This window comes from Chiloscyllium punctatum, chromosome 5, assembly GCF_047496795.1.
Source record: "Chiloscyllium punctatum isolate Juve2018m chromosome 5, sChiPun1.3, whole genome shotgun sequence".
In the NCBI taxonomy this organism is placed as follows: Eukaryota; Metazoa; Chordata; class Chondrichthyes; order Orectolobiformes; family Hemiscylliidae; genus Chiloscyllium; species Chiloscyllium punctatum.
In genome coordinates this window covers 35,316,393-35,460,571 of record NC_092743.1, presented here as the reverse complement: position 1 = coordinate 35,460,571, position 144,179 = coordinate 35,316,393, and the positions used below count along the sequence as shown (strand labels likewise).

Sequence of the window (144,179 nt, the reverse complement as noted above, 5' to 3'; positions counted from 1 at the left end):
GGAGGAGGCCCAGGCTTCGCATGTCCTTGGCAGAATGGGAGGGAGAGTTAAAGTGGTCGGCTACAGGATGGTGGTGTTGTTTGGTGCGTGTGTCCCAGAGATGTTCCCTGAAACACTCCATGTGTTGGCCCCATGTCTCCCTAATATAGAGAAGACCACATCGAGAGCAACAAACACAGGAGATGAGGTGTTTGGATGTGCAGGCAAATCTCTGCTGGATGTGAAAAGACCCTTTGGGCCTTGGATGGTGTTGAGGGAGGAGGTTTTATATCTCTTGTAAGTGGCAAGGGAAGGTGCCCAGAGTGGAGGGCGGCTTGGTGGGGTGCATGGGCCTAATGTGGAAGTCACGGAGGGAATGGTCTCTGCGGAATGCAGATAGGGTGAGGAGGGAAATATATCTCTGGTGGTGGGGTCTGATTTTAGGTGGCAGAAATGGCTCAGGATAATACTCAGCAGGTTCTGTCCTTGTTGCAGTTGGACAGGTGGGGGCAAGGGCAAAGGTGTGGGAAGTGAAGTAGAAACCCTGGACAGTTTTGTTTATCACGTAGGAGAGCAAATTACAGTCCTTGAAACAGGAGCTAATCTGGGATGTCCTGGAGTGGAATTGCTCCTTGTGGGAGCAGATACAGTGGATGCTGAGGAATTGGGAGTAAGGGATCACGTTTTTACAGGAGGTGGGGTGGGAGAAGGTATAGTCCAGGTAGCTGTGGGAGTCAGTGGGTTTGAAATAGATGTACGTGTTGAAGCTGTCGCCGGAGATGGCGACAGAATGGTCCAGGAAGGGAGGGAGGCATTCAAGATTCTCCAGGTGATCTTGAGGTCAGGATGAAAGGTGTTCATGAAGATCATCATCAATGTAGCAGAGGAAAAGGTAGGGAATGGTGCCAGTGTAACAGTGGAAGATGGACTTTTCCATGTGTCCCATGAAGAAGCAAGCATAGCTGGGCTCATGGGTGTTCATGGCTACCCATTTCGCCTGAAGGAAGTGAGAGGATTTGAAGGAGAAGTTGTTGAGAGTGAGAACCAGTTCCCCCAATCGAATGAGTGTGTTGGTAGAGGGATACTGGTGGGGTTGGAGTGAGAGGAAGAAACGGAGGCCTTGGAGGCCTTCACCATGGTGGATGGACATGTATAGGGGCTGGATTTCCCTGGTAAAGATGAGGCACTAGGGGCCAGAGAAACAAAACTCATGGAGGAGGTGGAGGGCATGGGTGGTGTCCTGAATGTATGTGGGGAGTTCCTGGATCATGGAGGACAGGACGGTATCAGGGTATGAGGAGATAAATTTGGTGGGACAGGAGTAGGCGGAGATGATAGGTTGACTGGGGCAGTCAGGTTTGTGAATTTTAAGTAGGAGGTGTGGAGTTCTGAGGTTGGAGGCTATGGATGGGAGATCCCCTCCCCTTCTTGGACCTCTGGCAACCGACTCAACATGGACATCTATTTCAAACTCACCAACTCCCACAGCTACCTGGACAAACTCTCCTCCCACCCCTCCAACCCCCATACTAATCGATCCCTTACTCCCAATTCCCCCGTCTCCATGATATTGCTCCTAGGAAGAACAATTCCACTCCAGGACATCCCAGATTGCCTCCTATTTCAAGGGCTACAATTTCCCCTCCTACATGGTTGATGATGCTCTCCAGTGTATCTCCTCCACTTCCTGTGCCTCCACCCTTGAGCCCCACCCCTCCAACCACAACAACGATAGAACCCTCCGCGACTCCCTTGTTAGGCCCATGTCCCCCACCAATCCCCAATCCACCCTCTACTCCTGGCACCTTCACTTGCTGCCGCAGGAGGTGTAAAGCCCGTGCTCACACACCCCCCACCCTTCAAGACCCCAAAGGATCTTTCCACATCCAGCAGAGATTTTCCTGCCCATCCAAACACCTCATCTACTGTGTCCGTTGCTCTCGATGTGGTCTCCTCGACATCAGGGAAACAGGCTGCCAACTTGTGGAACGTTTCAAGGAACAATCCCACGTCCCGTGACTGACCACTTCAATTCTTCCTCCTACTCTGCCAAGGACATGCAAGTCCTGGATCTCCGCTACCGCCAAATACAAGCTACCCGACGACTGGAGAAAGAATGCCTCATCTTCCACTTTGAGACCTTTCAACCACATGGCATCAAGGTCGACTTCACTAGTTTCCTTTGCTCACCCTCCCCCATCTCATGCCAGATCCAACCTTCCAGCTCGGCACTGCCCTCTTGAACTGTCCTGCCTGTCCATCTTCATTCTGACCTACCCACTTCAGCCTCCCCTCTGACCTATCACTATCACCCTCCACCTGCATCTAACAATCGCCTTCTCAGCTACAGACCCCCACCCTTGCCCACACCCTCCTATTTATCTCTCAGTCCCTCCACCCCACCACATTCCCAATGAAGTGCTTATGCCTGAAATGTTGATTCTTCTGCTTCCCTGATGCTACCTGACCTGCTGTGCTTTTCCAGCACTACACTTTGGCTGAAATTCTCAACAGCGCAAGGATCCCTAAACTTTAGAGGGTAGCTGAAGTCAAGGAGTTGTTCACTTGTGAGGGGCGAGCAATGCTTGATGATTGCACTCTTGTCTAAAGAGGCTTTTTGTCTCTCACATGGGTATGACTTGACTAGGTCCAACAGCGAATATTTTACGACACCAAGCATTTTAACAGTGTATGTGAATATATGTTTACAATGATATGATTTTACCTGTGCCACCTCTGTGTCGAGTGTGCTTTCTCTTCTTCCTCCATGCACTACATCTAAGTGTAGGCCCAATGTCCATACCTGGAGTCACTGGAGTTCCTCTGTGGGTGGCCTATTCACTGAGAAGATTTGGGTGATTATTCCCTGGTTCATTTGGGCCTAGAGGTACCAGACTTCTGAGAGTCTCCTGCCCAAATGCAGGCTTGGCTTGTTAGCTGCAGGCTTTGGACTTACATGCTGGTTGGAGGTGGAGAGAATGTCCTGAGAAGAAGCCTTTGTGGTGCTGGTCATGCCTCCTTCCTGTGGGTCACCTTGTTTCCGTGAGAGAAAAGGGAACCTGGAATAGGGGAAACATCCCTCTCCTTCTTCTTGCTTTTCCACTGATGCTGGGCACCAGTGGTTAAAGCAATGAAATATGAGTACATGAACATTCCAGCAGACACTGAGTATGCTGCTGGACTTGGGTCCCAGTGCCACACATTTTGACTGTCCATTGGCAACTCAGACAAATGAATGTGAGAGCCAGCATGTTTGATAGATTCCTCTATCCTTTGATCCACTTTATAAGCTGCTTCTTGGAAACCTTCATGATGTTGCTGTTGCTGTATTTTGGAGGAGAAAGTGAGGACTGCAGATGCTGGAGATCAGAGCTAAAAATGTGTTGCTGGAAAAGCGCAGCAGGTCAGGCAGCATCCAAGGAACAGGAGAATCGACGTTTCGGGCATCAGCCCTTCTTCCTGAAGAAGGGCTGATGCCCAAAACGTCAATTCTCCTGTTCCTTGGATGCTGCCTGACCTGCTGCGCTTTTCCAGCAACACATTTTCAGCAGTTGCTGTATTTTGCCAAAGTAATTAATGGATGAGAACAGGGGCCCACCATCTGCCTGGGACTGAGCAGGTACATGACCTCCAACAGTCCTCTGATTGCCAAAGGCTTGGCTGTTTCTTCATTGACAAGCTGCATAGACTTGTCAGTTATGTGCTCACCAGATCTTTCGATGGAGTCTGACCTAGAAAATGTAACCACTGTGGTGAAAGTCTCCAACAAGTAGAAAGTGCAGGTGAACATCTTGCAGTGCATTCTCTGAGGCTACATTGACATACTCCTGAGGAGGTGGAGCTCAGGGTCTCCAGTGCTGGCCTCTTTGTACAGTTTTTCCTCAGTGCTGCTATTGCCTTCAAAAGAGAAGAGATGGAATTAGTTGTTGAAGATTGGGAAAACCTTGTGTAGATTGAGTTACAACTGGTGTTAATGGAAAACAACACAGCACAATGAAGCATCCTGGGTTGGCTGCCCATTGGTGTTTCCGATCCCAATATGGACAGTGAAAACCAAGGTTCTCTTTAAGCTGCATTTTACACAGCTGCACAAGCACTTGGAGATCCATACTTATCGATCAGCATGCCGATGCATTGACTTCTGGTTTCTCCAGCCACTGCCTTGCACTGACCTCGGAGGGCAACACACCAGCGAGAGAAGTGAGAAGGAATGTAGGTGAGAGGCCTGATGTCTGTCACACACCTGGCCTCCCCCTTGCTGACTTAGCCAGGGGGAGAATAAGTATGATGGAATTGGACACAGAAGAGTTTGTAGTGATGCGTGAGCAGGTTCAGTTTTAAACAGCAAGTAGGAAATGCAAAGGGCAGGAACAGTTAGTAATTTGGGTGAATGAATGTGTGGTCAGCAGGTTCACCACTTCATCAGCCAAAGCACCAATGCCTCAAAACATCTATCATAGAGGATGGGAACAACATGCCTTTCCCCTATTGGGTATTGCTATTTCAAAGGTAGTTTCTGGCTTGCAGTGTCCTAAGTGGTATGCAGTTAGACTTCAATGATCATGCCAGAGGCACATATGTCAGAAGGTTCCACTGGCGACGAACAGTCCCTTGTGGCACTCCACTGGTCACAGGCCTCCAGTCTGAAAAACAACCCTCCACCAGCACCCTCTGTCTTCTACCTTTGAGTCAGTTCTGTATCCAAATGGCTAGTTCTCCCTGTATTCCGTGAGATCTAACCTTGCTAATTAGTCTCCTGTGGGGAACCTTGTCGAATGCCTTACTGAAGTCCATATAGATCACATCTATCCTCTTTGTTACTTCTTCAAAAAATTCAATCAAGTTTGTGAGACATGATTTCCCACGCACAAAGCCATGTTGACTATTCCTAATCAGTCCTTGCCTTTCCAAATACATGTACATCCTGTCCCTCAGGATTCCCTCCAACAACTTGCCCACCACTGAGGTCAGGCTCACTGGTCTACAGTTCCCTGGCTTGTCTTTACCACTCTTCCTAAACAGTGGCACCACGTTAGCCAATCTCCAGTCTTCCGGCACCTCACCTGTGACTATCGATGGTACAAATATCTCAGCAAGAGGCCCAGCAATCACTTCTATAGCTTCCCACAGAGTTCTCGGGTACACCTGATCAGGTCCTGGGGATTTATCCACCTTTACGTGTTTCAAGACATCCAGCACTTCCTCCTCTGTAATTTGGACATTCTGCAATGTTTCACCATCTATTTCCCTATAGTCTATATCTTCCATATCCTTTTCCACAGTAAATACTGATGCAAAATACTTGTTTAGTATCTCCCCCATTTTCTGCGGCTCCACACAAAGGCTGCCTTGCTGATCTTTGAGGGACCCTATTTTCTCCCTAGTTACACTTTTGTTCTTAACGTATTTGTAAAGACCTTTTGGATTCTCTTTAATTCTATTTGCCAAAGCTATCTCATGTTCCCTCTTTACCCTCCTGATTTCCCTCTTAAGTATACTCTTATTTCCTTTATACTCTTCTAAGGATTCACTTGATCTATCCTGTCTATACCTTACATATGCTTCCTTCATTTTCTTAATCAAACTTTCAATTTCTTTAGTCATCCAGCATTCCCTATACCTACCAACCTTCCCTTCACCCTGACAGGAATATACTTTCTCTGGATTCTTGTTATCTCATTTCTGAAGGCTTCCCATTTTCCAGCCGTCCCTTTACCTTCAAGCATCTGCCCTCAATCAGCTTTCGAAAGTTCTTTGTTAATACTGCCAAAATTTGCCTTTCTCCAATTTAGAACTTCAACTTTTAGATCTGGTCTATTCTTTTCCATCACTATTTTAAATCTAATAGAATTATGGTCGCTGACCCCAAAGTGCTCCCCCACTGACACCTCAGTCACCTGCCCTGCCTTATTTCCCAAGAGTAGGTCAAATTTTGAACCTTCTGTAGTAGGTACATCCACATACTGAATCAGAAAATTTTCTTGTACACACGTAACAAATTCCTCTGCATCTGAACCCTTAACACTATGGCAGTCCCAGTCTATGCTTGGAAAGTTAAAATCCCCGACAAAAATCATCCTATTATTCTTACAGATAGCTGAGATCTCCTTAAAATTTGTTTGTCAATTTCCCTCTATTAGGGAGTCTACAATACAATCCCAATAAGGTTATCATCCCTTTCTTATTTCTCAGTTCCACCCAAATAACTTCCCTGGATGTATTTCCAGGAATATCCTCCCTCAGCACAGCTGTAATGCTATCCCTTATCAAAAACACTAATCCCCCTCCTCTCTTACCTCCCTTTCTATCCTTCCAGTAGCATTTAAATCCTGGAACATTAAGCTGCCAGTCCTGCCCATCCCCTGAGCCATGTTTCTGTAATTGCTATGATATCCCAGTACCATGTTCCTAATCCTGCCCTGAGTTCATCTGCCTTCCCTGTTAGGCCCCTTGCATTGAAATAAACACAGTTTAATTTATTAGTCCTACCTTGTCCCTGCCTGCCCTGACTGTTTGACTTGCTTCTGTTCTCAACTGTATCAGTCTCAGATTGACCTCTTTCCTCACTAGCTCCCTGGGTCCCAACCCCCAACTTCCAAGCAGCTCAAGCAAATTTTCCTACCAGTATATTAGATCCCTTCCAATTTAGGTACAATCTGTCCTTCTTATACAGGTCACTTCTACCCCAAAAGAGATTCCAATGATCCAAAAATGTGAATCCTTCTGCCATACACCAGCTCCTCAGCCATGCATTCATCTGCTCTATCCTCCTATTCCTGCCCTCACTAGCTTGTAGCACTGGGAGTAATCCAGATATTACTACTCTCAAGGACCTCCTTTTTAAATTCCTGCCTAACTCTCTGTAATCTCCCTTCAAACTCTCAACCTTTTACCTTCCTATGTCATTGGTTCCAATGTGGACAATGACCTCTTGCTGGCCCCTGTCCCCCATGAGAACACTCTGCACCCTCTCTGAGACATCCTTGATCCTGGCACCAGGGCAGCAACACACCATTCTGATTTTTCGCTGCTGGCCACAGAAACGTCTGTCTGTACCTCAGACTAGAGAATCCCCTAACACAATTGATCTCTTGGAACCCGACATACCTCTCGTTGCATTAGAGCCAGTCTCAATACCAGAAACTTGGCTGTTTGTGTTACATTCCCCTGAGAATCCATCACCCCCTACATTTTCCAAAACAGCATACCTGTTTGAAATGGGTATAGCCACAAAAGACCCCTGCACTAGCTGCCTACCTTTCTTACCTTTTCTGGAGTTAACCCATCTATGTGACTGTATCTGAGACCTTCCCCCCTTCCTATAACTGCCATCCATTACATACTGTCGCTATTGCAAATACTTCATTACTTCTAACTATCTCTCCAACCAAACCATTCGATCTGATAAGATTCACAACCAACAGCATTTATGGCAGACATAATCCACTATAACCGTTAAACTCTCTTTAAACTCCCACATCTGACAAGAAGCGCATATCACTCTACTAAAGGCCATTTTTGCTTCTTCACAATCTACGGTCCCAGAAAATAACACCGTCTTATTCCTCTACAAACAATGTCCCAGATTAAATTAATAGTTATGGCTTATATTTTAAGTTTAATCAAGAGACATACCTCTAAAAACATATAATCAAGAAAGAACTTACTCTACTCACTATTGCAGACTTTCTGTTGGACACACTTAAAGTAACAATATCCTATCTGCTTCTGTGCTATGAACTTTGCCCAACAATTCCTCCAAGATTAATTGTGAATTCCACTGTTTGTTAATTTTCCCAGACGCAGTCTGATGTCCAGCGATAAATGAATTCAAACAGCAAAGGCAGTATCAGTTTCTTTCTCTCTCTCTCTCTCTTGCTCCTTCACTGACCTCACCATGTGCTTCCTTTGTCTGTTCTTCTCCTGTTGTTTTGATTTTTTTTCCCAAAGTTCCAAAACAATGCAACAGCATAGAAAACAGTAATTGCGGCTCCTGGAATTCGAGGAAATCACCTCCAACACCTAAAATACCTCAAATTAGAGCAGCTGTTACAGCCAGAAATTTTTCCCATCCTCCATCTTGGATTACCCAGAATCCTCTGCCTTCAGTCTTTTCTCCAAAGTTGTGAAATGCTCTGAAATCCAAAATGTTTTCATCGAGTCGGGAGCGTCATTTTGGTGTGCGAACAGGTGACCCAACTCCACACTCACTCAAACCACGTCACTCAGATGTGACATGGCGGCATGGCCCAGCACTGGCAGGTGTCAATTATGTCTCAACACTCGTACTATTCACACATGCATCTGCTGTTAAGTAATTTTTAAACAAAATTTCACTGCGAAAATGTCATTTATTCCGAAATCCAAACAATGCCAAATTCCAAAAACAACTGGCCACAAGGATTTCGGTTAAAGGATTGTGTACATGTACTGGTTTGATCAACTGTTCTTGTTGTGGTCTTTTTAGAAGCTGTGGTAAGGTTTGTTTGTCTAGTGCATGGAGATTGGCAATAAAGGGTTAATTCTGTTGTTCAGTTGCTTGTGAGGAACATGATCCGTGGTTGTAGTATAACTGCTCATATAATCTGAATGGATTGATGTAAAACAACTTGGTGAGCCGCAGTGCAACATCGTTAGCTCCTAGGCAAAAACTGGGTGGTAAACCCTCATGATTGTTTGATGATGAGTTGAGGTTAAAATGATGAATGAGTTCCAACCCTGCTTCCTTCCCTGTTTGGCTGGAGACATACTGATCAAGAAAGTTTTCTTGTATACATTTCGATATTCCTCCCTCTTTTTCGCCTTTTACATTATCACTTGGGTTAGCTCAACTTCAATTATTTTAAAGTTCTCTATTATCAATACACTTTAGCTGGTGTACATTTCTGAAAATTTTGAGCTATTTTCCCTCCTCTATCTTCATCCCGTTTTTGATAGCTTGTATGAAATGATAAGCATGGCAATATCTCTTTGACTTCTCCTTAATTCGGATCAAATAGTTCTTCTGTGAATACTCAATATTATAATTCCTTTCCAGTTCGAGAACAGTTTGAGTCATGCTACCATTCCACCTCACCCTTTTTTCTCTCAACTTTATGAATGCTTTGTAACCAAGAATGTGAAGTTCCAAATCATTCTCTTGTTGAGTCCACTTCTCCACTTCGCCACCATAACTTAACCATGTAGCACTTTGTGCCCGCAACTCAACAACTTTATTCTTTATGCTTCGTGCCTTTATGTACAATCATTTCAAAGGCATCCTAATCTGCTTCACATTTTCTGTCTCATCCATTCTATTTCTGAACTATTCTCTATTCTAGTGCTGCTCGTCAGTCCTGGTTCTGTGCGTACCTTGCTTCTCTTTTTTTAATACTTCCAAAGAAGATGAAAACCTTATCCACAGCACTGGTTAATCAGCTCACAAGGCCTCCTGTGCCTCCCCAGTCACAAATTAACCTCGTTTCTGGAACAAAAGTAGCAATTTCTGAAGAAGGGTCAACAGACCTGAAATGTTAATGCTGCCTTCTCTCCACAGATGCTCCCAAAAACTGCTGAGTTTCCCCAGCAATTTCTGGATCAGATTCCCACCATAAACAGTTCTTTGTCTTAGTAACCTCCTTCATGTCATTGTTTCGATATTTAATTGCACGGGCACCAAAAGGAATCTAGAAATTAGCGTCTTTGACAGCATGCAATGTAACTCTTCACAAGTTTCTAAAGTTCTGACTGCAGAACCTGAAGCCTTTTCTTTCCAATCTCAGTGGCTTGAAAATGACCATGGCTATTCCCCTTTCTCTCACAGAGTGTATTGCAGCTGCCTCATAACATTCTTCATCCCAATACATTGACAAAGCACCATCAGAAGTGCTGAGCAAAAGATGGTCTGTCTGGGATCGTCAAATACAGACAATTACACAGTGATGTTAGGTGCATAGGGTCGACAGATAAACATTTAATTACAGCTATCTAAAAAATTGATCAATTAAATAGTTTAAAAACAAAAATTAAGCCAATTAGTTTAAATGCATAAATCACATTTTGTAGATTGTATTGAATAATTTATCACAGAACTCAGTTCAGTGTTTAATTAGTCAATCCGATTTAGAATAAAGTTAAGGTTAACTAAACAGGGGATATCAACATTAAAGGGTTCTGAATCATCACTGAAATCTTACAACTGTATGTTGTATGACCAATCCTTATTGCTGACCACCCACTCATATGAGAGTATCTGTTATATTGCTCACCATATTGCTGCCACCATCCTGTTTAAGGGGAGGAATCTACAGAGCATCTTCGTCTGAAGAGTCAAAGAAAACCATTTGCTAATCGAATGAGAAGAGGCTCCTGACATAAGTAGGTTGTAAGGCAATAAATGTAGGAGCAGAAGTAGGCTGTTTGGCCCCATTGAGTCAGCTCCACCACTCTTTGAGGCATTGGCTGATCCGATAATCCTACCTCCATCTTACTGCCTTCACTCAATTGTCAGACCTATATCTAACTGACATGCTACCCAAACTGAGGGGCTTCCACTGCTTTACAACCATTAGCTAAGTGATTTTGTTAACTAGAACTTGAAGGAATCGAGGAAAAGTAAACTCATTGTAACCTTCTAGTTTGACCTCTTGATCACAGGATTTTCTTAAATTTTCTCTTATAATTGCTGTACAGAGCTATGTTGTCTCATGCTGTCCATGTGTGAATGTTCATGTGTTTGGGATTAAGAGGATAAAGTCCTGCAGAGTAACGTAGTTGCCATATGTTCAAAGCATAAGTTTGTTTCTTATAACCAAGTTCTTTTGAGTTTTATGAAGTAATCTAATGAAAACTACTTTCAGTTTTAGTCCAAAAGGTTTAATTGGAAACACCAGCTTTCAGAGCACTGCTCCTTCATCAGGTGGTTAGACCATAAGACCATAAGACATAGGAGTGGAAGTAAGGCCATTCGGCCCATCGAGTCCACTCCGCCATTCAATCATGGCTGATGGGCATTTCAACTCCACTTACCCACATTCTCCCCGTAGCCCTTAATTCCTCGAGACAACAAGAATCTATCAATCTCTGCCTTGAAGACATTTAGCGTCCCAGCCTCCACTGCACTCTGCGGCAATGAATTCCACAGGCCCACCACTCTCTGGCTGAAGAAATGTCTCCGCATTTCTGTTCTGAATTGACCCCCTCTAATTTTAAGGCTGTGTCCACGGGTCCTAGTCTCCTCACCTAATGGAAACAATTTCCTAGCATCCACCCTTTCCAAGCCATGTATTATCTTGTATGTCTCTATTAAGTCTCCCCTTAATCTTCTAAACTCCAATGAATACAATCCCAGGATCCTCAGCCGTTCCTCATATGTTAGACCAACCATTCCAGGGATCATCCGTGTGAATCTCCGCTGGACACGTTCCAGTGCCAGTATGTCCTTCCTGAGGTGTGGGGACCAAAACTGGACACAGTACTCCAAATGGGGCTTAACCAGAGCTTTATAAAGTCTCAGTAGCACAATGGTGCTTTTATATTCCAACCCTCTTGAGATAAGTGACAACATTGCATTCGCTTTCTTAATCATGGACTCAACCTGCATGTTGACCTTTAGAGAATCCTCGACTAGCACTCCCAGATCCCTTTGTACTTTGGCTTTATGAATTTTCTCACCGTTTAGAAAGTAGTCTGTGCTTTTATTCTTTTTGCCACTCCTGGACCACTCTCCCAAACTGTCTAGATCCTTCTGTAGCCTCCCCACTTCCTCAGTACTACCTGCCTGTCCACCTAACTTCGTATCATCTGCAAACTTCGCTAGAATGCCCCCAGTCCCTTCATCCAGATCATTAATATATAATGCGAACAGCTGCGGCCCCAACACTGAACCCTGCGGGACACCGCTCGTCACTGGCTGCCATTCCGAAAAAGAACCTTTTATCCCAACTCTCTGCCTTCTGTCAGACAGCCAATCCTCAAACCATCCCAGTTGCTCACCTCGAACACCATGGACCCTCACCTTGCTCAGCAGCCTTCCGTGTGGCACCTTATCAAAGGCCTTTTGGAAGTCTAGATAGACCACATCCACTGGGTTTCCCTGGTCTAACCTACTTGTCACCTCTTCAAAGAATTCCAACAGGTTTGTCCCCTTACTAAATCCATGTTGACTTGTTCTAATCAGACTCTGCTCTTCTAAGAATTTAGAAACCTCATCCTTAATGATGGATTCTAGAATTTTACCAACAACCGAGGTTAAGCTGATTGGCCTATAATTTTCCATCTTTTGTCTTGATCCTTTCTTGAACAAGGGGATTACAACAGCGATCTTCCAATCATCCGGGACTTTCCCTGACTCCAGTGACTCTTGAAAGATCTCAACCAATGCCTCCGCTATTTCCTCAGCCACCTCTCTCAGAACTCTAGGATGTATCCCATCGGGGCCAGGAGATTTATCAATTTTAAGACTTTTTAGCTTTTTTTTATCTTATACTCCACAACCACCTGATGAAGGAGCAGTGCTCTGAAAGCTAATGCTTCCAAATAAACCTGTTGGACTATAACCTGGTGTTGTGTGATTTTTAATGTTGTACATCCCAGTTCAACGCCGGCACCTTCAAATCAAACCTACTTTGGAATGGATAGCAGTATTAATGGGAAACATATTGACTATTTTGTGATTAAGTAGAACAGGTAGCATTCATAATTATCTAGGTGAATTGATGGTGCAAGCCAACAATGTAAAATAGAGATAACAGATGAATTGAACAATTATTTTAAATTGGCCTTCACAGTTGAGAATTCAAGCAGTACTCCAAAGAAGCAATAAATCAGGAAATAGAAATATTCAAAAAGTGAGGAAGACAGTAAGCAGGAAACTTCAAACTAATTAGCTTCTCATCTGCCATCAGAAAAAGGTTAAAAGCAATTATTAAAGAAGCTATGACATGTCACTTAGATAGGTTCGAAATAATCAGGCAGATTCAATACAATTTTATGAAAAGGAAGTTTGTCAATCTAATGGAGATCATTGTGGAGATATTATTATGTGGTGAAGGGGAAATGATAGATCTATACAGTATTAAATTCAATGTTTTTTGTGTTAATAGAATAGAATAGAATAGCCTTTACTGTCACATGCACTCAAATGAGTGCAGTGAAAAGTTTGTAATGTTACCTCTTGGTGTCATCATAGGTACAGATACATTAAGTGTTGTTACAGATTTGAAATAGTAAAGAAAACGATTAGCATGGGAATACAAAAGTTAAAAAGTTCAGTATGATAATAAGTATTCAAGATGTAGTCCTTTTCCAACATGAGTCTGTACCTGCTGGGCTTCAGAACTTGAGGCCACGATGCCTCCACACACTGGTCTCCATCCAGGACTCACTCTGCTACTGCTCTCAGATTTAGCCCACATGCTCTGTGGCTGACACAGCTCACGATCGTTATGCTGCTGCTCCAGGACACGGCCTGTGACTCAGCCTGTCCTTGCTCTGCTTCCACTCTGGTACCCAGCCTGTGACTTAGCCCTTGCTCACTCTTCTCCTGTTCCAGGGCCAGGCCCATGCTTGCTCTGCTCCCACTCCAGGATCAGGCCCATGATTCAGCTTGTGCTCGCTCTGCTTCTGCTCTGGGATCTGGCCCGTGACTCGGCCTGTGCTTGCTCTGCTCCCACTCCAGATTCGGCCTGTCCTCGCTCTGCTCCTGTTCCAGGATTCGGCCCATGACTTGGCCTGTGCTCACTCTGCTCCCGCTCCAGAATTCGGCCTGTGACTCTGCCTGTCCTCGCTCTGCTCCTGCTCTGGGATCCAGCCAGTGACTCGGCCTGTTCTCGTTCTGGGATCCGGCCAGTGACTCGGCCTATCCTCGCTCTGCTCCCACGCTGGGATCTGGCCCGTGACTCGGCCTGTTCTCGTTCTGGGATCCAGCCAGTGACTCGGCCTATCCTCGCTCTGCTTCCACGCTGGGATCTGGCCCGTGACTCGGCCTGTTCTCGCTCTGGGATCCGGCCAGTGACTTGGCCTGTGCTCGCTATGCTTTTGTTCCAGGATCCGGCCTGTGACTCAGCCTGCGCTCGCTCTGCTCCTGCTCTGGGATCGGCCCATAACCCTGCATGTCCTCACTCTGCTCCTACTCCACGATCCAGTCCTTGACTCAGCCTATCTTAGCTCTGCTCCCACCTGAGTTCTGACCACGACTCGACTTCCTCCATCTCGTCTCGCCTCCATCCTCCAGATGGGCTAGTGTACTTTAAGAAGTTAAAAGTTGGGGAAGGTGAGGTGGGGGGTATCCGTTGACAAAAAAGCTGCAAAGAGAAAAAAGAAAGAAAAGAGAGCAGAGGAGCTCTGACTGGAGCGTCTTAGTCTCATTTGATAAAGTGTGACACATTGTTGTGGAAAATAAAAGCTCAAAGCATTTTGCATGCATACAAGATTGGCTGGCTGAGATGAAATAAAGAGTAGGCATAAATAGGTCTTTTTCAGGTTGGTAACATGTAACAACTAGTTAGTAACATGTAACAACTAGTTGCCACAAGTATTGGGGCTGGGACATCAGCTGTTTACAATTTATATAAATGACTTGGATGAAGGAATGGAAGGATTGGTTGCCAAATTTGCTTATGACCCAAAGCTAGAAGCATGAAACATAGCTGGAGTAGATCTAGGCTAATGAGAATTAAGCCACTGTGCCAAAGTCAGGAAACTCCTTTCCTAATGGCATTGTGGGTGCACTTAGACTAAATGGATCACAGCACTTTAATAAGGTAGTTCACCAACACCTTCTCAAGGGCAACTAGGAGTGGCAATAAATACTGACCCAGTCACTAATGCCCACATTCTGTAAGTGAATAAAACAAAAGAATTTTGCCTTTTCAGCCTGCTCCACCATTCAATATGATCACGGTGGATCATTCAAATCAGGAGCCTGGTCCCGCCTCTCCCCATACCTGTTGATCCCTTTTATATGAAGAACTAGGTTTGCAGATGACACCAATATTGGAGGTGTAGTGGATGGGGAAGACGTTTACCTCAGAGTATAAGCGGGATCTTCATCAGATGGGCCAATGGGCTGAGAAGTGGCAAATGGAGTGTAGCTGAACAAAGAGACCTTGGAGTGCAGGTTCATAGTTCCTTAAAAGTAGAGTTGCAGGTAGATAGGTTAGTGAAGAAGGCATTTGGTATGCTTTCCTTTATTGGTCAGAGCATTGAGTACAGGAGTTGGGAGGTCATGTTATGGCTATACAGGACACAGGTTAGGCCACTTTTGGAATATTGTGTGCAATTCTGGTCTCCCTCCTATCGAAGGGTTCAGAAAAGATTTACAAGGATGTTGCCAGGTTTGGAGGATTTGAGCTATAGGGAGAGGCTGAATAGGGTGGCTCTCTTTTCCCTGGAGCGTTAAAGGCTGAGGGATGACCTTATAGAGGTTTATAAAATCATGAGGGGCACAGATAGTGTAAAAACACAAGGTCTTTTGCCTGGGGTGGGGGAGTCCAGAACTAGAGCACATAAGTTTAGAGTGAGAGGCGAAATGTTCAACAGGCACCTTGGGGCAACATTTTCATGCAGAGGGTGGTACTTGTATGGAATGATCTGCCAGAGGAAGTGGTGGAGGCTGGTACAATTGCAACATTTAACAGGCCGCTGGGTGGGTATATGAATAGGAAGGGTTTAGACGGCTAAGGGCAAAGTGCTGGCAAATGTGACTAGGTGAGGTTAGGATATCTGATCAGCATGGACGAGTTGGACCAAAGGGTCTGTTGCTATACTGTACATCTCTTTGACTCTATAACTATATCTGACTGCTACTTGAAAGTATTCAACGCTTTGGCCATAACCACTTTGTGTGGCAGAGGATTCCACAGGCTCACCTCTGTCTGAGTGAAGAAATTTCTCATCATCTGAATCCTAAACAGCCTATCCTGTTTCCTTAGAATGTGACCCCAATTCTGGTCTTGCCAGTCATTGGGAACATGCTGTGTGCATTTAACTTGTCTAGTATTGTTAGAATTTTGTAGATTTCGATAAGATTTCCCCCCCCCCCCAATTCTTCTAAGGTCCAGTTTCTCTTCATAAGTCAGTCCTGCCATCGCAGTAATCAGCCTAGTAAACCTTTGTTGCATTCCCTCTACAACTCAAACATCTTTCCCCAGATAATGAGACAAAAGCTGCACACAAAATTCCAGGTGCGATCTCAAGACCTTGTACAACTGTAGCAAGACCTCCCTGTTCTTGTATTGGAATCTTCTCACTATGAAGGTCATTTGCCTTAAAGTCACAGAGATCTACAACAGACTTTTTGTGTCAATCTCAGCATTTTCCTTCTCATCTATTCCTGTGTCACCTGCAAATTTGAAGATACTACATTCACTTCCCTCATCCAAATCATCAATATATATTGTAAATTGTGGTCCCAGCATTAACTCCTTTGGCACTCCACTGGTTACAGTTTCAATCCTGAAAATGTTCCCTTTATCCTAACTCTCCTGCCTTCTGCTAGTTTTTCTAATATTTGCTAATATATTACCCCATAGACTCTTATGTTATTCAATAGCCTTGTGTTAGGTAGTTTATCAAACAGCATATTATACCTACAGATTCCTCTTTATCTAATCTACTTGTTACCTCCGCAAAGAATTCTGGTAACGTGGTCAGACGTGATTTCACCTTCATGACACATGCTGATTCTGCTTGACTATATTATGTATTTCTAGGTGTTCTGTTATTACATTGTTTAGAAAGGACTCTTAACAATTTTCCAAAGACAGATGTTAAGCTAACTGTCCTATAGTTATGTTTCTTTTCTTCACTCTTCTTTACATAATGGTGTTACACTGGACATTTTCCATCCTTGGAGAAATTTCCAGAATCTAAGACATCTTGGAAGTGCATCCACTGACTCCACTTGTTCTAATACTCTTGGATGCAGCCTAGCAGTTTCAGAAAAATTATTGGCTTTCCATCTCACGAGCTTCACTCGTACCTCTCCTCTCATAACAGTTATTGTATTTATTTCTCCATACCCCTTTGACCCTTGATTATCTAATGCTTTTAGAATGCAATTATTGTCTTCTTCTGAAGACTGATGTCATTCTCCCATTCCTTGAGTTGCCATTATTATTTCCCAGCCTCTTTCCTTAAGGGGCCTATGGTCACTGGTTTTTATGTTTCTTTTTATATGTTAAAGCAGTTCGTAAACTTAGAGAGTAAAAGAGCAAGTAATATAAAAAATGGAGTATATTTTCTCACTTTTTTGATGAGCATCTTTTGTTTGTTTTTAAAACATTACCATACCTCTGGCTTATCAATGATCTATGCCATATTATATCTCGTTTCTTTCATTTTCAAACTGTTCTTAACTGCTTTGGTTACCATATTTGATTATATCCCCTTCCAGGAATCCTTCTTCGTCATTGGGTTATATCTTTGTTAGGTGAACTATATTCTGCCACTGTTCTCAACTATCTTTTCTGCTAAACTATTTCTGAAGTTCACCAATCGTGCCTCATTAATTTGTGATTACCCTTATTCAGGTTCAGCACAGTTATTTCTGACACATGTTTCTCACTCTCAAACTGAGAGAAAGCTAAATTCAACCATGTTGCAGTCACAGTTCCCAAGGAATTCCATTACTATTTATTAATTAAACTTGCCTCACTACACATTACCAGATCCAAAGTAGCCTGATCCCTTATTATTCTTGTGAACTTTATGAATTCTTCCCCATGGATACCTCTGCGAATTTAGTTTTTCCAATCCATATGAAAATTAAAATCACTGATTAATATGCTGTCTTTTTTACATGTTCTTGTTGTTTCTTGATGTATTATTTGCTCTAAAGTATAGCTATTTATTAGGAGGTATACAGTCTTACCAGTCTCTTCTTGTTATTTCTTATCTCAACCCATATGGATTCTACATCTTCTGATCCAAGATCAGTTCTTGGTGTCATATTTATTTGTTTTCACACTAAAAATCTCACAAACCATCCTTTCCTTCTTGTTTGGCCTTTCAAAAAATTCACGTTCACAAAGAATCTCCTGAATATTTCTTTCCCAACTTTAGTCTCCTTGTAACCATGACTTTGAAGGTTATATGATTATACCCATTAACCTCTTTTTGTGCTGTTAATTCACTAATATATTGTTCAGAAATAATGCACATTTATGTAAAGAGCCATTAATTTTGCTATTTTACCAATGATAATGTGGCTGGAAGGTTGAGTTGGAAAAAGCACAGCAGCTCAAGCAGCATTTGAGGAGAAGGAGAGTTGATGTTTCATGTTGGAACCTTTCATCAGGATTAGGGGAGGAGAAGGGGGCTGTGAAATAAATAGAGGGAGAGAGTGGGGCTCGGAGAAAGGTGGGTGGGATGGTGATAGGTGGATCCAGGTAGGAGATGGCTGTGATTGGTCAGTGGGAAGGGTGGAATGGATAGGTGGAAAAGAAGATGGACAGGTAGGGTCAGGTTAAGAGAGCGGGTTGGAGAGAGAGGGCTGGGCCTGGGATGAAGTGAGGGGTGGGGAGATTTGGAAGTTCACCAGCTTGGATCCATGTATTGCCATCCCACCCATCTTTCCCCAGCCTGACTCCCTCCCTCCATTTATTTCGCAGCCCCATTCCCCTCCCCCAGTCCTGATGAAAGGTTCCAACCTGAAAGAAAGACCCCCCTTCTCCACAGATGCAACTTGACCTGCTGTGCTTTTTCCAGCTCAACTCTTTATCCAATCTGACTCTCCAACCTCTGCAGTTCTCACTAATTCCAAGTTACCAATGGCAGTGGCCTAGTGGTATTATCACTGGACTATTAACCTAGAGACCCTGGCAATAACCTCGGGACCTGGCTTTGTGGATGAATTCCTTAAGAGAAATTTGGAATTAAGAATCCAATGAATGATGACAATGAATCCCTTGTTAATTGTCGGGAAAAAACCCTTCTGGTTCACTAATGTCCTGTACAGAAGGAAACTGCCCTTACCTGGTCTAGCCTACATGTAACTCTGGACCCACAGCAATGTGCTTGACTTTTAACTGCCCTCTGGGCAATTACGGTGGGGCAAGCCATGTTGGCCTAGCCAGCAATGCCCTCACCCTGTGACTGAAGAAATGATTTCTCATTTGAACTTTTTTGCTGCATTTTTCATGTTTGTACGTCCTGTCCCTTCCTGTCCCACTCTACTTATCTTTATCTAAATAACTACCGTGCAATCCTTTTGCTTTGTAATCCGACTTATCCCCTCTCCAAAGTAAATATCACATCAAAGGAGAAGGCCTAAAAGGTTGTGAAAATAAATGTAAGCCTGATGATTAGGAGTGTTTCAAAATTTGGCAAAGGACGACAAAGAAACTGACAAAGTGGTCACTTCTTTTAGCACACTTGTGGCATGTGAGCATTGCTGGCTGGCCAGTATTTATTGCTCGCCCCTAGTCACCCTTGAGAAGGTGGTGGTGAGCTGCCTTCTTGAACTGCTGCAGTTCAGGGCTATGGGATGACCCACAATGAACTTAAGGCAACAATTCCAGGACTTTGACCCAGTGGCAGTGAAGGAACGGTGATATGTTTCCAAATCAAGACCTTGAGTGATTTGGAGTAGAACTCGCAGATGGTGGTGTTCTCATGTAACTGTTGCTCTTGTCCTTCTAGCCGGAAGTGTTCACAGGTTTGGAAGATGTTGTCAAAGGATCTTTGGTTACTTTCTGCTGTGCAATTTGTAGATTGTATACACTACTGCTACTGGCCGTCACTAGCAGAGAATGTGGATGCTTGTGGATGTGGTGCTAATCAAGTGGGCTGTTTCGTCCTTAATAATGTTAAGTTTCTTGTGTGTCATTGGACCTGCACCCATCCAGGCAAGTGGGTAGTATTCTATCATACTTCTGACTTGTGTCTTTTAGATGATGGACAGACGTTGGGGAGTCAGGAGATTAGTTACTCGCTGCAGTATTCAATAGACAATAGACAATAGACAATAGATGCAGGAGTAGGCCATTCTGCCCTTCGAGCCTGCACCGCCATTCAATATGATCATGGCTGATCATTCCTAATCAGTATCCTGTTCCAGCCTTATCTCCATACCCCTTGACTCCACTATCTTTAAGAGCTCTATCCAATTCTTTCTTAAAAGAATCCAGAGACTGGGCCTCCACTGCCCTCTGGGGCAGAGCATTCCACACTGCCACCACTCTCTGGGTGAAGTAGTTTCTCCTCATCTCTGTCCTAAATGGTCTACCCCGTATTTTTAAGTTGTGTCCTCTGGTTCGGCACTCCCCCATCAACGGAAATATGTTCCCTCCTGCCAGAGTGTCCAGTCCTTTCATAATCCTATACGTTTCAATCAGATCCCCTCTCAGTCTTCTAAACTCAAGGGTATACAAGCCCAGTCGCTTCAGTCTTTCCGTGTAAGGCAATCCTGCCATTCCAGGAATTGACCTCGTGAACCTACGCTGCACTCCCTCAATAGCCAGAATGTCTTTCCTCAAATTTGGAGACCAGAACTGTACACAGTACTCCAGGTGTGGTCTCACCAGTGCCCTGTACAGCTGCAGAAGCACCTCTTTGCTTCTATACTCAATCCCTCTTGTTATGAAGGCCAGCATGCTATTAGCCTTCTTCACGACCTGCTGTACCTGCATGCTTGCCTTCATTGACTGGTGGACAAGAACACCCAGATCTCTCTGAACAGCCCCTTTACCTAATTTGATACCATTGAGGTAGTAATCTGCCTTCCTGTTCTTGCCACCAACTTGTTCATAGGCTCTGACCTGCTCTTGTAGCCACTGTATTTATATGGTGAGTCCAGTTCAGCTTCTGGTCAATGGTAACCCCCAGGATATTGATATTAGGGGATTCAGTGATAGTCACATCATTGAATGTGAAAGGATGGTGGTTAGATTGTCTCTTATTGGAGATGGTCATTGCCTGGCATTTGTGTCTGCAGCCCTGAGCTAGGGGCAGCATGGTGGCTCAGTGGTTAGCACTACTGCCTCACAGTGCCAGGGTTCGATTCCAGCCTTGGGCCACTGTCTGTGTGGAGTTTGCACATTCTCCCCGTATCCGCATGGGTTTCCTCTGGGTGCTCTGGTTTCCTCCCACAGTCCAAAGATGTGCAGGAAAGGTGAATTGGCCGTGCTAAATTGCCCATGATATTCAGGAATGTGTAGGTTAGGTGCATAAATCGGGGTAGATATAGGATGATAGGGTATGGGAATTGGTCTGGGTGGATTACTGTTCAGAGGGTCAGCATGGACTAGTTGGATCGATGGGCCTGTTTCCACACTGTAGGAATTCTATAAAAAACGTTACTTGCAACTTGTCAGCCCAAGCCTGGATATTGTCCAGATATTGCTGCATGTGAACACAGACTGCTTCAATATCTGAGGAGTCATGAATGGTGCTGAACATCTGGGCCTAGGACATTACGCTGAGGAGTGCCTGCAGAGGAGTCCTGGGTCTGAGATGTCTGACCTCCAACAACTACAACCAATTTCGCGTGTGTTAGGTACGACTCTAACCAGCAGAGAGTTTGCCCCGATACCCATTGATTCCAGTTTTGCTCGGGGTCTTTGATCAAATGCAGCCTCGATATCAGGAATGATCATTCTCAACTCACCCTTGGATTTGGATTCTTTTGTCCATGGTTGAACCAAGGCTGTAATGAGGTCAGGAGCTGAGTGGCCCTATGTGGAACCCAAACTGGGCGTCAACTGAGCAGATGCTGCTTGATTGCACTGTTGATAACACCTTCCATTACTTTGCTGATGATCCAGAGGAGACTGATGGGAGGTAATTGACTGGGTTTGATTTGTCATACATTTTGTGTACAAGACAGACCTGGGCAATTTTCCACATTGTTGGGTCAATACCAGTGTTGTAGCCATACTGAAATAGCTTGGCTAAGGGTACAGCAAGTTCTTGAGCACAAATCTTCAGTCCTATTGCCAGAATGTTGTCAGGGTTGATCACTTTTGAAGTGTTTCAACCCATTCCTTAATATTACGTGGAATGAATCGAATTGACTGAAGGCTAGTATCTGTGGCTGTGGAGGAGGCCAAGATAGATGAAGGGCTTATGCACGAAATGTCGATTCTCCAGCTCTTCAGATGCTGCCTGACCTGCTGTGCTTTTCCAGCACTACACTCTCGACTCTGATCTCCAGCATCTGCAGTCCTCACTTTCTCCTAGATAATCTACTCTGCACTTCTGGCTTAAAATTGGTACAAATGCTTCAGCCTTAGCTTTCCATCATTGAGGATGGGGATATTTGTGGAGCCTCCAGTGAGCTGTTTAATTGTCCATCACCATTCATGACTGGATGTGGCAGGATGGGAGAGCTTAGATCTAATCCTTTGGTTGTGGGATTGCTTAGCTCTGCCGATCACTTGTCCCTTATGGTGTATAATGAAGATGGAAAATCCATTATTCTCTCAACAGGGTATCAACCACATGAGGAATGTGAAGTTGTGAGATTCCACACAGGTTGTACTCTTTAATGATACTAAAATTTTACTGAGCGGGGGTGGCTCCTCGCCTAAAGGACACACAGATCAGCCACCAGCTACCTTGAAAGGCTCAACTGTCATTGGCATCGTGAGTTCGACCTGTTAAGGGGATTGGTCCTTGTTTCATAGTTTCGTAGTAATTGAAGCAGGAGTAGGCCATTTGGCCCATCGAGCCTGCTCCACCAATCATTAAGATCATGGCTGATGTATCTATCGCTTCAGCTCCTCCTACCTACATTATCCCCATAACCCTTAATCCTATACCATGCAAAAACCCATCCAACTGTGTCTTGAATATATTTAATGAAGCTGCCTCTACTGCTTCCTTGGGCAGAGAATTCCGTAGATTCACTACTCTCTGGGAAAAGCAGTTCCTCTCATCTCTGTCCTAAATCTACTCCCACAAATCTTGAGGCTATATCCCCTGGTCCTAGTCTCACCAACCAACGTACACAACTTGCCTGCCTCTATCTTATCTATCCCTTTCATATGTTTCTATAAGATCCCCTCTCATTCTTCTAAATTCTTGTGAGTCCAGTCTCAGGCGGCTCAACTTCTCCTCACAGGGTAACCCGCTCATCTCCAGAATCAATCTGGTGAACGTCCTTTACCCCGCCTCCAAAGCCAGTACATCCTTCCTCAGGTAAGGAGATCAGAATTGCTTGCTAACATCCCTCAATCAACAACTCTGTGCAACAGAGCACTGTCTTTCTTAAATAAAGGCAAAATAGTGCAATGTAGATCATTTGAAATAAACACAGAGAATGCTGAGAAACTGAGGAGGTCTGGCAGCAACCAAAGAACTGACGTAGAGTCATACTGGACTTGAAATGTTAAGTCTGTTTCTATCTCCACAACTAGTTCGTCTTGTCTTAGGCTGCCTTTCTTATTGGTCATGATGTGAAGGTACCAGTGTTAGACTGGGGTAGACAAAGTTCAAAATCACACAACCCCAGGTTATAGTCCATTAGGTTTATTTGGAAGCACTAGCTTTCAGAGCACTGCTCCTTCATCAGGTGGTTGTGGAGGAGGATCATAAGACACAGAATTTTTAGCAAAATATCACAGCGCCATGCAATTGAAACAATATATTGAACAAACCTAGACTGCTGTTAAGTCTTTCATTTTTTAGAATGGGTTGCAGGTTTCAGTTCATGAATATGTGAAAGCTAGTGCTTCCAAATAAACCTGTTGGACTATAACCTGGTGTTATGTGATTTTTAACCTACTTGTTGGTGCCACTGCTAATAACCTGTGCTCGAACCCAACTCTGAGTAGATAGTTCTCTGGTCCAGACCCATGTCCAATCACAAGGACCCCATATTGCCAAATTACTGCTCTACCTACTGTGGCCCAGAATGGCACCCCATCCTCTCATTCAGAACTCCCAATCCTAGAACCCTGCATTTTTAAAAAAAATCCACTTGTTTTCTTTCTGAGAACCTGTTTAGTGATGTCAGTACATGCCTCTGCAGCGGTCAGGACTTGAACGCAGGCCTCTTGGTTCAGAGTTAGGGACACTACCTCTACACCAAGTTGGTCCCCTACTAAACCTACTATTCCCAGGCCATCTCCCATCCTGGCCTGAGTGCTTGGCTTCACGGGATCAGGCGTTTTCAGACGAGTCTGATCATGAAGGTGAGCCATTGGCAATGCATTAACTCCTGTTTGCTGGATGCTGCCTTTACACAAATGACTTCATGTCCCAGGTTTTAGCCACAGGTTTCCAGGTGACCAAGCCGCTGACTCCTTTAAAACATTTCCTTGGCCCCCTGGTTGAAACAGGCTTAGAATGTTAAACAAGATCAGAAACCGACTGCTAACCTCCTGCTATCCTCTCGGGGTGAGGCACTGGAGGCGAGCTCAATTCATATTTCTCGTTTCTCTTTGCCTTGGGAGAAGGAATGGGTGCGGGCTTCCTGCAGGAATTGCTGTTCCTAGAATGTGCCAGGCTGCAGGACTCCTGGGGAAGTCCCAGGGACACTCGGGATGGGGCTGATACCTCTTGTCTAGTGTGTGAGCGGTGTGTACTCCACTGTATGAGCAATGCAAAATGCAGAAGGATGAGGCGGTGTGCGCCACGTCATGGTTTCATGCTGCTCATGTTGCATTGACGCAGCAGACTGAACTTTCACACGGAAAATACAGAAGAGAAGGAGAGAAAGCACGAATCAGAACACAGGGGAAAGGCAGAGAAAGTTTGGAGACTGCAAGGAATGAAGTAATCAAGCTTGGAAGAGTTGGTGGGCGAGTGGATCCCGCAACTATTTTGCAAAGAAAGAAACCCAACAGTTAGAGGAACAAAAAAAAAACCTTTTCATTTATTCTCTCTCTCCCCCCCCCCCTTTTTGTTTGGGTAAAGAGTTGCATCTGTCACTTTGGGTCGAGGGTGGGCTGGGTTGGCGGGGCTCTCAGCTGTTCCCCAGAACAGGAGAGAATCCCCCACCCCCTCAGTTCGTGTTAGCACGGTTAGTCGAACTAGTTCCTGTACTACGACACCCAAAAAAAGCCCGAATAAAGAGGAAGACACTGCGGACGTGAGTAAGTGAGAGAGAGAGAGACCAAACCTCCACTGCAGAAAATGCAACGATCAATTTGAGCTGAATATTTTGCGGTAAATTTTGCTTTTTGATGTTTTTCTAAAGTTTTTCTACCAGACACGTAATTACTCTTCAAGTGGAAACATGTTGAAGTGAAAACAGTGCTACTTTTTCTGTGTGGCTGTAAAATGTTGTAGAATTGTCGAGCTGTTTCTGTTTTGCAGGAAGTAACGAAGCATCGACTCGCGTTGCTACATTGCAATCTATCATGTTTTTAACTTCTTAACAAATAACTCTTTAAAATTGATCTTGCATTTTGGTGCATTTCTTTAAACTTGGATATACCTATATGTATATATGTTTAAGGGAATTGTTTAAGGTTGCACCCCGTTCCCAAACTATATGCGTAGTATGCAAGCCATGTCCTTTTGAAACAAATCTTACTGACAGAGAACTGAGTTCTCGGATTTGGAGAGACGACATCATTGTCGAATATGTTGTGTTGAAGTGGACATATGTGCTGTAATGTTATATAGATAGAAAGAAAAGTTATGCATTTGAGTATGGGTGGAGTTTGATATTAGAGAGCATAACAATCCCGTTTGATAAATTGAGAGATATTTCCTAATCACATTCCTGCTTTAATATATTACATCAACAATCTGCATGTAGTTATTGCGCAATAGTAAAAGACATTTCTAATTTTACCTTATGGTGCGTGCAGCCTATTTATGGATATTGCTGTTCTCTGTGCATTCCTGCAGTTTATTTAATCGCTCCCGCTTTCTTGTTTGGAACCCTAGGGTATTGTGTGGGTGTCTGGATTACTAGTGACATTACTTTGATGTCTTCGCCTCTCCTAACAAATATTAATTGTGTCCCTATTTTCTTCAACTATATGCCAACTATGGGATGAATTATGATGTCATTATTAATCATTTTATTGAACACTTGCTAGTAACTGTGAGTGAAATTAAAGGTGCGAATAATCTGATTGTTAAATAATTGGAAAGTAGGCTGCAGAGTTTGTGGGCATGGGGACTGCCTTGAAGGATAATTAGCAATTCTCGGTGTGGGTAACAAACTTGCTGCTGTTCTGCTTCTTGTTCGGTTCCCCAAAGCTCAGGTGTCACCATCTTACTAAACTACCTTGAAAGTAATGTACCCGTAAACATGCAACTTAGATTTCTTGCATTTTGAAACAAACAGCCCCATTTTGTTTCAAAGATTAGTTGTCATTTTTTGCAAGCGGGGGGGTGGAACCCCCAAATAGCTGTAACCGGGGCAACTGAAGATTTTTGTTGGGGAAGAATATTAAAGATTATTGAACAAAGATGGGTAAATATACTTGGGGGTTGGTAGTAACCTGTAGAGCAGGCTTTAGAGACTAACAATCTTATTTGTATTTCTGACATTGTGATGTTACTTCGGAAAATAAAAGCCCCATATTTCACTTCTTGTTTTCTGGTGTTTGTGCTTTCAATGATATACTTTGTTTCATGTGGAAGAATTTTCTCTTGACACTGTTCCTCCTCTCCATTTCCTGAAAACATGTCTCTGACTGTGTTTTTGGCCCTCCCCGTGTTGACTTTTACTCAGCATCCATTTCTCCCCCCATGCCCGGAGGCAGTTCGGCAGCCTGAAAAATGCTACATAATTTCATGTTCTTGCTTTGTTTGTAATTTTAAAAATTTGATGTAATAATATCACATCTAAAATTGTGAATGAGCAAACATAATATGCATTGAATGTAAACTTAAATGAGCGAGATAGACTCAGACTTATACAGCATGGAAACAAATCCTTTGGTCTAACTCATTCGCGTCAACCAGGTATCCTAAATTAATCTAGTCCCATTTGCCAGCATTTGGCCAATATCTCTATAAAACCTTCCTATTCAGCTACCCATCCAGATGTCTTTTAAGTGTTGTATTCGTACCCGCCTCCACCATTTCCTTAGGCAATTTGGTCCATGCATGTGCCACCCTCTTGTGAAAACGTTGTCCCTCGGGTTCCTCTTAAATCACTCCTTATAACCCAAGTCCTCCAACATCCTTGTAAATCTTTTGTGAACCCTTTCAAGTTTAACAACATCCTTTCTATAGCAGGGAGACCAGAATTGAACCCAGTATTCTGCTACAGATGCAGCATGACAAACCTGATCAGTATGCTGGTCAGTACACACCTTCTTCCCCACATTGTCTACCTTTGACTCCACTTTCAAGGAATAATGCACTTTCACCCATAGGTCTTTGTTTGGCAACACTCCCAGGGCCCTACCATTAACTGTATAAATTCTATCCTGGTTTCTCTTACCAAAACACATTACCTAAATTAAACCCCAACTGCCACTCTTCAATCCATTGGTCCAATTGATCAAGGTTTTATTGTATTCTGATATGACCTTCTTCTCTGTCCACTGGATTGTGATAGAGCCTAATTTCTGGGGGTCATTTTGACTAATCAGATTAATTGTTTTTAGTACGTCTCTCAGATCTTCAATTCTATTGACTTTAGTGGATTTTTTTTATGTCTAGAAGATATGAACTTTGATGACCACCAGACCTTTTTCCTTCCATGATTTCTTCTATGTCGTGGCTGTTTTTGTATGAATTTCCTGAATGATAATAATTGGTATATAACAGTCTCTTAAATGGGAACAGCTAATAGTCTGAATGTTTCAGGCTATATTTGTGAATCTCCACTCCATTAGGATGTTGACCCCTGTACTGAATCAGTGACCCTCCCTTGAAGCGAAGTCACTTTATATCATGTTCTGCCTAAAAAGGTGATTTGCTGAAGTGGCCCTGGTCTTGTCTGATACCAAGAGTTGTGTACTTTCCAGCAGCGTCCAGGGATGTGGATGTCACTAACAGGGTCAATTTTTGTCATCCATCCCAAATTGCCTGTGGTTTGCTAGGCCATTTGAAAGGGTAGTTACAAATCGATTACCTTGCCGCCCCCATGTCTGGCTAGACCAGGTAGGGAGAGAAGATTTCTTTCCTTAAAAAGGATATGAGTGAGTATGATGGGTTCTTATTAGAATAATTAGGAGTTTCATGGTGTCTTGCATGACTGCCACTAGCTTCATAAAACGGATGTATTAATTGAATTTAAATTACACCAGCTACTTTTATGGGATCTGATCCTGTGTCCTCAGAATATCATACATCCACAGAGCCTATGGATTAGTAATCCATGACATTACCTCAGTGCTACCTCTTCCTCATATGATGTAATACTGACTGAGGACACTGACAGATGCAGGCCCCTTGACAAGGAGCACTGAAACAAATTTTAGCATCTCATGTTGCCACCATTACTTGGACGAGAATTTAATGTGGAACTTTAGACTGTAGGATTCAGCTTCTTGATGTCTTTATTAACTGACTAATGTTGGATACATTAATATTTAGCTGATGATGGAAATAAAATCAGGAGAGGTACAAGATAGAGTGCTGATTTACTATCACCTTTCTACATCATTGTGGAAAGTCAAAGTAACCCTCGCAGTTGAAAGCAAATACTGGGTTTGAATTACAAGCTGGTTAGGCAGTCAGACTGAGGTCTCTGATCAACATGAGCAGAAATAGTTATACTACAAACCACAAGGATAATCCTGGAATGATTTGTGATTGTTCATACAAGTGAAATTTAATGATTCCTTCTATTAGATTTACAGCTGTTTATTTTCTATACATAATATACAATGTGCAAGTTAACTACCAACAAATTGAATGCAGAATAGAATATAACTTCATGTCAAGTTAATGGCTTGATTTCTCCAGATTATTTGAATGGATATGGGGAGATTCATGTATTTTTCTGCTTGAAACCACTGTGGAAATTGTTTTGAGCACATGTGAGATTGGGAAGGCCCCTAGGCAGTACCTTATGTAGAAGATATAATTTATGTTGTGAACTTTGGGAAAGCTGCAAGCTCTTTCCAAAAGGAGTTGATTAAAGCTTCTGGCAGGAAGCGAATGAGATAGCTGTCTGGGTATCTCTTCAGGCAGCTCTGCTAATATTAACTACTGATACCACTTTCAAGTCCTGTCTAAACAGATACAAAGAGGCATCCAACTGGGATGCTATTAGGTGAGGTTTAGGTGACTGAAAGTGGCCAGCAGAACTTCAAACTTTCCTCATCTGTCCTGAAAGAGCATCTCTGCCTATCCTCACCCGAGAAACAGAAGGATAACATTTACTTTGTGTAACTTGGCTCCTTCTCTGGAAAGTTTGCAGAACAGGTCTCTGGCGATTGACAGTTGCTCTGTCAATCCCACTTGTAGGATTCCAGGGTACAGGGTGGGAATGGAGCTGGAAATTTGGATTTGGAATTTGGAGCTTTGAAGACCTGTTTCTTTGGGGTTTCCCCTCTACTTTTGTTCTTCTATTTGAAGCATAAAATGTGTTTGCCATTTAAGTGCAATTTTAAATAATACCAACTGCTTATATTTACCTGTTCAAGTTGGTGCTTTTTTTTGGGATTCATTTACAAAGACACCTATGTCCTGCAGTTTTCCTCATTCTCTGTTTAAGTAATAATTTACTTTTCTATTCTTCCTGCCAAATTAGAAAAGTCATATTTTAACACATTATAGTCCACCTACCAATTTGTTTTTACTCACCCACTAAATCTCTCAATATCCCTTTGCATACTCCTTGTATCTTTCGTAATAAGGAAGGTTTTAAGGATTGAAAAGTTGAAATGGAGGTATAGAGGTGGAGAGATTTGCAAGGACAAAATTCCAAAGAGTAGGGTCTAAGCAACAGAAGAAACAATCTCCAATGGTAGAATAATTAAAATCAGAGGTAATTTGAATTAGATGAACATAGATATTTTAAAGGATTTCAGGACTGGAGGAGATTAAAGAAAGTAGCATAGGAGTTTGAGTAGTCTGTCAGAAAGGAGAAAGTGAGGACTGCAGATGCTGGAGACCAGAGTTGAAAAATGTGGTGCTGGAAAAACACAGCAGGCCAGGCAGCATCTGAGGAGCAGGAGAATTGACGTTTCGGGCATAAGCCCTTCTTCAGGAATGAGGCTGGTTTGCCAAGCGGGCTGAGATAAAAGGTAGGAGGGAGGGAATTTGAGGGGGGGGTGGGGCGCTGGGAATACGATAGGTGGAAGGAGGTGAGGGTGAGGGTGATAGGCTGGAGAGGGGGTGGGGGCGGAGAGGTCGGGAAGAAGATTGCAGGTCAAGAGGGCGGTGCTGAATCCGTGGTTGGGACTGAGATAAGGTGGGGGGAGGGGAAATGAGGAAGCTAGAGAAATCTACATTCATCCTGTGTGGTTGGAGGGTTCCTAGGCGGAAGATGAGGCACTCTTCCTCCAGGCATGGTGTGGTCAGGGTCTGGCGATGGAGGAGGCAAAGGACATGCATGTCTTTGGCGGAGTGGGAGGGGGAGTTAAAATGTTCAGCCATGGGGCGGTTGGGTTGGTTGGTGTCGGTGTCCCAGAGGTGTTCCCTGAAACGTTCTGCAAGTAGGCGGCCTGTCTCCCCAATGTAGAGGAGACCATATCGGGTGCAGCAGATACAGTAAATGATGTGTGCGGAGTTGCAGGTGAATTTTCGACAGATATGGAAGGATCCATTGGGGCCTTGGAGGGAGGTGAGGGGGGAGATGTGGGCGCAAGTTTTGCACTTCTTGCGGTTGCAGGGGAAGGTGCCGGGAGTGGAGGTTAGGTTGGTGGGGGTGTGGACCTGATGAGGGAGTCGCAGAGGACGTGGTCTCTCTGGAACGCTGATAGGGGTGGGGAGGGAAATATATCCCTGGTGGTGGGGTCTGTTTGGGGGTGGCGGAAATGACGGAGGATGATACAATGTATCCGGAGTTTGGTGGGGTGGAAGATGAGGACCAGTGGGGTTCTGTCCTGGTGGCGATTGGAGGGGCGGTGTTCAAGGGTGGACGTGCGGTAAGTGGAGGAGATGCGGTGGAGAGCATCGTCAGAGGGGAAATTGCGGTCTTTGAAGAAGGAGGCCATTTGGGTTGTTCGATAGTGGAATTGGTCCTCCTGGGAGCAGATGTGGCGGAGGCGAAGGAATTGGGAATATTGGCGTTTTTACAGGGGGCAGGGTGGGAGGAGGTGTAATCTAGCTGTGGGAGTCGGTCGGTTTGTAATAAATGTCTGTATTGAGTCGGTCGCCCGAGATAGAAATGGAGAGGTCTAAGAAGGGGAGGGAGGAGTCTGAGATAGTCCAGGTAAATTTGAGGTCGGGGTGGAAGGTGTTAGTAAAGTGGATGAACTGTTCAACTTCCTCATGGGAGCACGAGGTAGCGCCAACACAATTATCGATGTAGCGGAGGAAAAGGTGGGGGGTGGTGCCAGTGTGGTCTGGCAGAAATAAAAATAGATAAAGCTACAGGGCCTGGTGAAATGCATCCTAGTCTGTTGAGTGAGGTAGGGGAGAAAATAGCAGGGGCGCCTGTTTGAATGGCTTCTCATGGTTTCGTGCTTCTAAAACCAGTGCAGTTGTCAGCACAGCTATCTAGTTGTCAAAGGCACTCTGACATTCATCAGTTTAAATATTTTGCCTCATAAAGTCAAGAGAGTCATTCAACATAGAAACAGGGCCATTGGCCCACCATGTCTATGCTGACCGACAGACATCAAAAGTGCGCTCATTCCATTTACTTGCACTTTGTCTATAGCCTACCATGCCCTGGCATTTTAAGTACTTATCCAGATGCTTCTTACATGTGCTGAAGTACCTACCTCCACCCCTGGGTGAAAATATGTTTTCTCAGAACTCTTCTAAACCATTTACTCCTCATCTTAAACATGTGCCCTCTGGTCTTACTCACGTTGCCATGGTGAAAAAATTCTCATGATCTTCTCTGTCTATGCATCTCATAATTTTTACTCCTCAATCTGATTCCCCTTCAGCCTCTTCTGCCCCAAGGAAAATGAAGTTAGCCTATCCAGTCTCTCCTCATAACTAAGACTTTTCAACCCAGGCAACATCTTGGTGAATCTCCTCTGTACTCTGTGCAGTGCGGTCAGGCCCTTCCGATAATGTGACAAACAGAACAGAATTCATCTGTGGCCTATCCAATATTTTATAAAGTTGTAAAATGACTTCCTTGCTCCTATATTTTATGTCCCGTCTAATGAAAGCACATATCCTGTATGCCTTCTTCAATGCACTACTTATGTTGACACCTTCAGGGACCTATGGACTTGTGCACTAAGGTCCCTTTGTTCTTCATTATATTCTGGGTGTATCATTGTGTGTATCCTTCCCTTATTAGACCTCCCAAAAAGCATTGCCTCGCACTTATCAGGATTAACTTCCCAATGCCATTGCTTTTCCCAACTTAACGGCTGATCAATATCACACTGTAGCCTGTGAGCATCCTCTTCACTGTCAACAATATCACCAATTTTCATATCTTCTGCAAACTTACTAATCATACCTTCTACGTTCACATGCAAGTCATTAACCTACATAACAAACAGTGAGCATCCCAGCATCAATCCCTGTGCACTGTTGGTCACAATTACGAAAACAGTCATCCACCAGCACCTTTTGCCTCCTTTTTGCAATCCAGTTTTGGATCCAGTTTGCCAACTTACATTGAATGCCATGGGTTGTTATCTTTTGGAACAGCCTTTCAAGTGGGACCTTGTCAAAGCCCTTACTGAGTTTAATAGAAACCACATCAACTGCACAACCCTCAATATGTTCAGTCACCTTTTCAAAAAAATTCAATCAATTTTGTTAGACAAGATCTTTGTTGATTAATCCTGTCTCTCAGAATTCTTTCCATAATTTCCCTGGCACTAATATCGCTCTAACTTTTTGTAATTACCCGGCCTAACCTTCCTGTCCTTCTTGCACAAAGGAACCACATTAGCTATCTCACAGTCATCTGGCACTTCACCTGTGGTCAGAGAAGTATTAAATACCTCTATCAGAGCCCCAGCTTCTCCCTTGCAACCCATTGCAGCTTGGGATATATCTTATCAATCCTCTGGAATTTATGCACGATAATGCCTGCTAAGATATCTAATGACTCCCCCTTGTTAGTCTTAACATGGTTAGAATCTTGCCATCCCAACTGAAATCCCCAGCTTCAATATCTCTCACCTTTGAATGCAGGTGGCAAATATTTATTCAGTACTTCACCCATATCCTCTGGCTCCATGCACAGATTGCCCCTTCAGTCTCTAATAGACCCTACACTTTTCCTGGTAAACCTCTTACTCTTATTATACTTATAAAAATGCCTTGATGCCATTTCTTTAATGTTATCTGCAAAAGGTATTTTGCCCTCCCAATTTCTTTTTTGATCATTCCCCGTAATCCCTATGCTTTTGAAGGGCCTTCCCTGTTATAATGCATTGTACCTTACATATGCTTCCTTCTTTTCCTTTAGCAAACTCTTGATAACCTTTGTGATCTTGGACTTGCTGCTCTTGCCCTTCACTCTTCGAGAAACTTGCTGATCTGAATTCTCACTATACAGTGCTACTTTTAATAGCACTTTCTAAATGTAGACTTACCTGTCAATACTGCACCCTGGTCTGTGTTTTCGACATCCTGTCTAATGATATTGAAATTGGCCTTGCCCCAGATTTAAGCGCTAAACTTCTGCACTAACCATATCCATAATAACTTTGAAACTTGTAGATTACTGTCACTGTCTCCACGGTACAGTGGTATTGTCCCTAATAATAACATCTCTGAACAGGTTGATTGTAAAAAATATTTTAAAAATCCGCAAAATGCTCTCCCACTGAAACTTCGATCACTTGATTTCTTTCCCTAGGATTAAGTCTCGCACTGTCCCATCACTATTAGAATTACCTACATACTGGCACAAAACGCTGCTCTGGATTCACTTTAAAAACTCCATCACAGGTAATCCTTTTACATCATGATGATCCCAGTTAATGTTAACAAAGTTGAAAACATTTTTTATTCATTTCTGGAATGTGGGTGTTGCTGGCTGGCCAGCATTTTTTACCCATCCCTAGCTGTCCTTGAGAAGATGATGTGAGCTGCCTTCTTGAGTTGCTGCTGCTGTACGTTAACCACAATGCCATTAGAGAAGGAATTTCAGGACTTTGCCCCAGCAATAGTGAAGGGGTGGTGATATATTTCTGAGGCAGGATGGTGAATAGCTTGGAGGAGGACTTGAAGGTGGTGGTGTTCCCATATATATGCTCCCCTTGATCATCTAGGGTCATGGGTTTGGAGGATGTCTTTGAGTTTCTACAGTGCATCTTGTAAATAGTACACACTGCTGCTACGAAGCTTCGGTGGTGGAGGGAGTGGATGCTTGTGGATGTAGTGCCAATTAAGTGGGCTGCTTTGTCCTGGATGGTGTCAAACTTCATGAGGTTTGTTGGAGCTGCACACATCCAGGCGAGTGGGGAGTATTCCATCACACTCCTGGCTGGCACCATGAGGATGTTGGAAAGGTTTTGGGGAATCATGAAGTGAGATATTTGCCACAGTATTCCTAGCCTCAGACCTACTTTTGTAGCCACCATGTTTATATAGTTATAGTCATAGGGATGTACAGCACGGAAACAGACCTTTCCATCCAACTCTCCATGCTGCCCAGATATCCCAATCTAATCTAGTCCCATTTGCCAGCACACAGCCTATCTTCCTCTAAACCCTTCCTATTCAAGTACCCATGCAGATGCCTTTTAAATGTTGTACCAGCCTCCACCACTTCCTCTGGCAGCTCATTCCAGACACGTACCACCCTCTGCGTGAAAACGTTGCCTCTTAGATCCCTTTTATATCTTTCTCCTCTCACCCTAAACCTATGCCCTCTAGTTCTGGACTCCCTCACCAGGGAAAAGACCTTGTCTATTTATCCTATTCATGGCTGTCATGATTTTATAAATCTCTATAAGGCTAGCCCTCAGCCTCTGATGCTCCAGAGAAAACAGCCCCAGCCTATTCAGCCTCTCCCTATAACTCAAATTCTCCAACCTTGGCAACATCCTTGTCAATCTTTTTTGAACACTTTAAAGTTTTACAACATTCTTCCGATAGGAAGGAGACCGGAATTGTACGCAATACTACTGAGGGAATGTCAAGGTTCAAAAAGAGAAAGAGCATTTCTCATTGAAAACCAATAAACCTTTCCCTTAAAATCATAGACAACACCACAGGCCATTTGGCTCATTGTACCTGTGTTTATCTCCACACGCACTACCTAGTCTAATACCAGTTTCCTGTACCACCACGCATCTTTTGTTCTTCTTCATTCTCATTTCAAAAGTTCTCATCCCCATTTCCAAATCTGTCTGTGATTTTACCACATCTCTATCTCTGTAGCCCCTTCCAGCCCCTACAACCTTCTGTATCTCTGTCACCTCCTCCAGCCCCTGCCATCCACCCTGACTCTGTAACCATCTCCAGCCCCTACAACCTTCCCTTTCTTTGTAACTTCCTCCTGCCTCTGCAACTCTTCCAACCTCTGTAATCCTCTACAACTCACCTGATATCAATAGCCTCCTGTGGCTGCTGTAATCTGCCAATGTCTCTAATCTCTCGCATCTCCAACTCTCTGAGATCTCTGTCATCCTCCAATTCAGCCTCTTGAGCACCGTCCAATTTCTGTTGTTCCCCCGTTGATGGTCATACCTTCAGCTGCCTGGTCCCAGAGCTCTGGAACTCCCTCCTAAACTCATTTATTCCTCCTCTCTTCCTTTAAGATGTTCCTCAAGCCATCATACTTTGATCAAGCCTTTAGTCACCTGCCTCATATCCTCAGTTCCCTGGTGTCAAATGTTGCTTTCTGACATTTGTGTGAAGCACTTTGGAATGTTCTACTGTTTATATGACAAATCCACTTGAATTTCTGGTTAATGGTACCCCTCCAGGATATTAATATTTGGGGATTCAGTGATGGTAAAACTATTGAATGTCAAGTGGCAGTGGTTAGATTGTCTCTTATTCATGATGTTCATTGCTTGGCATCTGTATGGCGTGAATGTTACTTCCCACTTGTCATCCCAAGACTGAATATTGTCCAAATTTTGTTGCATTTGCACATGGACTCACAAATGTGCTGAACATTCTACAATTATTGGTGAACATCCTCATTTCTGACCTTATGGTCGAGGGAAAGCCATTGATGAAGCAGCTGAAGATAGCTGGGCTTCGTTCATTACCCTGAGGAACTCCTGCAGAGATGACTTGGGTCTGAAATGACTGGACTCCAACAACCAGGCCCATCTCGCTATGTGCCAGATATGACTTCAACCAGTAGAGAGTTTACCCCCGATACACATTGATTCCAATTTTGCAAGGACTCTTTGATACATTTGGTCGAAAGAAGCCTTGATGTCCAGGGCTGTCACCTTCACCTGGAATTTAGCTGTTTTGTCCATGTTTGACCCAATATTGTAATGAGGTCAGAAGCTGAGTGCCCCTGGAAGAACCCACACTGGGCATCACTGAGCAGGTTATTGCAGTTTCATAGCACTTTTGATGACACCTTCCATCGCTTTACTGATGATGGCGAATACACTGATGGGGTGGTAATTGGCCGGGTTGTACTTGTTCTGCTTTTTATGTATAGGAAGTACCTGGGCAATTTTCCACATTGTTGGATAGATGCCAGTGTTGTAACTGTACTGGAAAGGCTTGGCTATGGGAGCGGCAAGTTCTAAAGCATAAGTCTTCAGTACTATTACAGGAAAATGGTCAGCGCCCATAGCCTTTGCAGTTTCCAGTGTCTCCGACTGTTTCTTGTTATCACGTGGAGTGGATCGAATTGGCTGAAGATTAGTATCTGTAATGCTGGGGTCCTCTGAGCAAAGCCGAGATGAATCATCCACTCAGCACTTCTGGCTGAAGGTTATCACGAATGCTTCAGCCTAATCTTTTGCTCTGATGTGCTGGGCTTTTCCGACATTGAGGATGGGGATATTTGTGGAGTCTTTCTTTCATTTCTAGCTGATTCTTAGCTCGTTCTAGCAATGACCCATCAGGTTCAGGTTTCCTTCCTTTTAATTTTAAATGCTGGTTAATTACTTTCAGCATTTCATCCATTTGAGACCTTGCTTTTATTTATACTTCCACTATGTCTGCTAACTCTCTAGGTTAGCAGGTATATTTAGCAGTCAAAGATTTCAAATGATCCAGTGTTATATCTTCTACTCCCAGAAAGTTTTAGAAACTTTCAAATGTATTTTTAATGCTCAATCCATGCATTAAACCTCACGAAAATGCTCTTATTTTAGAGATATCCAAAAATATGAAAACAAGAAACATCTTAACACAAAATACGTCTCAAAGTTTCAACCTGCTTTCCAGCACCATCCTTTTACAGATACCTCCAATTGAGTCGTATAGCACGGAAACAGACCCTTTGGCCCAACTCTTCCGCGTTGACCAGACATCCCAATCTTATAGTCCCCTTTGCAAGCATTTGGCCCATATCCCTGTAAATCCTTCCTGTTCATATACCCAATCAGGTGTACTTTCAATGTTGCAATTCTGCCAGCCTCCATCACTCTCTCTGGCGACTTGTTCGATACATGCGTCACCCTTTGTGTGAATAGGTTACCCCTCAGGTCCGTTTTAAGTCTATCCCTTCTTGCCTTAAACCTATGCCCTCTAATTTTGGACCCCCCCCACCCTATTCACCTGATCCATAGCCCTCATGATTTTATAAACCTCTGAGGTCACCTTTAACCTCTCACACTGCAGGGAAATAAGCCTCAGTCTATTCCGCTTCTCCATATACCTCTCCAGTTCCAGCAATATCCTTGTAAACTTTTTCTCAAGTTTAACATCCTTTCTATAGAAGGGTAATCAGAATTGTGTGCAGTATTCTAGAAGTGGCATGAACAATATTCAATACTGTGCAACATGATGTCCCAACTCCTATACTCAAATGTTCTGACCAATAGAGGCAAGCATGCCAAATTCCTTCTTCCCTACCCTGTCTACCTCCACTTTGAAGGAACCAAGCAACTGTACCTTTTGGTCTCTTTGTTTGGCAACCATTGCCTAATATTAACTGTATAAGCCCTGCTTTGGTTTGCCTTAACAAAGTGATACAACTCAGATTTATCTAAGTTAAACTTCACTTGCCACTCCTCGGCCCATTGGCCTATCTGATCAAGATCCTGTTGTACTCTGAGATAATTTTCGTTACTGTCCCCTGCACCAGCTATTTTGGTGTCATCTGCCTAATCATGCCTCCTTGTATTTAGATCCAAATCATTTGTATAAATGATGAAAAGCAGTTGACCCAGCACTGATCCATATGGCACACTGCTGGTCAAAGACCTCCAGTCTGAAAAGCAACTTTCTAATACCATCCTCTGTCTCCTACGTTCAAGCCAACTTTCTATGCCATTGCCTATTTCCCCTGGATCCCATGTGATCTAACCTTGCTAACCAGTCTGGCATGTGTAACTTTATTGAATGCTTTGCTGAACTCTATGTAGACAGTGTCTACCACTCTGCTTTCATCTTTCGTCTTTGTCACCTCTTCAAAAAACTCAATCAAGTTAGTGAAACGCGATTTCCCGTGTTCACGCCCATGTTGACTATCCCTAATCAGTCCTTGCCTTTCCAAATACATGTAAACGCTGTTCCTCAGAATCCTCTCCAACAATGTACCCATCACTGACATAAGGCTCTCTGGTCTATAATTACCTAGGTTTTCCTTACCACCCTTCTTAAATAATGGCACATTAGCTAAGCTCGAGTCTTCTGGCATCTGCTGTGTGGCTGTCGATGATGTACATATTGCAGCAAGTGACCCAGCAATCTCTTCCATAGCTTCCCACAAAGTTCAGGGAAACATCTGATCAGGCCCTGGAGTTTTGTCTACCTTTTTATGTTTAAGACCTCAACCACTTCCTCTTCTTTTATATGAATTTTTTTCAAGACATCACTATATATTTCCCCATCTTCCCTGGCTTCTATGTCCTTTCCACAGTAAATTCTGACCTTTTAAATTATTATTGGACTCACTTTTCCCAGATTCTTTTCCTTAGATGGCTGAGATAGTCTTATAGTATCATGGCATTAATGTCTTTCAATTCTGATAGCCTAACAATTTCAGAATTTCTATGCAAACTCTCCTGTCTTGGAACAGCTACTTAAGCTACAACACTTGCGCTGGCATGGCTAATTCTCCTGATTTAAAATTTTGATTCTTCAACTAGTAGAAACTGTTCTTCCTTCTGAACCAAACTCCTGATTCTTTGAACTTTCACTTCTGTAGTCAAAAATTAACAAATTACTTTCTGGTCTGCTGAAAATTCAGCAGTATAAACTTTTCATCTATTAATTCTTACAGGAGTCCTCCCAAACTCTTGACTATCATCAAATGATTTATTGAAATTCATACACTTTGGTTCCTGTATCTAATAACTTGCTGACCTGTTTAAAACAAAACACCCACACAAAACTGATTAATATCCATCTACCTCAGTTGTAAAATCCATATCCCTAAATATATACATATAAAATAAAACATACCTTTTACCACAAAGTGAACATTCACAACTGAAATAAATGACTTACTGTTCTGACTATCATAGTGGTCTCTGCTCTTGCCTACTTGTGTGATTCTCCCAAAAACAAAAAAGTGCTGGAGATCACAGCAGGTCAGGCAGCATCGATGGAGAGAGAGCAAACTAACGTTTCAAATCTAGATGACTTTTCAACAGGCACCCTGCCTCTATTCCTGATGAAGGACTTTTGCCCGAAACGTCGATTTTCCTGCTCCTTGGACGCTGCCTAACCTGCTGTGCTTTTCCAGCACCACTCTAAGCTAGAATTTTCATCAGAGCTGACGTGAAGTGTGGGATGTCCCCTTGTATCCACAGATTAGTTAGAGGGGAACATTCATTAACCTAAGAGGTGCCCAGAATTGGTGACAGTTCAATATAGTACAGCCTTCTTTGACAGCTGTGATATCATCGCAGCTTAAAATATAACCACACTTAATTTTGTTTCAAGTATTCTTTGTGGCTAACATTGGACCTACAGTCTATAAAGCAAGCTTGTGGCCAAAGATCAGATTGAGGCAGCTTGCTCATTTCTGTCATTTTGTTGCCAAGGTAACCATTGATCCTTGTCATGGAGCTGTTGGAGGTTGGTGGAATTCAGAGGTAGCCTCTATTACAGGACTCCACTCCACTCCAAGGAGGCTGTTCTTGACACAAAAGCAAAATACTGTGGATACAGGAAGTATGAAATAACAACAGAAAATATTGAAGACACTCAACTGTTCTAGCAGCATCTGTGGATCGAGAAACAGAGACAAACTGGGATTTTGTCAGGGCAGCGGTAGCCTCTGTTAAAGCTTGTGCAACTCTGTCTCAGTTTGGAGGAGCCCCAGCCAAGTTTTCTCATACTCCTGCAGTTAATGAGCTACTGTTTAAGGATGGGTACCTGCCTCCAATGGTAGCAGGCTTCTGAAAGGGCAGCCAGCTCTTCAACTACAATTCCAGGAAATTCAGAATTGAACACTATCCTTGGAGCAAGATAAGTAATTTTGGAGTCAGCCAGGAGCCAAAGGATGTGTGTGTGTTCTGGTGAAATATGAGGAGTGTTTCTACAGGAGTGGTAATAGATGATGGTGATCCTTCATGGGCTGCGTAGTGTATTGTTATGAGATTTCCCCCCTACCTGAGACTTCGGGGAAGCTACTAAGATTCACCGGGCAGTCTCCTTATGTGGTATCCAATCACTGTTGGTAAAAAGCAAAGTGGAGGAAGTTCTTAGTTGGTTACTAAAGGGCCTCTGAATGGGACAATAGTAATTAATCAATTTTGTTATAAATGTTGTGTGCATTCAGAATCAGAGTCTTTAATTCTGCCTTTTATACTTGCGAACTCTGGCTCTTACATTTACACACTGCATTATTCCTGCCAGATTTCCTTTGTAGTATTGCTCTAGCTGCTCATTATCCATTAACAGAATTTTTCCAAGGACCATCTCTGTCTTTTGTGCCCATGTCAACTATGAATCCTCCCTGTCCTATTGCAAATTCCTTTCCAGTCATGAGAAGACGTCCAGAATCTCGAAAATGGGCAAGCAAAGTAGTCTTCTCAGCTTTTACTCTTGGTTACAGAGAACGGTGTTCTCCTAATTATACTCTTCCTTAATATCACAATATGATAATTTACTCGATCAAATGAATGTACAACAGTACATTGGCAACTTTGCTGATTATCCACCCACCCCTTCCCCCCCCCTCCACCCCCGCAGCCCCCACCACAAACCAAAAGAACCTTGAAACTGTTAGACATTTGCAAGGGTTGAGTCTCTTTCATTTTTGCCACCTGGATTCCCATAACTGTTTCATTCAGTCACACATTCCTGACCTTGGACACAGGCCAGATTGGAAGACATTAGCCTAAGAGGTGTGACTAGCTTTTGGAATAAAGTGTTTAGGTCGCTTACCCCTTCTTCGACATCACAGTATCTGAAGTTTAGCTTTCAGCTCATCAGTGCTAAGCAGCAGTCCCTCAACTTCTCCATGTGCTGCACGTCCAATCTGACAGATAATTCCTTCGGAACTCAGCCAGCTTGCTCAGTAATGGTACTCTGAGCCACCTTTGCTGATAGCATTGAAATCTACACCCAGAGTATTTTCTTTTCATCCTCAAGGCTTTCTCCAACTGACACTCAAGATGGATGAGTACTGATTCATCAGTTGAGGCAGGAGAGTAGGCGGTATCAGTAGGAGTTGTTCGGATGGTATGTAACTTTGTTAGGTCTGGAGTCAATGTTGAGGCATCATACGCTTTGCTACTGGCCCTGCAGTGTCTGTTGAGCCAGCGCAGAGACATATTCAAGGATGCCGATGACAGTATCTAGAACATTGACTGTAGGTTGTCATTCTGTGCGTGTGATAAGCTCCAAGGTGATGAGTCCATGGATTCGTTCTCTCAATTTTTGCATAAGCCTCCAGATATTTGTAAGGAGAACTTTGCAGAGTCTACAGGGTTGGGATTATTTAAGCCGATACTAGGTGATCTTTTCAGTTGTTTTGTTCCTTGATTTTCTGTAGCAGTTTGATACAACTGAATGGCTTGCCAGGCTATTTCATTGGACATTTATGACAGAATTATGATGCACATTACAGTGGATCTGGTGTCAAACCAGTTAGGGATGGCAGATTTTCTTTCTCAAAAGATAAGGTGATCCAGACTGGTCTATCCGTAATGTGCTCACACTTCATCGGCAAGTTTTAAATATGAAGTAACTAAGGCAGTTTGTCAGAACAACCTTCAGAAGCACAACAACTAAGCTTGATCATGCTCTTACGCTTACATACACTTGTACCTTCATCAGCTGTCCATCAATTCAAGGATGACTCCTCTCAGAATCTCGTATTTATAGCATAGGCCTTCATGTGAGTGAACAAGCCTATTCTTGACCTACAGATCTTTGAGCATAAGAGGCAGGATAATCCACAGAGTAATGGAATTTACAATAAGGGATTTGCTCCCTTTTATTTCTTTCTGTCTCATCATTAAGATATTGTGATTCAGAGCATTATACAGATTGGACATGTTGTCAACCATTTGGATAATTAGTAACAAACTGTCCAGTTCTGCATGTTCTTCAAGAAAATCTTCAATGTCCTTTTGTCTTCCCTTGGAATGCTGGCCATTTGGAGTGTTAAACATACTTGATCTGGCAAGGGAGATGCTTTTCAGCTATTTGGGCACTGTATGCCGTCCATGGTATTTGATTTTGTAGGTGTTTTGCTCAAATGCTTGTGGAGCTATCTTCAAGGTCCTTTATTTGATGGTCCTCTCATTGAATCTGAAGAGTGTGGTGTGCACATTGCTGATTGAATTACTCCACTGTACTTTGAGAGAGACCTGGGATGATGCACCCACTATGTTTTTTTACAGTGAGCACACTTGACTCTGAACAGACCAAGAAGTGACCATGAGATCATAGTAGCTGTTCACCGAATCATGATGGACCATCAGTGAAGGCCTGGAGGAGCAAATTTCTTCTGTGTTTATTTAAATTTTAAAAATTCTGATTGGTCTTCAGAGATATAAAAGTTTGTAACCATGGGTACAGCAGCTTGACTAAAGAAATGTATGAGTCAGACGAGAATGCGCAGAGAACACTTGAGAATCAGTATGATATCATTATTTTGGCCACATAAGCACACTTTTAATCTTTTTAACTGGATGATGGGGGATTTCCAATAAACATAAAGGAGTTTTCAGAAAAGTACTGTTAATCTAATGGTTGCATCTTCTGACTTTTTTTGTAACATGGTAATCAGGTTTTAAAAGCAAGTGTAAGAGTGACTGCAGAATTAACACACAAATATTTAATACATTCGTATGAAGTTCCTTTCTTGACTGTTTTGAACAGAGGCAATAAATGATTAAGAAGATTAAAGGTTCAAATCTAATTGCAACTTGTACTTTGGGATTTGTAGAACATAGTATAAGTTACAAACTGGCAGTTTCATAGCACCTTTGATGAAACCCAACAACCAGTGAAGTTCTTTTGAACTGTTAGCACTATTATAATGTAAGAAACACAGCATAATTAGCACACTACACAATCGCACAAATATCCGTCAGGTAATGATTAGGTAATCTGTTTTAGTGTTGTTGGTTGATGGCTGGTTGATCACACCTATTCCGATCTGAATTAGTCGAGTGGGATATTTTTCATTGACCTTGAATCAGTTTAATAGCTGTTCTGAAAGACAGCATCTTAAAGACTGGGCACTTGCACTGTTTCAAAATTCCCCTTGTCAGCCTGGGATTGTGTGATCCAGTGTTTGGAATGCAGCTTTGGAATGTACAGTCCTCTGACTCAAAGGTGAGCTTCGTATCATTGAGCACATGCTGACACAGCCCTCAGCTTTACTTTGGCACTGAACAGAGGGGCACAAGAGCAAGCCTGGGAGAAACCCGACTGGTTTGACTTGATAGCAACAGTGCAGAGACACAAGTGATTTTGGAAAGTCACCATGTTCCAGCTCTTTGCTAGAGCAATCCAAATTTATACCACTGCCTCACAATAAATGAATTATTGATAAATATTTAATGGGGAAGATTTTATATAGAGAAGACAGGGTCTTGCCAACTGGCTGAAGTGACATTGAACTAGCCACGTTGCCTCCACTGCAAAGGCACATCTGTCAGGCACGAAAGTGGCAGGCCTTCCTGGTTATGGTTAAGGAGCCCCACCCTGGAAGGGTGCAGATCCCTCCCATTCAGGGAAATTGGTCAGTCAGTGGTCTGCAGTTCCTTTGCTCAGGGCTGGGGAAAACTACCACTGGAGGCCTCAGACCAAGGAGAGATTCAACTAGAGGTAAATCATTCCAGAAGGAGTTTAAGGGCTGGGATTCATTGGGGAGGTGGAGAGGTGTTGGCCATCACACTCAACTGCCTTCACTCCACTGCCGTAATGTTGTGCTCCTCTGATAAAGGACATATACTCCTACAGGAGATCATAAGCCAAGGTTTGCTTTTCATGCTCACAGGCTTGTCCACCTTTTGGGTTAAGTTCACTAGCATGAGATGAGACCCACAAATAATCATTGCCCATTTAAGGGCCTCATTTAAAGGCTGGGCTGGAATTTTTAATACGGACCTTTCTTAGACAAATTCTAACAGAATGAGGAAAAGTAAAAGCAAAATAGGAAATAAAAGAGAATTGAAAGCAAGCATAACTTTGGAATGGTGCTCCTTGAGGCATTACTGGTTTTTCCAGCATCATGGTTGGCATCCTTCCACCAGTGAGGGATGATGGGATACTGCCTCAGAACCTTGCCAAGATTAGCTGAGATCACATGCTGCAGTTTTGCCCAATGTGTGAGACTGGTGGAGCACTTGTGTGTACTTCTCCCATTCAATAAAATGGTATCTTCACTTTCAACTCATTACGAGAGAAGGAATTAGGTTGCTCCCAATGCTTTTAACTCTTGGTCCTTGAAAGTATCCAGATGTTAGGATACAACACACGCTGAATGAAATTTCTTAGTTTGTTATTTTAATAGTCGTATCAATGAATTTAAGCTATTTTGACCTATATCATGTAAACACGTTTAGCATTCATTTAGAATATTGCAGCAGAGTTTAAAGGAATTTAAGTCTTTTGCACAAGCTTGTTTTGCAAAGATGGGTGAAATTAGAAGCAAGGTAAAAACAATGACTGCAGATGCTGGAAACCAGATTCTGGATTAGTGATGCTGGAAGAGCACAGCAGTTCAGGCAGCATCCAAGTAGCTTCGAAATCGACGTTTCGGGCAAAAGCCCTTCAATTAGAAGCAACTCCACTGAACGCTCACCTCTGACACAATTTCAATTATATCAAGACTGGGGTGTGATATTGAAGGACTCAGTTGTCAGTGGACCAAATCAGGCTCCTAATTGAGTAATTTATACACACATAATGATCCCATCCGACCAATATTGGGATTTTAACTATGATGGGGAAAACCCAGGGCAAGCACACAGGTTTCTCTGCAATTGAAGAACAACATGGCAGAATTGGTTATGTAAGGAAAATGTAGACTGAAAGGGAAGAAGAGGTGCTAAAACAAATTCTAACAGAATGAGGAAAAGTAAAAGCAAAATAGGAAATAAAAGAGAATTGAAAGCAAGCATAACTTTGGAATGGTGCTCCTTGAGGCATTACTGGTTTTTCCAGCATCATGGTTGGCATCCTTCCACCAGTGAGGGATGATGGGATACTGCCTCAGAACCTTGCCAAGATTAGCTGAGATCACATGCTGCAGTACTTCTGGTTGCTGAATGAAGTGCATTTAGAAAAGCAAAATCTGTCACTTGAACAACATGTGAAGTTGTCCCTTGCTGGTAGTGTGGGATGACCTCTGCTGATGTCTTGTTAGCAGAGCTGGCACCTGCTTTAACTTGTGGTTGATTATAGGGCGAAATTTGGGTATATAGATTTGCCCAACATTTGCATTTTCCCCTCAACCTTAATGGCTGAATCTAAATGAAGAGCAGGAGCCCCTCTGCTTGTTTGCAGAAGCTACCAGATGGATTGCCAGCTTCCTGTACATATTCACTCCTGAGACTTTGGCTCTTCTAAGGTGGACCTCTCAAGGCAATTAGTATGATCTGAACTATAGCTGCGACTTGCTTGAAGGATACCAATGTACATCTGTGTACTAGTGGATCTACATATTGCATCTCTGGGTCAAGGTTCCTTAGAAATCATTTATAGTTCAGCTGAGGGCCATAGGGTGTCAGTGCTACATTTCAGCATGAGGAGGGACTATATGGAGCCTTGCTGATGCAGAGGCTGTGTACTGATAGGAAACACGAGGCCTCAGTTGATTCTTGGCTGTGATCCAGACAGGTCATGCAACCGCATCTGACATTATTTTCCACTAAATAACAGTAGCCAGTCAGGAAAGCCCTCAAAAACGTGCTCAGGTTTGGTTATTTAGCTTAGGCTTCTACAGTTGGATCCTGAAGTTTGAATGTATTTGTCCCTGAAATGAGCTGATGGTGACATCTTCTGAAAATACAACATTTACTTTCCCTAGCTTTCCAGGTCTTACCCTTCACCTGATAGCTCCACTGTCTTCAAAATGTCATCTTGCCTTCCAGTGTTCACTACAGGATGAGGTAAATACCTGAATGTTTATTTGAGTTTTACGAAGACAGAAGCTATTATCTTTGGTCTTCACCATAAACTCTATTCCCGAGTCTCTAAATCCATCCTTCTTTCTGATAATATCCTGGTCTTGATCTTGAGCCTGAGCCTGGCTTGAACCTTGCAACCTTAGTCAATACATTAAATGAGGCTGAATTTCAGAACATACACCTGTACGATCACCAGACTGCCTAATTAAATCTTCCAACTCCATTCCTGCTTCAGTTCACCTGTTGGGGAATCAGTCATCCATATATCTGTTATCTCCACATTCCAATATACTTGTGCCCCATCTTCCATTTCCACTCATCATGATTTTGAAGTCATCTACATTCTGCTGCTCTTATCCTATGTGGCACCAGGTCCTGTATGCCATCATCTGAGTCTTCACGGACCTAGATTAGCTCACAGTTAAGCAATGATTTTCAATTTTGAAATTTGTCTTTCTTAAGTTATGGGCGGCACGGTGGCACAGTAGTTAGCACTGTGGCCTCACAACACCAGAGACCCGGGTTCAATTCCCGCCTCAGGCGACTGTCTGTGTGGAGTTTGCACATTCTCCCCGTGTCTGCGTGGGTTTCCTCCGCGTGCTCCGGTTTCCTCCCACAATCCAGAGATGTGCAGGTTAGGTGAATTGGCCATGCTAAATTGCCCGTAGTGTGAGGTGAAGGGGTAAATGTAGGGGAATGGGTCTGGATGGGTTGCGCTTCAGTGGGTCGGTGTGAACTTGTTGGGCCGAAGGGCCTGTTTCCACACTGTAATCTAATCTAAAATCTAAAGTTCAAATTTCATGGCTTCACCTCTCCGAGTGCATGTAATCTTTGAGACAGTCTTCAGTCCTTGAATTCTTGTCTCTTGAGCATCCTCAATATTAATTGCTGCACAATTGGCAGCTGCGTTTTCGAGCACCGATGTCTTAAGTGCTGGAATTTCCTTTTAAGCCTCCACGTCTTTGCCTGTTAATTGGCTTTTCTTCCTTCAAGCCATCCTTAAAACCAAATACCCTAATGCCTCCTTTTGTGGAACACTCTTAACTTATAGAGTCATAGAGTCATAGAGATGTACAGCATGGAAACAGACCCTTCAGTCTAACCTGTCCATGCCGACCAGATATCCCAACCCAATCTAGTCCCACCTGCCAGCACCCGGCCCATATCCCTCCAAACCCTTCCTATTCATATACCCATCCAAATGCCTTTTAAATGTTGCAATTGTACCAGCCTCCACCACTTCCTCTGGCAGCTCATTCCATACACGTACCACCCTCTGCGTGAAAAAGTTGCCCCTTAGGTCTCTTTTATATCTTTCCCCTCTCACCCTAAACCTATGTCCACTAGTTCTAGAGTCCTCCACCCCAGGGAAAAGACTTTGCCTATTTACCCTATCCATGACCTTCATAATTTTGTAAATCTTTGTAAGGTCATACCTCAGCCTCTGACCCTCCAGGGAAAACAGCCCCAGCCTGTTCAGCCTCTCCCCATAGCTCAAATCCTCCAACCCTGGCAACATCCTTGTAAATCTTTTCTGAACCCTTTCAAGTTTCACAACATCTTTCCGATTGGAAGGAGACCAGAATTGCTCGCAATATTCCAACAGTGGCCTAACCAATGTCCTGTACAGCTGCAACTTGACATCCCAACTCCTGTACTCAATACTCTGACCAATAAAGGAAAGCATACCAAACGCCACCTTCACTATCCTATCTACCTGCGACTCCACTTTCAAGGAGCTATGAACCTGCACTCCAAGGTCTCTTTGTTCAGCAACACTCTCTAGGACCTTACCATTAAGTGTATAAGTCCTACTAAGATTTGCTTTCCCAAAATGCAGCACCTCACATTTATCTGAATTAAACTCTATCTGCCACTTCCCAGCCCATTGGCCCATCTGATCAAGATCTTGTTATAATCTGAGGTAACCCTCTTTGCTGCCCACTACACCTCCAATTTTGCTGTCATCTGCAAACATACTAACTGTACCTCTTATGCTCGCATCCAAATCATTTATGTAAATGACAAAAAGTAGAGGACCCAGCACCGATTCTTGTGGCACTCCACTGGGCACAGGCCTCCAGTCTGAAAAACAACCCTCCACCACCACCCTCTGTCTTCTACCTTTGTGCCAGTTCTGTATCCAACTGGTTAGTTCTCCCTGTATTCCATGAGATCTAATCTTGCTAACCAGCCTCCCATGGGGAACCTTGTCAAATGCCTTACTGAAGTTCATATAGATCACATCTACCGCTCTGCCCTTATCAATCCTCTTTGTTACTTCTTCAAAAAACTCAATCGAGTTTGTGAGACATGATTTCCCCCGCACAAAGCCATGTTGACTATCCCTAATTAGTCCTTGCCTTTCCAAATGCATGTACATCCTGTCCCTCAGGATTCCCTTCAACAACCTACCCACCACCAATGTCAGGCTCACTGGTCTATAGTTCCCTGGCTTGTCTACTACCCTCCTTAAAGAGTGGCACCATGTTAGCCAACCTCCAGTCTTCTGGCACCTCAGCTGTGACTATCAGTGTTACAAATATCTCAGCAAAGGGCCCAGCAATCACTTCTCTAGCTTCCCACAGAGTTCTCGGGTGCACCTGATCAGGTCCTGGGAATGTCTCCACCTTTATACATTTCAAGACATCCAACACTTCCTCCTCTGCAATCTGGACTTTTTGCAAGGTGTCACCATCTATTTCGCTACTTTCTGTATCTAGCATATCCCTTTCCACAGTAAATACTGATGGAAAATACTCGTTTAGTATCTGCCCCATCTCCTGCGGCTCCACACAATGGCCGCCTTGCTGATCTTTGAGGGGTCCGCAATGGTATTGGTAGGAGTGACCAGCTCTTCATTATTAATGCATCTTCATGTGGAGGACACCCTAATTCATGTTGTGTGGCTATGATTTTCCAAGAAGATTGATTCAAAACAAATCCAGCAGCTCAAAACCCAGGCTTTCGTGAGATGCTACTTTTCTTATTTGTCAACCTTCCCCCTTGCCTGGGATGTGGTGACCCTCAGGTTAAACCACCACGAGTCGACTCTTTCTTGCGATGAGATTGCAGCCCGAAGGTCTGGTAAGAGTATGCTGACATGACCTTTACATTCCTGACTGAATTAATCCACTGCACTGATTTGTAATGTAGAATGAGGAATTTGTTTGACCAGGAGGCTACAAGTTCTGTTTTGCCAATTCCAATCAAGGCATGTGTGCAATTCTAGTTCAATGAGGAAAGTAGAAGAATAGAACCTAATAAGATCTAACTAGTGAAGCCACAGAGGGCACCATGCATACCCAACAGCAACCGTTTATATACTTCACAAGCAATCCCACAATTCACAAACCAGACTAAAACTGCCATTCCAACACATTTATTCATGAATGATTTGACAATTAAACTAACACAGATAGGATGTTCCATGAACGTTCTTACCCTCAAACATGATAAAACTCAGAAAATGCATGGAAAGTACAAGTGTTAGCCAGAGGTGCCATGTGAATGAACCATCTCAGATTTCCATCATCACAGATAGAAATCTTCAGCTAATTTGATTCACTGTGTGACATCAACAAATGTAAGAGCACCAGGTTTTGAAAAAGGGAAACTGGCCTTCATGTAACTAGGGTCCACTTGTGGTGCCATGGTAATGCCCTTAACCCCAGACTGGGAGGCACAGGTTTAAGTCCCACATGATCCAGAGGTGAGAGGTAGCAACCGTGAACAAATCGACCAAAACAAAACTGGTCAAAAACCCCAAAAGCACAATACAGCCAATTACGTACTTAAAGTTGTCACCGGAGGAAATGCAGCTGCCAGTGTGCACACAGCAAACTCCCATAACTAAACCTGTAATTCAATCATGTTTCTGTGAAACATCTTGGCACATGTTACCATCTCAAAGGTAGCTACAAAAATACAAGTTTCTGCGAAACTGTTAACTGTTTCCAGCATAAATTATATAGGTTGGTAATGCAAAATCAACTGGCCTAGAGAGTCAGGATTTCTTCTGAACCTGCTGACAGTCTACACATTAAAAAGTTTGCAGTTTTAGAAAATCTCAACATCACGACTGGAAATACCAGGTCACAGCCAATTCTAAGAGAGCCTTTGGCAATGTGCAAATGAGAAGCCGTTATTTTAGCACCAAAATTTTAAAGTAGTTTTATTTTCATGTAACTGCTTATGTTTTGTGGCAAGCTGTCTTTTGCTGAATATTTCAATGCCTGAGCAAAATACCTCTTCATTTTGCGAAGAGTAAGAATAGTTTTGTCCACTGCATATATTAATGGAATTTGTGCCGTGAGCATATGTCCTGCTGTTTACCTCAAATACAAGAAACTGTGACAATCTTTTAGACACGGTTTAATGGCTAATTTTAAAGGTTGATCCATCCTTAATTGTAACCTATGCCATTTGGAAACAGAACTGACTCAAAGGTAGGGGACAGAGGGTGGTAGTGGAGGGTTGTTTTTCAGACTGGAGGCCTGTGACCAACGGAGTGCCACAAGCTTACATTGGAATTACCAAGTCAATGCCTTAAAGTTGTTTCTTTTTGTTATCTTGTTGATTCTGGTTGCCAGCAGTTGGCTACGCAGCAACAGTCTGTCAAATGTTGCTATTTGTAATCCAACATGTTGTATTGTGGGTGGGCACAGACACCAGGTGCAGCAGGAAATCAGGAATGCGAATGGAATGTTGGCTCATTGCCCTAAATGGACTTGTACGTAATCAGTTGAATAATGCAGATAATTTACTGGTGGTCATTAATAAATACAAGAAAAAAACCTCAAGTGGTTTGGTGATGGGAAATAAAATGTTCAGTTGTATGTGGGAGCACTTCTGGAATTAAAAAAAGGATGTTGATCCTAACTCAACGAGTTTGGAGTATAGGAATTAGGAAGTCTTACTGCAACTGTACAAAGTGCTGGTGAAACCACACCTGGAGTACTGTGAATAGTTTTGGTTCCCTTTTCGAAAGAAACAGATTATTTCATTGGAGGCTGTTTCAGCAGAGATTCACTAGGATGATCCCTCATACGGAGGGATTGTTTTATAAGCATAGAGTCATAGAGATGTACAGCATGGAAACAGACCCTTTGGTCCAGCCCGTCCGTGCCGACCAGATATCCCAACCCAATCTAGTCCCACCTGCCAGCACCTGGCCCATATCCCTCCAAACCCTTCCAATCATACACCCATCCAAATGCGTCTTAGATGTTGCAATTGTACCAGCCTTCACCACTTCCTCTGGCAGCTCATTCCATACACATACCACCCTCTATGTGAAAAAGTTGCCCCTTAGGTCTCTTTTATATCTTTCCCCTCTCACCCTAAACCTATGCCCACTAGTTCTGGACTCCCCCACCCCAGGGGAAAGACTTTGTCTAAGTATCCTATCCATGCCCCTCATAATTTTGTAAACCTCTATAAGGTCACTCCTCAGCCTCCGATGCTCCAGGGAAAACCCAGCCTGTTCAACCTTTCCCTATAGCTCTAATCCTCCAACCCTGGCAACATCCTTGTAAATCTTTTCTGAACCCTTTCAAGTTTCACAACATCTTTCCGATAGGAAGGAGACCAGAATTGCATGCAATATTCCAACAGTGGTCTAACCAATGTCCTGTACAGCCGCAACATGACCTCCCAACTCCTGTACTCAATACTCTGACCAATAAAGCAAAGGCTAACATGTTAGGACCCTAACCTAATTAGCTTTAGAAGAAAAAAGCAATGATCACATTGAAATCTTCAGGATTCTCAAGGGGTTTGACAGGGTAAATGTTGAGACGATGCTTCTCCACGTGGGAGAGTCGAGGACCAGAAGACATAGTCTCAGAATTAAGGGACACCAATTTTAAGATTGAGATGAGGAGGAATTTCTTCTCTGAGGGTCGTGAGTCTTTAGAACTCCTTGTTACAGAGAGCAGTGAGGGCAGTGCCCTTGTGTATATTTAGGGCAATGATAGATTCTTGATCAGTAGGGCCATCGGGGGTAATGGGGTAAAAGCAAGAAAATGAGGAATGTCAGTCAGCCATGGTCCTGCTGAATGGCATAGCGGGCACGAGAACCCGAATAGCTTAGTCTAGTACCTATTTCTTATGGTCTTATGGTTTTCTGATCTTGTGGATATTGTTAACATTCCTGATATGTTCATCCTTTCAGTCCACCTAAAGCGAACATAAAAGTGTGTGAATATGCTAAATAAAAGGACTGCCTACCAAATGTGCAACATCAACCTCATGCCAGCATCATGCAAAGTTGATGTATCTTGACCAAACATGATGTGAAGTATTGTAATAAAGGTTATAACACATTTTCGAAGAGATGTCATAAAAAATGCAGTTGTTCATGCAGAAGGCCTTTCACCACTTGTTTTAGAATCATAACAAGAAAGATGCCTTTTGGCCCACAGTTTAGAATGTAATGAAATGATCTTTTCAAGCAGTACATTGCAAATTACAACAACTTGTTGTGTGAAACAATTTAACTCAACTCAACTGGGAGCTGTGGCCACAGCTAGGAATGTAGACAGTCTCAAAGAAGAAACATATAAAATTTAATTGTCTCACCCGGGTGGGCTGACAGGCCCTGGTTATAGAAGTGGGGGTCCATGATCTCAGGGAAGGAGGTGTACAGCAAACTCGGTTGGAAGAGTGTAGAATGGTGAAGTTTGCTTTTGGGAGAGGCCCCTATTGGACATGGTTTCACCTGGCAAGTTCCACAACAGTGCTGAGTAAAATCCCAGTGGTGGTGGGAGGTGGCTATTAAGTGACCATTCAATTGATCCATGGGCAAGCTCAACATCTTCCCAACTCCTAACCTTAATTGCAGCAAGGACAGATAGGCCAACTCATCTCGCTTTGCCATACCATCTCTGAAGACCTGTAAAGCTCTGTCCCTTGTGTCTCAAAGGCAACTAGAAATGGACAAAAAAAACTGCCTATTTTTGCTCGTGATACCAAAATCCTGAGAATGAATGAGAAAATCACACGTTGAAATTTTAGCGATCCTGTGTTTAGTGCACAGCAGCTCATTGCTGTTATGCAGACAGCTGTCTCAAAACGTACACAAACTTTTGAGTAGTATTGTTCTGTTACTGGAAGTCGTAAGCAGTGTGACACCCTGTACAGAAAACCTTGCTTATTTTTGAGTGTGGTGGGCAACACCGTGACTTTCAACCAATCAGATTGAGAAAACTCGCTGAGCAAGTAGACTGCTAACCAGGAAGTATAAATTTTTACATTTGATGCGTTGCAAAATAATGTTCAGAAAGTGAACAAGAAATGATGAAAGATCAGATTATTATCGAGGTAAAAGAGATAAAGACAAGGGATACCATTATTAAAATCTCTGACAATAAACTGTGAAGGAATACAATTCCACATTTGCAAAGTTGCATTTTCAGTGGCAGAGAGGTTGTTTGATAATAAATGCGACTTGCATTGCTAAAATTCACTTGCATATTAATGCATCATTTCTAGCTTTCTCAGGCATTTTTTTGTGGATAGCTGAGTCCAACAATATTGCATCCTAATATGGATCTCAATGCTGAGTCTCTTGGCCAGGTATGGATCAAGTGCACCTTGTAAAGAGGCTAGGTAAATCAGACAAAAGTTTTTAATTTCTGTTTAACTGAGCATGTTCAGACTTCAAATTGTTGTTTGTTCAACTCCATATTAGCAGCAGAGGAAGCACCACCATTTGCAAGTTCCCCCTTTAAGCAACTCACCATCCTGACTTGGAATCTTACCGCTGTTCCTTTGGTGTCATTCAGTTAAAGTCTTTGAACTCTCTCCCTAATGGAATTATGGGTCCATCTGCAGCACATGGTCTTCAGCAGTAAGAAGGCAACTCACTGCCATGTTCTCTAGCGCAACAATAGACGTACAATAAATGCAGGGCCATGTCCCATGAGTAACATTAAATGTTGGCATGGCAACATTAAAATTAAGCGTTGTGGAGAATCGTTTTAAAGATCGATCTGACCTGGTAGGAGGCTCATTGGATAGACAAAGAAATATTAGATATGAGGTGGGTTGGAGTGGAGATGGGACAGGGGAAGAAACATACTAGTATACTATTTAGGACCAGGAGTAGGCCATTTGGCCCCTCAAACATGCTTTGCTATTCAGTAATCTGGATTGTGGCCACAGCTGCACATTCCTCCTGATAACCTTAGACTTTCTTATTATGAAAACTCCATTATCTACCATAAAAATATTCAACAAATTTGCCTCTGCTATTATCAGGGGAAGAGCATTCCAAATATTCTTGATTCTCTGAAAGGAAGGTATCTCCCTAGTCTCCGTACAGTTGCCTGGTAGGACAGAATGTGAATGGTGTTGAAAAGAGTGACATATTGCCAAAGCTTTTTGTTTTGTCATCAGGACAAATGCAAGAATGCCAAATTTTAAACAATCACAGCAATTTACTATTACAGGAGAAAATGGGGTTTATTGGTTGGAAAATTGACTCTGATTAGCCAAGATGTTGCCGTGAAGAATGCATGGCGGTAGCATAGGTTTCCCAAGCTCCTGGCTAATTCAAACCAGATGCAAGGCCAGAAAATGCATTCGTATGGCCATTAGAGCAGCATGAAATTATTTGCTGGTCAATTTTTTTTTAGATACATAGCATTTCCAGAGTAGTTTAAGAGTGACTGAGCACTTATCAGGTTTGAAAGTGGTGGCTTTGGCTCATCTGTGAGTTAGTACCAGACATAGCAAACTGTGACCTGATAAGGAAGCTTATCCTGCAGAATGGTTTTGATGCTCTGTATTTCTGTGTCAGGCTTATGTTTAGAAGGTTAAGGTCAATCTTATACATGGGGTTATACAAATCACATTGCATATATTGAATGAAGAAGATAAGCTTTCTGTGCATAGTACTGGAGAACCCATTAGTGAATTTCTCAAGGAGCAGGATCAGTGGCATGTTCCACTGACAAGATACTTCTGTCAATCTAAAAAGATGTTCCGCCTACCACACAATTAACTAATATCCTATCTGAACTTTGGTGCCAGTATGATGTTAGAAACATAGGCCACACAGCTGGTAGCTTTTCAAATCAAATAGCAGTTTCTTTTGTTTGTAGTGGTTTCAGTGCAGACTTTACTCAGGTAGTCTGCAAACTCAAACCAAAAAGATTACTGTTAGATGTGATACTGCTAATGAGTGCATCAGTGGGTGCAATATCAAGTAATGAGATAAGCAGCTGAATTGTAACATGGTTCACTTTCACATGCTGGACTTCTCTCTTCAAACAAAAGGAATATATTCAAGCCTTGCACCATTTTTGAATCACCTTGGAGCTTGGGGATCTTGTTACTCTCATTTGCTTTCTCCATTACAACATCTCAATAAATCAAGGTCAGTTTCCTAGCCAACCACCATATTTTTTCATCCAATAGAAATCAAAGTTTGAAATTTGACATTCTTGCATTTGTTCTGATGAGTGCAGGACAGAAAGCTTCAATAACATATCTCAGCAATTCATTTTTAGGTAAAAGCTGTAACAAGGTCGAATGCTGAGTGTTTCTAATCAACCTGTTCACAGATTGCGCACCTCTGAGTAGTTGGGACTTTAATATGGTCCTCCTGGCCAAGAAGTAGGGACACTACCACTGTGCCAGTGAACATTATTGAATAGGTTGTTACTGAGTAAGTCCAACTGGCTAGTGCAATTGATGATGCTTGCCAACGCTTTGATTGAGAGTAGACTGATGGGATGACAATTGGCTTAGTTAGATTTGTCCTGTTTTTGGTGGACAGGATGTACACCAACATGGGTTGATGCTTGGTTGGAGCTTCACTGGAAATACTTGGCCATTGTGTAGCTAGTTCTGGAGCACCAGCTTGCAGTACGTAACACGGAATGCTGTTAGGGCCCAGAGACTGTACTGAATACAGTACTAAATGCATCTAGAAAGCAAACAACGATCAGCCACCCACAATCCAACTGGATGCCATCCTCACCTGATGAGCTTGCTGCATAACAATTTGAATTGGTAAACTAGTAGTCATGAGTTCAACTATTACCAGTTCAAGTTGTGAAATTTGAATTCATTCAATTTAATTTATTTTATTATTTAATTTAATTTAGTAAATCTATCCTCAGCTATAGAATCAATAGAACAGAATCATGGAATCCCTACAGTATGGAAGCAGCTTATTTGGCCCATCAAATTCACACTGACTCTCCGAAGAGTCCAATCACATCCACTAAAGGCTGTTGAACCCCCAGGAGAATCTGGTCCATCTGTCCTGTATGAAATGTAAACGGCATTCCTCATATATATGAGTGCACTTGCAGTTTCATGCTATAAAATTGACTCTTAATGATGTCAAGGTACTTCAGGGATAAGTCATAATATTTTACTTACGTCCAAAGCAAACTAAAAACTTATGCACCCGCTCTTTGTACCCAAGATTCATAGTATCTTAGCAATGTTCAATTAGATTAGATTCCCTACAGCGTGGAAACAGGCCCTTCGGCCCAACCAGTCCACACCAACCTTCTGAAGAGTAACCCACCCAGACCTATTCCCCTACCCTATATTTACCCTGACTAATGCGCGTAGCCTACACATCCCTGAACACTGTGGGCAACTTAGCATGGCCAATTCACCAAACCTGTACATCTTTGGCTGTGGGAGGAAACCGGAGCACCTGGAGGAAACCCACGCAGACACAGGGAGAATGTGCAAACTCCACACAGACAGTTGCCCAAGGTTGGAATCGATCCTGGGTCGCTGGCACTGTGAGGCAGCAGTGCTAACCACAGAGCCACCGTGCCGCCATTATATAATATCTTTTGCATGATCGCTTAAGATTTTGTACCTTAATTATTGAAACACATGACGTCTCACTACATCAGTTTAGTTTCATCTATAGAGGTGACGACCCTATAGTTGAAGGGAGCTGAGAATGGCTGGATTGGATGGTAAGTATCTTTTCTTATGGGGCAAGTGAGGCAGGTGTGCTAGCCTGTTAACATCCTCTGAGGTTATAACCCATCGCTACCCTAGCCATAGTCTGAGGTCACCCCTCTCTCTCATGTCTTTAATGAGCCACACCACTTCCATACCTTGATATTTCACTCCCTCCTCAAAGCTCCTGACCACCCTCCTCCCAACCCCTTTCAGATAATCCTTAAAACATATGTTTTCTGGTCTAATATCTCCTTACGTAGTTCATCATCAAATACTATTTTATGACAGTTCTTTCCAATGCATAGAGATATTTCATTATGTTAGAAGTGCTATATAAATGTAAGTGGTTTTTAAATATTGCAAAGCTTGTGACTAATGTTGTTTGGAGCTCAGCAAACTTACGTAAAAGTTACTAAAATCAGAGGAAATCAGTCCCTGAAGGGTTTTCTAGTATTTTTCTTTCAGGGCTGTGGAACATCTGATGGAGAGATTTGGCTGCATTTGAAATATCTGATTCAAAACAGATGGACTATCACATCCTTCGTTCTCACATGTTGAATAGAGGGTACAACACCATGATGTTCTGCAAATGTATTGTTAAAATAAAACTCTGCTGTACTAATGAATGGAAAGTATTTTTTTTAAACGCAGGGCTTGACTGCCCTAGTTGTGGTTTGTAGCATCTACTGTTTTTACAAATAAAGTTAACTGCATATGTTTGGGGCTTGTAGAGCGCAGGGGTGGGGACTGTGTCTCCTTTTTAAACAGAACCTTGTACTTTCTTTTATGTGGATGTGTTTTCTGGTAATTTTCAACTCTGGTGGTGCTGACTGATGGCTGCCAGCAACCCTTATGTGCATTATCCATAGATTGACTTTTCTTGCATCAGCTTGCCCCTTCATTGTGCAGGAATGCTACAACCAATTCTTGTTTCTTCGTCACCAACTGTTTGCTTCTATTGGAGTTATTTGTTTAGGTCAAGAATTGCAGTCCTAGTCAATTAACTGTCTGCCCTCCCAAATCCCTGAGCATGGAGATGGTGGCAGAGTGGTAATGTCTCCAGGTTAGTTCATCCAGGAGGTCAGGCTAATGCTGTTTGGACAAATCCCACCATGGAAGCAAGTGGAATGTAAACATTTTCACAGTAATGATGATCATGGCAATGATTGTTTGTAACAAGTCATTTTTATAAGAAAGTAAACTGTCCTGTGGGTAACATAGCGCTTATGTTATTTGACTAGTAATGCAAAGGCTAAGACCAGTAATCCTGAGATATGAGACTAATTTTAACTCAGTGGAGGCTGGATGAGATGATATCAATTTTAGCCATGAGTTCAAATCCCTGAACCACAATTGGCAACTTTTAATTGAAACAGTTAAATAAATCTGAAATTAAAAGCTGGTATTAACAACAATAATAATAGTAATAATTGTGGAATAACCTGAATGTAGTAAAGTCCCACCTGGATGACTAATGTTCTTTCGAGAAGGAAATTCACTGACTTTACCTATTTTGTCTACACATAACATCAGAGCCACAGCAAAGTGGTTGATTTAACTGCTCCCTGAAATAACCTAGTCACTCAGTTAAAAAAGCACCACCAGTTTCTCAGAGACAATTAGAATGTGTCCATAAATGCTAGTTTTAACTGTCAATCCCGTATCCTGCAAATATAAAAAAAGTACCTCGTTATTTATCACTCCTGACTTTTCCTCAATCCCCTTTTAATCCTTGATCAACACAATTTTCTTTTTGAATTGGAGAAAGCTTTTTGACTTGCAGTCTTCATGACAGACACAAAATGCCAAATTTCAAAGGGAATGTTTTTACTGTAAGAGATGGTGATTGTTTGGAAAGTTGACTCTGATTGGTAAAGGTGCAGAGCCTGGACATGTACTTTCTGTTTGCAGAGGACAGATCTCTGCTTATGAATATATGTAGATTCTAGCAAGAGTAAATGAGCCACTTTGCAAACCCAGATGTTTATCTTAAACTGGTTGTTAGTGTAACTTGTGGTATACAGTACTAGGGATGATTCATGACGTGCTGATAATTTCAGAATCACATTAATATTAGTTATATTCTGAGTCTTGGTGATGTGATTCCAAGTCTGTAGGCTGTACATCCCAACAACTCGCACATCATATCAGTTTCTTTAGCTCTTTGCAAAAGACAACAGTACTGACTGTACTCAACTGTCCTGTGCTTGTATGAGATCAACTTACAGGACTCCAGTTAAAATCCAGCATTTTATGTACTGAATATGTTTTTTATTGTTGATCTTTCTGTCCAGATGCTCAGCAATGTAATACAATGTAATACTATTTCTACACTGCTATTGCTTAATTCAGTCTGTGTGGTTTAGACAGTTCAGGAAGTCCAGTTGCTACATAATTGCTGCATAAATTTTAGATTACTCATGTCTTTGCACAAAAAGTGATGCAAACTTTAATAAAATTTTCTGTTTTGAAAAATATACAAAACTTTTTGCCCCCCCAGATGTTTTGTCCACTCACTGAAGGCAACATTGCATTCCAGTTCTACATACACAGTAGCAATGTGGTAACTGTGCCCATGCAGTACGTGTTTGCAGCCTGTTCAAGAATGCAGTACATCAAATCCTATTCAGTGAGCTTCACATAAATGGAGGTTGAATTTAACTCTGGCAAGAACATGGCCCAGTGAGTGACTAACTGGACTGTGAGCAGTGTGAGCAAGTTGGACATGTTTGCTGCTTACTGACGCTCCAATCAAAGTACCCCTGGGAATTTGGTGGGAAGTAACTGTCTGGCTTTAAAATCGGGCATCTCGGAGGTTGTTGCCATTAGACTAGAGTGAATGGATGTGAAAAAAGAAATGCTTTCATTTTTATTGCCAAAGCAATTTGCAGTTTATGAAATAGCTTTGCTGCGTAGACACCGTTGTTCTAATGGAAATGGGATAGCTAACTTTTACAGAATAAGCTTTCACAATTGCATGATGTCAGTGACCAGGTAACCTCAATTTGTGAAGTTGATCGAGGAATGAGTATTAGCCAGACCACTGGGAACAACTCCTTTACTGTTTCCAACATAGGACCATAGGTTCTTTAATATACTTTGAGAGAATGATTGGGGGAGGGAGAATGTTATCTCCCTTCCACCCTCCAGTGTGTTTGAAGGTGACGAGGGCATATATAAAATGGGTGCGCCACGAAGAAAACAGTCATACTTGAAAATTAATGTCTTGATCGTACATGAGCTCATTTTGACTTTTGGAAACGTGTTGGCCCAGTCTGTATCGTTGGCTTGTCTTACTGACTTTTCCTTCTGATGGCCAGCCTACCGTCTGCTAAACCTGCTCCTGATCTTGTCCACCACATTATAGGGGAGGGTAAAGTGTCTGATACTCTGCCCGCCTGCCCCATTTGAGCCTCATAATTGGACGAATGCTGTCATCTAAGGGCCTTGTGTGAGCCCAGTTCTGGCTCTGTAGCAAATATTTGGTTTGTGGGTAAAAGTGGAAGGAGGCTGAGCACCCTGGCAGCTTTGACAGTGCAGGCTGCTGTTCGGTACAAAGTACTGGAAGCATCATGTGCAGAACCGCTGGCCCTATCAGGGACATTGCCGTCTCCTTGCTCTTCCTCCAAACTCTCCAACCCCCCCCCCCCCCCCCCCCCACAAATAATGGGTCCCTGCTGACCCCATCCCCCACTCTTCCACCCAACTGGCCATTCTAACCCGATTCTCACCTGCGCAAAATGAAGCAACTATTCTTAATTAACCATTCTGCTTCAGAAAGAATGACCAGTTAATCAATTTTTTTTAGTAGTATTTGTTGAATTAAAAATGTTGGCCAGAATGTTGGCAGCCTTTGTCAATGTTTGAATGTTAACCTTCATCCATGGTAAAGTGGAATTTGTTTATCTTCCTCCTCAACTTCTGTTCTTTTGTATAAATACAGAAGACTATTTATTTGCTGAACTATCTCTGATCACCTCGTTATTGTCGGGTGAGGAAAAAGGTCATACCACCGATTGAACCTGAAACTGTCAGGCAATATGTGATTGAAGATGCTCTTCTCATGTTAGACCATAGGAATAGTCGTAGGCCATTCATCCCATCAAGTCTACTCCACCATTCAGCGAGATCTTGGTTGATGTGATAATGCTGAACTCCTTTTTCCTGCCTTTTCCCATAACCTTTCATTTCTTTACTTCTAAAAATGTTTCTATCTCAGCCTTGAATATACTAGATGACCCAACCTGTATAACTCTCTGTGGTAAAGACTTTGACAGATTCACTACTTTTAATAATGTTTTTAATAAAGTGGACTTGTATGCATATTTTTAAAGGAGATTTTGTTTAATGTGCTATACTTTATTATTAGTAAATATACTTTCACATCTTTTTCCCCTGTAGCGTGACTTGGTGATGGGAAGATAGTCCAGAATTTGCTACTTTAACAAACAGAAAGCTTGTCCTCATGTTGACAGTAAGCATGGGTAAGTAAACAATTATGTCCACTCTTAAAAATTTTCAGACTAGTAAAACAAAACTAGTGATTACGTGCAGCAGCTTAGTGTCCAAAAGAAATACAAATCATTTAGCTAACTTAGATGTTGTAAGGATAAGATAGCACGATATAATTTATAGAATCAAAAGAGGATTATTACCCCTAAACTTTGGGAGCAAAGCAAATATTGTGGAAGAGATCAATTGAGCCAAATGTTTCTGTATCCTAACCTTTCTTGGGACTTCATTGGAAGGGAACTGTTTTGCTTTGTTCCCTGTATATCACTACAGTGATTACCTGGTTGTGAACAGAGTTGTCTTATTCATGTACACACTGCTTTTTGTGTAATGCTTTGCTTTCATCCAATCCTTAAGGGGCAATTTACTATAGTGGGCTCTTCAGCTTTCTGAATTATAACACATCAGTGTATACTCTCATAGTTGTGAATCTGATATTTGAGAAATGGAGTCTCCTCTGTGTCCAGGAACATGTGTTAAAGCATTTTAAAAAAAACACATTAAAGCATATGTCACCAGTTTTATCATTAGGATTTAAAGAATAAAGAGTTTTTAAGAATGATTCCTCTGCTGAACTTCCTGAAGACTTGCATCATCCAGAGGGGATAGGACTGCTGTTTGCTAGTGCTCTTCTGTTGTCTCGATTTTAAAATAACAGAGACATATTTTTCATTGGGATGATCGTGCCAGTAAAAACAGAGTAGATTTAGACCATCCCCTTGTCCAATCACTAGTGAGAGGTGAGTATGTGCATTATGCAAATAACACACTCATAATGCCTTCACCCGACACTGAGGCGCAGTGCAAGGGACAGAGATCCAAAATATCAATACTCTGCCCAAATGGGGTGCACTGCCTTATGCTCATCAACTACCTTTAGGAATTTCAATTCTCAAGTATTCATTCCACTGAATTTACAATTTTAATAGCCCTTTTAAATTGAGATGTCTCTAGAGTTTTTTGTACTGGGGAGATATACTGTTAATTACTAGAAGTCGTAAATTAGCTTCTAAATCGACGACAGTTATATAAGCATAGCATAAAAGATTGTATAGTTTTCCTTTAAGTGTTTTTAAAAAATCATTTTGATCTATATGTTTATTCACAAAATGTCAGTATCATTGAATAAACCATCATTTGTTTTCATTCTTAATTGCCTTTGGAAAGTGGTGGTAAACTGTTATTGAATTGTGACAATCCTTGGAATGTGGGAACATCCACATTTCAGTTAAAAAAAACCTTTCCTTCACCCTAACATTGTCCCACTATACCGTTACAGTACATCTAATTCTGAATTCCCATTTATAAATGCTAACAGCAAAAATCTTCACAACGTTACAAAGCAATATATCAATGTTACAAAAAATTAACTAATTGCCCTTGTGCACCTAATGCCTGAGGGTGTCTTACTTAGTCTTCATTTTATTTTGTTATTGGGATGTTGGTGTTGTTGGGAAGGCCAGCATTTATTGGCCATCCCCAAGTACTCTTGAAAATATTGTACAGAGAGATGAACTCCAATTGCTCCAGCCAAATTGTGAAGGAATGGTGACAAACTTCCAAGTCAGGATAGTGTGAATTCTGGAGATGAACTTTCAAATGATAGTTTTCCCATGTGTACCTGCTGCTGTTGTTTTTTTGGGTGGTAGAGGATGTGCAGGTTTGGAAATGGTCTTGGCCGGTTGCTGCGTTGCACCTTTTGGGTACACACTTTTTGTACCATGTGTAACTTTGTTGAGCACTTTGCTGGTCTGTATAGACAATGCCTACTGCTCTGCCTTCATCAATCTTCTTTGTCATGTCTTCAAAAAACTCAAATCAAGTTAGTGAGATACAACTTCCCATCAGAAAGCCATGCTGACTGCCCCTAATCAGTCTTTGCCTTTCCAAATGCATGTAAGTCTTGTTCCTCAGAGTCTCCTTCAACAACGTACCTACCAGTGATGTCCGGCTCACTGATCTATCGTTCCTTAGCTTTTCCTTACTACCTTTCTTAAATACCGGCACCACATTAGCCCACCTTTCAGCACATCACCCTTGGCTAGCAATGATACTAATATCTCAGCAGGGGCACAGAAATCTTTTCCCTAACTTCCCTCAAAGTTCTGGGAAACACCGAACCAAGTCAGGATTTATCTACCTTTAAATGGTTGGTTCAGCTAAGCTACTGCTCAGTAGTAAACTTCACAGTGTTGATGGTGAGGGAATTCAGCAGTGACAATGTAGTGGAAGATCAAGAGATACTCATTTCCTGGCACTTGTGTGACAAACATTTTTCAGCCAAAGCCTGCCTCAGAGGGACTAGGACTGCTTAAGAATTTTGGTCTCCTTATTTATAAAAGAATATATTTGTCATAGAGGGAGTGCAGCATAGGCTGGTACAAAGCTGGTCCCAGTAAAGGCAGAACTGCCCATTTGAGGAGAGTGGTTTACTTGTCCTAAATTCATGAGAGTTTAGAAAGATGATAGGGAATCTGATTGATTGAAACATGTAGAATTCTAACAGGCCAGAGAGACTAAATACAGTGAAAATGTTTTCTCAAACCAGGGGATACAGTCTCAGGATGTGGGGTACTTTAAGACTCATTTAGGATTAAAAAACAATTTGTGTAAAAACATTTCTTCACTTAAAAGGTAGTGTACTTGCAGAATCTTTTACCACAGAAGGTTGTAGAGACCAAGACTCTGAATATATTCAAGAAAGAGATAGATAAAGTTTTAGGCTTTAAAGGCATCATGACTCCTGGGGAGAAAACGGAGATTTGACATAAAGATAAAGGATTAGCTATGTTTGTAGTGGATGATAAAGCAAGCTTGAAGGGCTTAAAAATGTGTTGCTGGAAAAGAGCAGCAGGTCAGGCAGCATCAAAGGAGAAGGAGAATCGACGTTTCGGGGTCTTATGCCCGAAACGTCGATTCTCCTTCTCCTTTGATGCTACCTGACCTGCTGCGCTTTTCCAGCAACACATTTTTAAGCTCTGATCTCCAGCATCTGCAGTCCTCACTTTCCCCAAGCTTGAAGGGCCGAATGGTTTGCTCCAAGTTCCAGTTTCTATCAAGGAATAGATCGGTGACAATACAATTAAATAACAAAGTAGTTCAAGGGACTGAATATCCTCCACATGTTATTATGAAAAGGTTTTTACTCAATCTTTAGTTCATCACAAAAAGAATTTTCTCTTGCTGAAGTATGTGTAGACTTTCGGACATAAGCATTTTTTTCCTGTGATACTAATACCAATTTGGCCAGTTTTTGTCTAATCAACACTTTTTTTTCTTGTTGAGACTGCTGTTGCAGAAATATTCTATGATTAAATTGTAGTCACTGTACAACTGAGTGAGGTAATGGTATTTTAGCTATTTGGGTCTGCCTCATGCAGTGTAGCCTGTCTGAAGTACCCAGTATCAATTGTTTTAATCAGTTGGGCTAGTTTGGGAAGTGGAGATTGGGTTGCCTATGTATTAAGTGAAGTTTATGCCTGCATGCACTATTTATATAGATTAACAATTTAGGTTTGGATAATCTCTTCAACTTAACCGAACATAGTGCAGTGAGAGGAGTGTTAAAGCATCACATGGTTGAGGAAGCATTTGAAGTCAGTGAGAGAAGTTAGAAGCGAGCAAAATATAATTAGGGAATGAGTTCCAGGTATGGAGGGTCTCTTATATAAAACCAGCACAGTTACAGGAAATCTGAAATTTAAAATCAAAACTGCTAGGATTAGCCAATTTGTCACTCTCCACTTGAGAGAAAAACTTTCATAGGTTGTTAGTTTAGAAATTCATCTAGTTTGGTTTCTGTCATGTTGTTATTTGCATGATATAGTAATAATGAAGTTAAATATAATCTTAGTAATCAATCTGTGTAATTAGGTACTTAGGTGGACTAAAACCAACCAGTGATGGAAAGCTTTGGGAATAAGATCTAAATTCACCTGTTTCTCCTCTCAGCATTCAATTCAGTTTGTTGCTTGGCTTTTTGATAATGACAAACGGCACTATCATTCATTGTGTACGTTTGGAAAATTGAAAAATAAGTAGCCTATTCAGCTTGCTCCATCATCCAATTAGATTGTGGCTAATCATCCACCTCCATGCTACTTTGCTGCATTATTCTTTATCGTTTGAGGTTATTAGTATCCAGAATCTATTAATTTTTTTAACCTTGAGCATGCTCAAAAGCTGAGCTTCTGTAGCCTTCTGGGGTAGATATTTTTCATAGACTGGCCCAAAGGCATTATTGTGGGTGTCTCAGCTGCAAATATCAGCCGTGTGATAACCAGTACAGCATGGCTCTTATTTTGGAGGATCTGGAACTTGTGTGAACAGGGCAAATAAGAACATGTATTTTCAGCTAGTTGGATCAAATCTTCATTGCAGCACACACACTCTGAGCAAGGAACTGTTCAAATGTTTAATTCAATGTATAATTATGCACAGAAGTCAAAGTAAAGAGAGGGAAGTAAAATGGAATTAAAGAAGAAATAAAAGAGGGAGAAAGTAAAAGTTAAAAATATTAAATTTCCAAAAATAACTATAATCTATAGGAATGCTACCTTGCAAAAAACTTGTAATTTCGCAGAGGCTGCTTGGCAAAAATCAAAACATGTCACATAACCAAAAGTTTACTAATATTCGACAGAACAAGTCCTAAATTTTTCTGGCACAGTTATTATGCATATATCACTTAAATACAGCAGCATCACACTCTTCAGTGTGTTTCACTCTTCAGAAAATATGCAAAGTACTGGTATATTGCTGCATGTGGGGGAACTAAGCAGAAATATCTTATTTCCATTTTAACTGACTGTGCATGTATGCGAGACATTGCTATCCAGTTTACTATCTGTTGACTTATTAAGTCATCCTTACCACCATCATTACTACTAGGGCCAAGCTTAGGGAACTAGTCAACACCAACAAAACTCGTAGCAGCAGTGTGTTGTATCTACACGATGCACTACAGAAATTCACCAGGACTCTTCCAGCATCATCTTCCAAACCTTGACCACTACAGCCTAGAAGTATTATGATAGTAGATTCATGGGACTACCACCATCTGAGGTTCCCTCCAGGGTTGTGGTCTAGGCCAACCATCATCAGTTGCCTCATCAATGATCTTTCCTTCATCATAAGGTCAAAGATGGGGATATTTGCTGATGATGGCACAATGTTCAGCACTATTTCTGTCTTAAAGGCAGAGGAGGCTTCAGTATTTAAGTGGCAAGATCTAGATCACATTCAAATATCAAGTGACATTTTTGCCTGGCTATTTATCTTGTTGCCGTTGTGGAGTCATGCTGTGCATAAATTGGCTGCATTGCTTCCCTGCATTGTAATAGTCACTATACTTAAAACCACAGCCATCATTGTAAGATGCTTTGAGAGCTGGTGAGATCAATTAAATTGGTAAATAATTATAAGTTCTTTATCATGTGTTAAGTGCTGAGTAACTTTTTTCAGATATTGGTAAGGCAGTTGAATGTTATTTGCATGCAAACTTTGTTTCTGGTGATAGTAACTTGGTTTAGTTTAATTTCAGTGTTTCAAAATAATTCTTTGAAGTTTAAGTAAAAATCATCTATGATATTTAATAGATGGGTTTTAGTTGAATCAATTTAAATTGGAAAGTTTTACTTCATCCAGTTGAATGGACAAAAATATCTTAGTATTTTTCATGTTACCTTGATTATTTCTTGGTTTTGTTTTGTTTCCAGATGAACAGGAAGCTCTGAATTCAATTATGAAAGATCTGGCTGCTTTGGGCAAGTGCAGAAAGTTGCTAAATTATGACATCAGCAAAAACAATCAGGTAAGCTTTGTGGGAAAGACCAAGACAACTTTAGTTGAAGTTGTTAAGTCTTGTCAGTATAGTCACCCGACCAATTCAGTGCGCTAATGCCGAATCTGCATTTAAATGTATAATACTTAGTTCACTACCTCAAATTGTCTCCAGGAAATGTGACTTCTTCAGTTAAAGACACATTTACATTATAGAGTTGCAATGAATGACACAAGAACAAGTTCGCTGTTTTCACAAGTGAGGATAAAATTTATTAGACGAGGGCCTTAAAGCAATAATAATTTTTTCAGGTAGATACAATATGACTTGGTCTAACGATTTAAAAGGACTACTTTGAGAAGCAAATGTCGTAAGTGGCAAGTTATAAGCAAGGTTTAAATGCTCCCACATTCAGTGAATCAGGCTCAAGCTCTGCAGCCCTACCACATCCAGTCATAGAATCACAGAATTCCTACAGTGTGGAAGCAAGCCATTAGGCCCATTGAAGCGAAAGTGAAGACTGCAGATGCTGGAGATTAGAGTCAAGAGTATGGTGCTGGAGAAACACAGGTCAGGCAGCATCTGAGGAGCAGGAAAATCGATGTTTTGGGCGAAAGCCCTTTATCAGCAATGATGCTGGGAGCCTTGGGGTGGAGACATAAATGGGAGGGGGGAGTAGGGCTAGGAGGAAGGTAGCTGAGAGTGCAACAGGTGGATGGAGGTGGGTGTAATGGTGATAAGTCGGAGGGGAGGGTGGGGTGGATAGGTGGGAAGCAAGATGGACAGGTGGGACAGATCATGAGGATGGTGCTGAGGTGAAAAGTTGGAACTGGCATAAGGTGGGGAGAGGGCAAATGAGGAAACTGGTGAAATTCACATTGATGCCATGAGGTTGGAGGGTCCCGAGGTGGAAGATGAGGCATTCTTCCTCCAGGTGTCAGGTAGTAAGGGAGTGGCGATGGAGGAGGCCGAGGACCTACATGTCTTTGGTGGAGTGGGAGGGGGAGTTGAAGTGTTCGGCCACAGGGAGGTAGACCCATTGAGTCCACGCCAACCTTCCAAAGAGCATTCCACCCAAACCCAGGGATCGAATGGCACATTTCTGATCCTGACTTCTTTAACTGGCATTTCTCTTTGCAATTGCAAAACTAGCCTTGCTTTCTCCTTCTTGACTGGCAGAAGTTTGACTTCCTTGAATTCAAAATGCCAACTCTCACTTACATATTCAGTGCTCTGCATGGCTTGTTCCACCCTAACTCTGACACTCCAATGGCCTTATGTCTGATCCCTTTCTTATTTTTGTCCTTTTGAAGCCTGAGTATTTAGAATATTCATTGCTAGCCCTACTCTTTGAACCCTTCACCTTTACTTCTGACCTAAGGTCAGACAATAGTGAGTTGTGGTGTGTGGTTAATTGAATGTTCTCTAATGTGGTTTGTATTACCATGATACCTTAGGTTAACGAGAGAGGCACTGCCCTATCGTATAAATGTAAATTGTATCCCAGCACTGTTTATCACAATTTAAAGTGATTTACCATAAACAGTTCACACTACTGCCATGGCACCCCCCTGTAATCTCAGTCACTACTTTGATTTGTGATTTGCAGAAGGAGAGGGACACTGCCAATTCAAGCCTTAGGAGAATGTTGAGTGCTGTTTCTTATGGGTGCAGCACTCAGGCATTCCACAGTGTACTTTTAATCTTGATTGTTTTGGAGTCTTGTCAAGAATGTCGTAATCATTCTGACTATTAGCAGAGCTGGAAGCTTATAGGCAGTGAATTCTCTGCAATTCAATTTTCTCATATTAAGTTTATATCCCATGCTAGTGCCTTTGAGTTTCTCAATTGGATTTTCAGATCCTTCTTAATTTTTAAGAGTTCAAAATACTTCTTTCCTCCCTTTTCCTTTGTATCATACTTGTCGTTCTGTTTTGCACATCAAAGCATTCCTTTGTTATCTGTTTCAGTTGACTCTGGCTAGCTTCTCACCCAGGGTGTGTTCCGTTTGGAAACGTCATTTAGTATTTGCTATTATTTTCAATAACTAGCAAAGCCCTTCCTTAGCTCCAGAAATAGATCCTTTGGAAAAAAAAATAATTTCTTCTTCAATATATTTTTTTGTTTTAGTTCACAGCACATGGATGTACGTACGTCAGCGTTGATTCTTCCTTTTGATTGTAGATCTGAAGATCTGCCTCATTGTTTTGTGCTTCTTTCATACATCCCCAAGCATCACTCCACTGGCCCCAAACAGCCAGCAACAAGTTAGAGGAACGCAAATTATTCTTTACCACAAAGATGAAACATTTCTGCTCACTTCCTTGTCTGCACCCACAAACACCCATCTTTCTGTTCCAGCTCTTTGAAATAGCGGTCATGCTTAGTTTCATCTTTTGGCCACAACTCTTAAGTTTACTTTGCTTGGGTACCTGTCTAACTCCTATTTAAATAAGTAGTTATGTTATCAGCTTCCACTACTGTTTCTGGCCAACTGTATCAGGGAAAGGATTTCTCACAATTGCCAAGGATTTTGAATTATTGAACCTCTTGCAAGAGGAAATACTTTTCTTGGTTTACACTGTATAGATATTACATCTTGAAGCCCTCTATCAGGTCACATGTTCACACTCTCTGTTCCAAGGAATATCTGAAAAAAAACTTGGATTTTGATAGCACATTTTGCAGTAAAATGTCCCAAGAGGTGTAATCCGACAGAAACTGAAACCAAGCCAAAGGAATTATAAAAATGGTAGACAAAAGCTTGGTTGAAGAGAGAGATTTTAAGGAGGACAGAGAGGGTTAGAAATTTTACAGAAGCAATTCCAGAAGGTGGTGGCTAGGTGGCTGAAAGCAAAGCAGCTGATGGGGTGAATGAGCTTGGGGCTACATGAGAGATCAGATGTGGAGGAACACAGAGATCTTAGCAGATCTAGTGCTGCAGGCAGTTACAGAGACAGGTGGGTGGAAAGTGTGAACAGGCTCATGAAATGAATGGAAGTGAGAACAAGAAATGTTATGGTCAGTTGTCTGGAGAACTGTCAGCCATAGTTAAAGATAAAGCAAGACATACCAAAATTGCTGGTGTAGACATTCACTCCAGAATAGGTACAATGGAAATGGAGAAATGGTAAGAATAGGTCAAAGTGCTTACAGGAAGTAGGATGTGAGAAAGTGTAGTCGAAGTAGGTGTGAGTATTTTGCTTGAATATTGCTTGATAGTCTACTCCTTAAAGTAGGAACAGACGCATTGAGGAAAAGAAGGGAAGACATGTGCCAGATAAAGAGGTGATGGAGGTGACCAATGAGTGACAGGAATAAGGAATGTACCAAATATGCTACAAAAAAATAGGCATAGCCAGGGCCCACAAGGCCCAACACAATGTATTTTATTTTTGAGGAAGCGAGTGGTGTTAAAGAAGGAATTTTTTAATGTGAGAACAAATTGAACCAGGCAGAGGAGAGCGATGATGGGTGGGGTCTTGTTGGGCCTCCCGTCACAAAATCTGATTCAACATCTTTCATAATGTTCACCTCTGCTCCTATCACATCTCCTCTGCTGTTGAAACCCTAATCTTTGCTTTGTTATTTCCACACTTAACTGTTGTATTGTTACTCAGAGTTCCTTGCTTTAAATTAAGCATGAGCTTTGAAAACACCACTTACCACTTTTACCTTATCTAAATGACCTCCTCTAGCTCTTTAACCAGCTGAATGCTCTCCTGGTTGTTGTTGCTGTTTTGTCAACATAGAAAACAGAAGGAGGAGTAGGCCATTTGGCACTTCCTATCTTGCAATTCAGCATGATTATAGCTGACCACCCAACTCACTAACCTATTCCTGCTTTCCCCTCAAGACCTTTGATCCCTTTAACTCAAATGCAATATTCAACTCCTGTTCAAAGTCATTCATTGTTATAGCCTTGTTTGCTTTCTGTGGTAGCTAATTCCATTGGCACTTCACTGTTTGGGTGAAAAAAATTCTCCTTGTCTCAGTCCTAAATGGTTTAGCCTATATTCTCAGACTGTGATCTCTGGTTCTCGATTTCCCCATCATCAGGATCATCCTTCCTGCAATCAATTATCTAGCCCTGTTAGATTTTTATAGTTTTCTAAGAGATTTCCCCCTCTTTCTTTCTGAACTCCAGCAGTTAAAGTACTACTTGATTGAATCTCTCCTCAGGTCCTGCCATCCCAGGAATCAGTCTTGTCACCCTTCACTGCACTCCCTCTATACCAGAACATTGCCCCTCATAAAGTGACCAAAACTACTCTCAAAGTTACATGTGTGATCTCCCCAACACCCTGATAATTACAGCAAGACATCCTGCTCCTATACTTGAATCAACTTGCCATGAAGGCCAACATATACAGATTGCCTTCTTTAGCACCTGCTACACTTGCATGTTTATCTTCAACAATTGGTGTATGAGGACACTCAAGCCTTATTGCACGTTGTAGAAAGTGAGGACTGCAGATGCAAGAGATCAAAGTCGAAGAGTGTGGTGCTGGAAAAGCACAGTCAGTCAGGCTGCATCTGACAAGCAGGAGAGTTAATGTTTCGAGCATTGACTCTTGTTGCACATTCCCCACTCTTAATTTATAGCAATTCAGATAATAACTCTGCATTCTGATTTTGCTTTCAATTGGATAACCTCACATTTATCTACATTATACTGCTTCTTCCGTGCATTTGCTCACTCACTCATCTTGTCCAACTCATTGAAGCATCTCTGCATCCTCACAGTTAACCTTCCCAGCAGTTTCGTTGTCTGTAAACTTTGAGATATTACACTTAGTTCCCTCATGTAAATTATTAATATACATTGTGGACAGCTAGGGTCTTCCCTAGTACTGATCCTTATAGTCATTGCCTGCCATTCAAACATTTACCCTTTTATCCTACTGCGAATCCTCTTACAAGGATGCCTTCCTTGAAGAAGCTCGATTCCTGAAGAAGGGCTGATGCCCGAAACGCCGATTCTCCTGTTCCTTGGATGCTGCCTGACCTGCTGCGCTTTTCCAGCAACACATTTTCTTCTCTGATCTCCATCTGCAGTCCTCACTTTCTCCTGGAAGATTTACCCTTTTATGCCTACTTTTTCTCTAATGTGTGCCAACCAAATTTTGATCCATTTCAATACTCTATCCCAGTCCCATATGTTTTAATTTTATACATTATTCTCTGATGTGAGACTTTGTAAAAGTTTCCTGAAAGCTCTGAACGCCTTCTAAGTAAACCACATCCACTGATTTTCCCCATATCAATTCTATGAGTTACATCCTCTAAGAATTCTGATAGATTTGGCAAGCATGATTTCCCTTTTATAAATCCATGCTGACTCTTCTGTTCCTGCCATCATTTTCCAAATGCTGAGTTGTTAAATCTGATGTCTCCCAACACATTTGCAACCTTGACAAAGGTATTTTGTTTGTGCTGTTGTGGTTCTGATAGTCATTTCTCTGTTTTTGTAGAATGAGGTAAGGATCAAGTTTGAGCATGAAGGAGAAAAAAGGCAAGTTATATTTTTAGTTTATTTAATATGTCTTTGACCAGAACCGTGTATGCATGTATTTATTGGTTTGGCATTTTCAATGGAAACTTGTAGAAGTTAATCAATGAACAAAGTTATGCAAGAAATCAATTATAAAAGAATGTTTCCTCTAATGCTAATGCATATATTGCCTGAATATGCACCTACTAGATTCAAAGTTGAATTGGCCTTACCTACACCCTCTCTCTTAGGCTCTGTAGCGATCTGCACAAATGCTACAATAATACTCTGACTGTGGAATGTGTATAGTCTGCAATTCAGAAATGGAAAATTCCTACCTGTAGGAAAAGATCTTTAAAAAGTTTGTGAACACTCATTGTATTGGTTCACATGATGGTGACCACTTGACCAAGACCAAAAGTATGGGCATCAGTTTGAGATACCAGTAAGGGAAGGAAAAGAACATTGATAGATGTGAAAGCTATTTTACATTTTCTCAAGGTGCTATGAGACCCTTGCTTCATCTTTAAGGGATTAGATGGAATTGTAAATACTTAAATAATCTGGGAATTTATTTTTTAAAGGATCATGCAGTTTTCTAGACCAGTGAAATTGAAAGATATGCTACAAAAAGTCAACGATGCCTTTGGACAGCAAATGGAGCTACACTTCATTAATAATGAGGTACATTTTTCGACTTCATTAATTTGTTAGTTATTAGATTTGTTTTGCACAACAAGCACAGTGTAGGAGCAGTCACTGTGCAACCATTGGATGGTCAGGAATTTCCGAACCAGCATTAGAAACAGCCAGTTTGTAAATATTTACTTCATTCTTTGGTTCTTAAAGTCTTGGCTCACTGGCTGATTGAGTGTCCTGTTTGCTCTCATGTATTTCCCACGTGGCTATGCAATTTCCCTGTATGCTAGTTCTGGTGTTAATGGGATGGCAGGAAAAAAAGAGAATGCTGGCAGAGTTAAGAGAGAAAAAGAAATGCAAAATGAGTGAGAAGCACGAATCACGGAGAAATAAAAGTGAAGGAGGGAATGAAAAGATGCGGAGGTCAAGGGCAGATACCTTAGGTAGGGTGTGCCACCGTTGGTGCTATATGATTCTGTGCCTTTAGGATTTTGAGTGGAGGAGCCCTTCAGATTTGCCATAATAATGTTGGTGTGACAGGCTCAGCTTTGTGGACTGCCCCAGTGTGAAAGAGTTTGAAAACTCATAATTAGATAACTTGGTGTTGGGAACACCATTTGGTCATCACCTCCTCAGACTAAAAATGAAGATTTCATGGCAATACATTTGGAAGGAGTGAGCCAATCGGAGGAATAATAAGGTGTTTTGTGGGGGAAGAAAAGTGACTTTGTACATAATAGGATCCCTTTTTACATTTGTTTTCTTGTGTGTCAGTCCTGATGAATGCATGACAAAAAGCTTGTGCCTTTTTTAATTAGGAATGCTCAGGATTCAGTTAATGAAATGCTTGTGGAGTTTAGGTTTGTTTAAAATGACTCAGAAGAAACAGTGTAGAAAAAGTCAAGACTGAATAATTCTTAGTTATGTACTAATCTATGAACATTGTATTTATAAACTGCCATACAGCTTCGCACTCCACTACGATGCCAAAATGAATTGGACAAAGCAGTTGAGCACTTGGATCTCAATTCTAATATGAAGAGTCTGAGGATTTTGGTTATGCCTCGAAAGAACAGCCATGTGAGTTAGCTTGTATAATAGACACCTTTAACTATACTTTTCTTAAGTCAAAGCTATTAGATAAGTTTAGCTGATCAAACCTAACATCGTTCTTCATGTGAGTCAGGCAGGTGGAACTGAAAGTTGATCAACCGTACCATCTTGCCATTACAATCCTAACATCTTACTATTCACAGAAGTGGTTGTGTTGGGGGCACAGTCTACACAAATAAGCACTGGAGACATTATCATTCTCCTGCTATATCCTTGTATTTTTGCCCATTATCCGTATTCAATAATGGTCCAATGTCTCTCTCAAATTCCTCTGTTGAACCAACCTCCACCATACCTACAGACTGTGCACTCCAGATGCAAACCATGTGTGTGAAAAGGTTTTTCATGTATTAGATTTGCTACTTCTGTAAATTACTTTTAATCTGTGCCCTCTCACACTTGTTCTTTTATTACCAGAAACAGCTCTTTTTCGTCCACTTCAGACCTCTCTCGAGATCCAACATCCACAGCACTACCCTCATCCACTGCTTGTTTACCTTGTCAAAGAACTGAATCACATGGGCTAGACATGACCTGTCCTTGACTGCCATAATGACTGTCTAGTGTTAGTTATAGATTCCTGATTATAGATTCGCCCACAAGATGAAAAATCCTTTCAACATCCACCCAGCCAAGTCCCTCAAGCTCTTGTATCTTTCAATTTCATCACCTCTGACTCTTCTAAACTCCAGAAGATACAGGCCTAGCTTATCTAGTCTTTCCTCAGAAGGCAATCCATTCATTCTGGGTGTTAGTCTAATAGACCTTTGAACTGCTTCCAATGCATTAACATCCTTCTGTAAGTACAGTGATCAGTTCTGTACATGATACTTTAGGTGTGTTCTCCCCAGTGCCTTGTGTAACTGAATATTAACCTCACTATTCTTACATTGAATTACCCTCACAATAAACCAAACCATCTGTTAGCTTTCCTGATTACCTTTGTACCTGCATACTAACCTTCTGTGAGTCATGCAGTAGTACACCAAGTTCTTGACACATCTCAAGAGTTCTGCAACCTCTCACTGTTTAGATAATGTGCTTTTTTTTATTCTTTCTGCCAAAATGGATAATATCACACTTTCCAACATTGTACTCCATTTTCCAGATCTTTGCTAACTCACTTTACCTATTTATGTCATTTCATAGGCTTCTGATGTCCTTTCACAATTAATTTTCCTACCTACCTTTGTGTCACCAGCAAATTTGGTACCATATCTTTGATCTCTTCATCAAAATCACTTACATAAATTGTAAAGAGTTGAGGCCTCAGCACTGATCTCTGTGGGGCCCTACTCGTAACTTCCTGCTAGCCTATTCCTGCTTTCTAATTCCTGTTAGCCAGCCAATCTTCTATCCATGCCAATATGTTATGCCCTATCCCATGAGCTTTTATTTTCTACAATAACCTTTGATGTGGCGTCTTATCAAATGCTTTCAAAAATCTTAAAACAATACATTCACACATTTTCCCCTTTTATCTACAACACAAGTTACTTTTTGTTATAATTCTGTCTTGGAAGGTGGAAGTCATTGGCTGGTCAGCATTTATTGCCCTTCTCTAGCTGCCCTTCAGAAGGTGATGGTGAGCTGCCTTCTTGAACTGCTGCAGTCCACATATTGTAGGTCGATCCACAATGCCATTAGGCAGGAAATTCCAGGATTTTGACTCGGCGACAGTGAAGGAACGGTGATATGTTTCCAAGTGAGGATGGTTAGTGCCTTGGATGGAAATTTGCAGGTGTTCGCATTTATCAGCTGCACTTGTCTTTCTAGGTAGAAGTGGTCTCGGATTTGGAAGGTGTAATCTAAGGGTCACGGGCAAATTTCCACAGTGCATGTTATAGATTATATATACTACTGCTACTGGGCTTTAGTGGTGTAGGAAATGGATGCTTGTGAATGTGGTGCCAATCAAACAGACTGCTTTGTCCTGAATGGTGTCAAGATTCTCAAGTGTTGTTGGAGCTGCACCCAAACAAGTGTTCCATCACACTTCTGACTTGGTCCTTTTTGATGATGGATAAGCTGAACTCCAATAAATTAGTTAAACACTCTGTCCAATGTTTTCATTTCCTTCCTATAGTATGGCACCCAGAACTGGGCACAAAAATGCAACTGAGGTCTAACAAGTGCCCTGTAGAAGTTTAGCACCACTTCCTTACTCTTACTCTCTGGACTCCTTTTATTAGAGCCCAACAGCCCAATAATCTATGCTTTCCACGTGTTCTCCCAACTACAATGACATCTGCACATATACATCTAGTTCTCTCTGCTTCTTCAACCCTTAAAAATTGTTCCCGTTACGTTATATTGTCTGGTCCATGTTCTGGCAACCAAAATACATCTTTTCACATTCTCTGTTTTGAACTTCATCTGCCGCCTGTCTGCCCACTCCATCAACTTCTAGACTTCTTCATTAATATATTCTCCTGGATAATCCATCTCTGTTTCACCATCAGGCAAAGTATTTCCACTCAATCACTATTCCCGAACATATCTTTCAGGTTCAATAATTGTATCAGTTTATGACTCGTCACTCAAGTGTGCTTTCTTTTGTAAATAAGCTAGCAAAAAGACAAGTAATATTGCAGACTCTGTGCCTCTGAGCACAAATACTTAACTGTTGAAACAGCTGCTGAAATCTGCAAATGAGTTTTGCAACAGCAATGTGCAATAGCACCAAGTCCGTGCACTTAACAACAAAAACAGAAAGTGTTGAATTAGGCAGAGTGTCTGTTATCATCTGAATAAAAAAAAGATCAGAAATAGATCCTTCATTAGATCGCAAGGGCCCTCACCCAAAATGTCAACTGTCTTTCAGATGTTGATAGGCTTACTTAGCATTTCCTGTCTGCTTTGATTTCTGTCATCGGCACTTTGTTTTAGCAGCAAAGTTGATAAACCAGAGACAATGTAGTATTTATTTTATTTCTATGTAATTCTGACAGGTGAACTGTAAAACCACAGAGAAGCTGCCTGAAATTAGAATGGCAAAATCTATGGGAGACTTGTTGGGATCATTGTATAACGGGACTGAGCGTCATCGGAAGCTCTCAACAGGTGAGGCAGTTGGTACAATATTGTTGTGTAAGTACTCTCTGAAATAAAACAGTAAAAGTTGGTGAAACCCAGCATCCTCTGGAGAGAGATACGTAGTCCAATATTGACTTGAAATATCAACTCTGTTACTCTCTTCATAGATGCTGCTAAGCCCTCTGAGTTTCTCCAGCACTTCCTATTTTTGTTTCTAATCTCCAGCATCTGCAGTATTTTGACATAGCATGTAATCTGTTCTAGATTACCTGATCCCAGTCAAAGTGACAGTGGTAGAAGTTGATACAATACATCACAGTAGTCTTGGGTCAAGGTGTGGAAAATCAAGTTGTCCTTCATAGATGAGATTGGGATGAGCTTAACTTGCCCCTCACTCCCAAGTGGTGAATCAGTCTACCTCCATATCAATAACAGCCATGTGCAGGAATGAATTAAATCACCATGGAACCTTACTCCAATGAGGAGTCAAAGCTTTCAAGAGCTTGACCCCTACTCGTAAGTCTTAATCCAATTTTTCACTTTAACTTGAGTACAGATCCTCAACCTTCTCCTCGGCATACTTGCAAATCCATTTTGAAATTTCATACGGAAATAATTAAACATCTTTGGGGACGGGTGTCCTAAAACTTCAAGCTGTTGCTATTATAGTAGTTTCTCAATCATGGATTTCCTCCCTTTTCCTTACCTGATTGAAATGACATAATATTACAAATTCAATAGAAAGAGATTCAAACCGCATTCTGTGTTGTATCGCACAGTATACTGGTTTGGGCATAGTTACAATTTTCAGTCCATTTTTCATGAATGTAAATTGTATTTTTCATTCTCATCCAAACTTTTGATGCCTGTTTCCTAACATTTTTCCTGTATCCAAATAAATCTGACCTTGCCAACCCATTATTAACAAGATAACCCTGACTGCTGTAGTTTTAACTCACTTTCTGGCCTTACTGCACACTATTTCTGAAATCTTGTCAAACTCAGAACCCATAGTTTTGGTATTCTGTGCATTTTTCTACCTCAGCATACCTTTCTCATTGGTTATCGAGACTCTGGACTCTGAAACTCATTTCCTCATCACACCTCTTGCCACTTGCAAAAATCCGCTCAAAATAATTCTATGATTCTAAAACAAATCTACTCAGCCAGACTTTCTATGCCATCCTCTGACCTTGTACCTACTTGATGCCCATTCCCAATTTATAAAGTGCTTTTGGATATTTATGACCTCAAAGGGACTAGAAGAATGCAGACTTTTGCAGATATTCATGTTATTAAAAATGTCTGGAATTTGACTGTTGAAGTTAAAAGAACTTCATTAAGGGCACTTAGTGAAAACTGGCTTTTGGCAGTACATAGGTCCTTTGTGAATACTGGTTTCTCTGTCTCCTCATTCCCATCTCCCCATCTGAAAAAAACTGTCGAAGTGAAGCCTATGTTAGGTGGGGGTACAATTACAAAAATAAATTTTCATCAATCAATGCCTTGTCTTGACCCTCCATCTGTCTCTCCCGATAGGGCTTACTTGCATTTTCCAGGAAGCTGGTGCACTCACTTGATGTTCAAACTTGGTCAACCTCACTAAAGCTGAGGAAGCAGGAATGCCCATTATGACAAGTCTTCAGCTTTGGCTCTAACCTTTTTGTAGCAGTAATGCTGTATGGGGAGGGAGCCTGAGGCACCAAACAAAACTGTTAAAGATTTTGTAAACTTTCAAGTGGTTCCTCTAGAATCCACCAGAACAAGTACACTTGGGGCCCAGTATATTTACCAACAAAGTCACTACTAGGGATGTGAATTTTATTGCTGCTGTTTGTAGCTTAGACTGTGCTAGATCCAATTTTAAATGAACAGATTTAGCCTCCAAATGAGTCTGAGGCCAACGACTCATTTGTGTTATCAGAAGACTGACTTGAGTTCGTTATTGTTAATCATGCGCTTCCTGCAACACTAACAGCTTCGGCTAACTTCCTGTACCAGTTCCCACAGAAATCTGTGTACCCTTGTCAGTCTGATCGCAGGCTTGACATTGCAATGCCATTGACTTTTATGACTGCTGAGAGCATGGTTTAACTCTTAACAAAAGATCACTTTAATAGTTCTATTTTTGGATAAGAAAAAGTACCATTTAAATGAACTGTTCTGAATATTATGTGCTGTTTCTGAGCAGTAAAATTGTCTGCTTTGAAAGAAAATATAAACCATTCTCACAACATCAGGATATTTCAAAGCTTCAGAATGCTTTTGAAGTGAAATCACTGTTGCAGGGTTACACAGCAAGGTTCCAAAAACAGCAATGTGATAAATGCCCAAGGCATTTAGTTTTAAAGTGTTTGTCAAATGATAAATATTATAACCAGGATACTAGGGATAATTCCCATGCTTTGCTTCGAAATAGTGAAGCATATCTTTTAGTTGCACCTGAGAGGACAAATATTACACTTGTTTAATGTTTCATCAGACAGACGGAATCTCCAATAGAGTAGTACCACCTCTTTGTACTTCCGAGATGTCTGGGTGGGGAGGACTGAAGTAAGTCATGTGCTTCTAGATTTCCCTTAATGGTTAATCAGGCTGGAGTCAAGCAGAAAGCCTTGTTACTGATAAGCGAAGATTATTTCTTAGGATTCTCAAGACTTCAGCATTCTCATATGAGGAAGTGTTACATTCACAGGAAAAGAATCAAGGTTTCTATTTGTGGATTATTTGTTTAAAATGCATATTTAAAATACAAGTCCATTAAAATTACTGAATAATTCTGGGCACTTAGAAAAGTAGTAATGGACAGTTAAAGCAGATTCCCAGCAAAAAGAGGGAGGATAGGTTTAATGTGGGTTTAATGTAGGTTTTCGAAGAGGTCTTAAAGAGGAGCAAGGGCAACTAGAAACGGCCAATCAGTGACAGCTCTGTCAGTAATATCCTCACCAGAAAATAAATGTTTAAATAAATTGAGGGTAAGAAAATGTGAATATCAGTCTTACCTTTACCTGTTCCAGCTTTTTAAATGATTCTTGTATCGGTGACCCTTCCTGCTAAGCTGAAGCAACAGTATTTATGATATGAGAGATAGCATCCGTGATCTTAATCTGAGCCTGCCTCCTCTCACTTTCACTTTGGTGCATTAGAACAGACTACAAAAGTGTGGTGCTGGAAAAGCACAGCCGGTGAGAGAGCATCCAAGAAGCAAGAGAGTTGGCGTTTCGAGCATAAGCTCTTCATCAGGAATTAGGGGCGGGCCAAGGGGGCTGAGGAATAAATGGAAGGGGGGTGGGGCTGGGGGGAAGGTAGCTAGGAATGTGATAGGTAGATGAAGGTTGGGGGGGGGGGAAATGATGGTGATAGGTCGATTTAGAGGGTGGAGTGGATAGGTGGGAAGGAATATGGACATGTAGGACAGTGCTGAGTTGGAGGGTTAAGGTGAGGGGAGGGGAAATGAGGAAACTGGTGAAATCAACATTGATCCTGTGTGGATGGAGGGTCCCAAGGCGAAAGATGAGATGTTCTTCCTCCAGACCCGCATTCCCTATCACACTTTCTCTGTTTGTTTAGATCAAGGCACCTCAGCGCCATTCAACTATCTACATCTCAAACCCTTGATACCTGTTGATAGCCAAAATCTGTTGGTCTTGCTCTTGAAGATTTCAATTATCCTAGCACCCATAGTCTTTTAGAGTGTGACAAATATCCAATACCCTTTGTTTAAAGCTTTGTGATTTCATTGCTGACTTAGCCTGCCCCGATTTAAGATTTTGCAACTTTGTCCTGGTTTCCATACTAAAGAAATAGATTTTTTTATTGACCCTATTGAAAATTTTTATTAGTTGAAACACTTCTATTCGTTTACCCTTCTTTTTATACTTAATGGACTATAGCCAGGTCTTTCCACATAATTTAGTCCTTTCAGCCTCCCTTAAAGTGAGGTAAAGTCACCATTGTCTGAGTTACTCTTCTATTTGAGAGATGACTAGTGCCTGTTTCACCTGGGCCAGTCTGGTGAATGTGCATTGCGCATCAAACCAACTTAAGATCTCTAACATAAGCCATTTAAAGAGCATGTGTGTTGCTAAGGAAATCTCGAAACTAAATTTTTTTTTTGTTTCTTGCAAAAGTTTTCCTCAAGTCAAGTAAGCTCCCTTTTGTATTCTAATTCGTTCTACTTGCTACAGGTTCCCTACACACGGGACGTAGCTCACCTCCACCCGGCAGTGTTCCTGATGGACAGCAGCAGTTCGTACGGCAAGGATCTTATGCCAGTATCCACAGCGAGGGAGAATTCATCCCAGAGTCATTGGAACAAAGTGTAAGGGTCATTTCACCTCCTGAATTGCTCGGTGTTACATAAGGATGTTGGAGATACTTGATCATGCCTGGTGAAAGTACATTTCTAGGTGCAATAGGGAAAAAAAACCTCAATATTCTCTTGTCTTAAAGTGGTAAATGCATGAGTTAATAGTTTAAGACTCTGAGGAAGGGATTTTGATGAAAATCATGTTGGGAATTGTTGGCATTGGCTGATGGTATAAAACAGGCAATTCCTAAGACGAACTCATCTCTGATTTTAATACATTTCTGCTGATATTAGTTTCTATTAAACACAATTGGGAACAAATGTATAAAAAGTTGTTGATTCCATATTGCCTGTTTTACATACAGCTGTAAAACAAACCTTATCCCTGCTCCATGGGGATGAATTGTTCTTTAGTTTCATGGTAAATTGATGTTCTGATGCAGTACCTCATTTTCAACAGACCTATCCTTCCTGGTTTGGAAAAAAAATGTACTTAGTATCAATATTCACCCATTAAAATGGAAGGTGATGCATAATTTGTGGTGGTGTAATGCAGGGAAAATCAGATGAAATGTAAACAGTTTATGAAGATTTTCTAATCTGATCTGAATCCAGCTTCTTTTACACTTGTTCACTCACAATATTGTGCCAGTTTAATGAAATTGTGTTTATAGTTGGATGTTTTGGCTGCACAAATTTAGGCAATTATCCATTGTTTCTTTCCATTGAATGGAAAATCATGGCAAGGGTGGCCCTGAAATCTAGAGATGCAGCCCCTGTGAGGTGGCAGGCTTGGTTTGAAAAGGGCACCTAATTAGTAGGGGAGGTGCCATGGTCAAATTCCACCACCTTTCCACCTCTACCAGAATTATATTTTTGCTGGAAGGCCCATGGTGTCCATCCTGAGGCCCTTGAGTTACCAGTTAAGTGCCACTTATAGCCCTCCACCCATCATGCCTCTCCATCAACCTCAGCAAAATGAAGGAGCAGATCATTAGCTTCAAGAAATGGGGCGGAGGGCACACCCCTGTCTGCATCAATGATGCTGAAGTGAAGTTGGTCAAGAGTATCAAGTTCCTGGGAATGATGATCAACAATATGTCTGATCCACCCACGTTGAAATGACGGTCAAGAAAGCACAACAATGTCTCTACTTTCTCACCAGGCTAATGAAATTCAGCATGTCCACAAGGACTCTTAGCAATTTTTATAGATGCACCATAGAAAGCATCCTATCTGGATGCATCATAGCATGGTATGGAAATTGTTCTTCCCAAGACTGCAAGAAAGAGAGTGAAGAGCACAGCCCAGTCCATCACGCAAGCCAACCTTCCATACATTGACTCTACCTATACTTCCTGCTGCCTTGGGAAAGCGACCAATATCATCAAAATCCCCTGCTACCCTGGTTTACCCTGGTTATATTCACTTCCATTTTCTTCGGTCGGCACAAGATATAAAAGTTTGAATATCCTTACCAGGATATTCAAGAACAGTTTCTTCCTCACTGTTATCAGACTTTTGAATTGACTTCTCAAGTATTAATTCTGATCACTCTCCGCATCTTCTCTGTGGTTGTAACACTATTCTGTTCTGCTACTGTGGTGCAATCTGCCTGTATAGCACACAAAACAACACTTTCCACTGTTTCTTAGTACATGTGACATTAGTAAATAAGTTAATCTATCAACTCTCCCACACATTCCCCTGCACCCACCCTGCCACCCCCCTCCCGCTGTCTTCAAGTGGACCTATTAGCATGAAGCATTCCCAAAAGCTGATGACCTCTCAGCAGCTTGTCCCTTTGGGCAGTGTGGGAGTGTGACTCCTAGGATTCCAGGATATGGTCTTCTATCAGCAACCATGGCCTTCTATGTGGGGCTTCTAAGCTATTCCTTCTTGTTGGCCAACATCTCTCATTGGGTGGGACTCCCCAAGGTCTTGATTCAAGACAGAAATGCAGGCTCCACCTTTTATTGTAGGTGCATTCCCCACCCCCAACTTTCAACCTTCAAGTTCTTTTCTTCATTGTAGTCCATGTCAATCCCATCAGCTTGGACTCTCCCATGTTCCAACTCAACCCTTTTATTCATTTATTCATCTCTCTGATTGTTCCGAGCCGAAGCCTATCATCTAGTCATCTCCAACATAGTAATCCCTATTTGAAGCCAAGGCGGTGGTGATTGTTGACAATCCCCTTCCTGTAGTACCCTATTCCCTCATATGCTAATATTGACGTATTTAATTTACATCAGAGGTATCCCGTTTGGTATTCAAGTGATGTCATGTGCTTTCTTGGAAATAATGCCTTGAGTTCACTGTTCCAAATGACTTTCTGACCTATTTTAAAAAGTACAGAACTGAAACCACACATCTATTTTACCTCAAGTGCCAAATAATATAAATATATTATTTAACTACTGCGCATTTGCTTATACTGTACCTGAATATGATGTACACATGGAGCAATCCATCAAATTCCTGCCGATCCTTGTCCTCTTCTTTCTGAGTAAGAGTAGCACATGTTGAAAGTCTGGCAATCATTTAAGGAATGGAACTTTATTTACACTTCACTAACAAAGAGGAAGGCAGAGATTGCTCTGCGCAAAAGTTATCATTTCAGGTGTTTAGAAAAGTTTCCAAGCTAGTATGGGGTATTGTTTTTTTTTAAAGATTACTCAGGTGGGTTGAAGCAGTAGCTTCCTGCATTTTTGCTTACATGATGTCTGGAGCTACAGATTGTATTGGTAGAGGCTCCAACCTTTATTTATCACACAGCTGTCCAGGAATCTCTTCCATTCTTATTGTCTGCCATTGGCATGTGTTGGACAGAATAATCTACCTATCTGGCTGGGTTATGAACTTTCCTTGACCATCAGGTCCTGGGGTAGAATTTAAACTCAGAACTCTTGATTGAGAAGCGGGGATAGTATCCACTGCACCTCTGTAGCTTGTGTGTGTGTGCCCCTTTAAGGAGACATGACGAAATAAGCAGTGGCTTACTCACGAGTGAAGACCATTTGTTTGCTGGGTTTTGTTGCTATAGCTCCACTGTTTGCAGAATCACCGTGGGGAAACTGTAACTCAAGCAAGGTAAGAATATTACTATTGCATTGGCACTGGTCTTAATCTATTGGAAAGGAATGTATAGATATGCACAGCTGCATCCTTTTATTTCACTGGATTTTTTCCAAGGTTAAAAGGTACAGCCATTTTCTGTTGATATTAGATTCTACATTTATTCCCATACGTTATAGTATGAAATCAGACTTTTGTTTGGACTCTGTAGTTGTTCTGACTGCAGTTTCACAAAGTTGGCTTTTTTCAAAGTTTGCTATTCTTCTTAACTACAGGTTTTGGATCCGTTCAGCAGTGCTGAGGCATCGTTATCTGGAAGTTGTCAGTCGCTGGATAGATCAATAGACAGGTAGACACTTGCAGCTGTGAAAAAAATGATTGAGTAATGTCAATATATTTGTGGATAGTCCTTTATTAAGAGAAGAGATAAGAGCTTTGCTTCCTATTCTCTTGTTTAGCTTGGTTCATATCAGTTGCATGAACCCAATCAAATTTGTAATTTCAGCTGATGCTAATGTATAGCACTGAGGGAGTGATGAACTGTTGTAAGTGCCATCCTTTGAACAGAACATTAAGTTGAGGTGATAGCTACCTGTTCAATTTGGAACTAAATCCTGTATATTAAAAAAAAGACATATTGAGCACTGATGAGATCATGTCGATCAAAAGCTGTGCCCATCTAAACTTATTGACGGTAGAAACATTGCACTATATTTTCTGAGGAGAGGCTAACTTGAAAATGTTGTCACTCTGTTCTTTCCTTTTGACCCATCGAAGGGTTGCATGTTTCTGGCAGAAGATCCTTCCAAATTCAGAGCTGCACTTGCACATTCTGACAGTCCCTTCATCGTGTAGAATAGTCAGGGGAAGGTAAACCCTGCCCTCATTTTTCTCAAAGCAGTCAGTTGGTGTGTCCTGTAAGTTAAAGATCCAGTATCACAGATACTCACTTTGACAGCTGCTATGAATTGGTAAATACATAAAGTAGGAGAGAGGCTAGTGCTGGGAGGGCAGCATGGCAAGTGAGAAGGGTTCCAGGCCAGTAGGGTACCATGTGGGTAGGGGTTAATGTGCTGGGGGAAGGGTGCCAGGCTAGTATACTAGAGTGCAGTTTGGCAAGCAGAGCAGGTAAATGATGGAGTATTTAGGGTATATCAAGGTAGTTGGGTGATACTAGTTGGCGGGGGTGGGGGGGGGGGGGGGGTGGAGAAAATGCCCAGCAGTGGGGCAGCATAGCAGAGGGAGTCAGATCTGGTGACTGGACAGGCATGGTCAGGTCCAGCAGTGTGGGAACATTGGTTTGGTTCCAGCAGCTATGGAAGGGTCATCACCTCCAAAGCGAAGAAGGGGAAGCTGGGGTGCGGAGTGTGGATAAAGGGTTTGTGTCCAAAAGCAGGGAGGAGGGCCTAGGTTTTGGGATGACTTTGGGTCCCAGGCATAGAGGGTCGGGCTTTGGGTCTGGTCACTGGTGTGTGTCAGGTCCCAGGAATAGAAAAGGCTGTTGGGTCTGGAGGTGGTTGGTGTGGTTGGGTTGTGGGAATCCACAGGATCCCCACGTGCAGTTTCCATATATGCTTCAGAAATAATAGTCTGGTCAATTGGAAAATCCAGGCTATTATTCTCAATGGTATGTTAAATTTTTATATTTATTAGTGACCTGGGTATTCTAAAGACTGTTTGTCACAGTCAGGTTGGGATGGAGGATCTGTACTGGATATGATTGCCAGGGGTTCAGGGAGGTGCCGGGGGTGGGGAGGCTGTTAATCAGTGAGTCAGAGAATCGGTTTAAAGCTATCCAGGAGCTAGTCTAGATTTTTCATCCTCTAAACATCTGCGTAATTATTAGCTTAACTGAGCTGGAATCTTTTGAATTCTTCAGTTTTAATGGACTCTTTGAATGGTTTCTAGTTGCCAGGAAATTGCCCGGGAAATTGAATTTTCTACTGCATCTGGAAAAATGTCAGATTGTCAGGCTCTGTACTGTCCTCAGACTTCTGTTCTTTGGAAAACGGGATTGTCAATCCCTTGAATGTGTTCCATTTGTTTAGATCCTGGCTGCTCTGTATGTTAACTCCATTAACCCACCTGGTTTCCTAACTTTTAATGTCCTTGACTATAAGCCTTACTTTGCTTTTTAATGTAGCTTTAACAGTTTTTTTTCTGGTGAAGGGGTTCAAGATTTCCCCTACTCTTTGTGTGAAGGAATGCAGTCTAAAATCATCTCCAATTTTATGGAAATAGCCCTTTATTTTGGATTCTTCCTTGGAAAGAAAAACATTTTTTTGTCTAGCCTATCAAGTCTTTGAATCATCTTAAATACTTATGTTTGCTCACCACTTTTATATATTCAAGCAAATTTCACGGAGATGTTCTTCTGCCTTAACACCTAACTCCAGTACAGCTCTGATGAAGCCGTATCTCTCACTTCCAATGCCAATGCATCATTTCTGAGGCATGGTGACTGGAACTTAATGAAGTTATTCAGCTAGGATCTAACCAAAGTTCTGTACAGCAATAGCATAACTGCCATCCTCATCTTCACACATTTCAACAGTTTGTTTTGTTTGTTGATGGAATGTGGCCACCACTATCAAGATCAGTCACCCGTAATTGCCCTGGAGGTTAAATGCTGGAATATTTGATGCGTAGGAGAATTCTAAGATTTTAAACCGGCAATGTGTCGTCAGGGTGGTGTATGCCTTGGGGGTATCATTTTGCAGTGAGGCAGTCCCATGCAGCTGCTGCCCTTGTTCTAGATGATGGAAGTTGGAATTCTGAAAGGAACTGTCAGAGGAGTCTTGATAAGTTGGTACACATGGTTGCCACGTGAGTTGGTGATGAAGTGTGGATAGGGTGTCATTCAAGTGGCTGCTTTATCTTGGATTGTGTCAACCTTCTTAAGTGTTGTTGGAGCGATATCCATCAAGTGTTCCACTACACTTGCAGATGGTAGTCAGACTGGGTGAGGTAGTTGCTCACTGCAGTGTTCCTGGCCTCTGACTTGCTCTTGGAGCTGCATATTTATATGATTGGTCCGGATCAGTTTTTAGTCAGTGGTAACTTTCAGTCCGTTCATAGTTTGTGTGATGGCAATGCTATTGTATATCCAGGTTAGATTCTTTCTTGTTGGAAAAAGGTCATTGCCTAGCACTTGGGAGGCACTAAAGTTGGATGTTGTCCAGGCCTTGTTCACAAATGATGCGCAGTCATCAGTGAACATCCCCACATAGATCATACAGCATGACTACAGACCCTTTGACTCAACTTATCCATTCTGACTCGGTTTCCTAAACTGAACTGGCCCCATTTGCCTGCATTTGGCCCATATCCCTTTAAATCCTTCCTGTCCATGTACCTACAAATTTACCTTCATGCGTTTTAAGACCTTCAACACCACCTATTTGTAATACGAACAGTTTTCAAGACTTCTGATTGTATGATGAAGGGAAGATCATAAAGATGAAGCAACTGAGGATGGTTGGGCCAAGGGCACTACCCTGAGGAACCCCTGCAGAGACATGCTGGAGCTGAGATGACTGACCTCCAATAACTACATCTTTCTTTGTGCTATGTATGACCCCAGCCAGTGCAGAGTTTGCCCTGACTCCAGTTTTGCTGGAGCTCTTTGATGCTACATTCAGTGCCTTTGATGTCATTCTCACCTCCTCTTTTTACCAGATGCTTCTGACAACTCCCTTAACAGTTACATTTAGTTTATGCACAGTCTTACCTTTAAAAATACCAAAGGACGCTTTGTCTCCCACAGCAGTATCGCACCTCCCTTAACAATGTCCCAGTACTACAACCGAAAGGGTCCTCTACCTAGCAAAAATGCTTTCCAAAGTTTATATTTGCACTTAACTGTTCTAATGTGGACCAGATTTCCCATCCTAGGCGGCGAAATTAAGAGATAACTGGTGATGTTTTATATGGCCAGCTGTCTCTGCAAACCTGCAATTTGAAGCCCCCCCCTGCAATTCTCCACATATGTCAAGAATTGTAGGTGCAATGTGCTGGTTGGGAAGTCCAGATCCATGCCTCCAAAAAATGTGGTCCACAGTATTTGTTCCTCCTCTTACCTTGAGGTGTTGTTGGATAAGAATAGAAATATTCTTAGGGTTGAATAAAGAAGACAAAAAGGACCAAATTTTAGATATTTTTATTCAATCTGTTCAGCCATCTTGTGACACATCATTGCAACAGGTGGGATTTGAACCGAGGCCCTCTGGCTCAGTGGTACAGTACTGAAGAGCACCTAGGACCAATTTATATGCTAATTCCATCTACCAGGAGGCATTGATTCAAGACTTGCTTTGATTCCGTAGGTGGTATCAGTTATCACCATTTGGCCTTCCTCATGAGGGAGCAAATCAGTAGGCAACAGATTGGAGGTGGTGTGGGGTATTTCAGTTGAGTCCACATTTGTCCTCATGTAACTTTGTGGTAATGAATCATTGGACAGGAATAAACAATGAGAACCCTGGATAGGCTTTTTACTATTTCTCTCTCTCTCTCTCTCTCTCTCTCTCTCTCGAACTCCTTTCTTCCCAGTTACATGCTGCAAGAGTCTGAAATTATTAACAGTCAGATTAACTGATTGATGTGTATAATAAGATCCGTGTCCTGTGATCTTGCCCCACTAGCTATCTGATGAAGGAGCAGTGCTCTGAAAGCTAGTGCTTCCAAATAAACCTGTTGGAGTATTACCTGGTGTTGTGTGATTTTTAACTTTGTTCACCCCTTCCACCGGCACTTCCACATCATAGGAATTTGAAGATACGTCATGACCGCCCTTATAGAGACTATCATTGACTATTATAAAATCAAGGAAAACTGCTGTCTGTACATGGTCATGTACATATGATTGCTCACCCACAGCAACAGAAAAATCCTTAACTATCCTCTGAAATGGCCCAAGCGAGGCCTCAGTTCAAGGCCACTTAAAGATCAGCGCACATCCCACAAAGGGTTAGTCAGTCACTGGATTATTTGAGCAAATCCTTTGCAATACATTTCAAATTCAATTGTAACTTCACTTTGATGGTACCTAATCATCATATGAATTCTTACCAAGGATTTAAAAGCATCAAATAATAACAGAATTTCAGTCAATTACTGTAAATTAAGGGCTTGAAGTCAAATATTTTGATTTCTAAACTCTTTGTATGCTTTCATTATTTTCAAAATTCATAGCCCATCCTTCACCCAGCCTGGAATTGCAAAGAGTTATACCGATGAATGCTTCAACTTCAAAGGTAAGAATTTCATATGAACTGCCTCCCATTACTGTGGGTTGCAAAAAGGTAAATCAAAATTAATATGAGAGAACATGTTTCAGTACCTTACTTTAAGGTAGGGTATGGTTACAAAATGCTCTGTAGTTATTTGAGAACCAGTAAGATACTCAGGTGATGGGTAAGTTGGTTTGTGTAGAAGGTTGAGATGGGTTGTCTGAAGGACCTGCATTATTGGGATGGGGTTGTTTAAATATGTTGATAATGAGGAAAACATAGTCGAGGCGAAGAGTAATTCATCTACACAGAGGTGATGGTGGTGATCCATGTACAATAACATGATGCCCCATGTTGAGATGATTGTAATTAAAGCACTTGAAAGGTGATGAGCTGAGCGTCAACTTTGACAGGCCAACAGTGGCATTGGTACTGTCCAATGAATCTGAATAGAGGATTACTTACCGCCAATGTTTCCATGCCTGTCTTGAATTATCTGCAAGATCGTGGTGGTTGAGCTGCCTTTGTGAACTGTTGCAGTCTTTATGGTATCAGGTTCTACAGTGTTATTGGAGAGAGAACTTCAGGAATTTACTCAACAACACGAGGAAATGAAGATCTATTTTCAATCAGATATTGTGCAGTTTGGTGAGTAGCTTTTAGGTGGCTGATCCAGATAAGTTTCTAGATTAAGGGAATGCTTTAATATGTCCAAGTTGTTATTGCATTGATCCTGACAAACTTTCCATTTAATTAGATACACTGACGATTTGGTGGTGGAAAGTTTTTTTTTAAATGTGCCTGAGGAATGGAAGGCTCTTTTTGAGCACTGATAGTGTCTTTACATCTGAGCTGGGGTCCTAGGTTCAAGTCCCACCTGCTTCAGTGGTGTACAATACTATCTCTGAACAGGTTGATTTGAAAATATCTGCCATGACGAATAGGTGGAAGGGGACTTTATGGCACAGTGGTAATGTTTCAGGGCCAGGAAATCCCACCTGCTCCAGATGTGTGTCATTACAAGCCTGAACAGTTAGAGTAGAAAATATCCTGTTTTTATTCTTTTTTGACTTTCTCTCAGCAGTTTGATGTAACTGCGGGGCTTCTTATGCCATTTCTGTAAACAGTGAAAAGTCAACTACAATACTTTGGTGTGGGGTCACATGTAGGTCAGGCCAAATGTAAGTGACGGATCACCTTCCATAAAAAGTGCTAATGAACCAGATTGGCTTTTCAGCCAACTTTTTTAAAATTTGGAGTTGTTTTATTTTTCCGATTTTTTTTTTTCCAATTAATTGTATTCAGTAGTAGAATTTAATTAATTTAGTGTCCAGTTTAGTCCAGGCCACTGGAATATTAGCACCTATGACAGTAGGGTGGATTTGGCAATGGTGAGGCTGAAATAAGAAGTTAGTCAGGCTGATCACCTGTGGTTCATCTCAATCTCTGTCAAATTCTCACTTAACAACCATACCTGAAAATTTCTCAGACGTGGTCATAATTGTAACCAAGAGCAGGAATTCTATTTTATTTAATCTTTCCTAAATTGAAAAACAAAATGTCTCCTAAAACTGATCCAACTTTTTTTTTAAAAGCCAGCTAACAGTACAAGCTAGGAATTAAATCTTGACCTTGTGACACAGCGGTAGCATCCAGACCTCTGAACCAGAAGGTCTGGGTTAAAGTTCCACCTTCCTTAGATATGTCTGAAGAGGTTTCTTTTTTAGATTACTTACTTACAGTGTGGAAACAGGCCCTTCAGCCCAACACGTCCACACCGACCCTCCGAAGAGCAATCCACCCAGACCCGTTCCCCTGCATTTACCTCTTCACCTAACACTACGGGCAATTTAACATGGCCAATTCACCTAACCTGCATGTTTTTGGACTGTGGGAGGAAACCAGAGCACCTGGAGGAAACCCACGTTGATCAAAAATATTTTAAACATTGCCCTCATTGGTGTGATTGCACCAGCACCATGCATGTGCTAACAAAACTGGTGAGAGAGTCTCTTAATCTGAATTTGAGAATATTCAACAAAGACAGAAACCGCTATAACGATAGACTCCCATTGATAGTCAGTAACCTGTTTACACTGACAAACCAGACTTAAACATGAAGATTAAATTGGAGAGGTTATTCAAAAGATGCTGACGTTTGACGCACTGTTTCTCAGCAAGGAATTGCCTGTTGGCTGGGAATGGAGGGACTGGGATAAATATTTTGACAGATTGATTTCAGATCAAATTATTGCTTCACGAACATGTGTATTGTATCAACGTACTAAAGAGAACTCCACCCAAGAATTAGTGACCATAATTAAGTCAGTATGACTTTTCATGCTTTTAAATCAGACTGACACAAGGGTAAGTGCTCATTTTTATCTGGCACGAATAAAGCACTTACAATTAATTAGCATATTCAACATGGAAAGTATCCCAAAATTCTAAGCAGCTGGGAATATAACCCAAGTAGAAGGAAACATGACGTTTTGCTGGTTTTTTTTCAGAATAACCTTGAACTAAAGAAAAAGAATTCTGACTACAGGGAATAATCAGAATTTTTCAGATTTTGTCCCCTTCCATTATATCATTCAGTTGTGTTAAACCTGTACTAACAAAAGCACAGTACCTTAAACTTAATTTTAATCAAGCCTGGATTATTTGTGAGTATTGTTAGTGGAAAGTAATGCAAAAGACAATATTTTCTCACATTCTCATGATCTGTCATTCCATAGAACTTGACAAAAATACATTCTAATTCAATGCAGGGAGGTTTTGCCAGTTCTAGGCAAGCTGCTCAATTTGGGATTCAAACTAATGTTGTGTCTTACTCTTACGTACACAGACTAGATCTGTGGCTGGAGTCATACTGAACACGAGGAAGATGGCTGTGATTTTTTTACAGGTCAATCATTTCAGCTCCGGAGGTTCCTCAGGGCAATGAAAGAAAAATGCTGCAGACTGGAAGTCTGAAATAAAATGAGAAAATCCTCAAGAAATTCAGCAAGTCTCACAGCACCTGAGGAGAGAAAAGCAGAGTTAACAGAGGGTGGCACAGTGGCTCAGTGGTTAGCACTGCTGCCTCACAGCACTAGGGTCCCAGGTTCGATTCCAGCCTCGGGCGACTGTGTGGAGTTTGCACGTTCTCCCTGTGTCTGTGTGGGTTTTCTCTGGGTGCTCCGGTTTCCTCCCGCAGGCCAGGTGAATTGGCCATGCTAAACAGCCCATAGTGTTACATGTATTACTCAGAGGAAAATGGCTCTGGGTGCGTTACTCTTCGGAGGGTTGATGTGGACTGGTTGGGCCGAAGGGCCTGTTTCCACACTGTAGGGAATCTAATCTATCATTTTGAGTCCAATAAAACTCTTCTTTTGAACTGATTGGGGCTGGAAAATAGCACATTTTAATGCTATTGAGAGAGAGGAAGAAGGTGTGGGTGGAATAGCCGATGATGGTACAAAAGAGAAAAAAAGTGTGCTAGTGGTGATAAAAGAGCTATTAAGGTATAAAATAATTATAAATGGCGTGTAAAGGAACGAATGGGTTTGTTCTGCAAAAAACAAAGATAACAGGATATGGTCAGGGTGGGGGTCTGCGTTGTAATTGAAATGGAGAACAGAATTCACACTCTGAAGTTTTTGAACTCAATGTTGAGTCCTAAAGGCTAAGACTATAAAACATATGAGCAGAAACAGGGCAGTCAGTATACTGAGTCCATTCCAGCATTCAGTGAGATCATGGCTGATCTGCAAGTCCTCATCTCCACTTTCCTTTTTCAAATTGACCTTGGTTCCCATCATGATTATGAAACTATTTCAGCCTTGACCTTAATGAAACAATCTTGACAGCTCTCTGCAGTAAAGAATTCCACAGATTCACCACCCTCTGGGAGTAAAGTTGCCTCCTCACCTCTGACTGAAGTGGGAAACCCCACCTCTGAAATGTCTTCTGGTCCTGGGTTCTCCCACTGGGGGAAGAAACCTCTCCACATCTACCCTGTCAAACCCATCATCATCTTGGGCTTGTAAATCCCACCGTGAAAAGTTGCATAATTGACTTCACCCAATCTGATAACTTCAGCAGGAAAACATAGAGTGGCATGAAGCTGCTGGGTTGTTGAAATAGTTTCATCAACAGCTTTCATTGGAGAAGGGAACCAACCATTCCTACAGAGTAATAACATAGAGAACTGCGGATACTGGAGATCTGAAACAAAACCCCAGAAATTTCTGGTGAAACTCAGCAGGTCTGGCAGCATCTGTGGGAAGAAAGCCGAGTTAATATTTTGAGTCTGGTGACTGTTCTTCAGAATGGTTCTGATGAAGAGTCACTGCACTCAAAATGTTAACTCTACTTTCTTTCTACAGATGCTGCCAGGCCTGTTGAATTTCACGAACAATTTCGATTTTCATTCCTACAGAATATGGCCCACACATGATTGCAGTCCACACAATACTGTCACTTGTTAATGGCCTCTGAAACGGCATACCGAGCTTTTCAATTGTACTGACAATCACTATGAAGAGCACACCACCAGTTTGTGAAGTTAATTAATAAAAGTGGGTCAGCCAACAATGCCCACATTCTGCAATTAAATATATTTAAATTGTTTGCTGTGTCATAGAACAGGATAGCATAGTACAAGCCTTTCAGCCCTTGATGTTGTGCTGACCTTTTATCCTACTCTAAGATTAAACTAATCCACATACTCTTCATTTTACTATCATCCATGTGCCTATCCAAGTGTCGCTTATGGTTGACTTCTAACTGCCCCCTGAGCAAATACAGATGAGCAATGAATGCTGGAATGGTAATGACAGCCACATCTTATGAATGAATAAAATAAAACTGAGTATTTGTCGACAGGGATACAAATGGTTTTAGGATGTTTCAATTTTTTTTCTCTCTCCCTTCTCATATAATCTTTATGATTTTTCACACCCTTTTGCTATTACACTGTCCTGTGATTAAAGTCTGGTTTTCCCATTTATACATTTTGGATTTGAGTTGAAATACCTGCACCCAAGTTGCCAGAAACGTCTTGCAGACCTGGATTCCAATTGTAAGGAGTCTGAGTATAAATATTTTGACACATATGAGCAATAACACTGGGCTACCCAGCCATATGCAAACCTCCTGAAATAATTTTTAAAAACATGTGTTTTTCAACAGTTTATCTCTGTTTTCCACTGATTATTTTGGTTTCTTCTGTTACAGTTTCAGAAAGATCTAAAGTAATAAAAATACCAGATAAATCTTTTCAGAAATAAAAAAACTTACAATTTATGAGTTCTAGATAGTGATCACTTAAATTCAAAAAGGAACCCAATGAAAATAATGTGATGTTGCTTTAGACACAAGTGTCATATGTATCATAGAGCTGGAACAATCTGCTGATTGGCTCTGGTCCTCTAGGGATGCATGAACCTTTCTCAAATTCAGCTTCCTTGGCTCTGATGTAGTACAGACTGACGTTTAGAAAATGGAAATATTTGAAGTGTACATTAAAGACAGCTTGCTGATAAGATTACAACATTGAGCTAAATTCACAGAGGCTTACATTCCTAAACACCCATGTGAGCAAGAGTTCAAAATGTTGAACAAATAAGCAAATGATCATTTATTTCATTGTCCTCTACTTCCTCTCTGTCTCCATTGAATAGACTTTTAAGTCAATTATTGATAACTGATCGGTGTAAGTCAACTCAAACCAGGTTTTGGTAATGGAGGAAGTGAAATGCTATGTTAGCTTTGCTCATTTTTTAATTGAAATATTAAATTATTCTATTAGAAATTAGACTTATTTTACTTTTGTTATCTCTTTCAGAACCTGCCAACCACTATTGTGAAAGAGCAGGAAAAGGTGGGACATACCCACGGCAGTATCATGTCTCAAATCACCGCAAGGACTATAGTGATGGTAAGTTAAAGCACAGAGTTTTTGAAATTCCTGTTCACGTATGACGATGCCAACTTTGTTGTTTCACTTCCTGAGGCAAAGATTAGTATCCTTGAATCCAGTAAAAATGCAGAGTATTTGTGATTTTTCAGCTGGCTATTTGCTTGCTGCAAAACCTTTCTCCTGAATTTGTTCCAATGAAAATGGGTTATAGGTTGCAGTTCTAGTTGCAGAATTATCTTCCAGCTAACTTTAGGAAAACCATGGAAACAAAACATTTGGCATGCTGTTTTAAAAGTACCAATTACATTGTAATACATTAGCAGAAGTTCTAGTTTTTATAAAAAGAAACAAGGTCTCCTTTGCAATTGGAATTGTTTGACACTTGTTATCCACAATTGCAGGGATACTTGGAGACCATTAATACCAGACCCAATGGTAGCTGCTCTTTGTGTCAGAACTTGCAGAGTGTTGGCAGGCAGTCCAACTTTGAGCACTTCCTGGACCCTCCCACTGCCCACACACATGCATTTTTTCCAGGCGGTGTCAGGGAATAGTCATTTGGTATGAGAGCTGTGTTTTTATTTTCCACCTCCAGAGTTCAGCAGACTGAATTTAAAATGTTTGTTCTCCCATTCCCATCATCTTTATGATCAGGTAGCTCAGTACAAGTGCATGATCAAGAGTTGGACCTCTCTCATTTGTAGAAATTAATTGCACATTGGCAATGAACACACAAATTGAATTATTGACACTGTTAAAACAAGAAAGTTTTATTAAAGTTTGCTGCACTATGGTTTTCCTCTGACCATTTCGTATTCACAGAGTCATAGAGATGTACAGCACAGAAACAGAACTTTCGCTCTAACTTGTCCATGTCGACCAGATATCCCAACCAAATTTAGTCCCACCTGCCCATTTCCCTCCAAACCCTTCCTATTCATATTCCCATCCAGAGGCCTTTTAATATTTTCCCAGAAGCAGGATGGGAGTGTGGTGTGGATTCTGTTTCATCCAGTGATAAACTACAGGATGGAGATTCCATCCCTTTCAAGACCCAGCGTCCTCCCATCGCGATTAAGTGGAGGGCATGAAGGGTGGGGCATTCCGTAGGCCAATTGAGGACCTTCCTGGCTGCATCCCACTGTCACTTGTATCCATTCGCTGGTGGACAGAGGGTTTGTAGCTCCTGGAGACAGGAAATTTCCATTACAATCATTACAATCCACCCATGTCTAAATTTTCAGATTCAAGATTCCACTATATTATCTGAAGAATAATGTGTCCTGATCATGAACCTATTTGCTTTTGAAAGTTAAGAATAGTAAATGCTGGAGCAGCCTGTGTGACTGCCAGCTTATAAAGTATTCCCATCATGTTCTGCTTTTATTTACTTTTCCAGCATTAACTGTATTTAGAACATGGAACTGTAGAGCACGGAACTGGGCCCTTCAACCCATATGGTGTGCTGAACATGACACCAAATTAAACTAATCCCTTGTGCCTGCCCTTGGTCCATATCCCTCCATTCCTTGTAATTCATGTGCTTGCCTAAAAGTCCCTTCAATACCACTATAGTATCTGGCTCCAACACCACCTGAGCAGTGTCTTCCAGACTCCTACCACTCTGTGTAAAAACACTCACCCTTCACATCTCCTTTGAACTTCCCCCTTTCACCTTAAACATGTGTCCCCTAGTTTTAGACACTTCAACGATGGAGAGAAAGAAGTTCTGCTGTCAACCCTGTCTTTACATCTCATAATTGTATAGACTTCTATTAAATCTCTCCTCAGCCTCCCTGTTCCAGAGAAAACAATCCGAATTTTCCTCGCCTCTCTTTATAGCACATGTTTTGTAATTCAAGCAGCATCCTGGTAAACCTCTTCTACACCCTCTCCTGCACCCTCTCCAAAGCCTGCACATCCATCCTATAATGTGGCGAGCAGAATTGAATGTAATACTACACGTGAGACCTAACTAAAGTCTTATAAAGCTACAACATGACATCCTGACTCTTGTACTCAATTTCCCCGACCAATAAAGGCAAGCTTGCCATACACTTTCTTTACCACCCTATCTACTTGCGTGGCCACTTTTAGGCAGCTATGAACTTGAACCCCAAGATCCCTCTGTACATCAATGATGTTCAGGGTCCTGCCATTACCTGTATATTTTTCCTTAACATTTAATCTCCTGAAGTGCAACACTGCACACTTACCCGGATTAAACTCCATCTTCCATTTCTCCGCTCATATCTTCAACTGATTTAAATTCCACTATATCCTTTAACAACCTTCTACACTGTCCACAACTCCACCAATATTTGTATCATCCGCAAATTTACTAACCAACCCATCTATATTTTCATCCAAGTTACTTATATCGCAAACAGCAAAGGTCCCAGTATGGATCCCTATGGAACACCATTCGTCACAGACCTCCAGCCTGAAAAAACACCTTTCCACCACTACTACCTGCCTTCTATGGGCAAGCTAATTCTGAATCCATGCGGCCAAGTCACCGTGGATCCCAAGCATCTTAATCTCTTGGATGAGGCTACCATGAGGCAGCCTTACTAAAGTCCATGTAGATTACATCCGCTGATCTACCCTAATTGATCACCTCAGTCACCTCCTTGAAAAATTCAATCAAATTAGTAAGACATGACCTGCACTACACCAAAGCCATGCTGAATGTCTCTAATTAGGTCAGGCTTTTTCAAATTCATGTAAATCCTATCTCTAAAAATTCTCTTCAATACCTTCCCAACTACCAATATGAGACTCACTGGTCTATAATTTCCTGGATTATTCCTATTCTTCTTCTTGAACAGAGGAACAGCATTAGCTACTTGCCAGTCCTTTGGGACATCACCAGTGGTTAGTGAGGATACAAAGATCTTGGTCAAGGCCCCAGCAATCTCCTCTCTTGCATGTCTCAATAACCAGGAGTAGATACCATTGGACCCTGGGGACTTCTCCATCGTATTGCTCTTCAAGACACCCAACACCACTTCTTTCTCGATCTCAAAATGTCCTAGCATATTGGCATGCTCTAAACAAATCTCACCAACCTCCATATCCTTCTCCCAGGTGAATATCAACGCAAAATACTCATTTAGGGTCTAACCCACATCCATTGCCTCCAAGCACAAGTTCCCTCCTTTATCCTTGAGTGATCCTACCTTCTCCCTAGTTATCCTCTTGTTTTTAATATATGGACTGTTATGTATTTTGCTTTTCCATTTCTGTTTCAGCAAGATCTTGCATACAGTTTGGTTGGCGCATTTGCCTACACCTCAGGAAAGCTTCTTTCAAATTGCATTCCATTTCTAGTGAAGTGATATGAGATGTTTCGCTCGGTGATAGGTATAATTTTTATGTTGTGTCATGATCATTTTCGCTTTTAGGGAGAAGAACATTTCCCCGGAGCTTCATTCATCAGGAAAATCTTTTCCAACTGGTTCCTTCCAGTAGGTCTCACAGTGCAAGTGGGGATAGCATGGGGGGTACCCTGCAGTATGATGAGAGCCGAACAATTCGATGGGGCAATGAAGATAAAAATTGCCTGAAAGTTCATGACAGGCACTTGACTTCAGTGTGTAAGTAAATCTGCAGCACTTCTTCCAAGTGTAACTGGGGTAGGGGTGCATGGAGATGAGCTACAAAGAATGATGATGAAAGCTCATATTATGTTCTTAAATAAATTATGGTTCCGATTTTTTGATCACCAAGTACATGTCGTTCTGCTTATAATACATGTTTTGTTAACACAAATTCACTCTAACGCGATTGACAAATTGGGGACTCTATTTCTAAAGCACAAACTGTTAAAATGTTTGTCAGCTGTAACATGATTACCTCACCAATATTTTAAGCGCTGTTTGTAAGGTGCAATTTTTCTATAATGCTGGGTTGCATAAAAACACAACCATCCCATTATTGAAGAACTATAGGGTTCTTTTGTAAAGGTGAAAGTTCTCTCTTTTTTGATCCTTCAACTTCTGCTCGAAAGCATAGATGTCATGAATCGAGGAATTGTTCACATTTATAATGTGGTTACCCGCAATGACCATAGAAATTGTTATTTCCAGAATATTAAGGAGGGACATCATTCATGTGTGCAAAATAGTATGGATGAAGTGGACCTAGATGTTTCTGAAAAGTCAGAGGGATTAGATACTGTGTAAGGAAAAGATTTTTCTGGTTGCTGAGTGTTGCAGCATTGTACAAGTAAACACTTAGCTTGACAGTAAATGTTGATATTGTCCAGATTTTAATGCAGCCCTCATGAATAATGGGATTAATTTGGGTTGGACATCCAACTTATCTCTTTCACTTGAATATAACATTCAGTCATTTGAATGTAAACCTGCATTTGGCCTGTAACTGCCGTGTTCTCTCAGATCAGGTTGTTTAAAATTTGAGGTTATAAATCCTGCAAGGTGAAAAATGTATCGTGTGATGTAATACATATATATTCATAACAAATGGTTTAAAATAACCCTGTATTTAAATTTCTGTTGGTGTAGCAAACTGAAGTTTAGCAGTTAGACACAAACATAATTCCTAATTAAGTTGGGGAATGTGCTGTAATGCCTGCTTCTTTTAATGATTGAAATTCACAACCAGCATTAAATGGACTGGTGAGTGACTGTCCTGAAGTAATGGGTGTGAGGATGTTGCTAAAAAGAAAGGCCATGACAAATTAAACCTGCTTACATTAACATGCAGCACTTAAAAGGGGATGGGCATTCTGGTTAGATCAGGAAATGGACATATTCTAGCTGTGATTTTCACTTGAGCACACTCAGTAATGGAACACCATGCCAATTGTTGGCTCCACGGTTTGCAGCTTTGTCTTGCAGACTTCAGTGCAGGAAGGAGAGAGAGGAGAGGTGACATCAATTCATAGGGGCCAGCAGGAGCTGCAGAGAAACGTTATCAAGCTTGGTGAGCGTGCACAGTTGATTGGTTGGTACATTGGCCCACCTGCAAAATAAATTGAGGCCAGTGTCAAACAGCACGACAGAGTCGAGCATCAATTTGACACAGGACTTTGTGCAGAGCTTGGAGCCCATCATTTCTCATTTATAAGTAGGGAACAAAGGCAGGAACACACTAGGGGATTCAATGATGCGGTGTCACGCAGCATCCACTTGCGCGACAACATAATCAGAAGCCGCCAATACTTTAGTGGTCACTCAAACTGAAGTCATGTAAGCTAAGCTTGCTGCCACTCCGCCATCTGCTTCAGATACCAGTTTGTGTAGGAGGCTGCCAGGCATTTGTCTTGAAACACATTGCTAAGGCACCATTTAGAATTGTGACAGCAGTTCTATAGAGTGTAATCCTGTTATCATCTCTCAGGGTGACAGTGTCCACCCACCCCACCACCACCATCACCATCACCATCATTTCCACTTTGACACTGCCCAATGTGTGGGTTGTGCACGAGAGTTAAGAACATAACATATAAAAGACAAAATATACACACACACACACACACACACATTGTCTTTAGACATAATAAAATGGCTCAAGATACATCATTGGGATTTAATAAAGCCAAATTCAACACCAACCACATGGGAAATACAGGCAGATGGCCAAAAGCTTTGTCAAAGAATAGGGTCCCAAAGAAAACGAGGTAGAGAGTCAAGGTTTTAGGGAGGAAATTCTGAATCTTAAGATCTGAACAACTGAACATACTACCCCAATGGAGTTATAAAAGGCCTACTCTTTTTAAAGCATTGCAGTCTTTTTCTATATTAATCATTCTTATTTTCTTTTGAAGTATAATCAAAGGCAGATGACAGGAAGTACACAAGAACTGCATTCTAACTGATCTTTTCTCTCTCAGTAGCCCCTCGAGCTCCTATTAACTGGAGACTGGGGAAGTTCCTTGGCCGTGGAGCATTTGGAGAAGTTTACCTGTGCTATGATGCAGACACAGGCAGGGAACTGGCAGTCAAGCAAGTGGCTTTTGATGCAGATAGCCAAGAGACAAGTAAGGTTGGTGAATTTGATCCAAAAAGGAATGAGTAAAACTGCTCATTACTCACAACTCATGTACTGTATTCTTGTTAGACTGTGCTGGCAGTTAAGCAAAAAGTCTGTGACTTCCATTGAATGTTCCATGATTTTAGTTAGTTCCAGGAAATAGCTTCATCCTCCTTTCAAGCAGTGAGGTTATGGGGATTACTACTTGCTAATATAACTTTTCCCTTTGCCATATCTTAAAGTTCACATTCTGATTGTGATAAGTTTTTATTCTAGATCATGAAGAATCTTTCAGAACAAATGGCAAAAGAAAAAGGGAGGAAATGAGGAGAAATTCTTTACACAACAAGTTGCTACAATCTGGAATGCATCAATAGATGATTGGTGGAAACATTCAGTAGTAACTTTCAAAGATGAAATTTGACATATACTTGAATAGGAAACATTTGTGGAGCTACGGGACAAGAGCCAGACAGTGGGATAAATTGGGTAACTCTTTTAAAGAACTGGAACAGACATAGACCTTTCAGGACCTCCCTCAGTGCTGAAAGATTCTATGAACATTTGTTATGCAGAAGTTTCATATTTAATAATTTTTGTGCACTTGGGTTTGAAGGATTGTGGAGATGCTTGCATTTATTTTGATAGGTCACTGGAAAGGCACATTGGATTTAAATAAAACATATTTTGGAAACCACATGATTCCAAATAATTATTGGTCTAGATTGCTTGCACTCAGTTGAAGGGAAATACCCACCTTTGTTTTATTGCTTTTTAGTTTTAACAGTGCTTGCAGGCTTGGAGTTTGTGTTTGTATTTTCAGTTGAGGAAAGCCTGCTATATAACAAGCTGCTCAGCTCATGCCTCTAAAGCCCCTTTGTGGGGAAATACCATTGTTCTTCAGGAATCATGATAAAGATTTTTTGCACATTGTATTTTATAAGCAAGTCGTGCTTGCCAATCCCCAGATACACCGGGACATGGATAGTCACTTGCTGACATGTGTACCAGATTGACATAGTTCCAAATAAAATCCCTACAGTGTGGATGCAGGCTATCAAGTCCACACTGACCCTCTAGAAAACCCAGACCCGTCCCCGGTCAGTTTCTCTATAAACCCTGCATTTCCCATGGCTAATCCATTTTGCCGACACATCTCTGGTTTCTATGGGCAATTTAGCAAGCCCATCCAACCAACCTGCATATCTTTGGATTGTGGGAGGAAACTGGAGTAGGCATGGGGAGAATCTGCAAACTCCACACAGTCCCTGAGTATGGAATCAAGCCTGGGTCACTGATGCTGTGAGGCAGCAGTGCTAACCACTGAGCTATCATGCCACCCTAGCAGTGTTCTATGCTTCATTGTGCTTGCCAATCCCCTGATACACCAGGACATGGATTTTCACTTCAATTACCAAAGTGGACAGTGAGTTACAGACATCCACAACGACCTGGATGAAAATGTTTTTTTCTCATGTGCCTTCTAATCCTTTACCAATCACTTTAAATCAATAATTGCCCTCTCTGTTGTGGTATCTAGCCTTCCATGTCGAAGGCCCTCATTTTGTACATCTTGATTAAGTTACTCCTCAGCCTCTTCTGTTCTAAGGAAAACAACCAAAGCCTTTTCAATCTTTCTCCATAATTTCAGCTTTCAAGCCCTGGAAACATTTTTGTAAGTCACCTCTGTACTCTTCCCAGAGCGATTTTTGTCCTTCCTGTGACTAAAACACAAAGCTTCAGCTGAGACCCAGACAGTTCTTGCATGATTTTAGCATTATGTCCCTGCTCTTGTACTCATACCGAATGCAGTGAAGGAAAGCATCCATTATTTCTTCTTTGTACCTCCTGTACCTTTCCTGCCACCTCCAGGGACCTGTGAACATACACCCTAAGGCATCTTACTACTTCTCCCACTCTCAGTATCCTCTTCTTACCCATTGTGTATTTCCTTGCCTTGTTTTCCCTCAGATCCATAACCTTGTTTCTGGATTCAATTCAGTTTGACACTTTTCGAGCCCCTCAACCAAACTATTTTCATGCAGTTTACTATCACAATTTTTACTATCAAATACCTGCCCAATTTTTAATTTGCAAATTTCTCAACCATGCTGCCTACATTTAAATCTAAATCATTAAAATACCCTGCAACAGCAACGGATCCAATGTGGAATCCTATGGAAGGCCACTGGAACACGCTTCCTATTTGCATAAACATCTGTACACTTTGTGTCTTGTCACCGAGCCAATTTGGACCCAACTTGTTACATTCTCATGTATCCCATGAGCTGGATAAATGTTTGTCTTCATAATATTATGTGTTAACCAAATACTACATTTTCATTATAGTTTTATTTTATAATAAATTGATAAATTTGTATTTATTAAAGAAACCGGCATTATGAACATTTTCATTCAAAGTCTTGCAGCCAAGACAGCTCTTCCCACTCCATGTCTTGCAAGGATTCCATCCCATTCGCAAACGTCATATCTGTTTAGATGATGCCACCTTCCAAACCAGCACTGCTGAAATGGCTTCCTTCTTCCATAATCGTGTTTTCCCACCCACTGTGATTGAAAGGGCCCTCAACCGTATCTGACTTATGACCTGTGCCTCTGCCCTTGCTCCTTCCCGTCACTCACAATAGCATGATCGGGTCCCCTCCTCTCTTTTCATCCCACCAGCCTCTGCATTCAAAGGATCATCTTCCGTCATTTTAGACAACACCAGTAGAATGCCACCGACAAACACATTTTCCCCTCACTCACCCTGTCTGCATTTCACAGGGACAGTTCCGTCCAGGATATTCTAATCTATTCCTCAACCACCAACACCACCCCATCTTCCTGTGTAACAGCAGAAGGTGCAACACCGGCCCCTTCACCTCATCCCTGCTCACTATTCAAGGGCCTAAAAAGTCTTTCCAGGTGAAGCAGCATTTCTCCTGTACCTCCCCCAATCTGATCTGTTGTATCCTCTGGACAACATCTCATCTTCAGACTAGGCACTTTACAATCTTCTGGACTTAATATTAAGTTCAGCACCTTCAGATTGTGAACCCAGTCCAATTCCTTCTCTTTCTTTTAGCTTTACTTGATGCATTCTCTGTCACCATGTCTTCTCTCCCCTCCCCACACTCCAGTGTGTTATTTCCAATCTGGCAATTAGATACAGCATTGTTCTGCCATTCTCACATTCCAGTCACTTAATCCGCACTATCAACACCCTTTCTCTCCCGGCAATCTCCCCCCCCCCCCCCCCCCCCCCCCCACAATTGCAAAAATGTTGTCCACTCCACACTTCACATTAGCTTTGACAAAGAGTGAACTAGACTCGAAACCACAGAGCGCTCTTTCTCCGTGGATGTTGCCTGGTCTGCTGTGATAGCCAGCATTTTTTGTTTTCAGTACACGTTTCAGCATTTGCAGTAACTTACTTCTACCTGAAGGTGCGCAGCATTTTACTTTATAACTTTTTTTAGTTTAGACTATTGTACTTCCCACTCAGTCTGGTTTCCTTTACATTGGTGAACCCAAATGCAGACTTTGGGGAACACCTATGCTCTGTCCGTAGCTGTGACCCTAACCATCCCAATAATCCACCTTGCTAACATTTCTGTCCTGTGCTTGCTGCCACGTTCCAACAAAGCACGCAACAAGCTCAAGGAACAACACCTCTTTTCCTGCTCCGGCATTTTACATCCACTAGGACTCAATATTAAATTGTATAACTTCAGAGCCTGACTGTATGCTGTCAGTCCTCCACTTTTCTTTCATTTCTTCTTCTCAAGTCCACTCCATCGCGGCCCCCCCCCCCATCCCACCGCTCCACCCTTTAGCCATGTCATGTTTCTTGTGCTCACAGTAGCAAGGACCCATTCTCTCTCTTTCACACCATTTTTACATCCCGAATTCCCTTTCTCCACAACTAACAACCCTTGTCGTTTGCATGGTGCCTCTACACCACCTTTTTCCTTGCCTCTCCTCTGCCTCTGTGAAAAGTATAAAAGAAAGTCATTTTCAAACTCTTTTCAGCTCTCAAGAAGAGTCATACAAGACTCAAAATATTTACTGTGTTTCTGTCTCCACAAATGCTACCAGAACAGCTGAGTTTCCCCACATTTTCTCTGTTTGTTTCAGATTTCCAAAAGCCATAGGTATTTTGCTTTTATTTCCTCATTATTTAATTGGCTGCATTCCCTCCAAAGCTAATGTGTTCTTCCTAAGGTATTTGTAAAGCCAAATATGGGTCACTCAAGTTAGAGTTTTGCATTACTTAAGCATGATTTTATGCTGTATCTAATTTCATGCAGTGATCTAATCCTTAAGATATAAAGCACTGCATTCCATTAGCCTTCCTGTTTATTTTTGGACTTGTGTATGATACTTTAATGTTCCTTTGTTATGGAAACATGAACCTCTTTGAATTGTTAGTCTTCAATGACCAAGACAGAATCACTTCTCCATGCTGCATACCCCATTCTTCTTCTTATCACTGTAATCCAAAACGTTAAGGTAATTTGGAAGCCACAATGAGGAAATGTTCTGTTAGACAAAGTACTTAGCAGTTCAAGCAGCTTAAAAAAAGTTATTATTTTAGATCAATAAACTTTCATCTTGAAAGGGGTCAGAAAAGAGTTACCAGGGCTGGAGGGTTTGAGCTATAGGGAGAGGCTGAATAGGCTGGGGCTGTTTACCCTGGAGTGTTGGAGGCTGAGGGGTGACTTTATAGAGGTTTATAAAACCATGAGTGGTATTTTTAGGATAAATAAACAAAGTCTTTTCCTTGGGGCATGGGAGTCCAGAACTAGAGGGCATAGGTTTAGGGCGAGAATGGGAAGATTTAAAAAGGACCTGAGGGACAGCTTTTTCACGCAGTGGGTGGTGCATTTATGGAATGAGCTGCCTGAGGAAGTGGTGGTGGCTGGTACATACCACATTGAAAAGCCATCTGGATGGGGATATGAATAGCGAGGGTTTAGAGGGATATGGACCAAGTTCTGGCAAATGGGACGAGATTAACTTAGGACACCTGGTCTGCGTGGACGAGTTGGATCTATTTCTGTGCTGTACATCTCTATGACTCTACAACTAGAGAACGTTCTGGATGCCATGGCATAGAATAGAATACCATAGAATCCCGACAGAATGGAAACTGGCCATTCGTCCCAGCAGGTCCACACCGACCCTCCGAAGAGAATCCCATCCAGATCCCATCTCTATAACCCTGCATCTTTCCTATGGCTAATGCACCTAACCTGCACATCCCTGATCACTATGGACAGTTTGACATGGCCAAACCACCTAACATGCACATCTTTTAAGCAAGTACAATGTCAGGTTTAGATAGGACGGAGAGGTGGAAAGAAGAAAAGGAAAGATCTGTAAGACATGTGTGATTAAATGGTAAAAACACAATGATACAAGGTAAAATGGGCTGCAAATTCGTCATTCTGAGGATGGAAATACGTGTTTCTTAAAAATTTGACGTAACTGTTGCCGGGTCATTGCTCTTGCAGGAAGTCGGTGCTTTGGAATGTGAAATACAGTTACTAAAGAACCTCCATCACGACAGGATAGTGCAGTATTATGGATCACTACGGGATACAATGGAAAGAAAACTGTCCATTTTTGTAGAATATATGCCAGGAGTAAGTATTGAGCTGTTGTTTTATATTTTAATTTATCCGCTATTATGGGTCTACATTTTTTAAAGCAAGTTTTGTCCCATTGCTACAGAAATTGCTGCCTCTTCTTGGGAAATTGTCTGACAGTTAGTGACAGCCCTTCAGTATCTCATTCAAGCTCCCATCTGCCACGCGTGAGCCTTAATACTCTTCATCAGTAAAGTGATATAAAGGACATCATGGGCAAGCCCAAATCTGTCATTGCTGACATTTTTCTCCTCTATATTGGCTTCTTTGTTTAAAGACTGGAGTCTATTTTCTTGTCACTGCCTACTTCTATACCTAATTCAGCACAGTTGGGAAATGATCCAGAGACGGGAAATAGGTAACATAAAGGCTTATGAAATTGGGGGTGTTATATTAGCATAAAGAGAGAATTGTTTTATGGACAAGAGGCAAAGATGGGTATGAACATGGTATTTCAACTTGGTAAGCTGTGAAATCTAGGGGAGTGATACATGGGTCAGTACTGGACTCTCCCCTATTTACAATGTACACTTAAGCTGTGTGTAGATAATGAGACAGAGAATATGCATCAATTGCCTATAAGATAAAGCTGTAAGAAGGACATGCACACTGCAAATAATTATAGACTGGTTAAGCAAGTGAGCAACAAGATTCCAGATGGGGTACAAGGTGTGTTCCCTTCTTGGGGCCAAGGTCAGAATGTCACTGAACCGAAAGAAGCAGTCAAAAGTGGGAGGTCACTCAGCGATTGTGGTTCACATTGGAACCAACAACACAGTTAGAAAGAGGAGCAAGGTCCTAAAACAAGAATTTAGGAAGCTTGATAGCAGACTAAAAATCAGGATCTCAAGTTTTTTGCTCTCGTTGGTTTGTTCCTGGTGCCATGTACAACTGAGTACAGAAATCGAAGAATAGGGCAGATGAATGCATGGCTGAACAGGTGAACTAGGAGAGAGGACTTTCGATTCTTCGATTACTGTTCATTTCTGGGGAAGGTGGGACCTGAATATGGTTGTCTGTTGCACCTGAACTAGAATGAGACCAGCATCCTTATGGGGTAGTTTGCTATTGTGGTTGGTAGGGATTTAAAATAATCTGGCATTGAAATGGGATATGGACTGGAGGTACAGTGATGCACGGACAAATACAGAAGAAGAACTAAGTCTCGAAGGCAGTGAAAATATAATCAGTAAAGTTACAAGAGAGCGTGGCAAGGCTGAATGGCATTTAGTTTAATTCAGAGTTTTGTGAATAAGGCAGGTGAGTTGAAGATGTTGATTAACACATGGGGATGTGATCATTGCTATCACAGAGTCATGGTTGAGGGAGGGACGAGACCAGCAGCTCAATATTCAAGGGTATAGAATCATTAGTGAGTAGTTGGGGGGTTGCAAAAAAGAGGTAGTGTCACAAAATTGATCTAGTAGTTAATTACTGCAGTAAGGAGAGATGAGAATCTTAAAAGGTTCCTCAATTGAGGCTATATGGGTGGAACCTAAAAACAAAAAGGTAATCACTTTGTTGGGAGTGTACTTTTGACACCTAAACAGTCAGGGAAAGATAGAAAGGCAGAAATGTGGGCAAATCTCAGGGAAGTGTAAAAATAATTGTGTACTAATAGAAGGAGGTTTCAACTTTCCTAGTATTAACTGGGATAGACAAAATGTAAAAGGCTTAGAAGGGGCAGAATTCTTAAAATGTATCCAGGCAAGCTTTTTAAACCATAGAAAGCCCTAAAAGAGAGGGAGTGCTGTCAGATTTGATTTTAGGCATTGAAATCGAACAAGTAGTGGATGTGGTAGTGGGGAAGCATTTTTTGTGATAGCACCAATAATTCAGTAAGATATCATATGATTCATACGATTTAAGGTAATGAGCAAAGATGGAACGGAAGTGGTGGTTCTGAATTGGACAAGGGCAATTCTGACAAGATCCACAGGATCTAGTCTAAGTTGGTTGGAAGCAGCTATTTGCAGGAAAGTTCATACCAGAGCAGGGGGAGACATTCATAAGGCTCATAGTGAGTTAGCATGGCCAATTCACCTAACCTGCACAGTTTTGGACTATGGGAGGAAACTGGAGCACCTGGAGGAAACCCACGCAGACATGGGGAGAATGTGCCATCTCCACTCAGCCAGTTACCTGAGGTGGGAATTGAACCGGTGTCTCTGGTGCTGTGAGGCAGCAGTGCTAACCACTGTGCCACCGTGCCGCCCATCATTTCTAAATAAAGGTATTACACTGGTAGTTTTCCAAGTCTCTGGGACTCTTCCAGAGTCTAAAAATTCTTGGAAGATTACAACCAGTGTATCCACTATCTCTGTATATACTTCCTTTAATATACTGGAATGCAAGGTCCAGGGTACCTATTGGCCTTTAGCCGCATTAGTTTTCATAGTACTTTATCCCTAATGATAATTATTGCATATATTTCCTCCTGTTTTTATCCGTTGGTTATTGGGTGTTTGTGGAATGCTGTTAGTGTCCTGTACTGTAAAGATTAATGCAAAGTACTTATTCAACTCCTTTGTCATTTCCTCATTATTATTTATTATTATTTCCTTGATCTCATTTCCTAAGGGAACTACGTTTGGGACTTCATTGGTGGCTGCAAACATTTTTCCTTCTTGGATTGTTCATTTCTTATATTTTGTTTAACTGAGATTACGTTGCCTTGCTTTGAGGGGAGGAGAGCTGCTATGTCCAGGCTGTTGTTAAACAATTTAATCACCTTTAAGTACATTTACAACTAAAATTTTGTTACTACCCACATCTAATGTGGCAGATATTTATCAAAGTACAGTAATGATCAGTAAGTTTGTACCATACAAAGCAATTGTATTGTTTTATCAATGTTGATGATGCTATAGAGCTTAATAAGGTACCGACTGGAAGATTAAGAAACAGCAGGCAAGTTGGTAGAAATACTAAATAAGACCTTAAGAAATATAGTGAGAATGGAGAATGTATTTAAATTTATTAAATGATTTTGATCACTAGTTTCTGCTGAGGAGCTAATCTCAACCAGGATTCTAGTGTAGGATTTTATGGTTGGATTGAACCCCCTTCTGCCTGGGATAGCAAGATCAGACCAGTCAATATCAAAGTGACCTCATTCAACAAAGCATAACTTCCTCAAGGGATTTTAGAGTCAGTTTACAAGTCTGAAAAAGTGGGAGTTCATGTCAGGTGAAGTAATTTCTAAGAATTACTTCAGTGGGATATCAACTGTGGACTCTGTGAAGGAACAAGAAATCACTGACAGCAGCTCCTGAATTTCAGTATTGGTGCAGATGCCAGGAGTTGATGCAGTTTCATTCTGATAATAAGATAAAGTGTGTTTACAGTCACAAAATCAAACTACCATCAAAAGAGTCCTTTCCTGCTTACTGTTCTTTGACAACTGTTGAAAAACTAGTTAGTTAGCACATTAAGTGCCTTTCAAATTGCAAGTTACAGAGAAGGATTTATATAGTTCTGAATGAAGATAATTACTTTTCCTCTGTTCTTTTCTGGGATGTGATTTCAGATGTGCCATCATGGATCACTGACTATAAGGAGGACTGTGTGACTTAGATATTAGGTTTACAACCATGAAAGAATGGATGAGCTCATTTTTAGGGAGAGTGGAACATGGGAGACTTATAAGCAAAGTCCTGACATAGTCAAGTCTAGGACAACAGAAGCATGAATAAGCCATTAATGACCTACACTTCATTTTAATCAGCGAATTGTCAGCTGTTGTATTAAATTTACAAAGATTCTTGATATCCTTGTACCGAATATATTGTATGCACAAGTACAGTGATGAATGGCTGTGCCTTATTTTGCGAAAAATTGTGTTGTCTGCCATGCTACTTGTGAAGAGTTTCTGGTACCAGCTATTTGCCTCTACAAGGTTTCCAACATTTAACTCCTACTTGTGTGCCCAGTGAGAAAGGTGAGCCAGGAATTTCCAGTGTTGAGTTGGCACCAAGCTGGAAGAAGGCTGCTGAACTTGTTAACAAAATGTAAATTCTGTGTGGTGTTTTTTTTCAGCAGCTAAATTTAGAAATTCTTGATGTATATTTCTGCTTTAGACAGCTTTCTAGCTGACTACACCTCAAAATAAAATTGCTGTCCTCTTGCAAGTTTTATTGATCTGTTGTTATCTTCCTGCATAACAATCAAGATTAACTTCTTTAAAGAACAGGAATCTTAAACAGTTGTTTTTGATGTCACAATTGGTTAGACCCCTGTTGGAATATTGCATGCAATTCTGGTCTCCTTCCTATCGGAAAGATGTTGTGAAACGTGAAAGGGTTCAGAAAGGATTTACAAGGATGTTTCCATGGTTGGAGGATTAGAGCTATAGGGAGAGGTTAAATAGGCTGGGGCTGTTTTCCCTGGAGCATCGGAGGCTGAGGGGTGACACACAAGATGAGGGGCATGAATAGGATAAATAGGCAAAGTCTTTTCCCTGGGGTCGGGAAGTCCAGAACTAGAGGGCATAGGTTTAGGGTGAGAAGGGAAAGATATAAAAGAGATCTAAGGGGCAACGTTTTCATGCAGAGGGTGGTACGTGTATGGAATGAGCTGCCAGAGGAAGTGGTGGAAGCTGGTACAATTGTAACATTTAAAAGGCATCTGGATGGGTATATGAATAGGAAGGGTTTGGAGGCGTATGGGCTGGGTGCTGGCAGGTGGGACTAGATTGAGTTGGGATATCTGGTCAGCATGGATAAGTTGGTCCAAAGGGTCTGTTTCCATGCTGTACATCTCTATGACTTTAGAAGTGTTAGAAATTAGTTTGCTCATTACATGCCTTGGATTAGGGTTTGGGATTGAGGTCATACAAGTAATTATTTTTGCTAAATTTTCAGTTTACCTCTTGCCTTTCTTTCCTGAAGCAGAGCTATTACACCACTAACACTTTGTCCAAAAGTCCACTCTCCTTGCGAGTGTTTGGAGATTATTCAAAGGTAGACAGCATCGCAACCTAGCCACATTGTGTGCTAAGTTAACACCGACACTACTGACAATTATCAGTCAGTAATGGGAAAGCCTGACTGAATTTTTTTTCTTTCACTGTCCATCAATATGTGGTATATTGAACCCATCTATAGTGGTCTAATTGAGATCAGCAAACCTATAAGATACTGGGGAGGATCTTGTGTTGCAGAAGTCCCTACACCTGGGCCAAAGGTTATATTCAGGTCCCACATTCTGTAGAGATGTGTGTCATAGTACATCTGAACAGGTTGATTAAAAATACCTGTAAGAGTTCAGGGATTACATCTGTTTCAATATCTTCAGCTTACCATAATCAGTATTTGATTACCTATAAATCACTGGAAGGATCATGTGCTTTTTTTTTCCTTTTCAATGATTAATTTTGTTTCCATTCAGGGCTCTGTCAAGGACCAATTGAAGGCTTATGGAGCACTCACTGAGAATGTAACGCGAAAGTACACCAGACAGATCCTAGAAGGGGTTTCCTATCTCCATAGCAATATGATTGTACACCGAGATATAAAAGGTAACCTATCACTTTCTTTTCACTTCCACTTCACATTAGTAGATCACGATCATTAATAAATCCATCATACTCCTTGACTATTAGGTTGGTGAAAGTAAGGAATTTGATCTTTTCAAAGTCTTTCACAGAATCACAGATTTGTTTTGGTGCAGAAGGAGGCCATCCATGCCATTGTGTCTGCAGTAGCTCTCTGACCGTTTTGATTTAGTGCCAACTTGCTGCTACTGGCTTCACTAGCTTCATCCACTAGGTACAGCAGAATTTCATTGCTTATGACAGCAAGATGTTAGTGTCATTGCAGCCACTCAGTATAAAATGATTTGAAGGTCTGTAGCTCAGCATTTATACTGTTTTCATGTAGGCAAGTACCATTTCCAAGGTGAGTGGCTTCAGGGGAAGTAGGCTATGATAGGGCTGTATGTGTATTACTAACTTAACAGTTCAGAGCTGTGAATTCTGAAGAAGTATTGTGTGTGCAGATTGATGTGAATTGAAGCAGGTGAGAGTCAAAGAACCCAAGTACAACTAATTGATGGGAATCAGTAGGAAAGTTTTTTATTGGTGGGAGGAAATTTTCCTTCATAAAGGTAATTAATTGCTCTTAATTGAGGCTCAAGTGTTGTCCACATGCAAGTTTAGTCAATAAATCCAGCTATTACATAATAAATAAGTAAATGCTTATTTCCCCGTCCAACTCTATTTTGATTTAGTCCCTACCCTCCCTTTCATGTTTTGATCGCACAGCATTGCCCTTTGATGTGAAGGGCAGTGCTTGTCACTGGCCACTTGGGTGTTTTCCTATCTTCCTGGTGGTGGAAATTGAATAAAGATTCGTGCACTTTGTGTCTTTCACTGTGTCTCACAGCTGTACACACACACACCATGGGTGCTGGGGAAAAAATAAGCACTACCGCAGTTAGGCGGTAGTGGGAAAAAAGAAGAAAAATAAATAAATAAATAAATAAGTACTGTCTGATTTTCTCGTAAACTCATGGTAGGTTGGGAAAATATTTAGCAGATGGAATATAATGGTCCAAAGTATGAGGTTATGAATTTTGGCAGGGTGAACAGAAGAGCTGAATGTTATTTAAATGGGAAAAGACTGCAGAAAGCTGCAGCACAGAGCTTTGAGAGTTCTTGTATATAAACTACGAAAAGCTAGCCTGCAAGTTACTTGGGTAATAGGAAAGGCAAGTTGACTAAGGAAATGGAGTATAATTAGGAGAAAGTGAGGACTGTAGATGCTGGAAATCAGAACTGAAAAATGTGTTGCTGGAAAAGCACAGCAGGCCAGGCAGCAACCAAGGAGCAGGAGAATCGACGTTTCAGGCATAAGCCCTGAAGAAGGGCTTATGCCCGAAATGTCGATTCTCCTGCTTCTTGGATGCTGCCTGACCTCCTGCGCTTTTCCAGCAACACATTTTTCAGCAATGGAGTATAATGTTGAGGAGATCTTATGAAACTATACAAGTCACTTAGGAGAAATTGAAGTCTGCAGATGCTGGAGGTCAGAGTCGAGAATGTGTTGTTGGAAAAGTCCAGCAGGTCAGGTAGCACACAAGGAGCAGGAGAATCGATGTTTCGACTGGAACCCTTCATCAGGAAGGTACTTGTCAAACCACAGCTGGAATACAGTGAACACTTTTTGACCCCTTATGTAAGGAAAAATATACTGGCATTGGGGGAAGCCCATTGAAGCTTCACTAGGCTGGTGTGGAGGCACGGCCTTATGAGAAGAAGATAGACAATAGGTGCAGGAGTAGGCCATTCTGCCATTCTTCCATTCGAGCCTGCACCACCATTCAATATGATCATGGCTGATCATCCTTAATCAGTATCCTGTTCCTGCCTTATCTCCATAACCCTTGATTCCATTATCCTTGAGAGCTCTATCCAACTCTTTCTTAAATGAATCCAGAGACTGGGCCTCCACTGCCCTCTGGGGCAGAGCATTCCACACAGCCACCACACTCTGGGTGAAGAAGTTTCTCCTCATCTCTGTCCTAAATGGTCTACCCCGTATTTTTAAGATGTGTTCTCTGGTTCGGCACTCACCCATCAGTGGAAACATGTTTCCTGCCTCCAGAGTGTCCAATCCTTTAATAATCTTATATGTCCCAATCAGATCCCCTCACAGTTTTCTAAACTCAAGGGTATACAAGCCCAGTCGCTCCAGTCTTTCAGCGTAAGGTAGTCTCGCCATTCCAGGAATTGACCTCGTGAACCTACACTGCACTCCCTCAATAGCTAGAATGTCTTTCCTCAAATTTGGAGACCAGAACTGCACACAATACTCCAGGTGTGGTCTCACCAGGGCCCTGCACAGCTACAGAAGAACTTCTTTGCTCCTATACTCAATCCCTCTTGTTATGAAAGCCAGCATGCTACTAGCCTTCTTCACTACCTGCTGTACCTACATGCTTACCTTCATTGACTGGTGTACAAAAACACCCAGATCTCTTTGTACTGCCCCTTTACCTAAATTGATTCCATTTAGGTAGTAATCTGCCTTCCTGTTCTTGCCACCAAAGTGGATAACCATACTGCATCTGCCATGAATCTGACCACTCACCTAACCTGTCCAGGTCACCCTGTAATCTCCTAACATCCTCCTCACATTTCACCCTACCACTCAGCTTAGTATCATCGGCAAATTTGCTAATGTTATTACTAATACCATCTTCTATATCATTAATATATATTGTAAAAAACTGCGGTCCCAGCAGTGATCCCTGCAGTACCCCACTGGTCACTGCCTGCCATTCCGAAATTGAGCTATTTATCACTACTCTTTGTTTCCTGTCAGCCAACCAACTTTCAATCCAAATTAGTACTTTGCCCCCAATACCATGCGCCCTAATTTTGCTCACTAACCTCCTATGTGGGACTTTATCAAAAGCTTTCTGAAAGTCCATCTGCTGGATCTCCCTCATCCATCTTCAAAGTTACATCCTCAAAAAATTCCAGAAGATTAGTCAAGCATGATTTCCCCTTCATAAATCCATGCTGACTCTGAACTATCCTGTTACTACGATCCAGATGTGTCGTAATTTCTTCCTTAATTATAGACTCCAGCATCTTTCCCACCACTGAGGTCAGACCAACTGGTCTATAATTTCCTGCTTTCTCTTTCCCACCTTTCTTAAAAAGTTGTACAACATTAGCCACCCTCCAAACCGCAGGAACTGATCCCGAATCTATCGAACTCTGGAAAATAATCACCAACTCATCCACGATTTCTTGAGCCACCTCCTTCAGTACCCTGGGATGTAGACCATCAGGCCCCGGGGACTTATCAAGCTTCAGACCTAACAGTCTCTCCAACACCAATTCCTGGCAAATATAAATTCCCTTAAGTTCAGGTCCTTCAGCCACTGTTACCTCAGGGAGATTGCTTGTGTCTTCCCCAGTGAACACAGATCTGAAGTACCAATTCAATTCTTCTGTCATTTCTTTGTTCCCTGTAAATATATTCCCCTGTTTCTGTCTTCAAGGGCCCAATTTTAGTCTTATCCATTTTTTTGCCTTTCACATACTTAAAAAAGCTTTCACTATCCTCCTTTATATTTTTGGCCAGTTTACCTTTGTACCTCATTTTTTCTCTGCATATTACCTTCTTAGTAATCCTCTGTTGTTCTTTAAAAGCTTCCCAGTCCTCCATTTTCCCACTCATCTTTGCTATGTTATACTTTTTCTTTTTTAACTTGATATGCTTCTTAACTTGCCTCATCAGCCACAGCCACCCATGCCTCCTCCTAGGATCTTTCTTCCTTTTTGGAATGAACTGATCCTGCATCTTCTGCATTATACACAGAAATATCTGCCATTGTTCCTCCACTGTCATCCCTGCTAAGGTATTGCACCATTGAACTTTGGCCAGCTCCTCCCTCATAGCTCCATAATTCCCTTTTTATTCAACAGAAATAGTGTCATTTCCGATTGTACCCTCTTCCTTTCAAATTGCAGATTGAAGCTTATTGTATTATGGTCACTACTTCCCAATGGCTCCTTCACTTCGAGGTCCCTGATCAATTCTGGTTCGTTGCACAATACCAGATCCAGAATTGCCTTCTCCCTGGTAGGCTCCAGCACCAGCTGTTCTAAGAATCCATCTCAGAGGCACTCCACAAAGTCTCTTTCTTGAGGTCCAATACCATCCTGATTCTCCCAGTCTACCTGCATGTTGAAATCCCCCATAACAACTGTAGTAACATCTTCACGACAGGACAAGTTCAGCTCCGAGTTCAACTTACATCCGACATCCAGACTACTGTTTGGGGCCTGTAGATAACTCCCAAGAGGGTCTTTTTACCCTTAGAATTTCTCAGGTATATCCATACTGACTCTACATCCCCTGATTCTAGGTCCCCCTGCGCAAGGGACTGAATATCATCCCTTACCAACATGGCCACCCCACCCCCTCTTCCTGTCAGTCTGTCCTTATGATAGCACGTGTAGCCTTGAATATTCATTTCCCAGGCCTTGTCCATTGAAGCCACGTCTCAGTTATCCCCACAATATCGTATCTACCAATTTACAAAAGAGCCTCAAGCTCATCCATCTTATTTCTAATGCTTCGTGCATTCATATATAGTATTTTAAATTTGTTACTGCCCTCACCCTTCCCATCAACCCTTATTTCACTCAACCTTACAGCATGATCCCTTTCCAAGTTTTCTGCCTCATTGATAGTTGTCTTTCTTGACTTCCCTTGTTCTAACTTTCCCTTCAATTTCCTTCTTAAACATCCAGTTTGTCCCTTCCCCCTTGCTACTTAGTTTAAACATAGCTGGGTTGCAGTAGCAAACCTGCCTGCCAGAATGCTGGTCCCCAACCTATTAAGGTGCAAACCGTCTCTCTTGTATAATTTATGCTTACCATAAAACATACCCCAGTGATCCAAGAATTTAAATCCTTGCTTCCTGCACCAGTTCCCCAGCCACACGTTCAAGTCCATTATCTCCCTGTTTCTGGCCTCACCAGCCCGAGGAACTGGAAGCAAACTGGAGATAACCACCCTGGACGTCCTGCTTTTCAGCCTTCTTCCTAGTTCTCCGAAGTCTCGCTGTAGTATGTTCCTCCTCTTCTTCCCGACATCATTTGTGCCGACATGCACCACCACCTCTGGCTCTTCACCTTCGTCCTTGAGGATTTCCTGCACTCTGTCCACGATGTCTTTCACCCTGGCACCAGGAAGGCAACACACCATCCTTAAGTCCCGCCTGCTGCCACAAAAACCCCGGTCAGTTCCTCCCACGATGGAGTCCCCTATTACCACGGCTCTGTGCGATGTCCGACTCTTCCGCTCTGCCTCCACACCAACATTTGATTGACAGATCTGGCCACCTCGCGGACTGGCAGTGTCATCTGTCTCTACTGTTTCCAAAAGATTCAACTTGTTCCTGACAGGTACTTCCCCCGGGGTCTCTTGCACCTGTCTCCTCTCTGCCTTCCTCATCTCTCTTCTGGTATGATTGGTGTAATAACCTCGCTTAAGGTCTTGTCCAGAAAGATCTCGTTCTCTCGAATGAACCTAAGGTCCTCGAGTTCTTTCATCAGCGCTGCAATATGCTCTGTCAGTAGCTGAACGTGTACACACTTTCTACACTTATACGAGACAGACGCACCAGAGTCATTGACCTCCCACATCAAGCACGTAGCACACTGAACCAGCTTGGCAGTCATGTCTTCACCCTCTTCCAATTGTGGCGTAATCACTTCACTCAACCTCCTTGTCAAAGACTCCTGAGCTAAAGCCTCACTCTTCAGTCCACAGAAACTTCCTTGGACCCTCTTTTTGGAGCAAGTCTATGGACTTTTAATTTAGGTTAGAGAAGGACAGTGGGAGGGAGGCATTACTTTGTAGGACCTGGGGTCTAGAACACACTCATCAGGTTGCATCAATTGGACTTGTACACATTGGAGTTTAGAAATATGCGAGGAGACCTTTTTTGAACAATATAAGATGTTTAGGGGACTCGACAGAATAGATGAGCGGTTGTTTTCTCTTGTGTGAGAGCCTAACATAGGACGGCATAACCACCCATTTAAGACAAGCTATGAGAATGCATATCTGCTCACAGAGAATAGTGAGTGTGTAATTCTTTAGCGCTGAATGTGGAGAACAATTGTAATATTATCAAGTTTATAGATGACATAAAACATGAATGTGAATTGTGAGGAGGATACACAGAGGCTTCAAGGGGATTTAGACAGGCTGAGTGAGTGGGTAGGAGCTTGGTAGATGGAATATAATGTGGACAGGTGAGGTTAACCACTTTAATAGGGGCAACAGTGGTGCAGAATATTTCTTAGATGGTGAGAAATTGGAATGTAGTGGTGTTCAAAGGGACAAGGTGTTGGAGAATCACAGAATTGTCACGGTGCAGAAGGAGGCCACTCCACCCATTGTGCCTGCACTAGTTTGATTCTGTTTCTTGGTGCCAATTTCCTGTCTACTCCTCACATCCCTGCACACCACTTCTATCCAAATAGAAAATTGAAATCCTGAATTGAAACTGCCGCCACTACATTCAGGCATACCCCGCAATTCGCTGTGAAAAGGCTTTTTTGTCACATCACGCTTACTCTGTTTGCAAATCACTTCAAATCCATGTCCTCCTGTTAATTTTCTTATACAAATGGGAACAACTTATCCATATTTACTCTGTCTAGACTGTTCATGATTTTGAAAACCTCTATCAAATCTCCTATTTATATTGTCTTTCAATGTTCTTCTGAACAAACTGCATCACTTCGCACTTCTCTCGATTGAACCTCATCTGCCACCCAGGCTACCAAATTTTCTAATTCTTCTGGAGTTCCACACTGTCCTCCTCCAGTTTACAGTTCTTACAAGCTTCCAAATTTGGAGGTTGTCCCTCCAATCCAAGATCCAGGTTATTAATATGTGTTAGCAAAAACAAGGCTTACTATACTGACCCCTGGGGTTCTCTCCTACAAACCTTCCTCCAGCCTGAAAACTATCCATTGCCCATTGCTCTATTTCCTATCACTCAGCTAATTTAGTATCTACTGTTCTTATTAAACCATAATCTATAATTTTCCTTGCAAATCTGTTGCTTGTCCTTATTCATATGCCACTGAAAGCTAATGTGTAGGTGCAGCAAGCAATTTGGAAAGCAAATGATGATATTAGCTTTTATTACAAGAGGATTTGTATTTAGGAGCGAAGATTTTGTTATATGGAGCACTGCTGAGACCAGTGGCTGGTGACACCAGGAATATTATGTACAGGTCCAGTTGCTTTGGCTGAGGATGTTACCACAAGCTCAAATTCCGATACTCATGTGGAATGATTAACTGTAGGGCTCTGATAATTTCTGACAACTGACTAAAGTTGTACAAATGGAAAGGAAAATGGTGGTAGTTGTTGGAGCTGAATCATCTCCGCCCCAGGATAGCATTGTAGGAGCTCTTCCAAGTCGTGTCTTACCAAGTTCATCTGATTCATCAATGACATTTCATCCATCGTGAGGTTAGAAATGAGGATTTTCACTGGTGATTGCACAATACTCAGCATCATTTGTGACTTCTCGGATACTGAAGCAGTCCAAGAGCTGAAAATATCCAGATTTGGGGTGACAAGTGGCAAGTAGTATTTGTGCCACACAAGTGCCAGGCAATGCCTATTTCCAATGAGTATCTATGCCCCCAGATGCTCAATGGCATTACCAGCAACGAATCACCGACTGTCAACATTCTGCAGGTTGCCATTAGCTGGATACTGAACTGGATGAGCCATAAACATGGCTTGGCTATAAGAGCAAGCCAGTAACTCAACTCCTGTCTTCCAAACGCCTGTCTGTTATGTATATGGCATAAGTCAGTGCAATGAAATATTTACCACTGGCCTTTATGAATGCAGTTCCAGCACCATTCAAGAGACCATTGTTATGACATGGAAGTGAACCCCTCTGTTAATTAAACCAAACACCCAGAAAAGCTCACCTCATTCATTACCTGTTAAATATGCATGACAGATAATTCACAAATTTCACTATTTAAAGAAGATAACATCAATTTATTTTTTAATTCTAAAAGTGAACATCTTCACAATTTTAAGCCCTCTTTCTCTTAACTGCTTATTATCTGCCTCCAACTTCATAACAATATGCTGTTCCAATAAGGCACTTATTAGAATTACATGAGTTTAATTTCACAACCACACAGTGGCTGTTGTGTTTGGTGTCTTTCTTCTTCTGAGCTGAGGATCTTCTTGGGTCGTTTCCTTTCTTTTTACTGTGAGTATGTTTCGTATGAAAAGGTACCTTTGATAGAAAGTGTTTCCTAATTCCCTGGAGAGTGAGCTGTTAGCTCTCTATGCATTTCTGTCTCAATGGCAGTAGCTCTCTGAACAATTTTCAAAATGCCCACATTTTATACCCTGCTAACATTGGATCGTCTCATTGGTTCAATGTTGGCAAAACAATAAATTCAAACACAATTGGGTTTTAATATCCTGGGGCATAATTTAAACTGATTGGTTAAATATGGATTGTTGTCAAAACAGCAACCAAAACCCAGGTATCTATTTCACAGCCAAATGTTATATATTTTCATTTTCCAGTGCACTCTGGGATTGCCATCTAGTCATATACATAGGCGCTTGTAAGCTCTCAGTTCAGAACAGCATTCACACTCTCTTAAAAGGTACAGACCTTCAACTTCATAACACCGAGCAAGACAAAACAGCTCAGCTGATTGACACCCTATTCACCATCTTAAAAATTCACAGCCTCCAGCACCAATGCACTGTGACTGCATTATACATAATACATGATTCATTACTGCAGCTTGCCAGAACCATTTGACAGGACCTTCCAAACTCAAGATGAGTAATAAACCAGGATAGGAGACAGGTTTAATGCCTCATATTCAGTGCAAGTGCCCTTTATCACTCATATTTCAGTGGTATCACTCTTGCCTTGGAGTCAGGTTGTTTTTATTTTCTGACTTGCAAATAACTTCTGAACTACATGGGATTACATGGTGCAAAGAAACAGATCATTCATTCTAAGCAGTCAATACAACCATACAAGAGCAAGGAGATTAAGCTGGAACTATGTAAATTGCTAGATAGACCACAACTGGAATATTTTGTGCAATATTGATTCACCACATTATAGGAATGATTTGGAAGCAGAGAAGATTTATCAGATGTTGTCTGTTCTGGAAAGTCTGAGCTATGAAGAAAGATTGGATAGACTGGCATTGTTTTTCACTGAAGGTTCAGAGGGGACTTTATCGTTGTGTATGCCATTGTGATGGACATAGGATTTTACATTAGCCAAGGGGTTAATGTCAGGGACCATAGATGTTTGATAAGGGATAGAAAGCTGAAAGGAGAGTTGAAAAGAGTTTTTCACTATGGGAGGAGTCTGGAACATAATACCTCAAGCAGTAGTTGAGTCAGAAGCTGTCATAACAACATGTAACCAGTATTTAAACATTTACTTGTATTGCCATAGCCTGAAGTTCTACGGGCCAAGAAGTGGAAGATGGGATTAGTGTAATCAAATTTTTGTTGGCCAGAGAGACACGGTGGACCAAATAGCTTCCTTCTGTGTTGGAGTATCAATGAGTCTGAGTCAGTTAGCTATCTGGCAGTCCTTTGGCACTGCTCCTTTCTTGAATTAATTATCAAATATGAATTGTGATGTGTAATTTCTTCTCTAGGTTTGTTGAAATAAGTGGATGCAGCTCATCCAGACCAAGGCATTTTTCTCTCTTAATTAAACTGTAGCAAAACACTGCAAAGTTAGATCTGGACATAATTTATATCAATGAATTTTTTGTACATGTTCTAGAGATGTGGATCTCACTGGGAAAGCTACTAACTCCAGGACACACAGTGGTAGGCATCCTCTTGAACTACTGTAGTTTGTATATTGAAAGTGAACAGTTTACTAGGTTGCTTTTCATTATGAGTTAAACATCATCAAAACACTGCTTCATTAAAAATCTTGAATACATTTTAAAATTTGCCTTGAAGTGAGTCATTGTTAAGAAAATAAACTATAATTTCAAGTTATTATAGAAAGTCTTTCTGGGATGTGTTTATGCCTTGCAATCAAAACTAATTTGTTTCATAAGTCACTTTCCTCAGGATGCATGCGTTGAAAATGATAAAATATGCCTGTGCCAAGTCCACTCTCTCACATCATCTTCCTGCTTGCCAGTTTCAGTTGTGTTCCACCCTGTTTTTAAGGTGTTAGCGCCCTTACTGATAACTTCTCCATAGCACAATATCAGAATAAGTTATACGGAAATCATTCCACTTTTCTATTTTACAGGAAGACTTGTGATGGGGTTGGGACAGGAAAAGGAAGGGAAAAAAAATCAGTCATGAATAATGACCTAGGTCCTTGGTCTTCAACATTTTAGATTTCTTACTAGATTAAACTGATTTTATTGTTGGATTAATCTTATTGGCATGGATAAACAGATAATAAGTGGGAGGGTAGCAGAGTTAAAATCAAGGAAGATTAGGAAGAAAACAATGACAGAATGAATATTTGAATGCCTTTTTTTCGGAGTTCTCGGGTGGAGAAGCCAAGGGGCAGGATCATTAATAGTTTATGGGTTGCCTTGTCTAACTTTCCAAAGTTAATCCTAAGTAGCTACTCATAAGGAGATTGCGCTTCATATTCAGCCCTAATGATAAATGTTTTCTTGGAGCAAAGCTCAAATCTGCAATATGTGCTCTCGTGAATGACTCCATTCTCCCTTCTGGACCAATTGTTCACATTTAATTAGATTATAGAAAAATTAGACCACAGTGGAAATCCAATACAGCGTGGCATTTGGGCTCTGAGAAGCACAGAACTTTGGTTAGGCCACAGCTGACATGCTATGTGCAGTTCTGGTCACCTCACCCTAGGAAGGTCTTGTGCAAGTGAAAGTTGGGAGGATAAGGAAGAATAAAGAGGAAGGTCTGCAAAAGTGTAAAGGGCAGGAGAGATTAAATTTATGAACATTTCCACAGTACAGTGAGGAAAGTTCATAATGTAATAGTATTTGGGAAACTGGGTTCGGAAAATTAGTTTTCCTTTTCAATTTTATGCAAGTCTGATCTTTAAAAAAAGGGTCAGAAAGTAATTTTGAACTGATAACAGTAGCACAGGTATGAAATTATGATTTTAGCTAAATGACTAGCAAATGACCACCAGGGAGATAAATGTGAAGATGATTGCTGATTTGAGTTTTACAACCAAGGGGAAATGAGGAGCCTATACGCCAGTTCATTCAGAGACAGAACGTCTGTAACAGTAGGGATACTGCTGGTAACGGTTCTAAGGAAGAAATTTTCAAAAGTAGATGGCTGTGGGGGGTGTTAGAGAGGGGGGCATAGAGTCATAGAGATATACAGAAAACAGATATACAGAATCAGACTGTTCACTCCAACTCTTCCATGCTGACCAGATATTCTAAATAAATCTAGTCCCATTTGCCAGCATTTGGTCCATTTTCCTCTAAACCCTTCGTATTCATATACCCATCTAGATACCTTTTAAATGCTATAATTGTCCCAGCCTCCACTACTTCCTCTGGCAGCTCATTCCACACATGCACCACCTTCTGCGTGAAAAGGTTGCCCCTTAGGTCCCTTTTAAATCTTGCCCATCTCGCCTTAAACCTATGCCCTCTAGTTTTGGACTCCCCCACCCGAGGCTTAACAACCTTGTCTATTTACCCTATCCATGCCCTGCATGATTTTACAAACCCCTATAAGGTCACTCCAAAGCCTGCAATGCTCCAGGGAAAATACCCCCAGCCTATTCAGACTCTCCCTAGAGCTCAAATCATCCAACACTGACAACATCCTCGTAAATCATTTCTGAGCCCCTTCAAGTTTCAGAACATCCTTCCTACAGCAGAGAGACCAGAATTGCGCACACTATGCCAATAGTGGCCGAGCCATTACCGATGTCAGTCTCACTGGTCTACAGACACCTGGCCTTTCTTTACTACCTTTCTTAAATAGTGGCACCACAGTAGCCAAGCTCCAGTCTTCTGGTTCCTCACCTGTGGCTATCAGTGATACAAATGAATTGAAGTTACCCATGTTTGTAGTACAGGTTCACAATCCTTTATTCAAAACCCTCGGGGCCAGCTGGTTTTTGGAATTTGGAATTTTTTGGATTTCGGAATAAGTGACTGTTTAATGGTGAAGTTAAAAAAACTTCCCAAACAGCAGGCGCACCTGTGAGTACTACGAGCACTGAGACAATGTTGATGCCTGCCAGTGCTGGGCCATGCCACCACCTCACATCTGAGTGACATGGCTCCAGTGAGTATGGAGTTGGGTTAACTGTTTGCATGTTATAGAGAAAAAAACTTCATGGAAGAAACTTCGGATTTCGAAACTTTTTGGGATTTCGGATGAAGGATTGTGTACCTGGAATAATGAGCTTAGTTAGCAGTTTGTTTAACTAATTTCAAGGGGCATTATGTGAAGTGAATATCATTGAGTGAATGCACAGAACTTTAGCAAAATAGAAACCATTTACAGCTCTGTCAGCTGATCAAGGAGCTACCTTCAGTGTGGACATAGGGGTAACACACCACTGAGGTTTTAGTATCTGTAAGGTTGTTACTGTGGAATAATGGATTGAACCTTTCTTTTTAGTGTTTCCAAATAGTGTAACGTAGTTGATAAAAAGTGGAGCTGGAAAGGTACAGCAGGGCAGGCAGCATCAGAAGAGCAGGAAAGTCAACGTTTCTGGTTAGGACCCTTCTTCAGGACTGGGGAGGGGGAAGGGAGAAGAAAAATAAATAGAGGGAGGGTTTGGGGCTGGGGAAAGGTAAGTGGGATGGCAATAAGGGGTTGCAGGTAGGGATGTATTGTGATTGGTCTGTCGGAAGGGTGGAGCGGATAGGTGAGAGTGTAACATAGTTCATGTTTTTCTTCTATATAATTTCTAAGTCCTTTTCTTAGGTGTACATCGGCTGCCTATTATGATTATCTTTTAAGTGACTGACCTTGATGTTAAACAAAAAGAAAAAAACCTTGCTTGAGGTTTGGTGATGCTCAGGTTAAACTACCATTAGTTAACTTTCACTAGTGAGAGAGCAGCCCTTTATTAGCTAATAACTCATTATAAGCCCACCGACTCACACAGCTATGTTTCCTCACAGTAAATGCTTTTGCTGCAGCATTTGCAGCTCCCCTATCCGTGCTGTTCCATCATAGGTACAATACTGGCATCTACCCAGCAATGTGGAAAATGATCTCAAACATAGAAGACGGGACAGATCAAATCTGGCCAGTTACCACCCATTAATTTACTCTCAAACATCAGTAAAGTGATGGAAGGGGATTCCAATTCTTTAGGCTTTTAAAGAATCTAAGGGAACTTGGTAGGTTACTAAAGGTAGACCTCCTTTATCTGAAATCCTGAAATCTGAAAAGCTCCAAAGTCCGAAGAATTTTTTTTGTGAAGTTTTTTCTCATTGACAAGGTTATTTGGCATGCAAGCAGGTAACCCAAGTCCACACCCATGCGATGTGTGTCACTCAGATGCGATGTATGGGATGTGGCCCAGCACTGGCAGGCCTCAATTTTGTTTCAGGGCCCGTTTTACTCACAGTAAGTCTGTTCTTTGGAAAGATTTTGTAAAAATTTCACCATCAAACTGCCACTTATACTGAAATTTGAAAAATTCTGAATTCCGAAAACCAGCTGGACCGGAGCGTTTCAGATAAAGGATTGTGTACCTATGCCAGTGCATGCACTATCTCAGTAGCTACTTGCTTTGTTATCATAACATGAAACTGAAATTGGCCTTTAGTTTTTGGTCCTGGTACATTTTTCGTCATGACAATTATTGTATTTATTTCACCCCCACGTTTTATCCCTTGATTGCTTAATCTTTTAGAAATGCTATTAGTATCTTCTGAAGATTGATACAAAGTATTTATTCAGCTTCTCTACAATTTCCACGTCCCTATTATTATTAACCCAGTCTCATTCCTAAAGAGCCTCACATTCACTTGGCCTGTCTACTCCTTTTTATATACTGAAAGAAGCTCTTTCTAGCTTTTTAAAATATGACTTGCTAGTTTAACCTCAAAGTTTTATTTCCAGCTCTTTTTATCCTTTGGCCATATGTTGTTGGTTTTTGAACCTTTTCCTTCCCTCTGGCTTACCACTAATCTTTACAACATTTATATTTGTTGATTTGTCCCTTTCCTAGAATCTTTCTTCCTCTCAGAGATATATTGTTATTGTGTGTGTCGTGAACTGCTTTCATTAAATATCTGCCAAGCAAAACATGCCAAAGCATTCAATAATCTCGGTACAGGCAATGAATATTGACCCAGCCAGCAATGCCCAAGTCCCACACGGATACAGATATGTAATCAGGCAGAAACTGGATGATAAGGTAAAGAAGAATTTTGGAGGCATGGTTAGTTGGGAAAATAAGATTCCTGGAGCATCTTATTGAACTGAAGGCTGTGAAGATAGAAAGGAATTTTGGAGCATGAATTTTAGAATGTTTAAGACACACCAGCTATGGTGAGTTGAAGAGAATGGAGGATGCACAGGAGGCTAAAGTCAAGGGTGTTTGAGAGTGTAGAGGTATTTGTCAGGATGGTAATGATTACAGAGTTAGAGAGGAGTAAGCTAAAGCTTATGAACATGATGATGGAACTAAAGTACTGCTGTTCTGATTGACAGTTTCCTGTCAATAATGGGTTCAAGCCCAAGTAGCATTCCCATTATTCAACTCGTATTTGAGTATCTGGTAATACTGTTTATCATTTTTACATCAAGCATGACATTTCTGGGTTTTGTTTTTACCTTTCTTAATTTTAATTAAGGAAAATTAAGGAAAATTATTGTTTCTTCTGGCTAATCTTGTTGCTGTTTCCCCACATGACTGTGACATGCACTTAGTTATTTACAACCAGTGGATCTTTCTTGTTGGCTGACATGTGAGAGGATGGCTCAAGGATTGACTTTGCATGTCCTCAAAACTTAGCTCCATTGCTTTTTAGTATTAAAATACAGAAAATCATTTAACAACTCATTCATAAAATTGCAATATTCCTCAATGCGAAAAGATTGAGAGAGGGTTTACCCAAGTACAACTACAGTGCAGGGAGAAAGGCAAAAATCAGACAGCAATTCAGTTTCATTGATGGTGTCATATCAGAGAAGATATGTAAATTTTAAATTACCTACGGATTATCATTTGCTCAATCATGATCTGACATACTGCTGACTTCGGTAAATATATTAGTCAGAGCATGCATGTGTTATCAGGTTGTTCTATCTACCGAAGAGTAGATGCTGACTCACTCTGATACTTACTGAAGAACACATGCTGTTTCTTCCAGAAACCTAGTTGAGGTTTTGTGACAGTAATTGGGTATGCTTGGTTGTTCTGTGAAATGAAAACAATTGTGAGGAAGACTTAATCAGTTAAAGGTTACATGTAACAAATAAAGATGTTTATATCTGCGAGTTTATGTAAAAATTAAACACAAAACATAATATTTGCAGTGTAGAGGTCATCCTAGGAGGATCCTAGATTGCCTGTTACCTTGTATATCCTCCTAGGTTTGATTCCAGCCTCAGGCAACTGTCTGTATGGAGTTTGCACATTCTCCCCGTGTCTGCATAGGTTTCCTCCAGGTGCTCCAGTTTCCTCACACAGTCCAAAGATGTGCAGGTTGGGTGAATTGGCCATGCTAAATTGTCCATAGTGTTAGGTGCATCATTCAAAGGGAAATGGGACTGGGTGGGTTACTCTTCAGAGGGTCGGTGTGGACTTGTTGGGCCGACACTGTAGGGAATCTAATCTAATCTATGTAGGGAAAGCGATGGGGTAGTTGTAATGTCACTGGGCTAGTGATCTAAAAGCCTAGAGGACATCAATTCACCACTATGACAACTTATTTTTAGTTATGCTTGGAGTTGCTCTTGTTCTGCCACCCTGAACTCCTCATTGAACCAAGGGTGATCTCTCAGCTTGATGGTAATCATGATGTGGAAATGCTGGTGTTGGACTGGGGTATATAAATTTAAAAATATCACAACACCAGGTTATAGTCCAACAGGTTTGATTGGAAGTACAAGCTTTCGGAGCGCTGCTCCTTCATCAGGTAGCTAGTGGGACAGGATCGTAGGACACAAAATTTATAGTAAAGGATCAAAATGTCATGCAAGTGATGCGATGTATTGAACAAACCTAGATTACCATTAAGTCTTTAATCACTTAGAATGGGTTGCAGGTTTTGATTCATTAATATCTAAATCCCAGAACTATTTCAAGTCACATTTCTGAAATAACTTAAAATTTTATACAAAACAGGTAATATCTCAGGTCAGATAATGCATTAAAGGTTTGAGGTCAGAGTCTGTCTGTATCTCAACCTTGGATCAGACTGGTTCTATTTTCCAAAGTAGGAATAATAAAGTATCACATGGATTGACTGCCTACAGATTGCATGCTTATTGAACAAAATAGAATGTATCTGCCCCACTAACTACCTGATGAAGGAACAGTGTTCCAACAGTTTGTACTTCCAAATAAACCTGTTGGACGATAACCTGGTGTTGTGTGATTTTTAACCTTGATTGTAATGGTAGAGTGGAGGAATGAGTCAGGTTGTGTTGTTGCAGATTGTTGTTTAATACAATTCTGCTGATGGCCCACAGTGCCTCATAGTTTGTGTACAAGAGGGGTGAAGTCTTGTTTAGTTTTGTATAGGAGCTTGGTTAGATGACACCTGGAGTACTGTGTGCAGGTTTGGTCTCCCCTTAGGAAAGATATAATCGCCATTGAGGGAATGCAACAAAGGTTCACTAGACTTTTCCTGGGATGGAAGACTGATCTCTGAAGAGAGATTAAGCAAAGTGGACTATATTTGTTAGAGTTTGAAAAAATGAGAGATGATCTCATTGAAACCTATTAAATACTTAGAGATAGACAGAGTATATGCTGGTGAGATGTTTCTTCTGGAAATCCAGTACAATTTAAAACTAAGGGAGATTTTGGCCTGAGATCAGCATGAATTATTTTACTTAGAGGACAATGAATCTTTGAAATTCTCAAAGGGCTGCAGAAGTTCAGGCTTTGAGTATATTTAAATCAGAGGTTGGGAATTTTCAACAATTATTAGTGTAAAGGGTATGGGATAGTGTGAGTAAAAGGTATTACTGAAGTGTTCAATTAGTCATGATCATATTAAATGGGCTCAATGGGCTGAATGACTTACTACTCTTTCTGTGGATAGTCAGTTTTGAGTCGATAGATCTGTTTGAAATCTATCCCATTCAGCATGGTGCCAGTGACATCATCATAATGGTGTATATCCTCAATGTGAACTTGGGAGCTCTGCACAACAACACTGTAGTAGTCATACCTATCAATACTGTCTTGGACAGATGCATCTACAATAGGTAGATTAGTGTCTACAATGTCAAGTAAGCGTTTCCATCTTGTTGGTTTCCTTAAAATATGCCATTGACGCAGTCTGGTAGCTATGTTTTTTAGGACCTGGCCAACCTGGTAAAGCTACAATGAAGAATTCCCAGCACTTCTTTCATTCCTTCATGAGATGTGGAAATTACTGCACCCACATTTGATCCATCCTTAAGTATCCTGGTGAATGTGTAGATGATCTGCCTTCATAAACTACAGCAGTCCTTGGCATGTAAAAACACCCATAGTACTGTTAGGGAGGGAGTTCAGGATTTTGACCCAGCGACCCTGATGATAAGATTTCATAATAGGACGGTGTGTGGGTGGGAGGGGAATCTGCAGGTTGTGGTGTTCTCATTTATCTGCTGCCCATGTCCTTCGAGCTGGTAGATGCAGATTTACAAGATGCTGTTGAAGGAGACTTAGTAAGTTACTGCAGTGTATCAGTGGTGAAGAGAGTTAATGTTGAAGGTGGTAGCTGGGTTTGACAGTCAGGCTGGGAGTAGCATACTGATAATATCACTGGACTAGTAATCCAGAACTGTGGTTATTGTTCTGGGGACAAGGATTCAAATCCCACTATGACAGCTAGTGAAACTGAATTCAATAAAAAAAGCTGGAATAAAAACTTAACTTGATGGTGACCACTGACAATTTTCGCAAAAGTCTGTATGGTTCAAGTATGCCCTTCAGGGAAGGAAACCTGCTGTCCTTCCATGGTCTGGTCTACATGTGACTCCAGACTCATGGAAATGTGGTTGGTTCTTAGCTGTCTTCTGGATGGTTAACGATCAGCAATAAATGGTGGCCTGGCCAGTGATGCTTATATCCTGGGAATTAATTTTCTAAAAATGCATGGAAATACCACTTCCAGGTTCTCCTCTAAGTCATCTGCCACCTTGACTTGGAACTATATCATTGTTGCTGGGAGTATCCTGGAATTTCCTTCCTTAAGGAATTGTGTCCCTACACCCCAAGGACTGCAGCATTTCAAGATGGTAGCTCACTACCAATTTCTGAAGGGCAATTCAGGATGAGCAATAGATGAACAGCATCCATATCTAGAGTATAGTTTCTTTTAGAAGAACTACACATTAGCAGGTTTACTTGAATATAATCTCTATGAACACAACAACTATTACCAAGTATTGCTGTGGTGGTTTTACTAAGTGCTTCATCTCAATGAAATTTGAAGTTATTTGCTTCATTAATTTTTGTTTTCATCACAGGTGCCAACATTTTGAGGGACTCTGCAGGGAATGTCAAACTGGGTGATTTTGGAGCCAGTAAACGTTTGCAAACTATTTGTATGTCGGGGATTAAATCGGTCACAGGAACACCCTACTGGATGAGCCCCGAAGTTATCAGTGGGGAAGGATATGGAAGGAAAGCAGACGTCTGGTAAGTATCATACTAAGGGCAGCATGAAACAATGAATTGACTTTAAAAACAGATATGCTTCTTGTGCAAATCAGCAAAGCTGCTTACACTGAAGTCAAAAAAAGTTCATAATAATGACATTTTGAATATCAAAAGCATTTGTTGAGATTACTTTCCAAAACATTGAGATGTGAAATGTATTTCTTTCTGTGGTACTAACTGAAGCACACTAAGAAGACTGTAGTTCAATTTTTGCTCTTTACTGTCTTGGCTGAAACAGTAATGGTGCAGTTGCAATTGGCTTCATTGTCCTTCATCTGGCCTATGAGCTCTATTGTGTTGTTTGGGCTTTGGCTGAGAAGAGGACTAGGCAGTGATGCTCCTTTATAGAAAGGATGCTGGGTTCACATATCTTGGCTGAGTTTTGCTTTGCATTAATGGAATTGCACCTAAATAAGAGTCAGTACCATTAAGAGAAAAAGGAGATAATTGTTAACGACAAAATAATCTCATCATCACATTCTATTGGTCTTTGACCAATCAGAGCACTAGAAGTTGAAATTGGATGGGCTAATAATTTCTTTATATTAGGTTACACATGCTTCTCTTCATTTGACAGTAAGACTGGGTCACTGTTGAGTTACATGATAGAGGAAATTAAACATCAGAAGCTATTACATATTTGTGCTAATCTGTTGAACAACTCAAGTGACAACAGTGCTGTTACATTGATGATGTATGTGCGTACAAGTATTGAAATACTTTTCCTTTCGTTTGTAAAGGAGTGTAGGGTGCACCATTGTGGAAATGTTAACTGAGAAGCCTCCTTGGGCAGAATTCGAAGCCATGGCTGCCATCTTCAAAATTGCCACCCAGCCAACCAAGCCTCACCTACCAGATAATGTCTCAAACTCATGCCGTGCATTCCTGAAGCAAATATTCGTAGAAGAGAAACGGAGACCATCTGCAGAAGAACTTCTGAGACATACATTTGTTCAGTATAACCTCTAGTCAAGTGATCTTTGGAGCAATGAAGAATTGGTATCCCACTGAGTAGGACTTTGAAATTACTCCCAACTCTTATAAAGATGCTTCCAAAATAAAAAGGCATTTTAGTTTTGTATATATGTTTTGTAAAAAAAAAGATACAAAATACAAATCAATGCAATTGCACACTCTGCTTTTTTTTAAACTTACTGTGACATAATTATATCTTTGAGCATTGTAGAGAAGTGAGTCAATCACAAGGTAGAAAAGCTGGAAAAATCCACTAAAGGCAAAATTTTTTTGCGTCTTAGTTTTGTTCAGAGTTTTTGGAGAGAGTTTTTAAAAAATGTCTTACTAAACTCGACTCATCAACTCCCTACCCTGCACTGTGGCACCCCAATAGCTTGAATCTCACCCCCATCTTACCACGCACAGTTCCTGGAATAAGTCGTCACTGCCAGAATATCCCAGAATTGATTGGCATCCCTGATAATTTAAAGCATTATCTTTAAAAAACGCTTGTGCCCTCGGACAAGAACTGTTGGTCCACAGCTGTCCGACACAGTTGTTGACATTTGTGCTGGACATGGCAAACAAGGGACATGTGATGTTCTGCTTTGCAGTGGAAAGTCTGCTGTTCATTATCAGGACATCCTTTTCCCCTGGACCAGCAGAGGAAGCCATGACACCAGACCATGCCAGCCTGCTTTGACATTGCCACTTGGGTCAGTGCAGTCTCAAAGTCTGGAGGAATACACAGCAATGTCTCCATTCTCCACTCTGCCAGTGTTAGAACCACTGTGCGCATTCACTGTATCTCCGCTACTGTACCCACCTCCCACCAAGGCTCCAGTTTTACCATTGTCAGTATTGCCCACAAGTCTTCCCTCACTTGCTGTTACCTACTCCAGACTCCAACAACATGAAGTCTACCTGCCCTCTGCTCTACTCACTTACTCACTCAGACATCTCTCCAGCTGCACAAAACTAAAACAGCTTTTTCACCAACCTTCCAGTCACTTAATACCTGTTTCACCCTCATTCCAGAATGGAAACAGCTCATAATATGAAAGAAATATGTATGTGTTTTTCTCTCAGAAGGCGTGAGTCATTGGAATTCCCTTTCTCAAAAGGCAGCGACTGCAGCTTCTTCTTCAGCTCCACACTCTTGACTCTGATGTCCAGCATCTGCAGTCCTCACTTTCTCCTAGGTGTTATAGACTGACATACGGCCTACTCATTTTCCTTTATCATAAAGTGTCAAGTGTCATTCAACTCCCCACCCTCTATGAGGAGAGAATCCTGAATCTGACCACTCAACTGGCTTATTGATCATGTCCAAGCCCCTGAACTGGTAATGGAGGATGTCCTTGTCCCTCCAGGACCCTCTGATCAAAGGCCATTGACCTGACTGAGGATTGCTGACAACCATGACAGGTTTCCTGTCTGCACTAAACTGCAAGTACTGTGAACCTGGTATCTCTGGCTGAGCGATGAAGCAATGTAACATAGGGATGATATGAGCATCCAGATACACTGAGTGAGTGAGCACTATGAAAGTTAGCAAACAAGCTGGAGATGCAGCGTGGCCCAGTACAGCAAGCTGAGTGTGTGATTTCTGAGCACACAATAATATCCTTACAGCAACATTACAATGATATTTGCCGATATGACTCGAAGTGCAGTGTTGTGCAGAAGTGAATCAACAATGTGCCATGGGTACTTAGAGGCTGGTACATGTTGAATACCACATCTGTGAATGTGGGATTCATATGGCCAGTGCTTATGGAGTGTAGTGACAAAGCCAGAATGAGCTGAGGTCACCAGTTACACGGTCTAACATCTGTATCAACATCTGCATCATTTGGCTCCCTTGCTAAGACAGGAAGCTGAATATTAATGAGGTGAATTGTGGTGTTAATAGATATTTAATAAGTATTAGTCTTCAATGTGTAACTCGTCATTGCCAGGTGAGAAAATCTCCCCCTGCCCCATTGCTCGGCGGATGCAGAAAACAGACAGCAATAAGGTCCTCACGTCAAGAGGTCTTGCCAGATATTTCAAGCAGGTCCATCACAAACCCCACCATTTCCCACGTCATTTATGCCCCTCTAAGATCTTATGGTATGCCTTCAGATTTTGTTCTTAGCTTTTTGTGTTTTGTACAGTTTTTCCAAAACCAGACTGTCTCATCTTCCTGGTGTCTAAAGCACAACTATACATTGCACTCAACAGTCGAATGACGTCACAGTGTGACTGATAGGATTGTATCTCTTGACCCGAAAGGAAACATTGTCAAAATCACCCTAGATTGTGTCCATTCTGCATTTCCACCTTTGGGTTAACAAGGGAAAGATGGGCCAGTTAAAGGAATGTAAACAACACATTGGCCCTTACAACTAAATTACTCTGTTGCTGAGCCTTTTCTTAACAGTTTTTCCCCTATTCACTTACTATTAGGCTGTATATAATAATGACATTTCAATATAACTTTGTTTATTTGAGAGCCATGTTGAATTTTGTAAAAAAAAAGTAATCCTTTCACTGGATGGAAATAAACGATCATTGAAATGTGTGACTCATAGCAACTTTTTGAAGTCTTATTAATATCAGAATGGAATAATGGTGGAAATTGAATAAGACTGGGATTAGAAAATGGTGCCAAAAGACTGAATGATTCAAATACTGCATTCCTGTTTAAAAAAACAATGATGAGATAAACTTGGCAGCTACTGGCCAGTCAATATAATGTCTGCCATGAATTTAGAGTTAGTGGGCAAAATTTCATTTTTGGAAGTGGTGCCCCTCTTTACAGGATTTTGCTGCACTGCCAGAAACTTTATGAAAAGGACATGCACATGATGTCTTAGACTGTTTATTCCCATCAGATAGGTACACCAGGGCACCTAATTTGGAGCTTGAAAAGTCAATCAATCTGTAGATTACTCATCAACGAGAAAGTGTTTTGTAAGATTAGGCCTCAACCAAATTGATTGAAAGGCCAGACTCAGTGGCAATGCCATTACTGATTTCCTCCATCATCAACAACTTAGGGTTATCATTAACCAGAAACTGAACTGTCATATATATGTTGTGGCTTCAAGAGCAGGTTAAAGGTTGGGAATTCCAAAACCTGTCCCTCATCTCAAGGTACACATCGAGAAGGAGTGGTGAAATACTATCCACTTGCCTGGATGAGTGTAGGCAACACTTAAGAAGTTCGACACCATCTAGGATAAGGCAGCCACTTGATTAGCACCCTTTCTCCCACCTTAGACATTCAGTCCCTCCATCACCAAAGCACAGTGACAGCAGTGTGTACCATATACAAGATGCTCAGCAGTAATAGCCACACATCTCACAAACCCCTGACTTCTACCAGCTCCCTCAATTATCCTGATTAGGAACTATATCACCATTTTTTCACAGTGGCTTGGTCAATATCTTGGAACTCCTTTCCACAGCACTTGAGCTGCAGAGACACTAAGCTAATAATGGAAGCACATTACACGGTTGAATATGCTAAAATTATATTTGTAACACAAACCTTGGAACAAATTATCAGAGGCATTCAGTAAACTATGTCCCTGTTGCCAGAAAATGAAATTAGTCATATCTACCTGACTTGGTTCTTTAATAGCTTTGCTTAACAAAAATGCTCAATCTCAAACGTTTCAGTAACCTTGCCTCAAGAGCTTTCCTCTATTCCTTGAAGAACTGCTTTCTCACATAAACATGAAATACTGGAAGTACAGATCTGTCAGTGTTGCAAATCCATATGCTTAGTCTATTACTTTTTATTAGATACCATTTTCACAAGTTCTCTCAAAATTGTTGATTTTTCAACTCAACTGGTTGACACCCCAGTACAGTGCCAAGGGAATGCAGAATAGTAGCAGATTTTAAGATGATCAAATGTGTTGTTGATCTGAAAACAACATGCTGGAGATCACAGCAAGTCAGACAGCATCCATGGAGAGAAAGCAAGTTAATGTTTTGAGTCTAGTGACTCTTCATCAGAGCTGAAACGAAGTGTGGAGGAGGTAGCATTTATGCAGTAGTTGGGGTGGAGGGGTGGGAGTGGTGATGGTGGGTGTAGGTGAGAATGGCAGAATACTGGTGTGTCTAACTGCCACTGGAGTTGGGGGGGGGTGGGGGGAGAGGACATGGTGACAGAGAATGTAACTGGTAGAGCTAAAAGAAAGGGAAGAAATGGGAGTTGGTTCACAATTTGAAGGTGTTGAACTCACTTAAGTCCAGGAGGCTGTGAGTGTCTAGTCTGAAGATGAGATGTTGATCTTTCAGTTTGCGCTGGAATTCACTGGAGCATTACAGCATGTCAAGGACAGAGAAGTGGGCACGTGAGCAGGATGTTGTGTTAAAGTGACCGGCTGTAGATATAAACAGAAGCTTTTGTTTCTTTGGTCTTAAAATTGAATGTTTAGCCATTCAGGGGTGATGTGAGAAAGCAGTTCTTCAAGGAATAGAGGGAAGCTCTTGAGGCAAGGTTACTGAAACATTTGAGATTGAGCATTTTTGTTAAGCAAAGCTATTAAAGAACCAAGTCAGGTAGATATGACTAAGGTACACAGCAAATCATGATTTAATTTCGATTTATTTGGCTGAATAGCCAACTCTGTTCCTGTCTTTCTGTGTAAGATAAATGAAACCGCTGATATCACCTAAGGTCAAGGCCCTGCCTCCATTCAATGGTTTCATAAACAAACCAATGCATTTCATAAGCAAAAAAATAATATACTGTCAATGCTGGAAATCCGAAATTAGGACAAAAGCCAGAAATGCTCTGTAGGTCAACTAGCATCCACGGATCGACGTTTCACGACCTAAAACTTAAAATTTCGAGATGGAACAAGAGTACAGATTTGAAGCGTGTGGGTGGGACGATCCAAGGTGAGAGTAAATTGGGGAACATATGGGAAAGCCAGTGAGAGTGTGGAAGGCAGGAGCACTAAAATGACAAGGGACATTGAGTAGCAAAAAGGAACATTAATGGGAAAAGTAAAGCAACAAAGCATATGACCAGAAGAGTTGTGAATGGCAACAATACAATCATTAATCAATAGAATCACCAGCTGCTGTCTGAAATACTGAAGTCATTGTTCTGACATGGGATAACTGAATGCAATACTGAATCCAGAAGGCAGGAAAGTACCTTATTAAAACATGAGGTGCTGCTCCTTGAGTTCCCATTGAGCTTGTTGAGTTTAAAAGACCAACGACAGAGAAGCCACAATGGGACTGAGATGGAGAAGTGAAATGCCAAGCAACTGGAAGCTCAGGGTCATGCTTACAGACTAATGGAGCATCCAGCGAAATGATCACCCAACCTGCACTAGCGATAGAAGCTGGAGTTAAAAACAGGACGTGCTGGGGAAGTTCAGTACACCTGGCAGCATCTATGGAGAGAAAAAAGGCTCACTTTCCAAGTCCAATATGTTTCACCTTTGGAAGAAGTCACATTGCACGTGAAATGTTGGACTGAAACTTTCATAGTTTGGCGAAGTACAAGTTGCATCGAGTTTTTTGGAGGGATTCCCACAGCAAGGCTGAGTGAAATTTTTCACCATAGCACCTGATACATCTCTGCCTTGGACAGGGAGCATTTCCACCTCCCCCTTGGAAGACTGTTCCCATTCTCCTAGCTCAGCATTCTTGCCTCGTGGCCTGCTCCAATTATGCAGAGTACAGCATACCATGATCCATGTTCCCTCTAAGCCACACAAGCTTTGGAAGGTTCCCGATCGGCATGCTGACACATTGAATTCCACATGTAAAATCCACCATTCACACAGTGGAAATAACACTTAGAGAGAACATCAGTGAGGATAATGTGACACACTCTGTCCGGAATATACTGGAGGATCCAAGCATCTTCAGCAGTCCAATCATCTGCTCCACCATGGCCCTAGTTGAAGCATAGGCATCATTGTATCTACACTCCACATTGTACACTGGGATCATGATCGCAGTGGGTAGCTCTTGTTCACTAGTAACCAGCCTTGTAAGGGCTGTGGAGTCTCAAACATACCAGTACACAAGAGTGCTACGGACTGTAGGAGCTGTGGCAGCTGCTTGGGTAGCGGGCACGCACCTCCAGGAAGTGGTAATGGTGATCTCTCACTTGAGCATCAGGCGAATGTAACCCCTTCATATTGATGAATTCTGCAATATGTCCCTCTAAGTGCCAAGTATGTGCAATTGATGGCAGTCTGCAGCTGGGGGAAGCCTGATATGTTCCAGAATCCTACCGCCAAGGCTGCAAATTAAATGCTTCGCAAATGGTTGCTTCATGTATTTGATCTTTTGATTCCTAGCATCTGGCATGGCACAGTGGCTCAGTGGTTAGCGCTGCTGCCTCACAGCACCAGGGATCCGGGTTTGACTCCTGCCTCCTGTCTATGTAGAGTCTGCCCATTCTCCCCGTGTTGGCGTGGATTTCCTCCAGGTGGTACGGTTTCCTCCCACAATCCAAATTTCCCATAGTGTTGAGTGTATTAGTCAGGAGTAAATATAGGGTAGGGGAATGGGTCTGGGTGGGTTACTCTTCAGAGGGTCAGTGTGGACTGCGAGGCTGAAGGACCCTTTTCCATACTGTAGGGAATCTAATCCAATTTCAATCACGTTTCATTGCTCAGACCTTTGAGTATAGGAGTTGAAAAGCAGTATGGAGGTTGTAGAAGACATTGCTGAGGCCTTTTCGAGAGTACAATGTCCAGTTCTGGTCGTCCTGCTAGAGGAAGGATATTATTTAGTTGGAGGGGGTTCAGAAGAGATTTTCCAGGATGTTGCCAGGGATGAGTTATAAGGATAGGCTGGGAAGGCTGGGACTTTTCTCACTGCAGCGTAGGAGGTTGAGGGGTGACCTTTTCGAGGTTTATACAATCATGAGGGGCATAGATAAGGTGAATGGCAGTTATCTTTTCTCTAGGGTGGGGAATTTAAAGGCTACGGGGGCATATTTTTAAGGTGAGAGGAGAGAGGTATAAAAAGGCAGAAGGGAAAATTTGTTTTACACAGAGAGTGGTTTGTGGTTGTTGTGAAGGATGCAGGTACATTTACAACATTTACAAGACTTTTAGATAAGTACATAAATAAGAAATATTTGAAGGGATATGGGCCCAGTTTCTGTGTTGTAATGACTCTATGATCCTCAAATCCCTCTGTGCTGCAGCTTTCTGCAGTCTTTTCCCATTTAAATAACATTCAGCTCTTCTGTTCATCCTGCCAAAATCCATTACCTTACATTTTGTAATATTACATTGATTAGATTAGATTACCTACAGTGTGGAAACAGACCCTCCATTCACCCCTTCATCTAACCTGCACATTTTTGGGCTGTGGGAGGAAACCCACGTAGACACGGGGAGAATGTGTAAACTCCACACAGACAGTTGCCTAAGGTGGGAATTGAACCCTGGTCTCTGGCGCTGTGAGGCAGCAGTACCAGCCACTGTGCCACTGTGCCACCCGCAATATCCCATTTGCCAAGTTTTTACCCACCCCACCTGGAGTCTACAAGGAATCAGGTCGCATTTATTTATTTATTTAGAATGGAATAACTGGATTTAATGAATAAACTTGCATTTAGACAACACTTAAGACTCAATTCAGAGCAATTAATTAACTGTTTTAAATAAAATTTCCTAACACCGATGAAAAGCTTTCCTCCTGAATCTTTGGAGGGATATGTGCTAGTTTGGAGGGATATGGGACTAGTTTAGTCTGGGATTATGGTCGCACAGAATGGTTGGATCTAAGGGTCAGTTTCTGTGCTGTATGACTCTTAGACTTTTTTTTTCATTGCCACTTTGCCATAGATACAGTGAAGCTACTTAGGGGTCAGAAGCTAGCCAACAGTGATTTGCACCATACCATTGGTGATTGACTTTGATGCGCAGTGTCTGGACAGACCAGTAGCCATTGAGCTTCCAGCTCATTGATGAATGATATGCGAATCCTCTGAGTGCTTCTGAAGGCTGACAGGCTTGCCTTGGTTAGGGTTAGAGATCGCCTGACCATGACTGGCTAAGTCCTAGGCTGTGTGTAGTCTGTACCAAGGACTGACAGAACCCATGACTGACACCCATCCCTCCCACTGAGTGGACCGAGACCAGGTCCCATCAGTTTCTGACTCGGCCATTTGAATAAAAGCATTTGTGACATAAGCAGCTTGGACAGACAAAAGGTGCTAGATTTGACATCTCAAAGTGCCATACAACTGGATATTGCCCCGTCCCCATTGAACAGATCCCTACTGCCATGCATGGTATGCAGCCTCTGTGTGTTTCTGCAAAAAACAGCACCTCAACATGACAGTACAGGCAGCCTTGAGCTCTGGCTGATGAACCAAAGCACTAACAACATGGCAAGGTCAGGCAAGGTCAGCATGCAGGTAAGTGAGCGAGTGTTCATCTGGTCCAGTGCTTCAGTTAGGTGCCAGTCCCTGTGTACAAAGTGTCCTTGCTGCAGCCTTTCATCACTAGCTGCTGGTCATCCTGCAATGTATGTCTCTGCTTCCTGAGCAGACTGCACATGGATTGGAGAAAAGTCACAAAGGGACATTAAGACCATAGGATCTAGGAACAGAAATGGACCATGAAGTCCATCAAATCAGCTCCACTATGTAATGAGGTCATGGTTGGTCTGATGACACTCAACTTCACTTTTCTGCCTGATCCTCAAAACTCTTACTGAAGGAATCTGTCCATGTCAGCCATGAATATACTTAATGACCCAATCTCCACAGCCCTCTGCAGTCAAGAATTCACAGATTCATTATTTTCTGAGGGAAGAAATTCCTCCTCACCTTTATATTAAATTTGTGACTCCTTATTCCGACATTATCCCATCTGGTTTTAAATTCTCCCACTAGGGGAAACAATCTTTGCATATTTACCCAGTCAAATCCCCAAAGAATCTTGCATGTTTCATGATATGGATGAGCCGGTGTGGGACTGGGATGGACAAAGTTAAAAAATCACACAACACCAGAGTATGGGCCACAAATTTATTTGGAAGCACTTGCTTTCGGAGCACGCTTCCTTCATCGTGTAGCTGTGGGACAGGACCAGAGCACACAGAATTTATAGCAAGAGCTTAAGAATTACTTCACATTGTTCAATAGCTCGTTGAGGATCTTGATAGTCAGGAACAATATTGCTCGTTAGGAACAAGTTAAATGAATTTGCCTCCTAGATGCTAAGGTGACAGGGGTTTGTGCGCTTCAGCCCAGAGACAGGGGTTTGTGCGCTACAGCTCGGGACAGGGTTTGTGTGTTGCAGCTCGGAGACAGGGGTTTGTGTGCTGCAGCTCGGAGACAGGGGTTTGTGCGCTGCAGCTCGGAGACAAGGGTTTGTGCGCTGCAGCTCGGTGACAGGGTTTGTGCGCTGCAGTTCAGAGACAGGGGTTTGTGCGCTGCAGCTCAGAGACAAGGGTGTGTGTGCTGCAGCTCAGAGACAGGGGTTTGTGCGCTGCAGCTCGGAGACAGGGGTTTGTGTGCTGCAGCTCAGAGACAAGGGTTTGTGTGCTGCAGCTCAGAGACAGGGGTTTGTGCGCTGCAGCTCAATGACAGGGGTTTGTGCGCTGCAGCTCAGAGACAGGGGTTTGTGTGCTGCAGCTCAGAGACAGGGGTTTGTGCGCTGCAGCTCAGAGACAAGGGTTTGTGTGCTGCAGATTAGAGACAGGGGTTTGTGCGCTGCAGCTCGGTGACAGGGGTTTGTGCGCTGCAGCTCAGAGACAGGGGTTTGTGTGCTGCAGCTCAGAGACAGGGGTTTGTGTGCTGCAGCTCAGAGACAAGGGTTTGTCCGCTGCAACTCGGTGACAGGGTTTGTGTGCTGCAGCTCGGAGACAGGGGTTTGTGTGCTGCAGCTCAGAGACAAGGGTTTGTGCGCTGCAGCTCGGAGACAGGGGTTTGTGTGCTGCAGCTCGGAGACAGGGGTTTGTGTGCTGCAGCTCAGAGACAGGGGTTTGTGTGCTGCAGCTCAGAGACAGGGGTTTGTGTGCTGCAGCTCAGAGACAAGGGTTTGTGCGCTGCAGCCCAGAGACAGGGGTTTGTGTGCTGCAGCTCAGAGACAGGGGTTTGTGTGCTGCAGCTCGGAGACAGGGGTTTGTGTGCTTCAGCTCAGAGACAGGGGTTTGTGCGCTGCAGCTCAGAGACAAGGGTTTGTGTGCAGCTCGGAGACAGGGGTTTGTGCGCTGCAGCTCAGTTAGAGGGGTTTGTGCGCTGCAGCTTGGTGACGGATTTGTGCCCTTCAGCTCAGAGACAGGGGTTTGTGCGCTGCAGCTCAGAGACAGGGGTTTGTGTGCTGCAGCTCAGTGACAGGGGTTTTTGCGCTGCAGGTCGGAGACAGGGGTTTGTGCGCTGCAGCCCAGTTAGAGGGGTTTGTGCGCTGCTGCTTGGTGACAGATTTGTGCCCTTCACCTCAGAGACAGGGGCTTGTGCACTGCAGATCGGAGATAGTGGTTTGTGCGCTGCAGGTCGGTTACAGGGGTTTTTGCGCTGCAGCTCAGTGACAGG

The 144,179-nt window shown here is 41.8% G+C and overlaps 1 protein-coding gene across 2 annotated transcripts; it reads left to right on the top strand.

Moving 5' to 3' along the window:
• The first annotated feature begins 24,526 nt into the window (after positions 1-24,526).
• Positions 24,527-136,217, top strand: LOC140476974 (mitogen-activated protein kinase kinase kinase 3-like). Of its 2 annotated transcripts, none has more exons than XM_072570022.1 (17): positions 24,527-25,068; positions 61,950-62,032; positions 67,778-67,872; positions 73,317-73,357; positions 73,921-74,020; positions 74,942-75,055; positions 78,040-78,151; positions 82,312-82,445; positions 85,787-85,860; positions 90,705-90,766; positions 96,573-96,665; positions 100,055-100,246; positions 102,511-102,659; positions 108,167-108,298; positions 113,690-113,819; positions 132,505-132,676; positions 133,438-136,217. In XM_072570022.1, the coding sequence occupies exons 2-17, from the start codon at positions 62,014-62,016 to the stop codon at positions 133,664-133,666; spliced, it is 1,848 nt and encodes a 615-aa protein (XP_072426123.1). In that variant the 5' UTR covers positions 24,527-25,068; positions 61,950-62,013; the 3' UTR covers positions 133,667-136,217. The 2 variants fall into 2 exon arrangements, with proteins under 2 accessions (XP_072426123.1, XP_072426122.1); XM_072570021.1 differs by having other exon boundaries at positions 24,539-25,068; positions 102,508-102,659.
• The last annotated feature ends 7,962 nt before the right edge of the window (positions 136,218-144,179 follow it).

Coding starts and splice junctions, on each gene's coding strand:
- LOC140476974 (XM_072570021.1), top strand. Junction 73,358..73,920: donor GAGCATGAAGGAGAAAAAAG/GCAAGTTATATT, acceptor TATTTTTTAAAG/GATCATGCAGTTTTCTAGAC. Junction 74,021..74,941: donor TACACTTCATTAATAATGAG/GTACATTTTTCG, acceptor ACTGCCATACAG/CTTCGCACTCCACTACGATG.